The following is a 138,420-nucleotide window of genomic DNA, read 5'->3' on the forward strand; positions in this document are numbered from 1 at the left end:
TCCTGGTAGACAAATGATGGATAATGTAGTCATTGCCCAAGAGATGGTCCATTCTATGAAAATCAAAAAGGGAAAGAGAGGTATTGTGGCTCTTAAGTTTGATCTGGAAAAAGCTTATGATCGCATAAACTGGGGCTTCCTTCTTGAGAGTCTGGAGAGGGCTAGGATCCCGGATAATTGGAGGAGCTTAATTAAGGCGTGTATCTCTTCTCCTGTTTTTCAAGTCTTGATCAATGGGGATATATCAGAAGGTTTTTCTCCTTCCCGGGGTATCCGTCAAGGGGACCCAATGAGTCCTTTCTTGTTTGTTTTGGCTATGGAGAGATTGACTCACCTTATCCAGGATGCTGTTGGTAATGGGAAATTCCACCCGGTGTCCATCAATAAATTCTGTCCCTAGGTTACCCACTTGTTCTTTGCAGACGATGTTTTGATCTTTGTGGAAGGTAATGAGGAGTAGTTAAGTGTGATTATGGATATTCTTGATTGTTTCTATACTGCCTCTGGGCAGAAGCTTAATATCCAGAAATCCAGGATGATGTGTTCTAAGAATATGAACCAGGGAACCTGCAAAAGGTTGAGTGTTTTGTCTGGTATTCCTCTGACTAATTCTCTAGGGAAGTATCTGGGTATTCCCCTCCATAGTGATAGAGTTTCAAAAGCTTCCTTTAAGGATATTCTGGATAAAACCAATAGGAAGTGTGCCGTTTGGAAAGCTAAGACTCTCTCACTTGCGGGCCGCCTTACTTTGGTTCAGTCTGTCAATGGTGCGACTCCTAATCACATTATGCAGGCTTGTCATCTTTCGGAGCCTGTTCTCAAAGATCTTGATAAAATTAATCATCGGTTCCTGTGGGGGGGGAAGCTGAAGAGGGGAGGAAGATTCACCTTGTGCCTTGGAATGAGGTTTGTCAACCTAAGGATATGGGAGGTCTGGGCATTAGAAAAGCCAGAGACAATAATAAAGTTTTATTAATGAAGCTTCTGTGGCGAATGTGGCAACTTCCATCTGCTTTTTGGGTTCAATTATTATGTGGTAAGTATAGAAAGGATAAAATTTTGGGGGGTCCTAAGGATAGAGTGGTTAATTGTTCCTTTCTATGGAAAGGCCTTAGTGCTATTTTTGCTGAATTTTATTCTGGGATTGGGTGGAATGTAGGTAATGGTAAATCTATTAGTTTCTGGAAGGATACTTGTGTTGGCCCCGTGTGATTAGTTCCAAGGGGGGGTTAGGAACTAATATAACTTTTTTTGCTAAATTAATCTTGCTGACTTAATAATTTTGGTGAGTTTATTAACTCAGCGTTGGTTAGCTTGGCCGATCTTAATGTAAGACAGCTTCAGTCAGATGCTGACTAAGACTGTTTCACTTGAGAGTTGGGAATTGACACTTTTGTGGTCAGCTTCCAACTCAGCACTCCAATTTACTCAGTGTCAGCTTCAAACAGTTTATATGCTGAGTAAATATAACAAGCAACACGTTCACATATATATATTTGAGAGAGTTAGAAATTACTCAGTATCACTTATCCTGGTTCGGCCTCTCCGCCTACGTCTAGTCCCCAGAATCCTCCGGGCTTTTAGAATCCAATACTGAGCTCTTTAAAGGTAGAGCACAAACCGATTACAGGCAGTTGAATATGCAAGAGTATCTTCCTCTATTCGTCTACTCAACTCCTACTAAGCGCTACAACCCAGCACTTAGATTTCTCTACCACTAAGTAATTAATACCAAGTACTCAGCACACACACTCTCAATATTACAATTGATCACAAACTTGTTCCTTTTAAGATAAAGAACACTTTAGATGATTACAGACAATCAATCTAGCATTTGCAAAAAGAATAGAAGGTTGGTGTAAGTTTTCTTTCTTGTTTTTGAGTGCTTTGAATTTGTATCTTTCTCACTTGTAATTTTCTGTAAATCGGCAATCTTCCAAATGATATTTTTGTCCCTTTTATAGTTGAAATGTGAGGAACAAATCATTTGAAATTGATTTGTCCGTTGAGTCCAAAACGGCTCTTTTGGGGGGACAAACTTCTGGTCAGCTTCAGATGTGCAGGCCAATCCTGTCTTCTGAATTCTTCAGACGTCAGACTTGTCTTCTTCCTACAGATTATGTCTTCTTGCGGCAGTTTGTCTTATAGCATCGAACAGTTGACCCATGCATCTTGGAATTTGGCTTTTGCGTAATTCAAGACTTCTATTATTGGTGCAAACAGTTGTCGAATTTGTCTTTTAGCTAACGGATCATTCAAGCTGTCCTGAAGATCACTCAGCTTCACTTCGATAATCATGGTCTTTGATTTTCACCAATACTCATACTGAGTTCTTTTTTCACTCAGCTTCCATGGTCAGCTTCATTCTGTAGAATCTATTTCTTGGAGTAGACTTCTTCTGTGCTGAGCTTCGTTTCACTCAGCTTCTTTGATCAGCTTTATTCTGAAGCTGTTGTTCTGAAGATGACTTATCATCTCTTATACTGAGTTGCTCTTCACTCAGCTTGTGTTGTGTTCTCATGCTGACTTTGTCCTGTCTTAATCTTTATTTCTTTTTGCATTCATATTTATACTCAATATTGAACAAACGAATTAGTACAATTAAATCAAAGCACTTAAATTTAATTGTCTCTTAATCATGGATTAAACTTAAATGATTTTGTCAAATCAAAATCTTGTGGAAATGTGTTTCAACAAACTCCCCCATTTTGATGTTGGCAAAATATTTAATTTATGGAACTCAGTATTGAAGTTCCCCATGATTGAATTACATTTTATTCTTCTGAAATTACTCCCCCGTAGGGGTTGCATATATTGTCTTAACTTAACTTTAAGCCTTCTGAGTAATTAGAGAATACATGTTTTGTACTGACTTAGTTCAATCCTAGACTTTCTAAGATTCACTTCAGATGAACCTAGGTCAATTTTCAGAAGAGTTCAATGTTTACTCAGTTTGATACAGTGAATAGTTTTGGTATCAGAGTTAGTGTGTACTGAGTATTTTTAATTTGAAGTTATTTGTTTGTTCAATTTTTAGACAGGTCAGCATATATCATAAATTAATAAGCATTGCATATAGTTAAGTCAGATTGAATGAAAGGATACTTAACATATATTCGAGTCATCAAGCATAAATACAGAGTAAGCTAAGTCCTAAGTTGACTAAGCTATTGCTTCCTATTAACTTGTGCTTGATGAGCAGCTTGATACAATTTTCCTTTGCCTTTTTCTTGCCGCTGCTTACTGCCTAAAGCTTCACTTGTGTCTTGCTGAGTTCCATCATCTCATCTTTTCTCCCCCGTTTTGCCACCATCAGGCGGAGGAGCAATGAAGGTGTCATTGAGAGCAGAACGAGTTAGTTTGACCGAGTATGCCTTGAGACGTTTCGTGCTTTCAAAAAACCCATCAAGCACTGGAACTCCATCATCTAGAACTGAACCTGGGACGCGAATAGATGAGCTGATCATGCTGAGCATGTATTCCTGTGACTTAGCTAGCCATGACATTGCTTCCGCTAGCTGGGCATAAGATTGATGGTACATTCTAATTATAGCCTTGTCGTAGATGTCACGCTGAGCATTTGTATGACGCACATGGCAAAATAGGCTTTGAGTGGTTTGGAGGATAGTATTGGTTTTGACCATGTCAGTTTCCATCTCCTCTTTACTCAGATTCAGAAGACGGACAGCCTCACTAATTTCATCCATTGTACATTGGGAAGATGAAGAGAGAAGGTCACGAGTACCAGTCAGCTCAGAAGACAACTTGGTAAAACAATGATCTAACTCAGCAGAAGTATCGTAGCCCATGTTGACTGTAGGTAAAGCATTGATCTGTCCTTGAAGTGAATTCATGTGATTCACCATCATCAATATCAGCTCAGTCAGCTTGACAAAGGATTCTTGCTTGGGTTGCTGGGTTTGGACTAAGGTCATGACACTTACTAAGTCTTTGAGATTCTTGATCTCATTGAGAAGCTGAGTGATAGATGAAAACTCTTGTGATTCAGCATTTGCGAACCCAGCAGCATCGGCATGAGAATTGTTTAAGTCCTGGAGAAGATGTTGAGCCGAGTCAATGATGCGACGTCCGGACTCAATTGCATGAAGATAGGCAAATTGTGCCTCAGGATTGAACTCAGTGGCCGGAATTCTAGTAGCACCTGATTGAGGAAGTGTTTGGTGCTGTCCTTGAGTAGAAGTGCCAGTAAGGTCAGCAGCTGGACTTTGATGTTGATGAGCAGTAGGAGCTGACTGCTCAATGTTCTGTGAAATAGGATGGGAAGGAGGTGGATCTGCAGAGAGAATTACCTGCTCAACATGATCTTGAGTTGGTGCAAGGAGAGGCACCTCAGGTTGAGAAGGATTTTCCTTAGCTTGCTTGTCTCCTTGAGCAGCTAGGACTTCGAGTTCTTGCTCGGCTTGGTTTGGATTTTTCGGAGTCTTGACGTGTTGCTCGGTATGAGTAACAGAGGCTTGGTTTTCCTGTATGGAGGGCTCGGGATGTGATGAGAAGAACTTAAAGTGAGTAGTGGTAAGGTCCGCGATTTCATCCCTCGGAGGCGAATCATCCAGGAGGTCAATAGCTGGAGATTTGTAGGCCTTCTTCTTAAGCCTTCTTAACTTTCTGGTCTTTGGAGGAGACGGGTCAGCAGGAATGGAATCAAGAGATGATTCTATTCCGAGATCAGTGTTAAGCCCTTCCATGACCATTTCTTGCTCTGGGAGCTCAGCTTCACCTGTCTCATCCTGTACGGCAGGACTGTCAACTTGCTCAATATTCCCTGTTTGTTCATGCTCAGTATGAGTTTCTTGATATTGCTCAATATCCTCATCAGTATCATGCTGATCTTCATCACTGCTTAGTTCTTCTGCTTATTGATCAGCAGGAATTTGCTCAAGGTCAATCTCTTGGCTTCTGATAAAGTGAGAATCATCAGGAACTGCAAATCCAAGAGGAACAACTTCAACTGGACTCAGCTTAGCAGTTTTCTTCTTCTTCTTCAGAGGGGTTTCCTCACTTTTTAGCTCCTCAGGCTCATCTTGCCTCTTTCTTTTCTCTGCTGACTTACCTTGGTCAGCATCAATTTTCTTCCCCTTAAAGACAACCCGAATTTTCTTGGGGACAGCATCGACATCCTTTGAGCTAGTTTGGATTGCCTTGCGTTTCTTTTCTCGCTTGGTTTGGACAGCAGCTTTGGTTACAGCGATATTCTCGTCCTGAGGTAGCTCAGCATCATCTTCCTCCTGAGCTTCCTCCTCAGCTTCCCCCTGAGCTGCCTCGATAACCCCTTTTCCCTTCTTGGGCTTGATAGGTTGGTTGTATACTAACCCAAACAACAACGCAGCCGTAATTTCAGTTCCCACCATTTCTGTTTCATTTATCAAGTCGATTTGGTGATCTTCAAGGATTCGTGTAATAAGGGAACCCAGCCTGAGCTTAATAGTACTCCGTTGGAGTGCTCCTACCAGAAATACGGGCATGTTAAGGGGGCTGTAGGTCAGCATGTGCCAAATGAAGCACTGCTCGAAGTTTGAAGCGGATGATGTTGCGTTGAATTTTGGGAAGATGAAGTTTGTTAGTATATAGTGCGCCATTTTTTGGTTTTGCCCCATGCACGTGCTAGGTATTTCCCCTTTGTGTCTCGTAGGTTTACAGAAAGTGGTTGTGTGGTCAAGCTTTTCCTTAGTGGTCCTGAATTCCTTTCCGGTGTTTGGAAGGTTTAGCAAGGTTGCGAGATTGGAAGGGGTAATGGTGAGCTTCTTACCTTTAACGTGAGTGACTAGATGGTCAGCATCACTTCCATCAACACAGAGGTTGGAGTAGAATTCACGTACTAACCTAGGGTAGGTTTTTCCAGCAAGCGAAAAGAGTCCAGCCCATTCGTTTTTCGCAATCCATTCACAAAATGGTTGCTCATGTGTTATGAAGCTTAGGGAGAACCATCTACATCTTAGAACCTCACGATTCTTGATGCTTGGGTACACTTTGACGAAGAACTTCTCATTTGGCTGCTTGTCCTTCTTCTTCTTCTTTGAAGAGGTTGTTAGGTCGGTTTTGGGGTTTTTGTTTGGAGTTAGGTCATGCTGACCTTGTTGAGGAGGACACTTAGGGTTTTCATCGGTGTGGTCGTCGTTATTTCTAGCACCGGAAGGATTTTGGAGTTTTGCCATGACTACGGATTCTTTGATATGATTATGGGATTAAGGGAGAAAGATTTGAATATCAAGGATTTCGAGTGTAAAGAGTGATAAGTGGGAATACTTCCACTATTTATAGAGGTGCTAATTGATCCTATTCGTTGAACTAGCCGTTTAACCTCGAGATTATCAACCGACAGAGATTATGGCATTTATGACACGTTCGGTGCATGGGTTTTCTCATTATTGCTTACGTTATCCTAGGTGGCTATTAATGCGCGTGCTAGCATTTAATGTTTTAAATGGGTTTTACTCAGCATTAAGAATATCAACCGTTTGTGATTCTGAGTAGTCAGTTTTACGTAGGATAGTTGTTTGTGGATTTAGTAACTCAGCTTAAAAAAAATCACTCAGCATGTATGTCTACTCAGCTTAGGGTGATTTCATGTCAATCTTAACTCAGCATGCAACAGTTACTAAATTATCACAAATCACTCAGCATGGTGATAGGGGTATTTTACCCCTATCTTTTAGCGTGATTTACGGGACGATTTCGGGTAAAATAAATAAGTTTAATTATAAAAATAAAGTGTTTTTGATAAAATAAAGAAATAAAAATAAATCTCGTACTTTTAGTTTATTTTCCTCGTTTTTGATTAGTTTAGGAAATAAAAACGTCAAGCTAACTCGGCTCTCAAGATTTGTATTTCAGGTACGAGAAAGGAGTAAAAATCCACTCAATACGCGGGGCGTATTATCCTGTACGCGGGGCGTGAAACATAGTGCCAGAAATAATTGCCTTATCAGGCACCATGTGGAACTGACTCAGCATACGCGGGGCGTATGACACATGTCGATAATAATTGGCCTAATCCTGAAAGTCAGACTGCACTGTCTCCCAGAGTCAACTATACCTACGCGGGGCGTACCACTATTTACGCGGGGCGTAAAAAGGCAGTTCTTCAACATAAAAGATCAGAGACTCTTTTACACGGGGCGTACTTCAGCTACGCACGGCGTAAGGGCACCAATTCAGGCAATAAAATTCCAGAGACTCAAACACGCGGGGCATATAATCCTCTACGCAGGGCGTACTTGAGTCAACAAGACAACGAATTGGTCCACATGCAGAAGATTTCTGACGGAATGGGCACTTACGCGGGGCGTAAACCAATATATGCGGGGCGTATCATGGGATTTCTGCACCAAATAATGTTGCTCCATGCTTGTGCTTTGTGAAATTACAAACTTGCCCTTGCTTGATGTCTATAAATAGATAGCTCTTGAACTTCATTTGATACCAATTACATACTAGAGAGCTATACTATACTCTTTTCTTTCCTTGTAATTTAGATTCAGATTTTGTAGTTAAACTCTCCCCCTCGAGAGCTTGTTCGGTTGTTCCGGCGTTCCATCAAAGTTCCGCTCCATCATTCGTCACCAAGCTTGAGAGTTCCACCTCCACGACCTAGGAGACGGCTTTGAGTCCGGTTAGCTAGTTCCAAGGGCGGATTCTCCCTTTTTACTTGCTAATTAGCTTGTACTCTTCCTATGTACTAGGCTTGGTTGTATTTCATCTAAACACTTTCCATATTTATAATTTACGGCTTATAATCTCTATTTCCCTTTACGTGTTAATGTTTATTGCTTGTTTTGATATTGATAATTGATTATTATGTAGGAGCACGCGATTACCGCCACCATCCGGGCTATCTTTAGGGAATTATATAGGTGTTGCCTTACCGGAAGTGACAAACCGGAAACCGTAGGAATTGACAAGCCACGGAACTTACGGGCCCTAATTTCTAGCTCCCCCGTATTAGACACGCCTTGACTAGGAATCACGTAGTCTAAGTACTTCACGGGTCGGTCTCACTACACTTGGTCGTCTTTGCAAGAGTAAACCATTATCCGTATACATTTAGAGTCGTTATTCATCGTGGTTATAACTTATCATACACACCCCGCTTCATAGAGTTTTAGCTACACGAATCTGTGTCGCCAATAGTTAGGAATAGTGTGTAGTTGTGTCTTATTTTACCCCAAAGTAATCACCGCTTAAATAACATACGAAACCGAGTCGTCTAATACTTGTAATTATAAATCCCGTGGATTCGATACCCGATCTTAACCGGATTATTACTTGATACGACGGGGTACACTTGCCCCTAAGTAGTCGTAGTGTCTAGTGGAGTTAGAACATTTAAAAAGATCACATCCATAGTCCCATAGTACACTCATAATATATATATTTCGTCATTAGAAAACTCCACTAGCGTCGCGCCATCAAGTTTTTAGCGCCGTTGCCGGGGATTTATAATTTCTTGCAATATTAGATAAAAATGTTTTATTGTTAGTTTAAGCATTCCTTTTGTACAAATTGTTTATATCGACTTCTTTTTCTCTTTTTGTGAATAATTTATTTTGTTGTTATTAATGATCTTTTTCATGGTACGATGCCTTATAGTCGTCATTTGTGGGATGACCACAATGATGACGGATGTTCGCACCAACAATCACCCTCGCAACTCGATGTGGTAATCTATATGCTTAAAGATATTCATGTGAGATTATCTAACACTGAGGTATTTTGTAGGGATTTAGGAAATCAAATCGCTAGATTGAAGTCTCGTATCGATTCAACCGCGGACGAATCAATTAGAGACGCTAATCCGGGTGATCAAAATGTGGTGCTCGAGTTAATTGAGCCTTCTCAAGAGATCCCCCCAAATTCCGAAGGCCGCCTCAGTTGCGAGGAACCGAAAATCCTAATCGATGCACCGGTTGCGTGTGAACCCATGGAAAAGTATCCAAAGCTAGAAGAGTTTGAGGTTTATTCTAATTCGGAATATTTCACTCTTTTTGAACTACCAAAAGAGTCAAAAAGGGAGCAAACGAAACTCTTCAATTATTTCTATAAATATAGTTTTTGGTTTTTGTTAAATTTTTTTGAAGCTAACAATCTGTTTTGTAGGTACGGATTGTTTATTCAAGAATTTGCATTTCTAACGCGAATGGAAGCATACACCTAGGAGGAAATGCTAAGTCGAGCTCACTGACTATAACGTAGCGCTTCTTGGGAGGCAACCCAAGCTCAAATAAAGTTTAATTTTATGTCTTTAATTTACTTTTAAGTTTTTACATTTAAGTTATTATTGTGTGCTTAATTATTTTATTTTTTTTCTTACATTTTATTAGGTGTTCGTGTAATTTTGTGTCAATTCGGTGGGACGATTTGGAAGAGAATTGTAAGTATTGACGTTGGCAAAAATAAAACAAAAATGAAAAAAATGAAAAAATAAAAAAATTATTTTATTTTATTTTTTATCTTATTTTATTTTTATTTTTTTATTTTTTATATAATATATTTATGTTGATTTTATAAAATTTAAAAAAAAAAAAAAGTGTTGCTGGCCGCTGTGGCACGCGGGGCGCGCGCGCCAGCGCTGCCACAGCTCTAGGAGCTGTGGCACGCAGGGCGCACGGCAGCACGCCCCGCGCGCAGCGTTGCCACAGCTCCAGGAGCTGCGGCACGCGGGGCGCGCGCGGAAGCACGCCCCGCGCGCAGCGTTGCCACAGCTCCAGGAGCTGCGGCACGCGGGGCGCGCAGCGCTGGCCACCGCCGCTGTGCGACGCCCGCCGACCGCAACGGGTTGAAATTTTATTTTCTTTATTAATTTTTATTTTTAACACAAAAAAAAACATATTTATATATATAAATAAATAAAAATAAATAAAAATAAAAAAAATAATAAAAATAATAATAATAAAAATATATGTGTATATATATATATATATATATATATATATATATATTTACATTAATAATCTTTCAATCCAATTTAAATTTTAAATTTTAAATTTTAATAAATGCCAACCGAGTTCGAGAATTGATACCTCGAACACTTCACACGTCATTACTATCGGGAGCGGAACATGTCATATCCACCACCATCGGAAGATGTTTGAGGGAGTCTTCTCTACCTTTCTATCTTTCAATTTAAATTCTATCTTTTTTTTTGTTTTTGTTTTCTTTTCTTTTGCGACGTCCTTGGAATAGACGTCATTTTAATAACGCGGAGGGTCGTGCAACCCCGCACTCATCGTTTGTTTTGCACTAACAAAAACAAAAATAAAAATAAAATAAACAACAAAATGATTAAACTAATTTATCGAGTCTTAAATTTTTCCCGACACACTCACCGCCCTCGGAATCAATTTAAATGTTCTGTTGTTTGTCCTTAAATGTAAATACCGTCGGAGCACAAAGGATCGGTTTTAATAAGAAATTTTAGTCTTAATTTTGAAGTTTTAGAATTTATGCAAAGCCTAGATTCGTACCAAACAAAAGCATTGAGTCCTAACCCACTTGTCATCTCCATAATGAAACTTGAAAAGACAATAAAGACAGGATAGTTGAGAATTTAGCGAAGACTTGATAGTGCACAATTTAAACCCGAATCTTTGTGAGTTATTTTTGAGCCTAAAAGAGTTCGTACGAGAACTCTAATTCTTTCACAATTTTTCGAGAGTTTTGACTTCACTCGACTCATAGAATTTGCATCCAATACCGGGTTAAGTACACTTATTTTTGCTAAAAAGGCAATAGATGATAAACCGAACCCACTTAAGCTAATTTTTCTTAATTTATTTTTCTCGTTTTCATTAAACATTAGGAAACCCCCTCGAGCCTATTAACCAACTTTTCTTTTGTTAATACCCTTTTACCAATTAACCCTTTTTCCTCTTGTTCAAATACCGACATAACCAAGTTGCACCCAAGTTACCCGAAATGAGTCACGGCCTTAGCAAAAGTGCATCATAAGCTCTCAAAATATTGTTTTTATGCCTCTATGAAAACAAAGGACACAATAAAAATAATGAGGCATTCTCAAAGCTCCACCCGAGCAATTTTGAAGTACGTCTTGTAAAATTCGCCAAGGCCAAAATAAGCAATGATTCGGTGCAATCACAAAACGGTATTTTTGAACTCGAGGTCCTTTACACTAACCACTAAAGAAGCCACCCACATTACAACCCCCCTCCGGGTTCATTTTTAATATTGCCTAACCATATTTTAGGAGGAAAAACCCGGATGAAAATGCAAATTCAACATGATCTCGAGTAAGTGCAAAGAAGAGCGCTAAAACACCGACCCACCTAAAATTGAGCGTAAGAGCGAAATCCCTTGGTGAGGTACTATCGGGTTCTCAAAAGATAATCAACCCCCGTTAATATTGCCTATTAAATCTTGATCATGGAGGTTTCAAACAAGTTTCGTACTCAATTGTTTGCGTAGGTACTTACCGAAACCTTTGCACAAAACCATAACTTTGAAATCACGCACTTGGCAAAACCAACCTGTGCTTTGTTTCTTAATTTTCTCAATCCCTTGTCTTTCGATTTCTTTTACTTGAGGACAAGTAAAACTTTAAAGTCCGAGGAGGTTTGATAGGGGTATTTTACCCCTATCTTTTAGCATGATTTACGGGACGATTTCGGGTAAAATAAATAAGTTTAATTACAAAAATAAAGTGTTTTTGATAAAATAAAGAAATAAAAATAAATCTCGTACTTTTAGTTTATTTTCCTCGTTTTTTATTAGTTTAGGAAATAAAAACGTCAAGCTAACTCGGCTCTCAAGATTTGTATTTCAGGTACGAGAAAGGAGAAAAAATCCACTCAATACGCGGGGCGTATTATCCTGTACGCGGGGCGTGAAACATAGTGCCAGAAATAATTGCCTTATCCGCAGGCACCATATGGAACTGACTCAGCATACGCGGGGCGTATGACACACTACGCGGGGCGTATGACACATGTTGGCAATAATTGGCCTAATCCTGAAAGTCAGACTGCACTGTCTCCCAGAGTCAACTATACCTACGTGGGGCGTACCACTATTTACGCGGGGCGTAAAAAGGCAGTTCTTCAACATAAAAGATCAGAGACTCTTTTACGCGGGGCGTACTTCAGCTATGCACGGCGTAAGGGCACTAATTCAGGCAATAAAATTCCAGAGACTCAAACACGCGGGGCGTATAATCCTCTACGCAGGGCGTACTTGAGTCAACAAGACAACGAATTGGTCCACATGCAGAAGATTTCTGACGGAATGGGCACTTACGCGGGGCGTAAACCAATATACGCGGGGCGTATCATGGGATTTCTGCACCAAATAATGTTGCTCCATGCTTGTGCTTTGTGAAATTACAAACTTGCCCTTGCTTGATGTCTATAAATAGATAGCTCTTGAACTTCATTTGATACCAATTACATACTAGAGAGCTATACTATACTCTTTTCTTTCCTTGTAATTTAGATTCAGATTTTGTAGTTAAACTCTCCCCCTCGAGAGCTTGTTCGGTTGTTCCGGCGTTCCATCAAAGTTCCGCTCCATCATTCATCACCAAGCTTGAGAGTTCCACCTCCACGACCTAGGAGACGGCTTTGAGTCCGGTTAGCTAGTTCCAAGGGCGGATTCTCCCTTTTTACTTGATAATTAGCTTGTACTCTTCCTATGTACTAGGCTTGGTTGTATTTCATCTAAACACTTTCCATATTTATAATTTACGGGTTATAATCTCTATTTCCCTTTACGTGTTAATGTTTATTGCTTGTTTTGATATTGATAATTGATTATTGTGTAGGAGCACGCGATTACCGCCGCCATCCGGGCTATCTTTAGGGAATTATATAGGTGTTGCCTTACCGGAAGTGACAAACCGGAAACCGTAGGAATTGACAAGCCACGGAACTTACGGGCCCTAATTTCTAGCTCCCCCGCATTAGACACGCCTTGACTAGGAATCACGTAGTCTAAGTACTTCACGGGTCGGTCTCACTACACTTGGTCATCTTTGCAAGAGTAAACCATTATCCGTATACATTTAGAGTCGTTATTCATCGTGGTTATAACTTATCATACACACCCCGCTTCATAGAGTTTTAGCTACACGAATCTGTGTCGCCAATAGTTAGGAATAGTGTGTAGTTGTGTCTTACTTTACCCCAAAGTAATCACCGCTTAAATAACATACGAAACCGAGTCGTCTAATACTTGTAATTATAAATCCCGTGGATTCGATACCCGGTCTTAACCGGATTATTACTTGATACGACGGGGTACACTTGCCCCTAAGTAGTCGTAGTGTCTAGTGGAGTTAGAACATTTAAAAAGATCACATCCATATTCATAGCACATTCACCGCAATACACATTTAGTCGTCGTAAGAAACTCTACCCCTAGACTTTACATGCATCACATGGTAATCACTCAACATTCAATTTAGCACATAGAATTTATTGAAGAGGATTAGACATACTGATAGCTTCCCTTAGTATGTTAAATTGCTCACGAGCCAAGGGCTTCGTAAAGATATCCGCAAGCTGTTCATTTGTTGATACGTAGGTCAGCTTGATCTCACCCTTGAGTACATGATCTCTGATGAAGTGGTGTCTTATGCTGACATGCTTCATCCTGCTGTGTTGGATTGGATTCTTAGATAAGTCAATGGCACTCTTGTTGTCACATTTGACTTCTATTGTTTCTGTTTTGACGCCATAATCCTCAAGCTGTTGCTTAATCCATAGGACTTGGGCCACGCAGCTTCCAGCAGCAACGTACTCAGCTTCAGTTATAGACAGGGCTACTGATGACTGCTTTTTACTAAACCACGAAACTAGACAGCTTCTTAGGAATTGACATCCTCCTGAAGTGCTTTTTCGTTCTAGCTTATCTCATCCATAGTCAGCATCAGTATATCAAATCAGTGTGAAGTTACTTGTATTTGGATACCATAAACCTGCATTAACTGAGCTCTGCAAATATCTGAAAATTCTTTTTACAGCTATTAAGTGAGATTCCCTGGGGTCAGCTTGATATCTTGCGCAATAACATACTGAGTACTGAATATCAGGTCTACTGGCAGTAAGATAAAGTAGAGAGCCTATCATACCTCGATATAGTTTGCTGTCTACTGACTTACCTTTTTCGTCAGCACAAAGGACCGTGTCAGTATCCATTGGGGTTGATATGGGTTTACATTCTTTCATATCAAACTTTTTTAACATCTCTTTGGCGTACTTGGACTGACTTATGAAGATGCCATTCTTACCTTGATTGATTTGAAGTCCAAGGAAGAAGTTGAGTTCGCCCATCATAGACATTTTGAACTCAGTTTGCATCTGTTTGCTAAGCTCTTTGCACATAGAATCATCAGTAGCACCAAAAATTATGTCATCTACGTAAATTTGTGCAAGTAGGGTATTTTTACCCTTTTTCTTAATAAACAAGGTTGTGTCAGCTTTGCCTCTGACATAGTTCCTGGTCAGCAGGAAGTTGGTCAACCTCTCATACCAAGCTCTTGGAGCTTGCTTTAGGCCGTATAGGGCCTTTTTGAGTTTATAAACGTGGTTTGGAAATTTCGGATCTTCAAACCCTGGAGGCTGACTAACATACACCTCTTCGTTTATAAAGCCATTAAGAAATGCACTCTTAACATCCATTTGATATAATTTAAAGTTCATAAAACTTGCATAGGCACACAGTATACATATAGCTTCTAACCTAGCAACGGGTGCAAAGGTTTCACCGTAGTCAATGCCCTCTTGCTGACTATAGCCTTGGGCTACAAGTCGGGCTTTATTTTTGACTACGTTGCCTAGCTCATCTAGTTTATTTCTAAAGACCCACTTAGTTCTTATGGTCTTTTGATTCCTAGGTTTAGGTACTAAATCCCATACCTCATTTCTTGTGAATTGATCAAGCTCTTCTTGCATAGCATTGATCCAATATTCATCGTGCTCAGCATCAGCAAAATTCTTTGGCTCATGCACTGAGACGAAGGCAACATTGCTGAGATACTTCCTAAGCTGATCTCTTGTCATCAGCTTGTTGTCAGCAGCATCAAGAATGGACTTCTCCGAATGTCCTCTTGGGATTTGTATTTCTTTGGGTAATGTTGAGTTGTTTGGAACAGGTGTTTCTACAATCTCTGCATGAATGGATTGGTCAGCAAAGGTTATTTCAATCTCTTGCTTACCTTTGGTCAGCCCTTGTATTGATGACTCAGAGGCTCCATTTTGATCAGCGGAAGCTGAGCTTGGTTCATCTTCAGTGAGCTGAGTTGACTTTCCTGCAGGGTCAGCTTCATCGAACTCAATATGGACAGACTCTTCTACAACCTGAGTTCGTTTATTGTATACCCTATATGCTTTGCTGTTAGTTGAGTACCCTAAAAAGATCGATTCGTCAGCTTTGGCATCAAATTTTGCAAGATTATCTTTTGTGTTGAGTATAAAACATTTACACCCAAAGGCACGAAAGTAGCCAATGTTGGGCTTTCGTCCTTTCCAAAGTTCATATGGGGTTTTCTTAAGAATAGGTCTAACTAAAGCCCTATTGAGAATGTAGCATGCTGTGTGGACAGCTTCACCCCAGAAATACTTTGGAAGCCTATTTTCACTCAGCATTGTCCTAGCTATTTCGACAATTGTTCTGTTCTTCCTTTCAACAACCCCATTTTGTTGAGGTGTTCTAGGAGCAGAGAAATTGTGGTCAATACCACTGGTTTCACAAAATTCATCAAACTGTTGGTGTTGAATTCTCCACCATTGTCACTTCTAATATGAGCTACTCTTAGGTCTTTGTCATTTTCAAGTTTCTTAATCAATGTTGTGAACATCTCAAATGTTTCATCCTTGCTACTCAGCAAGATGATCCAAGTGTACCGTGAGAAATCATCTACAATGACTAAGGAAAATTTCTTACCTCCCAAGCTGAGTGGCTGGACAGGTCCGAAAAGATCTAAGTGTAGTAATTCCAATGGTCTCTTGATTGAGACGATATTTTTACTTTGAAATGACTTTTTAGTTTGTTTGCCTTGCTGACAAGCATTACACAATTGATCTTTTTCAAATTTAAGTTTGGGCAGTCCCTCAACTAGTTGCTTTCTAGCTAATTTGGCAAAAAGGTCCATGCTTACATGACCAATTCTTCTATGTCATAGCCAGGAGTTAGCCTCTTTAGACACTAAGCATATATTTTTAGAAAACTGTTTTTCCAAACTCAGCATGTACACATTGTCTATACGAGAGGCAGTTAAAATCAATTCGTTAGTTTTTCCCTCGATTATTTGACACTGAGTATCATCAAATACAACCTTTCTGCCGCTCTTGCAAAGCTGAGCTACACTCAGCAGATTGTATTTGAGACCTTTAACTAAGGAGACTAACTCAATAGTTGGGTTACCTCCGATAGTACCTGAGCCGACTATCTTACCCTTTTTATTGTCTCCAAAGCTTACACTTCCACCTCGTTTAAGCTCTAGTGTGATGAACTGAGTTTCATCACCAGTCATGTGCCTCGAGCATGCGCTGTCTATATACCACAGTTTTGATTTCTCCACGCATCTCAGGCTCACCTGCATTATGGACTATTCATCTTTAGGTACCCAATTCTTTTTGGGTCCTCATTTGTTAGCATAAACAGGTGCAAAGTCGTATTTTAATTTGTGACGGCATACTTTGATAGTGTGACCACTTTTACCGCAGAAGTCACAATGAATTACCCTTTGAGGGTGATGTTGAGTGTGGTCAGCATTATTGTGCTGAGCATGCCAACATACCTTAGTGGTATGTCCTTTCTTTCCGTAGAAGTCACATTGGACATTCCGCTTATTGTACCAACACACTTCTCTTGTGTGTCCCTTTTTCCCGCAATAGTCACACTATGTGAACTGTTTATGCTGACTAGTACTTGAGTACTCAGCATGGGATTTGTTTTTATTTGAGCCTCTTATTTGGCTCTTTAGGGTAGTGACATCATTTTTCAGTTTCTTTGAATCTGATTGGATCTCTGAGACAAACTTGTGCATAATTTCCATGTTGCTATGCAGAGTTGAGTTGTCTTGGAGAAGATATCGGCGGTCACTCAGCTTGACCTCTTCAATCTCATCACACCGCCTGTTGAGTGCCTTTACTTTCTTATTGCACTTTTTAGTTAGCGCATATAAATCACTCAGGGTGTTTATCATCTCATTTCTAAGCAAAAGTAAGGATGTTACCTCATTGTTGTGTACCTCCTGGTCAGTTTCATCAGAGAGGTCAACTTGCTCAGATTGAGAGTGGTCAGCATCATCGGCCATGAAGCATATGTTTGCCGTTTCATTTGCATCAGCTTCGGATGATGTTGACTCATCACTGTCACTCCATGTTGCTACCATTGCCTTTTGTTTCCCTTCTTGTCTCTCTTGAGGTTCGGGCAACTTGACTTGATGTGCCCAGTTTGGTGGCACTCAAAACATGTGATAGGCTTGGAGCTGTCCTTCTTGTATTTGTCACTGGACTCAGCTTTGTACCTGTCATTTCTTCTGAATGGCCTTCTGCTGTTCTTTTCATTCTTTCTAAACAGCTTCTTCATTTTTCGTGTAAACATGGCCATTTCCTCATCATCTGACGAGTCAGCTTCGGTGGAGTCAGCTTTCATGACAAGTGATTTTTGTTTCTTGTCTTCTGACTTTTCTTTTTCTTCAAAGTTTTTCATTGATATCTCATGAGTCAGCAACGATCCGATCAGCTCATCGTACTTATACGTAGTCAGGTCCTGAGCTTCCTCCACTGCAGTCTTTTTGGCCTGCCAGCTTTTGGGAAGACTTCTTAAGATCTTCTTTACCTGTTCTTCCTCAGTGAAGTTCTTTCCAAGTCTTTTCAGCTCATTTATAATGTTGGTAAATCTAGCACTCATTCCCGAGATGTCCTCATTATCATTCATCTCGAATAGCTCGTATAATCTCATATGCTGATTTACTTTTGATTCCTTGACCTTGCTTATGCCTTCATAGGTCACTTCGAGCTTCTTCCAAATTTCCTGTGCTGACTCACAACCTGAGATCTTATTGTAGTCTGCAGCATCTAAAGCACAGTGAAGCATATTGATAGCCGAAGCATTATTTTGAAGTTTTCTAAGGTCATCTTCTGACCACTCAGTTTCACTCTTAACAACTTTCTCATTGTTAACAGTTTTATATGGCACGTATGGGCCTTGAACTATTGCAAGCCATGCACTCATGTTTGTGGCTTGGATAAAGTTCTTCATCCTATTCTTCCAGAATGTATAGTTAGATCCAAAAAATAGGGGAGGCCGACTAATAGATAATCCCTTAGGGAGTATCTGTGTTGTTTGGTTCCCGGGAAGGAAACGAGTGCTGTTCTCAGCCATTTATCGGGATCAGCTCAAGATGGTTATATCTTTGAGTAGTGAGCTTAGGCTCTGATACCACTTGTTGGTCCCGTGTGATTAGTTCCAAGGGGGGGTTAGGAACTAATATAACTTTTTTTGCTAAATTAATCTTGCTGACTTAATAATTTTGGTGAGTTTATTAACTCAGCGTTGGTCAGCTTGGCCGATCTTAATGTAAGACAGCTTCAGTCAGATGCTGACTAAGACTGTTTCACTTAAGAGTTGGGAATTGACACTTTTGTGGTCAGCTTCCAACTCAGCACTCCAATTTACTCAGTGTCAGCTTCAAACAGTTTATATGCTGAGTAAATATAACAAGCAACACATTCACATATATATATTTGAGAGAGTTAGAAATTACTCAGTATCACTTATCCTGGTGTAGACACCGAGTCGGAGGACCTGTGACGAAAACCTTTAACAAAGCGGTCGAAGCGGTTGGTTCCGAAAAAATTTTGAAAGAGAAAAACGTATAATAATAAAACGGTGAGTCAACGAGAATCGCGGTCGTTGAGTGAACGGCTCGTGGACGCTCCGCGACGTAGAGCGAGCGCCTAGCGGCAGTCGACGTGTGTCCGACGACAGTCGGACGCACGTCCGGCAGCACAGGGCGTGCGCTCGGCGTCCGCGGGACGCCCGACGGCCGTCGGGCACGCACCCCCGACAGCCGTTGGGCGAGCGCCCGACGGCCGCTGGGCAGGCGCCCAACGACGTTGGGCGTACGCCCAATGATTGTTGGGCGTTCGCCCAACGAAAGTTGGGCGTTCGCCCAACATAGGTTGGGCGTTCGCCCAACCCCCTTTGGGCGACGCCCAATTTTACTCGGGCATCGCCCGAAGTTCCGGGGATCCGTTTGCCTCTATAAGGCACGGATCCCCGTGCATTTGAGAATGAGGACTTTTGGGAGGAGCTTCTCGCTCTAAACATTTTTAGAGAGAGAAAATCTTTTTTTGGGAAAAAACATTTTTTTTTTCCTAAAAATTCCAAATTTCCTAAAAGTTAAAATTTTACCAAAAACACAAAAACACCAGAAAAGCACGATTCGTGGAATCAACCGACTTCAACCGTCAATACCGAACTTGAGGTATTATCCGAGGACTAGACTCGTTTTATTTATTTCATTTATTTTATTTTCTTTATTTATTTTTATGTTATAATTTTATTTATTTAGTTATTCATTTATTTATCACGTTTTATTTAGTTCTTCGTATTTATTTTTATCCTGTGTTAAATAAAAATTCGGTTTTGTTTTAAAATAAAAAACCTCATTTTAATATCCCAATATGAACCGTGATCCGATTAAAATGTAGTTCGGGTATTAAAAACGTTGTAATTATAAGTTTGGAAAAGATATTTCCGAATGACGTTTTAAAATAAAAACGTCGTTTTAGGAAACTCCGTTATAGACTATGATCCATTTTTGGTAGTTCGGAGATCCCAAACGATCGAATTAGATTTAATTTAAAGCTTTTGAACGAATCTGGAAAGTTTTGGAGTGCTGCTGTAATTCTACCTTTTCTGTCACTAACAGCAGATTGGCGACAGATTTTCCGTCGGTAATCTGCTGGAAACCGAAAATCACCATTTTTACCCTCCTTTCCCCACTTTTTGACATTTCTACTTGTATATATATGTATATTATTGTGTAATATGTTTATAAAAATTATTTTTTAATCCTATAACTATTTATTATGTACTATATATTTATTTATTTCATGTTGAAATTTAATTCGTTTGGATTTAATGTTATAAAGTAGTATATATGTATATATATAGTTTTCTTTGGCATTTGAATTATATTAGCTATCATAGGGTAAAACTATTTTGGAAATTAAATGTTATTTTTAGTTTTTATAGTCTCCCTTATTTTTACATAGTTGTAATTAGGATAAAAAGGTATTATATGTATTACTACTTTCCTTATCCTACATTTAATCTATATATATATTATTACCATTTTTACTATTCTTACATATATGTATAAATATGTATATTCATTCTCCATTTGGATTTCCTATAGGTATATATTCTTTAAACATGTTTGGTTGGGTGAAGTTGAATTTAATTTGTTAGTTGTTGTAATTATATTCAAGTAAGGATTAATTGAGTGAAAAAAGGGAAAATAAAATCACAAAAAGAGACTTTAATTTGTTTATTTAAACTTAAGTTTTCTAGACATTCTTAAAGTGTAAATAACGTTTTTCTTGACCTTTTTAAACTATTTCCAAAATATCACGTGTTGAAACCTTAATCTGTTCCAACGACGGATTAGGCGAACCTTGTAATTAAAATCGTTTTTATTATAAATGATGAAGTTTTGAATCGTTTCCTTAAATGATTTGTACAAAATAAATTGACTTGTATGCCTAACCACGTTTTTGGGTTAAAATTCTTTATTCCACGTCTTCAAACGCTCGAGTCGTTCCAACGGCGATTCGAGTAGATGCCATGTAAATTAACGGGGTTTTGAAGCGTACCTAAATCGTTCCAACGGCGATTAAGGTACGAACCATGTAAATAAACTCGTTTTCGGGGAGTGAGTTTAGTGTAGAGTTAACATACGAATCGAGGCATAAGACACACTGTAAATAAATCAATTCTTCCTTCTCCCCCTCTCTCTTTTATACTTAGCATCAATGTAAATGGGTGATTCTTTACCAAAGTGGCTTTCAATAATATATGCTCAAAACGGTTTTCAAAACGAGAAAGAAAAGGTTTCAAATGAATTTTAAACTTAAAGAAATATGCGATTAGTCCGTTATCGCCTAACACGCTGAGTAGGAGGCCGGTGGTTCATAACCGGGCGATGTCGGGGTGCCTAGTAGCCTTTCTCCGGAAAGGATCTAGCCTTCTCGGCTCGTACCTAAGTTTCCCGAACCCTCACCGATCTCCCGCAAGGGATCGGTGTTCATTTTCCCATTCGTGGGTGGCGACTCTTCCATACTCCGAGCTCCGGTCCTGCCGAGTAGCTTGATTCCACGATTGGTTACTTTCGGCGCCAATCACCACTTACATCGCCATGAGGTGTCCACCCCCCGGTCCACCCGGGAGATTAGGCCGCGGCACCTCGTCTAACAAGTGGCGACTCTGCTGGGGAAGCGAGAAATTTGATTCCGGAAGGCGTGTATTAAGCCCTTAACGGGGACGGATCGTATTATTTCTTTTCGTATGCATTCATGTGCATTATTGCAAACCTTTTGGGTAATTTCCACAAAACCTCTAGCGAGAGTCCATTCGTCGCTCGAAAGAGGCTAGTGTAAGTTCCCCCTTACAGTAAGGCGCCAAAGGGTCCCCATCCATTCGTTAGGGGCGAATTTGTGAGGTCCCGCGATCAGCCGTGTCAGCATATAGTAGCCTTAGAAGTTGCCATAGGATTACCCGTTACCATTTTTGATGTGATAAATGAATCAGTTCGTGTTTTCAAATTGCCATGATACGTGTCTAATCCTAAAATATGCAAAGAAAAAGAAACGATGCGTTAATATATACTCTTAAACCGATATACAAACTACCCCAAAACATCGAAACGATTCGAACTAAAGACGACTTAGTCATCTCGTATGAATGAACTTATGCGACCCGCCTGGTCCCTTTCCGTGTCCCAAAGAAGGCACATGTTCAGGAAATGCGTTATGACGTAAGCACGTATTAGTATGAATCGGTTTGGTATTAAGGATAGTTATATCTCGATTCAAAAGATTATATTAACAGTAGCCGTTATTCATATTCTTTAAATAGGTTGGGATAAAGCGAGATTATGACAAAATGAAAACAAAGAACGTTTCTGTTTCGAATGACCCCGTTGTAACGTAAAGAGTTTCGCAAACGTGGCCCGTCCCTTCTGAATAAAAGACGAGCTCTTACGTTATGCCTTGTGTCGTTCTTAAGAGAAATGGACGTGTCCGCAAAAGTGACTAAGAAAATAAAAGAAAAGCAATGATAGACAAACGACCAAAGTCATTATGTATCTACGATATATATCCATCCCGAGGGTAGTTAAAGAAAATGAACCAATGTCGTTAAATACATGTCTCGAACTGGTATATACGCCACTTAAAAATCACAAAGCCGAATTAAACCAAACCGCATAATTGCGCCATGTGGATGAGACTGTGGATTTGACTAATGGCTCGATCATTTCGACCATTACCAAAACTACAAGAAATATGGCCCGACCTGCGTGTTTGTTCAGTTCATGCCAAAGTGAAAAGGACGGTAATATCCCTGCTTCGAATAGACATGCGATTCAACGAAATGTTAATTTTCTATAACCACGCTAAGGTGATATATCCCGTAGATTGGAATAAAGAGTTGTTAGCCGAAAGATTACCGTGCGCTCAAATAAGACTCGCCGTCTTTTTACATAGCCAAAACGAGCAAACGGATTCTTAACGCTAAAAACAAACACGTTACGCGATGAGTCTGTTCCTTAAAATAAAAGTGCTTTCATCACTGAATGAACGTGTGGTTACGTCTCTCGATAGATCCAAAAGATCCCGTCGTAATCCAAAAATCGAGACACGAACCCACGCGAATAAGAGGGAACGAGTCATTGTCAATAACGAACGATTGAACTAGAAGAATAACTCGTACCACGTCTAAATCCGAGATACGCTCAAAAGGGAGTCAAAACCCGAGCTAATGCGTCTCGCAAAATGACAAAAGACGGGTTATTCCGACAGGACAATCCATTTGGTCGATATCTTAGTCACCAAACGCTGATACGTTAAAACGAACTGTATTGTCTGATGGATGATTTACTTTTCCGTAATAATCGACGGCATCACGCGTCCCCTGGACCGCAATGTGAGCCCCAAACCAAAATCCTAAGAAAGAGACTTGGACCATCGAGTGGGTGGAGGAATAAGGGTGGAAGAGAGATGATGTGATACGTGTAATTAGACTGACGTTTGTTCTTCTTATCTTATATATCCGTAAATAAATAAACGCACACACCACAAATCATGCATATAAAATCATGCATACATGCTAATGGATGACCGTTCGCGCAGACTTCATCATTAAGCGGTTGTGGTTTTGCGAGAGTAACCGGCTAGTCATGCAGTTTGATCAGCTACAGATTGACAGTTCCGAATCAGCAATTGTGGCTTCTGAATCATCTTCGTCCGAGTATACTCAGTCTTCTGTCAGTATGTCTGCGACCGACGAAAAGGTGGCCGAATTAGAAAACTCTCTGAACAACATTAACGATCAGTTGGCCGCAATTTTGGCCCAGCTAGCTGAGCTGGCATTGAAGGATAACAAGAGTGGTAGTAAGCATGCTGAGAATGAAGTGAACACTGGTCCCCGCTTTGGGAACGAGGATGACTATCAAGACTATATCCGGAAATAGCTCGAGAAAGAGAAGGCTAAGGAAGAGGAGTGGAAGCAGCATATCACTCAGGAGGTGCAGGATCTGCGCGGGGGAAGTTCCGGAAGTCAAGACTTTTATAATTTGAAGAATTGTTTGTCAGCAACTGCTTTGCCTTTGAAGTTTCGACTTCCTGACATGAAAAAGTTTGACGGAACTGGAGATCCTACCGCCCACATGAATCAGTATGTCGCAGTAATGAAGCACACGATCCTGACTGAGGATCAAGTCCTGGGGCTGTTTAATACTTATCTGGAGGGGGCTGCCCTCATATGGTTCCATGCGTTGCCGATGGTTATGAAAAGAGATTGGAAGGAGTTAGCAAAGTCATTCATCGCTCAGTATAGCTTCAACACCATGCTTGAGGTTACTTTGAAAGAGTTAGAGAGCACTAAGCAACAGACTGGGGAATCTTTCTCCGATTTTGTGAGGAGATGGAGGGCCAAAGCCGCGGTTATGAAGCAGAAGCCGCTTGAGCAGGATCAGATCCGAATGGTAGTCGGTAACACATTGTCGTATATTAAGAATGAGCTGCGGTACATGCCTTTTACCGATTTCAGTCAGATGTATAGCTGCGCCTTGACAGTCGAGGGGGATGGAGAACCGAAAAAGGTGTATACTAAGTGGACGAAGTCTGGATATAGTGCCGGAGGGCCAAGTGCGAGTGCAGAATCTGCAGCAGTGAAAGTGTTTGATCTTAATGCTATCGAAAAGAGGCAGTTCGCCAAATTCGATCAGACCTACGCAAAAGTCTTCGAATGATTGCAGAAAAAGGGGTTGGTGAAAGCTCTTACTCCTTATAACAAAGCTCCACCTTCTCCACAGATACAAGCTAGGGGATACTGCGAATTCCACAGCAGTTATGGGCATACTATTGAGAACTGTGAGAGGTTGAAGCACGAGATCCAAGATTTGATTGAGGAGAAGAAGATAGCTGATCCTTCGTCAGCAAACCCTTCCACTAGGCGTAATCCATTGCCTAATCATAAGGTGAGCATGATCGGAGTCGGTCTGGAAGAAAGTGTAGTGATGGAATCCTTCGAGGAAAACGAAGAGGAGTTGTTGGACTCCGACGAAAAGAGCAATGTAGGAAATGGTCTATATGTGTCCTTCCTTGGCAAGGAACAGGAAGGTGAACCGATGGATGAAGGTTTGGATGGTGGAGCACCGTATGATGAAGATAGTGCCGAAGAGACCGGAGAAGGGTCGTCTCGAACTATTGTGCCAGAATTGGGTCTGTTTAGTGGCGGGGAGAATCCCGATGTGCACTTGCGTGAATATATGCGTGATATGTTTGTTGAATCCTTCGGGGTGGACGAGATTGCTCAGTGGTTCCATCATTCGCTGATAGGCGAGTCTTTGGGGGTGGTTCCACTCATTACCCGACTCTTGCAAGCATGATTGGGATCGATTGTCAGATTTATTTCTAGAAAAGTACCAAAGAGCTGAAGATAGGACTGCAGAGCGCTTCGCGATGCAGATCGGACCTATCAAGCGTCCGCTACCGAGGGTCAGTAAGTACAATGGCAACAAAGATCCCATGGAACACCTTCACTTCTACTTGTCGGCCATGGGGCCTTTGGGCTTTAAGGAAGAAGAGATCACCAGTTTGTTCTGTAATTCATTGATGGGTGAGACGTTGATGTGGTATATGTCACTTCCGATGCATGTCAAGACCGATAGGGCGGCAATGACAAAGAGGTTTATCAAAGAGTATACGGTATGGATGCTGGCAGAGCAAACCCCGGACTCACCCTCTTATGAAACACCCGAGGCAGTGTTAGCAATGCCTAGGTATGGGGGATACCGTGATCCTATTGAGCATGCGAGGATATTCCACAACCATATGTACGATGCCAGGTTCCCTCAATGTGAATTACATGAACATTTCTCGGGAACCCTCATGGGAGAAGCCTTGTTGTGGCACCAAGGCCTATCAGAGGAGGAAATGGGTCATTGGATACCGCTTAGGGATGCTTTTGTGGCAAGATATGAGATGTATGTTCCATGGACGGGATCCCTGGAGGATCTGGATAGGATCAGGCAATTCCCCGAGGAACCATTCGTGGATTATGTTAGGAGGTGGAGGCACCGCTATGAGCAGTGTCATGAAACAATGAGTGATAAGGTGCAGCTTATGTGCATACAGAGAGGCGCTATTCCGTTGGCAGCAAGAAGGATGAGTAGAGTGTCCCTCCGGGATTATGATGATTTGATAGGCTGGGCTTTGTATGGATCAGCGGATCCCTTCTATTTGAATCCGAACATCCCTCACGTAATGGATCTAATGATTGTAGACATTTGGGAAAGTTCTTCGGACGAGGAGGATGCTAATCGGAGGATTCCTATCAATATCTGGGATGAATCTGATGATGAGCCGGAAATCGCTGTCATGACAAGATCAGGTCGAGTGGCCGAGGGAAAGGCACCTATGGTGGACACTGAGATAGGAGAAGGATCGACTCCCAAGCCAGATGACCAAGTCCTCGAGCAGTTGAAGAAAACATAAGCTAAGTCCACGGTGTGGGAAGTCCTATGCCATTCCAGGTACCACCGTGAAAATCTGATGAAAGAACTGCAGAATTTGATTATTTCTACCGATACTGAGCCGGCAGCATTAGTGGGGGCAATTATGGCTCGAAAGAAAACCGAAATCACCTTTACTGACGAGGATCTCCCAGAAGAGGGGAAGGCTCACAACAAGCCTTTGTACATCCGAGCTGAGATTAACGGGAAGAAGACTAGCTGTGTGATGGTCGATGATGGATCGGCCATTAATGTTTGCCCGCTGAAACTCTTGTCTAAATTGGGAGTAGAAAGAGGAGACCTGACGGCCTCGGAAACTGTGATCAGGGCTTATGATGATAGTCGTAGGCACATCGAAGGAGTTTTTAAGGCCAAGCTGAAAGTGGGGCCGCATGAAGAAGAAACAGAGTTCACGGTGCTGGATATCCCGGTAACCTTTGCTGTATTGTTGGGACGCCCATGGTTCCACAAGTTAGGAGGTGTGCCCTCCACGCTCCACCAAATGATCAAATTCCCCTTCGGGGAGGAGATAGTGACGATCAGAGCAGAAAAATTGAGCTCGATGGCGGCATTGGGAATTGAGCCTCAGCTTTTCTCCAGATTCCAAGTTTCTGGGATTTACGAGTCTAGCATGACCACCAATGTGGTGAAGATGATGAAGGGGGGTTTCATCCCCGGTATGGGCTTGGGAGCACACCATCAAGGGTTGCCAGAATTTCTGGATTTCAAGAGCCAGAAAACCCGGAGGGGTTTAGGATATGAGCTGGAAGGTCCGTCCAACACAGGGGGTGAAGGAAAAGTGGGCCTAAAGAAGTATTTTGTGAATGAGGGGCACGGAAAGGCTTATTCAGGGACTCCTGAGTCATGGACTAGCACCGAAGGAAAGATTCTGCCAGGTTTTGAGATCTTCAATGATGTTGCCGACTGGGGCAAAGAAAAGGCAAGCTGCTTCATCGAGGAGATTATGATGTTAGATTTGAATGCCGAGGAGCAGGTCGTTACTATTGAAGCAACTGTGGGAGCAGTGGACGAGCCCAGTACCTCCAAGGCTTATGAGAAACCCGAGAACCCTGACGATGAAAATTGTATTACTGCTTTATTTGAATCCGATGATGTACTCGCCAACACTATCAATGAAATGAATTCTGATTTTGCTTACTTGCTTGATGTTGATCGTGATCATTCCATGCATTCTCATTCATATAACATGCCTACATTTGAAATCAATACAATAGAAATGTCAACTTTCAATCTTGGCACGGATGAAAATCCTAAACTTATACAAATTGCTCAAGAATTAACTATTGAAGAGAGGAAAGAATTTGAGAGAATAATTAAAAAATACAAAATAGTGTTTGCTTGGACATACGAAGACATGCCAGGAATTGATCAATCAATCGTAACTCACCGTATTCCAACATACCCCGACGCGAAGCCCGTGAAGCAGAAACTCCGACGCATGAGACCGGAATGGGCAGATAAGATCAGAGAAGAAGTGAAGAAGCAGTTAGAAGCAGGGTTCATCGAAGTAATCGACTATCCCCCTTGGGTCGCAAATGTAGTGCCCATCGCAAAGAAGGACGGCAAAGTGAGAATGTGCGTCGATTATAGAAATCTTAACAAGGCGTGCCCCAAAGATGAATTCGTGTTGCCTCATATTGACGTGTTGATCGACAGTGCAGCATCAAGCATCTTACACACGAATGTGGACGGTTTCATGGGCTACATGCAAGTTCAGATGGCTGAGAAACACAAAGCGAAAACCTCGTTCACAACTGAGTGGGGAACATACTGCTATAGGGTGATGCCGTTTGGTTTGAAAAATGCTGGGGCAACTTACCAGCGAATGGTTACGGCACTGTTCCATGATATGATACACAAAGAGGTAGAAGTTTATGTGGATGACATGATGGTCAAGTCGGAGACAAGAGAGGGGCATTTCGCTGCACTTGAGAAGTTTTTGGCCCGAATTGCAGAATTCAAACTAAGGTTAAACCCGAAGAAGTGCTTCTTCGGCGTTTCGTCGGGGAAAATCTTAGGCTATATAATCGGAAACAAGGGAATTGAGGTAGATCCCGACAAAGTGAAGGTCATACGAGAAATGCCGGCACCAAAGAATGAGAAAGAAGTGAGAGGATTTCTGGGGCAGGTTCAGTATATCAGTCGGTTCATAGCACGACTCACTGCGATCTGCAAGCCGATCTTTAAGCTGCTACGGAAAGATCAACCCACGGTATGGAATGATAAGTGCCAGCAAGCATTAGAGAGTGTTCAGAACTATTTGTCTAATCCACCTGTTCTGAGACCGCCTAAACTGGGAAGACCGCTTCTCCTTTATGTGGCGATCGAGGAGCGATCTATTGGAGCAATGTTGGCTCAAGAAGGAGACACCGGTGTGGAGCACGTGGTGTATTATCTAAGTAAGAAGTTCCTGGAATACGAGCTTAAGTATAACATGATCGAAAAAACGTGCGTGGCAGTAGTATGGCTAACAAAGAAACTACGGCACTATTTTCAATCTTATAAAGTGATCATTATTTCCCGGATGGATCCTGTGAAGTATCTGTACCAAACTCCGTCTCTAACAGGGAAGCTAGCTCGATGGTTGTTGCTTTTGTCCGAGTTTGATATTGAATACGTAACAAAGAAGGTTATCAAGGGGAGGCCCGTAGCAGAATTTCTAGCCAACCAACCCCTGAGCGCAGAAGAAGAAGAAGAGATAAACTATGATTTCCCCGATGAGCACTTGAACGCAATAGAAGTCATACCATGGAAAATGTTCTTCGATGGAGCAGTTAATTCGAATGGGGCCGGAGTAGGAGTGCTACTTATCTCACCAGAGGGAGAAAGGATCCCGATGGCAAAGAAGCTATCCTTCCCTTTCACCAATAATATGGCCGAATATGAAGCGTGCATCTATGGGTTGGAGTCATTAGCAGCACTAGGAGCATCATATGTCGAAATCTGGGGCGACTCAAAGCTGATCATCAAACAGGTACAAGGAAACTGGGAAGTGAGGGAAGAAAGGTTGCGTCCATACCTAGACCAGCTAGAAGGGTTGGCACTAAGATTCAGCGAATGTCGTTTTTATCACATTCCCTAAGCACAGAACTAGGCAGCGGATGCTTTGGCCACTTTGGTGTCAGTTTGGGACAACCCTCGGAACCTTGCCTCGAAGCCTTTGGTATTAAAGAGATCTCACAAACCGTGCTACGAAGACGTAATGCTATTAGGGGCAGATGAAAAGCCATGGTATTTCGATATCGTAAACTTCATGAAGAGTGGAACATACCCGGTAGAATCGGAACTTAGGGATCAAGTTGTGATTAGAAGGTTAGCTCAGCAGTTCGTCATCCATAACGACTTGCTTTAAAAAAGGCACACCGATGGTTTACAACTGAGGTGCTTAGATGCGGGAGAAGCCCGCGAGGCAATGGAGTCAGTACACTCAGGAATTTGCGGGGCCCATATGGGAGGGGCGGTATTGGCAAAGAAAATCATAAGGCAAGGCTTCTATTGGCTCACCATGGAAAGAGATTGTAACGAATATGCGAAGAAATGCCATGATTGTCAAATCCACGGAGATTATAATCATTTACCAGCTATGGAACTGCACGTATTGGCACCCATTTGGCCGTTTGCGGCTTGGGGCATTGATATCATCGGAGAGGTGAGGCCTAATGCTTCGAACGGGCACAAATTCATTGCAGTCGCTATTGATTATTTCACCAAGTGGGTAGAGGCAGAATCATTTAGCAAGTTGGGGTCTAAACAGATGAGGAAGTTCATTGAAAAGCACTTGATCACCAGGTTCGGAGTGCCTCATCATATAATCACAGATAATGGGGTCCAGTTTCAAGGAGAAGTGAGAAGTCTCTTCCGAGAATATGGTATTGAACATCACTGGTCTTCTCCGTATCGTCCACATGCTAATGGCGCAGTAGAAGCCGCTAATAAGAACCTTAAAAGGATTCTCGTAAAGACAGCAGAATCGCACCGGAATTGGCACGAGCAGCTTCCGCTCGCTTTATGGGCTTATCGCACGATGGTTAGAACATCAACTGGGGCAACGCCGTTCTCCTTAGTGTATGGGGCAGAAGCAGTCCTGCCAATTGAGATTGAAAAACGATCGTTGAGAATCGCAGTAGAAGCAGAGATTCTCGAGACGGAATGGGTAAAGAAGCGGTATGAACAGTTAGCATTGGTGGACGAGAAAAGGATGGAGGCCATTTACCATGTGCAGTTATATCAGCGAAGGATGGCCCGAGCCTTCAACAAAAAGGTCAAGGCCAGCCCTATCAAAGAAGGGGATATGGTGCTAAAACAGATCCGCGTGACGCACACCGACCCGAGGGGCAAGTTTAGGCCAAACTGGGAATGGCCGTTCTTCGTGAAGAGGATACTAAGCAAAGGAGCGGTGAAGTTAACTACTATGGACGGCATGGAGTTCTCCGAACCTACCAATCTGGATAGGCTTAAGAAATACTTTTCGTAAAAAAAAAAAAAAAAAAAAAAACGAAAGAAAATTCCCGATAGGTCGAAAACCCACAAAGGGCGGCCTATGCAACAATAAGGGACATCCCAATGGGTGAAAACCCGAAAGGGCACTCATTTGAAAATTCCGGGATAGTAAAAGGAGAGATGAAAAATCGTCGGGATCTAAAAACCGAAAAAAGGCAGGTCCTGGTAACGGTAGTTATATCTTGAGCAATTACAAAAATAATGTATAAGAGGCTAAGTATTTCTGTTGTTTGTAAATAAATAAAGGCATGAATATATTTGAAGAGAATGATTGGAATCATCATAATCTACTGAATGCATGGCAATACGAATCATGAGTTATACATTTCCTACTTTACTTTTCACAATAAAAAGCCTACATACTATCCACCCCACTCCCTATACATCAGCTATACATCGGGGTAATCCTAATAAAAACTACAAAGCTATACATGATGAGCCTAATAAGGAGGGACATCCCAGTAAGCCTCAAAATCCCTCAGATGTGACGCCCGCTCCGCAGATAGGGCCTCCTCGGCGGCTCGAAGTCTCTCCTCGGCAATGCGCGCCCTCTCCTCAGCAGCAAGGCATCCAGTAGTCTCCTCCCGCACCCTCTCCTCAATAGCAAGGTGTCCCGCAGTCTCTCTCCGCATCACCTCTGACCAGTGGTCGTTCCTCTCCCGATAAACTTGGCCAACCCTGGCGTCGGACTCCTGCACCGACTCGCTCCGTCTCCACTCATGTGTGTGAATATCACTCTGAAAAAAAAAACAAATATGAAAAAAAAGAAATACTGGCAAGAATAAAGATCATACATACATATATGCATACATCCCACTACACTAAAATAAAGTAATAATACATACCAGATGGTCAGCGCAGCGCAAGCTGAGTCGATCTCGGAGGTAACCAGACAGCCCCACATAATCGGTGCAAGTCTCTCTCGAGGTCTGGGAAGCGTCTGAGGGGTCAAACGGTACCCTCGATGTAAAGACCGGAGGATCCATCTCGACACCGGCGTAGGCCACCCCAGACTCGTCATAACAAACAGTCGCGAAATCCCTCCCAAAATCCGGGACGGGTACGCCCAAAGGGGACCTCTCCAGTCGGGCGGCGCTGGAGGACTCGCCCACGTAATATGGCGGCTCACTCGCAGACGTCTGAGCACGGGCGCCGTCGAAGAAGTCTGACAGATGAGCACTCCTCCAGGAACCCTCCTGCAGATAGAGACACAATAAATACCACTAACTATCTCGTAAATAAAGATAAATAGGCCGAACCACTCACCGGGACCTCCTCCCGACCAAAGACTGCAGCGACAGCCTCCCGCGAAAATACATCTGCCACAGGGTCCACCTCCATCACCGCCGCTGGGGCATCCCTCGCACTCAACAAGGTCGATAGGTAAGGAGCACGGCCCCCGGTATGAACCCACACATCTCTACCAACAAAGCGGCGGGTCAAATCCTGACGAATGACCAACAAGGGCATGGTCCGCACCGCAAACATAGAGACAGGGATCTCGCCTGGTGACCAGTGCGAGGCCCTAACCCCGGTGATGCCCCGGTCACCCAAATACCAGGCCCATACGCAAGGGCCGGTAAGCACACTCTGCTGCTCCTGGATCAGGGTAACATACGCGTAATCGGGACCGAAGTCAAGGTCGTCCCACCTGAATTTAATCTAAAAACACAAAGAAAAGTCAGGTCTGATCAAACAAGAATCTAGCACGACTAGAAGATATTTACCTGTCCCAAAGTCCGCGAATCAATCCAATCCAGGAGCTGCGCCACCGTCGGCCTCTCATCGGTACGTAAATCGAACTCTCTCCATCGAGCCATGAGTGGGGGCTTCGGCACCCGTGGCCTGCGCCGATGCTCGCTAGGAAGAATCCGCCTCTCGTAGGCCCAAACCTGCTCGTGAAAACAAAGGTTACGAACAGAAAGCGCGAAGAAGATAAAAAGGGCAAGTCAAGGATGCACCACGTACTAGAAGAGCAAAGGTGTAGCCGCCGAAATCCTTGCGCTTCCGGCAAGTCAAATCCAAAAACTTGTACAGGAAAGCTAGACCCGCTCCCACCCAATCATAGGACGCCATCGCATCCATATCGCTGAAAGCCTGAATGAGACCTGCATGAATCGTTCCGCTTTTGGTGCGAAAGATCGTCTCGCTCAAAGCATATATCAGGAAGCTGCGGACGGCCAAATCGGTGTCGTCGGTCCCGCAAAAGTCCCTACGACTCAAAAGCCCCGATGTAGTGATGAACTTCGCCGGGGTGGATTTGGCGCCTGGATAAACTCCCGGCCCAATCAAAGCAGCCAATCTAGCACGGTCAACCCGCGGGCGCATCGCATCAAAGGAAAGGGGAACCGGAGTGCTACTCCCCCGCAGCCCAGTCAATAAAGAGAAATCTTTGGGCAAGATGGTCATCTCCCCGAAGGAAAGGTGGAAGGTGTGGGTCGAGTCTACCCATCTCTCGCATAAGGCTCGTAGGCCAAAACGGTCGCACACCCCGTTGGCGCGGGGCAGCACCAAAATAAAGGGCTCAAAGCCCAGCTCTCGCACACGGGCTCTCACCGCGGTGCCTAACATAGAGTACCACGTGTGAATATCCGCTGTAGTCTCGGAAATACCGATAAGCTGGAAAGAACGGAACAGGTAAGTTTAAAGGTTGTTCCTAGGCCTGCATCTGATGAAAGCACGTTAATCTAGCTATTCTTTCGGTCAAATCTAACCTAGAGACATCTTGTCAATTTAGACCGTCATTGTGTGAAATCTCTACCTTGGGGTTGTCTGCATAGGATTTGATTAATTCTTTATTCATTGGCCTATTCACGTACATTAGTCAAGTTTTTACTATTCACGTGCATTAGTCAAGTTTTTACTATTCATGAGCATTAGTCAAGTTTTTACTATTCACGAGCATTAGTCAAGTTTCACTATTCACGTGCATTAGTCAAGTTTTTACTATTCATGTGCATTAGTCAAGTTTTTTACTATTCACGTACATTAGTCAGGTTTTTTACTATTCACGTGCACTATTCACATTTTTACTATTCACGTGCACTATTCACGTTTGTTCTTACTGTTGGCATGCATCGTTTGTAGTTTTACTATTCACATGCATATAGTTCGCATGCTTACAAAAGATAAATAAAGGTTACTTGCAAGCGAAGAAATTCATGTTTTCTAACTAAAAGTATTCTAAGGCAATCTAGAAGTTAGCATGCAAATCACGTTTAAATAGGGATACTAAAGCCTAGAATTTTAGTCAAAAGACGAGGAAGTAAGAAAGTGCTTACCTGGTTACAGCGGGTCCGGCTCAGATGTGTTGCGGGGTCCTGAAAAGGGTCCACTGTAGTAAGGTTCATGAAACCCGCTTCCATGCCCTTCGTGCCATCATATTGGTCCAAATCCATCCCGAGAACAATCCAAATCAAAAGTTAGAGAGAGAGAGAAGAGAGAGAAGGTGTGGGGTTGAAATGAAACCCCACCACCTTATATAGGAAATGAGAATGGCATTTCCGTAGATAGTGAAAAAGGTACGATGTGACATAAAGGTAAAAAGTAAATAATCATTTACCAGGTGTACAGACCTCCGATTTGCAGTCCGTTTCAGCCTGCGCTTCTGCCAGACAGTGACCGATAATATCAAGATGAAACTCCAGATGACAGCCAATTTTTACAGAGCAGTGGCACCAGTCAAAATACAGACGACAGTCAACAGAAAAATGATTGTTAGTTGGAATCATTCCGGACTAAAAAGACGTTCCTATCGAACCATTCAAACCTCCAAGATACTAGCTTCAGCGAGAAAATACAGACAACAGTGTTTTAAAAGAATTCAGAATCGTTAGAAAGAACCTCCGCTTTTGAGCCATTTTTACCCGCAGTCGTAGACTGGGGTTGCTTTTGAGCCATTTTACCCCGGTTGTGAACCGGGGTTGCTTTTGAGCCATTTTTACCCGCGGTCGTGGACCAGGGTTGCTTTTGAGCCATTTTTACCCGGTCGTGAACCGGGGTTGCTTTTGAGCCATTTTACCCGCGGTCGTGGACCAGGGTTGCTTTTGAGCCATTTTTACCCGCGGTCATGGACCAGGGTTGCTTTTGAGCCATTTTACCCGCGGTCGTGGACCAGGGTTGCTTTTGAGCCACTTCCCCCCGGTCGTAGACCAGGGTCGCTTTTGAGCCATTTCCCCTCGGGTCGTAGACCAGGGTCGCTTTTGAGCCATCTTACTCGCGGTCGGGCACCAAGGTTGCTTTTGAGCCATTTTTACCCGCAGTCAACTTAGGCTAGGGTCCATGAGAAGAACATCCGCCGGCGGCCGATTCAAAGGCAAGGACAGAAAGGATCGAGAACGACGCCGGAACGCGCAGCGCAAAGGTCAGGTATTTTTCCTCCTACTCTTTATGTGTCTCTTACTTTTATATGTTTTACATTGCATGTGTTGCGTTAGCAAAAAATGTTTTCGAAACACACACATCACTGTCAAAATAGGAAAGTAGGGGCAACTGTAGACACTGAGTCGGAGGACCTGTGACGAAAACCTTTAACAAAGCGGTCGAAGCGGTTGGTTCCGGGAAAATTTTGAAAGAGAAAAACGTATAATAATAAAATGGTGAGTCAACGAGAATCGCGGTCGTTGAGTGAACGGCTCGTGGACGCTCCGCGACGTAGAGCGAGTGCTTAGCGGCAGCCGACGTGTGTCCGACGACAGTCGGACGCACGTCCGGCAGCGCAGGGCGTGCGCTCGGCGTCCGCGGGACGCCCGACGGCCGTCGGGCACGCACCCCCGACAGCCGTTGGGCGAGCGCCCGACGGCCGCTGGGCAGGCGCCCAACGACGTTGGGCGGACGCCCAACGATGGTTGGGCGTACGCCCAACGATTGTTGGGCGTTCGCCCAACCCCCTTTGGGCGACGCCCAATTTTACTCGGGCGTCGCCCAAAGTTCCGGGGATCCGTTTGCCTATATAAGGCACGGATCCCCATGCATTTGAGAAGGAGGACTTTTGGGAGGAGCTTCTCACTCTAAACATTTTTAGAGAGAGAAAATCTTTTTTTGGGAAAAAATATTTTTTTTTTCCTAAAAATTCCAAATTTCCTAAAAGTTAAAATTTTACCAAAAACACAAAAACACCGGAAAAGCACGATTCGTGGAATCAACCGACTTCAACCGTCAATACCGAACTTGAGGTATTATCCGAGGACTAGACTCGTTTTATTTATTTCATTTATTTTATTTTCTTTATTTATTTCATTTATTTTATTTTCTTTATTTATTTTTATGTTATAATTTTATTTATTTAGTTATTCATTTATTTATCACGTTTTATTTAGTTCTTCGTATTTATTTTTATCCCGTGTTAAATAAAAATTCGGTTTTGTTTTAAAATAAAAAACCTCGTTTTAATATCCCAATACGAACCGTGATCCGATTAAAAGGTAGTTCTGGTATTAAAAACGTTGTAATTATAAGTTTGGAAAAGATATTTCCGAATGACGTTTTAAAATAAAAACGTCGTTTTAGGAAACTCTGTTATAGACTATGATCCATTTTTGGTAGTTCGGAGATCCCAAACGATCGAATTAGATTTAATTTAAAGCTTTTGAACGAATCTGGAAAGTTTTGGAGTGCTGCTGTAATTCTACCTTTTCTGTCACTAACAGCAGATTGGCGACGGATTTTCCGTCGGTAATCTGCTGAAAACCGAAAATCACCATTTTTACCCTCCTTTCCCCACTTTTTGACATTTCTACTTATATATATATGTATATTATTGTGTAATATGTTTATAAAAATTATTTTTTATCCTATAACTATTTATTATGTACTATATATTTATTTATTTCATGTTGAAATTTAATTCGTTTGGATTTAATGTTATAAAGTAGTATATATGTATATATATAGTTTTCTTTGGCATTTGAATTATATTAGCTATCATAGGGTAAAACTATTTTGGAAATTAAATGTTATTTTTAGGTTTTATAGTCTCCCTTATTTTTACATAGTTGTAATTAGGATAAAAATGTATTATATGTATTACTACTTTCCTTATCCTACATTTAATCTATATATATATTATTACCATTTTTACTATTCTTACATATATGTATAAATATGTATATTCATTCTCCATTTGGATTTCCTATAGGTATATATTCTTTAAACATGTTTGGTTGGGTGAAGTTGAATTTAATTTGTTAGTTGTTGTAATTATATTCAAGTAAGGATTAATTGAGTGAAAAAAGGGAAAATAAAATCACAAAAAGAGACTTTAATTTGTTTATTTAAACTTAAGTTTTCTAGACATTCTTAAAGTGTAAATAACGTTTTTCTTGACCTTTTTAAACTATTTCCAAAATATCATGTGTTGAAACCTTAATCTGTTCCAACGACGGATTAGGCGAACCTTGTAATTAAAATCGTTTTTATTATAAATGATGAAGTTTTGAATCGTTTCCTTAAATGATTTGTACAAAATAAATTGACTTGTATGCCTAACCACGTTTTTGGGTTAAAATTCTTTATTCCACGTCTTCAAACGCTCGAGTCGTTCCAACGGCGATTCGAGTAGATGCCATGTAAATTAACGGGGTTTTGAAGCGTACCTAAATCGTTCCAACGGCGATTAAGGTACGAACCATGTAAATAAACTCGTTTTCGGGGAGTGAGTTTAGTGTAGAGTTAACATACGAATCGAGGCATAAGACACACTGTAAATAAATCAATTCTTCCTTCTTCCCCTCTCTCTTTTATACTTAGCATCAATGTAAATGGGTGATTCTTTACCAAAGTGGCTTTCAATAATATATGCTCAAAACGGTTTTCAAAACGAGAAAGAAAAGGTTTCAAATGAATTTTAAACTTAAAGAAATATGCGATTAGTCCGTTATCGCCTAACACGCTGAGTAGGAGGCCGGTGGTTCATAACCGGGCGATGTCGGGGTGCCTAGTAGCCTTTCTCCGGAAAGGAGCTAGCCTTCTCGGCTCGTACCTAAGTTTCCCGAACCCTCACCGGTCTCCCGCAAGGGATCGGTGTTCATTTTCCCATTCGTGGGTGGCGACTCTTCCATACTCCGAGCTCTGGTCCTGCCGAGCAGCTTGATTCCACGATTGGTTGCTTTCGGCGCCAATCACCGCTTACGTCGCCATGAGGTGTCCACCCCCCGGTCCGCCCGGGAGATTAGGCCGCGGCACCTCGTCTAACACCTGGTTCGGCCTCTCCGCCTACGTCTAGTCCCCAGAATCCTCCGGGCTTTTAGAATCCAATACTGAGCTCTTTAAAGGTAGAGCACAAACCGATTACAGGCAGTTGAATATGCAAGAGTATCTTCCTCTATTCGTCTACTCAACTCCTACTAAGCGCTACAACCCAACATTTAGATTTCTCTACCACTAAGTACTTAATACCAAGTACTCAGCACACACACTCTCAATATTACAATTGATCACAAACTTGTTCCTTTTAAGATAAAGAACACTTTAGATGATTACAGACAATCAATCTAGCATTTGCACAAAGAATAGAAGGTTGGTGTAAGTTTTCTTTCTTGTTTTTGAGTGCTTTGAATTTGTATCTTTCTCACTTGTAATTTTCTGTAAATCGGCAATCTTCCAAATGATATTTTTGTCCCTTTTATAGTTGAAATGTGAGGAACAAATCATTTGAAATTGATTTGTCCGTTGAGTCCAAAACGGCTCTTTTGGGGGGACAAACTTCTGGTCAGCTTCAGATGTGCAGGCCAATCCTGTCTTCTGAATTCTTCAGACGTCAGACTTGTCTTCTTCCTACAAATTCTGTCTTCTTGCGGCAGTTTGTCTTATAGCATCGAACAGTTGACCCATGCATCTTGGAATTTGGCTTTTGCATAATTCAAGACTTCTATTATTGGTGCAAACAGTTGTCGAATTTGTCTTTTAGCTAACGGGTCATTCAAGCTGTCCTGAAGATCACTCAGCTTCACTTCGATAATCATGGTCTTTGATTTTCACCAATACTCATACTGAGTTCTTTTTTCACTCAGCTTCCATGGTCAGCTTCGTTCTGTAGAATCTATTTCTTGGAGCAGACTTCTTCTGTGCTGAGCTTCGTTTCACTCAGCTTCTTTGATCAGCTTTATTCTGAAGCTGTTGTTCTGAAGATGACTTATCATCTCTTATACTGAGTTGCTCTTCACTCAGCTTGTGTTGTGTTCTTATGCTGACTTTGTCCTGTCTTAATCTTTATTTCTTTTTACATTCATATTTATACTCAATATTGAACAAACGAATTAGTACAATTAAATCAAAGCACTTAAATTTAATTGTCTCTTAATCATGGATTAAACTTAAATGATTTTGTCAAATCAAAATCTTATGGAAAGGTGTTTCAACAACTTGGATTGGTAAAAAAACCTTTATTAGAGGTTTGTGAGTCCTTACCGCCTTTTGAGATTCAGAACTGGAGGATTGCAGATGTGCTAAACTCTGAGGGGGAGTGGATTTGGTCTAAGTTTGATTCTTACCTCGGTCTGGAATCGCTCCTGAGAATTAAAGGAGTTCAGATTAGTAGCAAGGAGGAAGACAGGGATAGTTACTGTTGGTCTTTGACGAACAACGGGGCTTTTTCTTGCAAATCAGCTTTTCAGGATTTCTTTCAGGAGATGGATACTTCGCAACCTGAGGTGTGGAAGACGATTTGGGCCTTAAAAGTGCCTTACCGTATCAGAAGCTTTCTGTGGCTAGGGGTTAAAAATAGATTGCTTACTAATTCTGATAGGAAAAGGAGGCATTTGGTGGAGTCGGGAGCTTGTGGCAGATGCAGAGGTCATGAAGAAACCTTGTGCCATGCTCTCAGAGATTGTGAGAAAAGTAAAGAGGTTTGGAGGAAAGTTCTCCCTAGAAAGATGTTGTCTACGTTTTTATCCCACTCTGAGCATGATTGGTTTGTGGATGGGATTAATGGGAATCTTTTGGCTGAGTTTAAGCATGGTGTTCTCTTTTTTGTGGTGGTTTGCCATCAGATTTGGAAATGGAGAAATGAGGAGATTTTTGGAGGAGAAGCGGTTGTTTTGCCTAATGTTTTTTATTTCTTTTCCAAAAAGATTTGTTCCTTGGTTGATAGCTTTGTTGAGGACCCTTTAGCTAGGACTATTCAAAGGAAAGAGGTCCATCTTTTAGGCTGGTGCAGGCCTAGTGAAGGTATGGTTAAGCTTAATACTGATGGCTCCTGCCTTAAAGACGGGAGAATTGCCGCGGGAGGGGTTCTAAGAGATGAAGGTGGTGGTTGGGTTTCTGGTTTCTCTCAAAATTTGGGTATGGGTTCGTCCTTTTCTGCAGAGCTTTGGGGGATTTTTTCTGGCCTTAGGCTAGCTAAAGGTCTGGGGGTGAAGAAGCGGTCAAGATGATCTCGGAGAATAATGCCATTTGCTTAAATAGCCAAAAATTAATCAGAGGAATTAGAAGAATTTGCTCTTCCTTTGATCGTCTTAGCTTTGGCCATATTTATAGGGAGCAAAATCGGGTTGCGTACCGTCTTGCTGTTGAAGGTCATACTAGGATGTTGGGCCTCTCAACCTTTTCTTCTCCTCCTTTGTTCATTTTGTCCCTGATGTTGGATGATGTGGTGGGGGTCAGCTTTCAGCTTTCCCAGGCTGATCCTAGGTTAGGCGGCTTTGTTTGTTTTTCTTTCCTTTCCTACCAAAAAAAATTAAAGTTTAATTAGTATTTAAGTTTTAAATATATACAAATAAATTTTAAAAATCTAATAAATTAAGATTGAAGTTGAATTATAAAATACATACCCTATTAGCATATTTACATGTTAGTTATTAATAAAAAAGTATAGTTTTTAATATTTATATTTATTTTTCATATCAAATTTATTAATTTGATATCATGTTTTGATATTAAATAAATGTTATTAGTATAACTTTTATGAATATATTATAATATATTATAAGATTAAATATGAATAGAATTATAATTTTCACATGATTTTTGAATACCGGTTAAACCCCCGTTGGACTCCGATTAAACCTCAAACCCTTGACCTTTTATCTTTTCTTGTTCTTTGACCGGTCCGATTTTGATAACCATGCTAAAAACTGATTTTATTTGTTTAGTGGAAGCTTAAGTAAAATGGGTACTTAATTATAGGAGAAAAATAAGGTGTAGTGTACATGTAATTAATATATTATTAAAAGAAACCAATCGTTGGTTGGCGCAGTGGTAGCATGAGGTTGCGCTTGGTAGGGCGGTCTCAGGATCGATCCCCCACAACGACGATTGGGAGGGGTTTAAATACCGTAATCCTTGGACCAGTCCCGAATCCGAATTAGTCGGCCAATGTGGTTCGGAGTACCGGATGGTTTAACTAAAAAAAATATATATTATTAAAAGAAGAAAGATAATCATGTAAATCACTATAGATAAAATTTTCGAAAATCCAAAATCTTTTCTATAGAAGAGATATATCTTAAGTTTAAAAAAAACATAAATATCAATAACTTATAAATTAATCAAATATAAAGATTGTCAATCACTATTATTTTTTAAAGAGATATATATATATAAAATAAATTCAAATTTTTTTAACAAACATATATCTTAAAGAAAATCGAGATATTACAATAAACTTAGCTCTAAATAAATATGGGTGTAATACTAATAGTATGGGCAGATAATTCTCACACTTACATATGATATGAACATCAAGTTGATGAATGATCGTACACATGGAGAAGAGACGAGAAAGTCCATTGTTCTGAAAGTTGAATCAGACATTGATAGTGAATTTGAAATGCTCTTCTTACCAAACAATTCATAAGAATTTTGCAACAAATAAATAGACAAAAGAAGTTTGTCAAAAATCAACAAAGCAAAAAAGAAAACACTCTAGAAGACATTACATGTTTTGAATGCAACAAATCAGGACACATCTGACCAGATTGTCCAAAACTAAAGAGGTCGTCTAAAAAGAAACACATAAAGCTACGGTGGTTACATCGAGTGATAATGAATGGTCATCATCAAGTGATGAAGATGAAAGTGATGAAGCTTCTCAAATGGAACTGGAAAATCTAGAAGAACAAGCAACAACTTTAACATCAAGAAAAATCAAATGAGGTAATCCTAAACTCTTTATTTCATTCTAAAGTGTTCATGCATATTGTGAACTATATGATTTATCTCAAGAAATTGTGTTTAAGTATAAAAGAATACAAAGAAAAGTTTATAGAGATGAAGAAAAATATCTTAAATCTAAAAACAAAGTTAAATTTTTTGAAGAGATAAATAATGAATTAACAATAAAGATTAAAAATCTAGAAAGTAAATGTGAGACTTAACTTGAACTTAAATATTTACTCATGGAGAAAATACGCTTCAGAAGATTTTAACTTCTAAAACAGAAATTTCATAATAAATATGGTATTAGATATCAAAAACTATATGTTAAACTCATCTCGAGAATGTATCACAAAAACAATTCTTCTCATATACATCAATCATATCATTTTTATGCATCTAAGCCAAAAACAAAAATTATATGTTTCAACTACAACCATGATGGAAATGCAATTCAAACATGTAGATACAAGAATGAGATATTTAAAAAGAAAAAATGATTTAGGTACCAAAAATAAATAATCCCAAGACAATTTGATTTTCGTCCAGCGTGATTACAAACAATTTGATTTTTTTTACTTGTTTTTTTTTTTTTGATGAAAGGCACAGTTAAACAGAAACAATTAAACACATTTATCCAACATAATACAAGAAGATATAAATTGAGGAAAATCTTTTACAAAGATTTTCGACTCAGCAACAGCAAGTCCCCAAGCTACAAGTTTGTGAGCTGCAGCATTAGCACATCTGGGTTTATGAACAACCTTGAATTTCTGCAGTTTGCTACTGATATCCAAAATACAACCAACAAAAGCCCCCAACCAGTTAGGATCCATGAACTTGTTCTCGATGAGCTTTATCGCTTCAATCGAATCGGTTGCCAGGATGATAGACTGGAAGCCTGCGGTGCTTGAATATTGTAGCCCAGTCAGAATAGCCTGCAATTCCGCGTGAATTACTGAAATCGACGAACCTAGCGGGCCACCACCCGACATTAGAACATCTCCTTTGTGGTTCCGAATTATGAATCCAAAAGCACTTCTATTGCTGTTAGGAATGAAGGTGGCATCCGTGTATCGCCCCACCCCTGTTGCTCAGATTAGAAAATTCCTCCCTTTCCATTGTCAAATCTGTACTGCCCCGAATGATCTCGTTGACTATCATAATCCCTCGAGTAGCACCGATTGGAGTTGATTTGTGGGCGACCCGATTTCATTCTAGCTAGATCATCCACATAACTCCACAGATAGTTGCAAATTCAAGTTTTGTTGTAAATGAGCCAATTTTCATTAACCATTCCAAGCAGGTTGAGCCCTCAACCTTATACACTTTGAGGGGAAGCGAAGCCTGTTTCCAGAACTCCTTGGCAGCGCTGCACAGCTTGAATAAATGGATCGTCGATTCTCCCGGTAAACCACAGAGCCAGGAGAAATCATCAATAATTAGGCCTTTTTTGCGAAGTACTGAGTTACAATGGATGAATTCTTTGCACACGCTTCATATCATGTGAGCAATTTTTGGTGGAAGATTAATATTCCAAAGTGTCTGTCAGAAATTAGAGGAGTTAGCAGATGAAGATGCTTGGTCGGTATAAAACCGCAGCTCTGAGATTGCAATTTGATATCCTGTTTTCATTGAGTACTGTCCCGACTTCGTATCCGGCCAGTAAAGTCTATCTGCAAAGTTAGAAATACTGGAAATGTTAAAAATATTAGGTATTTTGGAAGTTAGGATAGAGATGTTTAAAAAGTAGTTGGTAGCTTATATTTCATATTTTTTTTAGGGAAAAGTACGGAAAAAAAATGATTGTGGTTTGCCCACTTTGCAAATAGAGGTATGTGGTTTAAAAGTTTATAAATAAATATTTGTGGTATGTTTTATTTACAAAACAAAGTAGTACAAAATACACAGTTAAGTTCTGACTACAACTAAAGACATTTTTATCTTAAAAAAATTATTCTTACATATCAGCAAAACACAACCTCCGAAAAAAAACAACTTCCTAAGTTGAAACAATAAATAATATGGTGGAATTTTAGGCTTTTTACTATTTTGACGGTTTATGAACTAAATTGATATTTAAATTCATTTTACATTGTTTCAATTTGATTTTGGGATTTGTGTTTTGTCGATATATAAATATAATTGGAAAAAAATTAAAAAATGCTCTTATTATCATCAATTACGTAAAAGTTTAATTTTAAATACTTTGTTTTGTAAAAAAAACATAACACATACCTCTATTTGCACACTTTTAAACCACGAGCATTTTTTTCGTACTTTGCCCTTTTTTATACATTTATAATTATATAAAAATAATTTTAAATTAATTATATATGCAAGTAGTATATATGTATATATATTATTTATTTATTACGGTCTGTGGTGAATACATGATTGATCGATTGGGGGTCGATTTTACACGTGCATGCATAAAAAAAATTGTTAAATCGAACTTGTTCAATTTTTTGCCGTATATATACGTGTTATAATCTGAGTGCTCAAGAACTAATTTTTAAATACCAATATAGCAGTACGAGATGCAAATGGGCAGTTTGTAATGGGAAGATGTGCGGGTCTGTTATGTTGTCCGACAACTCGAGAATGTGAGGCCGAAGCTCTATTACAGGCGATGCAATGGCTAGAAGCTGATGGAATAAAGAAAGTGGTTTTCGAATCTAATGCTAAACAAGTGATTGATGCAATAAATTCTAGTTCTGTTGATGATTCTGAATTTGGGGATAGAATTATTCAAATACGATCGATTCTAACATCAAATGACTCTTACTCGTCAAATGGATACGGCGGCAAGCGAATGGGATGACACATGTGTTAGCACAGTCTTCTCGTTTATCCACTTGCCCTTCTTTTTTTAATTTATTACCGAGTTATTTTTCTGATTCATTGTTACAATTTTGCCATGATTTGGCTCATTAATTCATGTTTCTTTTGATTCAAAAAAAAATACCAATATAAAACTTTTCAAAATTAAGCTAGATTGTGATTCTTAACATGTAAACAAAAATTGTGTCTAATAAAAAAATTGGATTTAGAAATTTGGATTTAAGAAAAACCTAACATCCCAAAAAAATTAGGAATTTGGATTTAAGGAGAGCCTAACAGGCAAAAAAAAAACTAAAAATTTGGATTTAGGAGGGTCTAACTTTTGGCCCTTCTTGTGTCAATTTTTGGGGTGTTAATTCAGCATTCCATCAAAATTTCTTGAAAACAGGGGATCGGAACCAACTCAGATTGGGTAATTAAATACAACCTCAATGAGTTAATTTGTAATAATCATATAACAAGCTCCAATTTATATCCTTAATTTATCAAATACTCAATCAAAGTTTTAGATCAAATACCAAATATCACTAAAATATTTGATTGGTTATTTAGCCCTTTGGTTATGAGATTTTGATAGACGAAAATAAATGAGAAGCCTTTATGTAGTTATGTTGGTGTTTGTGCCTAATTATGATAATTGCTTGGTTTCCTGTGTGTTTTCAATGTGACTCGGGACAGGGGTTACATGTTCTCGATGAGCTTTATCGCTTCAACCGAATCGGTTGCTAGGATGATAGACTGGAAGCCTGCGGTGCTTGAATATTGTAGCCCAGTCAGAATAGCCTGTAATTTCACGTGAATTACCGAAATCGACGAACCTAGCAAGCCACCACCTGATATTAGAACATCTCCTTTGTGGTTCCGGATTATGAAGCCAAAAGCACTTCTATTGTCGTTAGGAATGAAGGCGACATCCGTGTTGATTTTGAGAGTTCACATGTCAGGGGGGGTGCCATAGGTGGTTGTCTGCATTCTGTATCTCCCCACCCCTGCTACTCAGATCAGAAAATGCCTCCCTTTCCCTTGTCAAATCTATACTGCCCCGAATGATCTCATTGACTATCGTAATCCCTCGAGTAGCACCGATTGGAGTTGATTGGTGGGCCACCCGATTTCTTTCTAGCCAGATCATCCACATAACTCCACGGATAGTTGCAAATTCAAGTTTTGTTGTAAATGAGCCAATTTTCATTAACCATTCCAAGCAGGTTGAGCCCTCAACCTTATACACTTTGAGGGGAAGCGAAGCCTGTTTCCAGAATTCCTTGGCAGCGCTGCACAACTTGAATAAATGGATCGTCGATTCGCCCGATAAACCACAGAGCCGACAGAAATCATCAATAATTAGGCCTTTTTTACGAAGTACTGAGTTACAAGGAATGAATTCTTTGCACACGCTCCATATCATGTGAGCAATTTTTGGTGGAAGATTAATATTCCAAAGTGTCTGCCAGAAATTAGAGGAGTTAGCAGATGAAGATGCTTGATCAGTATAAAACGGCGGCTCTGAGATTGCAATTTGATATCCTGTTTTCACTGAGTACTGTCTCGACTTCGTATCCCGCCAGTAAAATCTATCTGCAAAGTTAAAAATACTGGAAATGTTAAAAATATTAGGTATTTTGGAAGTTAGGATAAAGATGTTTAAAAAGTAGTTGGTAGCTTATATTTCATATTTTTTTTAGGAAAAAGTACGAAAAAATGTTTATGATTTGCCCACTTTGCAAATAGAGGTATGTGGTTTAAAAGTTTATAATTAAAGGTATGTGGTATGTTTTATTTACAAAACAAAGTATTACAATTACACAGTTAAGTTCTGATTACAACTAAAGACATTTTTATCTTAAAAAAATTATTTTTACATATCAGCAAAACACAACCTCCGAAAAAAATAACTTCCTAAATCGAAACAATAAATAATATGGTGGAATTTTACGTTTTTTACTATTTTGACAGTTTATGAACTAAATTGATATTTAAATTCATTTTACACTGTTTCAATTTGATTTTGGGATCTGTGTTTTGTCATTATAAATATAACTAGTCGAAAACCCGTGCGATGCACGAGGTATGAAACTTTTATATAATTTAGATAAATAAATAAATTGATATATTTACTTTTAAATAATTTTATATCATGCTATGAAAAAAATTTATATTATGTATATTTGAAATTAATATATATATTTTAATGATAATTCAAATTAAATTAATTTTAAAAATAATTGACTACTTTTTTATAGAATTTTAACTAAAGATGAATGATTTATTTATTTTTACAAAATTCAATGATTTGTACTTTTTAGGAATTTGAATACATTTTCATATTCCAAATATTCTGTGAACCAATAATAATAAAACAGCAGATTAATTAAGAAATATATTAGAATATAATAAAAAACTAAAAATTGAATTAAACTATAGTTAAAATTAAATATTATATTTACGATACAAAAGAATTACAATATAGGTTAAACAAAAATTGAATTAAACTACAATTAAAATTAAATATTATATCTACCATACAAAAGAATTACAATTTATGTTAAAATGGAAGCAACATCAATATATTATTCTATAAACTATTACAATCAATATTTTTCTAATGTTGCATATGAAGAAACTTTATCAATTCAATATGTTACATATAAAAAAATAAAATTCGTAAGAATTACTCACAAATTCATCTTGATGATAATTATTTTGGTTGATGGAATTTCATGATCATCAAGTATTCGAATTCAATTATTCATTCTGCTACAATAACCCAATATATCTAATTGAATCAGTTTAAGATGATGATTTCTCCAATTTTCATCTCGTAATATCTCATCAAGACATTCGATCAATTTGTTCTTCATTCTTTCACTATATAGAATATCAGCCATACTCACAGATATCACTTATTTGGCTTCATTGATATTTTCTAATAATTATATATTCTTGAATTTTGTAAGTAAGAAAAACAAACAAAAGAATCGAAAAAAAAAATGAAGGGACGAAAAAGATAATTAGGAGAGAACCATCTTCCTCTCGGGTTTTTTTTTAAAAAAATAAGAGAGAATGTCGAGACATAAGCGTATAAAGAGGAGAGTGAAAATATTTTTTGCCCATTAATTAAACATTTTATTTTTTCTTAATGAAGTATTAAGTCCATAAATTAATTTTAGTTAAATAGAATTAAATTGCAATTGTAACCACTCAGTACAAAAAAAAACATTTTATAATTAATATGTGAAATTAATTATATTAATTAGAATCATTATGCTCAACATTTGAGAATTTGAAGAGATTCAAATAATAATATTTTCTTAATTAATATTTTTCAATAATTTGTCCTATGATCATATTTCATTTTCATCTGTTAAAAACTCTTGAAATACTAACAATTTTGTACGAACCATAATATAATAGTTAAAAATTATATAAGCCAATGTTGCAAAAGCAATTATCTCAATATCCATAATTAATGTACATTTTTAGGATTTTGAGCATTAAAATTTATTTTTATTTACCTTGATTTTGAATTCGTATCTAGCATAATCCACATTCTTCAAGAATAAACATCTTATCAAGCGTATTAGACGCTTACAATCTCATTGTCTAGAAAATTGGAAAAAAAATAACTTATTGATAATAATAATAATAATATAACATAATTTATATTGAAATAAACTTCATTGTAAGTATAATATTACAATATCTCTTTAATATTTTATTTAATATGTCTCAAACTTCAATTAACAACTATCGTGTGAAACTTTATATCTATTTGTACCAAAATGCATAAAAATAAAAAATACAATCCATATCAATTAGCTAAACTCAAACTAAAAAAATGAGTGGATTTCAGCATGTTCCGAATTAGAAAAATTAATCTAACTTCAATTAAAAGTAAAAACTAAGTTCATAAAAAGCCGAAAATCTAAATTTTAGTTAGAGTTAACAATCAAAACGATAACACCTAGGAACATATACTAAAAAAGAATGCAAATATACAAAATCTTTATTTTAGTCATTTTGAAAAATAAATAAATAAAAAAGAAAACATGGATAAGGTAGCGAGAGGTATGGAATCTGGATAACGACAGAAATGGAATTTCATCTCTGAAAGATGAAACTATAACAACAATTGTTTAATAAAACTAAAACAACAACACAATTGAGAAAGCCAAAAATTGAGTTCATATAAAGACGAAAATCTAAATTTTAGTTAAGAGTTAGCAATCGAAACGATAACATCTAGCAACATATACTAAAAAAGAATACAAATTTACAAAATCTTTATTTTAGTCATTTTGAAAAAAAAGACAAATAAAAAAGAAAACATGGATAAGGTAGCGAGAGGTATGGAACCTGGGTAACGACAAAAATGGAATTTCATCTCTGAAAAATGAAACTATAACAACTATTGTTTAATAAAAAGAAAACAACAACACAATTGAGAACAAAAATAACTACAACATATAAAAAAATCGAATAATTACCTTGAGAAACATAAGAATTTCTTGTAATTTTTGACACTTTTGTGCTTTCCGATTTTAGTTGTTCATGCATCTTCTATTTCTGTCGGATTTCTTCGATTGAAGCTATCAGTTTGGAAAAAAAAAAGATAAATAAAAAAGAAAACATGGATAAGATATCGAGAGGTATAGAACCTGTGTAACAACAGAAATGAATCTGAAAGATGAAACTATAACAACTATTATTTAATAAAAATAAAACAACAACATAATTGAGAACAAAATAACTACAACATATGAAAAAAATCGAATATTTACCTTCAGAAATATAATACTATCTATCGTGACCAATGAATATAATGGTGGAATACTATCTATCATGCTTTATATAGAAGTTTATTTGTGACTTTTGGATTTCCTTTGCTTTGTGTTTTTTCATCTTCCCGTAACTCTTTCTTTCTTTTATTATTTTAATTAATAGGCTAGTAATTATTTAATATATTATAAATCTAAATTTGTTATTTTTAATTAATTAAATAGTGGTGAAGCTCTTAGCCTAGTGGTTGAGAGCTTACCTATGCCTTGGGAGGTCATGGGTTCGAATCACATCCGGGTCTGGTGGAGATTTTTCTTTCTTCTTTAATGTAAGCGCATTGTGCGCAAATTTTTTTTTTTAAAAAAAAATTAATTAAATATTTATTTTTAATTAATTAAATATTTTTAATCTGATTTTTTACTACGTTGACAACTCATCAAAAAGACCTCTAAGTTTTTTCATCTTCCCGTAACTCTTGCTTTATTTTATTATTTTAATTAATAGGCTAGTAATTATTTAATATATTATAAATATAAATTTGTTATTTTTAATTAATTAAATATTTATTTTTAATTAATTAAATATTTTTAATCTGATTTTTTACTACGTTGACAACTCATCAAAAAGATCTCTAAAACACTTCTTCTCATTTCTCTCTGCTTCTGTAATTATATATAGTATAGATTGGAAAAATAAAATAAAAAATGCTCTTATTATCATTAATTACGTAAAAGTTTAATTTTAAATACTTTGTTTTGTAAAAAAAAAACATACCACATACCTCTATTTGCAAACTTTTAAAACACGGACTTCTATTTGCAAATAAGGCAAACCACAGGCATTTTTTTCATACTTTGCCCTTTTTTATACATTTATAATTATATAAAAATAATTTTAAATTCATTTCAAAAAAAAAAAAAATTAATTATATATGCAAGTAATATATATGTATATATATTATTGGGTAGATAATTATAAGGTCCCTGCGTTTTTACCTAATATACTACTTAGTCCTTATGTTTTTAGAAATAATTATATAGTCCCTCGGTTTTTGTTTTTGTTAACTCCTTAGTCCTTATGCTTGGGTCAATGATCAAACTATACTAAATAGATTTTAAAATACCAAAATTACCCTTTACTTTATGTTTTAATGATAAAACATCTATTTTTCCTATTTTATATTTTTTTCTCTTTTTTCCTACATAATCACAATCTCTCCAATATAAAATAATTGATTTATTAATTTTTATACAACTATAGAACTTTCATTTAATAACGTAAAATTTATTGACTTAAAAAATGAATGAAAATTATTTCAAAAATTATTAAAATAGGACTATCATTGTAAAAAGTTTTTACAATTCTAATAAATTTTACGAATGAAGAAAAAAACATATATGATTTTTTAAAAATTATAAAAAAATTAGAAAAATATTTAATATTAATTTAAATATATTATATTAAAAAATAAAGAAAAAAATAATTACAATTTAAGAAAATTAATAATACATTTTTTCAAGTATATTAATTTCGATGTATATGTAGTTCAAAAACTTCATTAAAACTAATTAGATTAAATTTGACACTAAAAGATAAAAAAAAATTTATGTATATAACTAGGGGCAATTTTGGACTTTCATTTACTAAAACAAATGGAATGACTAAAGAATTGATTAAGATAAAACTTAAGGACCATATAATAATATGATGGACTTACTAGCTAGCGTGTTAAGTAAAAACATAAGGACGTTATAATTATTTACCCTATATTATTTATTTATTACGGTCCGTGGTGAATACATGATTGATCGATTGGGGGGGCCGATTTTACACGTGCATGCATAAAAAAAATTATTAAATCGAACTTGTTCAATTTTTTACCATATATATACGTGTTATAATCTGAGTGGTCAAGAACTAATTTTTAAATACCAATATAAAACTTTTCAAAATTAAGCTAGATTGTGATTCTTAACATGTAAACAAAATTGTGTCTAATAAAAAAATTGGATTTAGGGAGGGCCTAATAGGCTAAAAAAACTTAGAAATTTGGATTTAAGAAAAACCTAACATCCCAAAAAAAATTAGGAATTTGGATTTAATGAGAGCCTAACAGGCAAAAAAAAAAAAAACTAAAAATTTGGATTTAGGAGGGTCTAACTTTTGGCCCTTCTTGTGTCAATTTTTAGGGTGTTAATTCAGTATTCCATCAAAATTTCTTAGAAACAGGACACCGGAACCACTTCAGATTGGGTAATTAAATACAACCTCAATGAGTTAATTTGTATTAACAAGCTCCAATTTATATCCTTAATTTATCAAATACTCAATCAAAGTTTTAGATCAAATACCTAATATCTTTAATTTATCAAATACTCAATTAAAGTTTTAGGTCAAATATGCAATCAAAGTTTAATCAAATCACCAATTTAGTACTCTACAGCGTCAAAATTTGTGGAGACAGGGGACGGAACTACCACTCGACAACGTCAAAATTTGTGGAGACAGGAGACGAAACTACCACTGGTCATGGTTGTTACGGTGACCGAAGGCCCGAACCCCTCCCTGTACCTGCCCCTAATTACGTTGTTTGGTTCGACCAATCCGTCACTCGGATAAACTAAGTGAGTCATGATCCAAATATAAATCTAGATTGATTGATGTCTTGATCCGGGTTTGACAATATTATTTTAAACGAAACAGGATGAAAATGAACTACTCCTATGAAATTTAATATAGTTTTGTCAACCCAAATCCATCTATTAAATGTGGGCCGGGTAGATATACCCGACCCGCTGCTACCTGGGTTTTGTTTTCCTTTCCGGATAAGGTATCGAAATTAGTATATCCCGAATTATTTAAAAAAGAATAAAAATTGGAAAAGGAAAAAAGATAACTTGACCTCGGTTAAGTTCCAGGTGTAGCCAACTAACTATAGTCATCCAAAACCAACGGCCTAGATCAACTCTTGGAAAAGAAATCCCGTAAGAACTAGGGTTAGGGCAATTATTCCTATTGCTCAAGCTTAATCGATCACGGATTAATCGATTGACTGATCTATCTAGATTCAGGGGCTCGTATCAGCTATCAGATGGAGATGGATTATCTTACTCAGTTTCCGCATAGTCACATGGATCGTCGTCCCAGAAAAAGGCCAAGATTTGCTTGGGATATTCCTCAAGCTCACACTAAGGTATTATTTTAATTTTCCTTTTTTTTTACTCGTATGAAAATTTGTTCTGGTTTTCATTAAGTGTATGTCCTCAGTATCGTTGCGCAGAAAATAATTTTATGAAATCTCTTCTTGATGGCTGTGATCTGCTTTGTAGATTTTTCTCGGGAGATAATTTTTCTCTTACACGATTAAATTAAATTACGGCTTGATTTGCAGAGAATGTCATAGTTCTATGCAGATTAATTAATTGTAAAGAGTATCTTTTTATTTTTATTATTTCCACTCATTTGGTTCTAGAATTCTTTTCCTAAAGAGTGTATTTAATACAATTGAGATCTCTACTGTGAAGCTTAATGGTTTTGCTTTTTGGTCGTGCTAATTGAGCTGCCTTGACTGTATGTATAGATAGATATATATTATTGGTTGATAAATATTGCATATGGAGCTTTGGCCTCTTTGCCAAATTATGTGAATTCTTGCTTAAGATGCTCTTTAGTTGGATCTTCATGGTTCTTAAGTTGATTTTGATGTCCAATTCTTTGATTATTAGTAAGATGGCAGGTTTAGATATAACTTGTATAGTACAATAACTAGCTCCAACTAGTATGTATTCCTATGTTGATTTAGTTGAATTGGGTCAAATATATGTCTGTATAATTTCATGGGTACGGAAGCTGATGGGTTAGGATTGTGTGATGCCTTTTTTTTCCTATAATATATATCTCATTTGATTATTGTGATATTACATTAAAATTAAGGGCTTCCTATTTGGTTTCGTAATATAGATGGGAAAATCCTGAAAGTGAATTGAGGAAAGGGTTTTTTTTTTCTTTTTTCTTTTTTTTTTTTAAATTCCTGTTTGTCTTACAAAAATTGAACAAATGGCTGTGTGTAGGCTCACTCAGGATTGTATTATGGACAAGAGGTTGGAAATGGAACAAGCATTGGACCATCAAGGATACTCCCGGACTATGCTGGTCTATTTGTAAAAGGATTGGCTCAAAAAGGCTCTCCCCCATGGCGAGACGATGACAAAGATGGACATTACATGTTTGCCCTTGGGGAGAATTTAACCTCTCGCTGTAATGACACTTAATCACCATTTGATTGGCTTTTACATTATGATGTCACTTGCTATGTTGCATGTTGAGCTCCATGGACCAAGATTGTATTTTCTATTTCAATTACTCTGCCATCTTTTCCTTGCTGCCAGCTTTTTTTATTTTCAAGTTCGAATGTCTTATAAGACTATTTTATTATATCAATATTATGTGAGTTGATGTGTTTTCAAGTGCCGTGCTTCTTGCTTTGTTTTGCAAAATTGCACTCTTTTGCCATGAAATTAAATATTGCTCGGCTTGTAGCTTTCTCAGAACTTTAGAAAAGAAATTCAAAGAAAGAACAACTTCCACTCCATTCAAACACTGCATCTTTTTCTATAATATCCATCTATTTATTTGCCTTTTTGGTTTCATTCAATTGGTATTTCATGTGCTTTAGTTTCTATTTTGTGAGCGTACTTATGTTTTGTTCTCTTTATCTCTGCAGACAAGATTCAGAGAAAAATTGGTGAAGGTTAGTGTCCTTTCAAACTAGTAAATATATTAGATGCTTATTAGCTGATAATTGTTTTCCTAACCTCTCTTTGCTTACGACTGAACATATGTATAACTATTTACATTTGGATTTGTTAATCCTTTAAAATTTTGTACAGGAACCTTTGGTCAGGTTTTGGAATGCTGGGATAGGGAAGCAAGAGAGATGGTTGCCATAAAAGTTGTGCGCAGTACGAAGAAGTACCGAGAAGCAGCAATGTTAGAAATCGATGTGCTTCACTTGCTTGGGAAGTATGACAGAAGTGGCAGCCGGTGAGTGTTATTGCAATATTCTCTATTTGCTTCTCAGTAGTGTTTGAAGAAAACCATGTCCTTTGTTAAGTGGGCTTATTCTTTGCAGTTGTGTACAAATACGAAACTGGTTTGATTATCGTAACCATATCTGTATTGTAAGTATATAATTTATTTACAATAATGTTATTTCCCCATCTTCATAAATATTTTGGGGATTAAAATTTGGTGGTGGATTTAAATGGTTTTAACAGGTCTTTGAGATGCTTGGACCAAGCTTGTATGATTTTCTTCGCAAAAATAATTATCGCCCATTTCCGGTTGATCTTGTCCGCGAGCTTGGCAGACAACTCTTGGAATGTGTAGCATGTGTGTTCATTGCTTCTATTTCTCTTATCCTAATTGCAAACTGTATTTTCTTTAAGTTGCATGTAACACATCATTTTGCTGCTCCTTGAATTTTCAGCATTCCCTGTTGTGTTTGTATAATAAAAGTTCTTGCTTTCAGTAAGATGACTACTTGTCTGAGTATGGGTTAAGAAAAGTTCTGATGTTGACTCTACCTTTTCCATTTGCAGTTATGCATGATTTGCGTCTTATACATACTGACTTGAAGCCAGAGAACATACTTTTTGTATCTCCAGAATATGTAAAAATACCGGACTACAAGGTAGATACTTTTATTGCATGTTTCTGCATCAGTTTGTGTGTGGAACCTCCCTGTTTGCCCCCATTATTAGTTCTTTGTTCAGGATTTTGATTTATGCCTGTCTTGTGATGATAACTCCATGAATATTCTGCTAGTGCAGGTTCCATCAATCTCACCTACTGAAGGGGCCTATTTCAAGAGGTTGCCAAAGTCAAGTGCTATTAAGGTTATTGATTTTGGCAGTACAGCTTATGGGCATAATGAGCACAACTATATTGTCTCAACCAGGCACTACCGAGCACCTGAAGTTATTCTAGGTTTGTATATATTAGTCCTTTGCATGGATTTTTCCCACAATTATATTTGCTGAAATTCATGTCTAAGCTTGTTTCATTCATCAGGGCTTGGGTGGAGTTATCCATGTGACATATGGAGTGTGGGTTGTATCTTAGTAGAACTGTGTTCGGTAGGTTCACCTAGTCATGGATATCCAGATAGCATTTTCTATTACCCAAAACAAACAAATAAATGAAGCATGTCATATATTTTTGTTTTCAGGGTGAAGCATTGTTTCAGACTCATGAGAACTTAGAGCATTTGGCAATGATGGAAAGGGTTTTGGGCCAATTGCCTCAGCACATGTTAAGAAGAACAGAGTATGTTCTTTTCTGAGACTTCCTGTTTTATTTTAACATCTAGATTTTCCATGAAAAAATTGTCCAGTGTGATTCACTCTCTCCCCCTACTTGATGGTGGGGATTGTGGTTGATTCAGCCGCCATGCAGAGAAGTACATTAGAAGGGGCAGGTTGGACTGGCCTGAGGGTGCAACATCTCGGGAAAGCATAAAAGCTGTGACGAAGCTACCACGTCTTCAGGTGCATATGTGCCACTACTATTACTCTCCAATGGCTTATTGTGTTTCTGTTGTTAATATGAATTCAGTAATTTTAGAATATAGAGTCCATCTTGCTTCTTCAATGCTTGATTTTGTGCTTGCTTATGTTTCTTCTGGCAGAATATTGTAATGCAACATGTTGATCACTCTGCTGGGGATATCATTGATCTCTTGCAAGGTCTCCTTAGATATGACCCATCCAATAGGCTAACTGCTCATGAAGCTTTGAAGCATCCCTTCTTTACAAGAGATAATTACAGGAGATTTTAATGAGTTTGTAATGTTCCTTATTGTGGGATGGTTCACTTGGTCATTTCATAACGACTGATGAGTTGAACTGGTCGGTCTGGGTTTCCTGGTTTCTTTTCTATAGTAGTGCTATTATTAACGCGTTTTATCATCAGTGTGAAGGAGCGGAGAGGGCTGGTCAGGATTTTGAGGCATCTTTGTAATTTTCTTTGTATTGCGCATTTGTAAATAAACAGTGTAAGGGGAAGTTTCTCCCCCATTTTTTCTATAATCATTGTTGTCTTTCTCTTTTGCCTCTCTAAAAACAGCCCTTTTACAGTTAAGGTCGATAGCACTTTAACAGTTAAAACCATTTTAAATGTGAAACAGTATAGCTGCTTTTTATCAGCAAACTATTTCCCGCTCTGTTGAATCTGTTAGGGTAACTTGATAGAAAATTTCATGCATTGCATTAATTTATACACATTATGTTGTATAGACAGGTATGTAACTAAAGGTGGGCATAGTGTAAAGCTGAGGTGAGGATCTAGTCCTTCAAAACAATATGGTGAGTAGATTTGGAAAAAGAAAGAGTGACTGTTGACAAATTGCAAAATCAGCTACTGCTTGAGTTTGGGGTACACCTTAACGTTTTGTTCTGCATCTGGTTGCTCGCAGGACACCGCTAGGAGGGGCACTCATCATGATAGTACAGTGACTATACAGCCGATAGGAGTATCTTAGAAAGCTTCCAAGGTTTGATCGTACTCGAAAAATTCCTTTAATGTTAAATATGATTGCATTTCTACTTGTCTCTTCCTGAAGCCGGGTAATTTCGCCTGACGGAAGACGAACCTGACTAGTTACCATATGAACATTTGCAAACATTGAATGCGCCTTTGGTACTGAGAAAGATTCAATATATTGGGTAGCAATAAGAGTATTCCCGTAGTAGAGATCAATGATCATGTTACTGAACTCCACACCAGCCTTCTTGTTTGGATTCGTGAAATTTGTCAGTACAGATAGATCAGCATTAAGCAGAGCGCCTGCATCAACATATGCTGCATTCAAGGTTGCACTAGACACCTCGAACCTGGGGCTACGAGGACGATAGACAAGATACATAATGAGCACAATCAGACCTCCGAGAAATATTACAATCCAGAAAATGGCACAAAAGGCTGCTATCAACCATGTTAGGGGCCCAGTTCGCTGAGATGCTGGTGCTTGTGATCGGCGAGGGCGATCCTGTTGTTCCGGGGTTGGTTTAGAATCATGAGGATGGAGGGGATAGTGTTCTTGTTCGCGGTCACGATCACGATCACGATCACGGTGTTTAGGCTGTGTCACTGGAGTAACATCAGGTTGTTGAGAACGTTGTCGTTGAGGCTTTTTTCTTGGAAGCTTGGGAGGCGGCCTTGAATCACGAAGATGGAGGGGATAGTGATCTTGTTCAAGGTCATGATGTTGTGGCTGTGTCACCAAGGCACCATCAGGTTGCTGGAGACGTTGAGGTTTTTTTCTTGTGAGCCGAGGTTCTTGGAGGCCCTCATCTTGGTGCTGTGGCAGAACCATCCAAGGACTACGGAATTTACCATCACGTTTTGGATCTTCAACTTGATGCTCTTCCTTTGGAGTTGGATGTTGCAATGGAATCAACCATGGGGTGTGGTATTCAGCATCGTGCCTTGGATCAGAAGGGTCGGTCTGTGGATATTGGGGTTGGCGTGGTTCTGAACCCTTCCTTGGGGCTCGGAATGGTCCATCACCCTCATAAGTTCCACCTCGTGGACCCTTTGGCTTGGAGCGCTGACCTTGTCGTGGTAGAGGTGGCTGATTTTGTTGGTTTTGCGGCTCATGTGGTAACTCCCCTTGCTGTTCAACTGCAGGAGTAGGCGGGGAATGTTGGCCGTCACGCTGCTGTAGGGGTCTAATAAAGTGAGGATTAGTTTCATGGTGAGACATAGTAGAACTAAACTATGGCGAGTAAATGAGGAATGGGAAAGAAAATGGGGGAGGAATTTGAAGAGTTGTGTGTTGAGTAATAGAGGATGACTTGATGAAAACTTAAAGAAGGATTCGGATTAAGGCAAAGAATCAGACATATGCTAATAACTGGAGGGAAGTAATATTATACTTGATGATGATGCCTTCCTTGCCTTTAAGTTTTTGAGTTAATTATAAGCTCAGCTCCAGTTAAATTGCACTAATGTTGTCTAGATTTGTGATTATTAGAATATCAAAGTCCCTTGAATATGTTCCATCTTTGGCACTTCTCTCTTGTGCGCGATCTTTAGATTTGGGTCCCCATTTTTATCATGTTCAAATCAAACTGGTTTTGGCTCTAGCCAAAGATAACTGGAGGTAGTAAATTGTGTATACGATCAGACAATGCATACACGAATATAATATGAATTAGTGGTTAGTGTTTTATTAAATAGATCACGAGTCTGTTTTGGATCAACGTGAATCCAATATGAATTTAGTGGTTAGTGTTTTATTAAATATATTATGAAAAATCAACACGAAATTGATACAATAATTTCATAAATTTTTAGAATGGATGAAGATTTTACATATTAACTTGAAAATGATATCAATATCTATTTAGTATTTTTTTTATGGTTTTACATATTATAAAAAAATAACAAAATTAGAGCACAATTTGAATCTTATTTGGACTTTTGAATCAAAAAATTTTATGAAATTAATTCTGGGTACAATGTTCTTTCTCGTTGTACTAAAAGAAACAGTTCAAGCAGTGTCTAGTGTTACTTCGTAGATTACAGTCAGTGTCACTTATGAGACTGGATTGTAATTATTTAAAATTATTTAATTATTATGTTGAGATTTTTTTTTTTTTTTTTTGCTATAAATTAAACAATTATTTAAATAAAAAAAGGATTGATACATTTTATACTAAATCAATAAATGACAACACTGCATAAATTGTAACGCAATTAAAATAACCAAAGAAACTTCTTAAGGAATTTTGTTTATTTGTTTTCTTCCTGAAATGGAAGTTTTCCAAGCTCTCACGAATTCCAAGTAGCTTCACAAGTAAGGAATTTCGTGTAACCAAAAAGAATTTCATATTCTATGAATTACAGGTTTGTCTTATCAAAAAAAAAAAAAAAGAATTACAGGTTTTACCACATATTTATAAAATTTAGCAGTAATTGTGGTATTTATTCAATATTTATACCATTTACACCATATATAAGCATATGAAATACATAACACGATTTTTATATAAGGTTAACCTCAGCTCCGTTTCTTTTCACTTAGCTTATTTCAAGCTAACTGAGCAGGCAAGAAAAGATTCAGCATCAATCATCTGAAAAAAAATCTGCATTCAAGCGTATATTTCTGATTATATGTTGAAAATTAACAGCTCTGTTTATCACTTCTGACTGGGTTACAAGTGAGAAATCATACCAGGCATCTGGATTTCAAAGCATGAATTAGTGCTCTCCAGCAATGTTGCACGAACTCTTTTCGTTAGTAGCGCTTCCGCTTTTTCTGTCTTGTATCCATATCTGTTTTCGTTTGAAAGTTACTTTATGAAAGTTATATTTTAAAAATAACGTTTCCCATGTTCATTTCCGTGTCCATGTCCGGGTAACATACTCTCCAAAGGTACTGCATCCTAGATGGAGGCATTAAATCAGTAAATTGCAATGAGCTCTGACTCGGTGGTTAGCACCCATCTTCAAGGCCAACGTAATAACAGATGGAACCCTACAAATTAAAAATAGGAGGAGTTATAATAATAATAATAATAACAACTGATAAGGTAACAAGTTAGGCCTAAGGTTTTTGGGGCCAGTATCAATTTAGGCTGTATGTACAAAATAGCACCAATATAGGCTTAACATTTAAAAAAGAGTATCAATTTAGGTCTCGATAATGGAACGTGAGACGTCATTCATATTACTCGAGTAATATGAATGACGTCTCTCGAGACCTAAATTGATACTCTTTTTTAAACGTTAGGCCTATATTGGTGCTATTTTGTAGGTGGACCCTAAATTGATACTTTCTAAAAAACTTACCTATTTTGGTACCTTATCCCTAATAATAATGATAACTCAATCAAAAACTTACTAAATCATTGTGGTTAAAGGTTAATGAAATCCAATTTAGGGAGAATGTACAAAAATACTCTTTAACGTTGGCATCCAAAAGCAATTCTACTCCTAACACTATAAATGGTGCAATTGAGGATTACTGTTGACAAGTTGGATCAATTAAGACATCATTCAAAAATACAAATATCTTGTTCTCGTGTTCTGCACCAGTTGATTCAAAAAGAAAAGATTTTGTATTTTTTGTGATTTCAAAATAGATTTGTAGATGGAATCCTTTAAGCTCAATGAAAGATTTGGATAGCATGATGCACATATACGGTGGGGATAACAAAATTCATGACTGAGGAGAGGATTTCCTTAATGATGTATGAAATTGACCCAATTTGTCCGGCTCTTAATTACACCATTTATGACGTATTGTCTACCAATGTTAGGGGTATTTTTGAATCTTATCCCTTAAATTTATATTTGTTTAACCCAACTCACTCTGAAAAGCATGAAACACAAGCTTGAATGGTGAAGCTAGTATATATAAAAATAAAATGAAAAAAAATTAGTAGCCCACAAAGCAAAAAGAAAATTTAGATTGAGAGGGAAAATCCTTACTAGGTTGAGTACAATATTTTGAATTACCTAGTCCAGAAGCACCAATTCTGTACTGCATATGAAACCACAAAAACACAATGGATTTCAACATTCTAATACTAACAAACTTATGTTCCTTTTCATAACATCTGATTTTATTCTCACATATAATTAGAGAAATTTGTGCTTATAACTACTAATCATTTACAAGGGAAGTTAGGGAAAGCAGAAGGCTCAAACCTGTGTGCTCTCCACAGCTCCAATTCATCAGCAGGACAGTGAATGAGTTGGGAAGACTATGGGCCTGCTCAGGTGTATTTCAACCAAATTATTTCCAAAATTTGGACTCTGCTTTCGATCTCAGGGATGAAAAAGAAGAGAATTAAACCAAATGTCATCAGCTTCAACCTGAAACTACAGATTGTTCACAGTTAGTACAAGATGTGAAAAAATTGTGAGAAGTCAGAAATCTTGAAGTAATTTAACAAAATCTAGACTTACAGGCACCTACTATTATACCAATGATGAATGGAAACAAGGTATTATGAAGAAACGGTCACCCACTACTGACCTGCTTAAGAGCATGAACACCATCTTCTACCTCAGTTATTGGCAAATTCAACAGCTAACCTAATGAGTTCTATAGCAATAAGTAATAGGCATCTCGAGAAATTTTAGTGCTTAAAAGCTCCAATTTGTGGTATGAGTAAACCATTGTATGACCACATCGGAACAGTAATTTGAGTGAACTCATTAGGTTAGCCATTACATAAGCAAGGTCAAAATTAGCCATTACATATTGAGATCTGTCATGTTGCGCTCTCAATAGGACTTACTGAGTGCAGAACACCATAATTGCCTTATGTAAACAGTATATGAAAATGACACCCCTAACATGAATAGTGTAAATTAAATTTCTAGCTACTATGAAATATATATGTTTTGTATTGCCTGGTTTGCAAAAGATCGGCACCGAAATCCAACATGTAATATTGCACGATTAAAAGGGTGCTACTCCAACAATTTTCAGAAAGAAAAAAAAGCTCTGATACTGCCCTGAAAAACTATTGTTTTAGGTTAACTCCCTTAGCTATTCAAAAGGCTAGCATAATTGAAACACATAAAAAAGGATGAGAACTATGAGATACAAACCATTTATCATGTACTTGCAGCTCCACCTGAACTGGCACTGATGAGAATCTCAGAGGCGGATCTGTCAAGAGTAAAGCCCCTTTCCATCATCTCACCCCAAACCGTACAAGCAATGGAGAACTTCTTTTCCCCTATAAGCCCTCCAATGATCACTTTGTATGTTACTTCATCAGGAGATAATCCTCTTCTTTGCATTTCTTCATATAACTGCATCGCTTCATTTACTCTAAAGGATTTGCAAAACCCATTTATAAGGGTATTATACGAAATCACATCAGGGAGAACTCCCTGTTCTACCATATCACAGAAAACCGAATGAGCCATTTCTACTTTTCTACTCTTGCATAGGTGATTGATAATTGTGTTATAGAATATACGGTCTGGTGAAAGACTCATTCCTGTCATCTGATCAAGAAGCCTTTTTGCCATATCAGAACTACCCTTTTGTAGAAAGGCCTTTATAAGTATAGTGAATGTCACCACATCTGGCAGAATTCCCTTCAACCACATTTCCTCAAACAGCTTATAAGCTCTTTTGATATCATTTTGATTACAAAATGCATTAATAATTGTATTGAATGAAACTACATCATACAAGCCTTTTGGCCCCATCTTGTCTATCATCAACATATACGCTCTTTCAGGACGATTTGCTTTACAAAGTCCCTTAAGAAGCTGGTTATAACTGTATACATCAGGTTCTATCCCAGTTCCCTCCATCTGCTTCAACAGCTTCTCTGCCTTCTCCAACATTAGCTCATCACAACAATAATTCAATAACACGTTGTATGTAACCAAATCCGGCTCAGACACAGTCCTTCTCATGAAGTATTTAATTGCCTGTGCCTTATCAATCCTGCCAACCTTACAGAATCCACTCATTAATGCATTATAAATCAGTGAACTGAGCTTAACTTCACCACTCTTCATCACATCAAGTATGAGCTCATAAGCCAGTTCTACCTTTCCTCCACCACACAACCCAATTACAAGTGCCCCACATACCTTATTATCCGGTTTAAAACCTTTACTTATCATATCATGCCAAAATTGAATTGCAGTATCAAATTCCTTGATTTCACAAAAACCGTGTATCAGAATAGTATATGTTACAACATCAGGCTCCCTCCCTCTCTCGATCATCCTCTCAAACAACTCCAATGCTAATTCTATCCTACCCTCACGAAACAAAAGATGCAAGTAAATATTAAAAGCCCAAATATCAGGCACACATTTAAGTCTCTCCATGTCGTGTAGCAATTCATCAATGAGTGTAAAGTTCTTTACTTGGCACAAACCCGAAATGAAGCGAGAGTAAGTAAAGGGAGATAGCGAGAACCCAAGAGGACCCATTTTAGAGTAGTACTGATAGGCTAAATCGAAACGAGCATGAGATATTAAAACGCCAATAAATCTATTGTAATCCACGCTAAAAACGCGACACTTTGATTGAGTCATTTCGTCGAACACTTGGATTGCATTATCGATAAGACCGGCCTTGACGCAGCTAGCAATGCGAGAACGATATATAAGGCGATGAGCGCCCAGAGACTGATACATGTCAGGACGATATGCATAGCAATGACAGTAATGGTAACCTCATGGGGCAATCAATATAGGGACAAGCAAATAATCATGATTATAAAATTAACACAGATTGACCCAAATTGTAATTGGGATGATGTAGCAACAAAGGACAAGCTGAAATATGGAGAAAAATACAGAGAGATAAAGAGAGGAAAGTGGCCACCTGGTTTCGGCGATGGAGAAAGAGTAGTAGTAGGGGAGAGTCAGAAGCTGAGCTGAGACCGGAATGCAACAGAAAGGGAAAGGGAAGGGCGGGGCGGGGGGAAATTGGGGGCCCAAATTCTCGAATTTGGATTTGAGAATGAACTCAGTTTAGCTGAAACTATAACTAGTGACAGTAAGCTTGGGTTAGGCCAGTTTGATCTTCGGCCCTTCTCTGGTTTATTTGTTTGGGTCTTCTCTGGTGTGTTATATTGGGCCTTTTTTATAAATTTACAACTAAAAATTTCAGGAATAAGCATAAAACTCAACTAACTTATAATTAAGGGTGTTAATTTTTAATTATTGTATCAAAATAAACAAAATAATGGTTACTTTGTCAAAAAAATAATGTAACTATAGTAGCCATAGTGTCTACCTGTTATCTAAAGGTTTCATATTCTTTTTTTATTAAGGAAAATTACAAAACTGGGTCAAATGGGAGGCTCATTTACATATTTAACCCATTTACTAATCGTACTACATATCTAGATTGATTTTGTGTGACTTTTCCATAATACCCTCAATATTTACGCGCGGCTCGCTCTATCCCGTCTGACTTCGCATATTCGACCATATGCGAAGCCTGCGAAGCTGATGTTTGGATTTACTAATGAATTTAGTTCGCATATGCGAAGCCTGCGAAGCTGAAGTTTGTTTTGCTTGATGAATTTAGTTCGCATATGCGAATGCTGGATATGACTTGAAGCTAATTCGCGAAGTGGTATATAACAAAAAAATGGCAAACAACAACAGAACATTAAAATCATAACATTATCAAAATTTACAAGAAGATTGCCACAATAACAACATTCAAATCATAACATTATCAAAATTTACAACAAGATTGCCACAATAACAACATTCAAATCATAACATTATCAAAATTTACAACATGATTGTCACAATGAACTCTCCTAACGAATCATTTCAAAGTGAACCTAACTAATCTGGTACCAATCTTGAAACGGATGAGTAATCTTGGTGTGCACCGTGGGACACGTCCATCCCAAAAAGTCTGGACCAGACTTTTTGGGATGGACGTGTCCCACGGTGCACACCAAGATTACTCATCTGATTCAAGATTGGTATCGGATTAAGTTAGGTCCACTTTAAAGATTGGCACCATGGGATGGACGTGTCCCATGGTGCACCCCAAGATTGACAAAACCTCTCATAACCAACCACTTTAGGAGTGAATGTGTCAGTCTTGGGGAAGTTCATCCCTATACAGGAAGGAAAATCATCTCCCCTGCAGCCCAGTACGCCGCCTTCCAGAAAGGGATATTACGTATTCAACCATCTACAGAAAAAATTAATCGTGTTAGGTAGGGAAAAAGAAGATTTTGGCTTCGCGAAATATAGCGAAGCATGCGAATGTAAATGTGCAGGGTTTTACTTCGCATATCGATGCTTTCGCGAAGCCTGCGAGGTCAGAAACGTGACTATCTACGTCGCATATCGATGCTTTCGCGAAGTCTGCGAGGTCTGAAACGTGAAGATCTATTCGCAGACTTCGCGAACTAATAGATTCGCGAGGTAAATCCATACGTTTCAGACGCTTTCTCTTCGCATATCTTCGCGAAATCAACGATTAACAAAGTAGATCGTCACTTTCCAGGCTCGTTCTCTTCGCAAAGCTTCGTAAAACCATCGATTGCAAAGTGAATTCATGAAAAAACGCAGAAAAAAAAACCAGATACTTACATTTTTCGTCCCTTTCACCCCGAAAAGCGACAATAACAATATGATAACATGGGAAGAACGAAGGAAATAACGTAGAAAAATCATTTCTTTGATGGTAACAAGAAGAAAGAAACCAAGCAACGAACAGGAAGATGAAAAACCATGGCTTCGTTTTCTAGGGTTGGGAAGTTGCAGAATCAAGAGATGAAGAGATGAAAAAGAGAAATTCATTGTGATTTTGACTAAATGGTGCAGATTTCGTGCAATTTAAAGGAAGAAAGGAAGATCAAAAGTCTTGAAATCATTAATGCAGGAGCAACTTTTCGCATAACCAATGAGATAGGGGGAGCCGCGATTCGCATAACCAAGGAGTGGTGGAAGTGGGAAGGTTAGGGGTATTATGGAAAAGTCACATAAAATCAGTCTAGATATGTAGTAAGATTAGTAAATGGGTTAAATATGTAAATGGACCCCCCATTTGATCCAGTTTTATAATTTTCCCTTTTTATTATTACAACTAAAGATTTGTGTCGATCGTAATTTCATCGATTTGTAAGTAGATTTGTGGTATTTATTCTTAAAAAGATGTACATGTCATTTACTAAAGTTAGAAAAAAAAATCATATAATATATCTATATTAATCTTTTCATAGCTTTATAAAAAGTTACGTTAATTATCAATCAGCTAACAACTAATAGTCAGCTACTAACAATAATGTAATATTTTTTGAAACATTTATAATGTTTGCTAACAACTAACCGCGTGTTTCAAATTTATTGTCAATGTGATCTCATTGCTATAATTATCCTATAGAATTAAAAGAGAAAGGTGAAATGAATAGTAAAATGCAATCAATTTAGATTTTTTTATACCAATTTTATCCTTATAATTTTGATAAATTTACCACCTATTTACTTCAAAACGACGTAGCTTTCTTTGGAAAGCAGAAATGTAATAGCAATAGGGCAAATTACACCTATGACCACTGAACTTTACCCATTTTAATATTATGGCCATTGAACTTCAATTTTTAACGGTATGGTCACTGAACTTCAGACTTTTTAACATCGGTGACTACTCAATTTTAACTAACTCCTCAAAATAAAAATATTCAAGAATTAAAATTGTTTAGAACGACATTTACCATGAAATCACATTTTTTATTTTTCAAAATCACATTTTTTTTGAGATTTCTCTCTCTAAAAATTACTTTCTCTCTTCTAACCAAACAACACCTAAATGACCTCAAAACGAAAATTTTCAAGAATTAAAGTTCCTTAAAATATCATCAACTCTTCGAATTTTTAATTTTGAGACTGTCAACGATTGTTTTGAGGTGTTGAGCGGCCACCGGTGTGTAGACCTGTTCATGGGTTGGGCCGGGCTGGGCTCGGACCGGGCCTAACCGGGTTTGACATGTAATTAGTTTGTCCAAGCCCAGCCCAACCCATATTAAATTTGCATCGGGCTCGGGCCGGGCTGGGCCAGATTAAGGGAACTGGTTCCCAAGCCCAGCCCAGCCCGCCCAGCTAATTTATTTTACATTTAAAAAAATAAAAAAATTAAAAATTAAATTATAATTAGTATAAAATAACAATCAGCAATTTAATTAAATATAGATTTTTTTATATATTTCTTATAATGTTTCATGAAATATTAATAGTATGCAAGATTCTATTTTGTATTTCAAAAGAAAATGTATGTATTGTACATGGTGTATCATATACATTATATTTTATTGGGTTATACTCTCTAACAAATTTTAATATATCAAATATTAATTACTTTTTCAACAAAATAATGATAAAAACATAGTATATAATATAAGGGCGGGCCGGGCCGGGTTGGGCTTGGGAATTTTAGGCAAATCTCAAGCCCAACCCATTATATGCGCGGGCTTGAACGGGCCTGGGCCGGGCCGGGCTAAACATAAAATATACATGTCCAAGCCCAATCCATAAAAGGCGGGCTTGGGCGGGCTGGGCGGGCCAGCGGGTTCTTGAACAGGTCTACCGGTGTGAAAAAAATATAAAATTCAGTGGTCATACTGTTAAGAATTGAAGTTCAGTGGTCACAATGTTAAAATGGTAAAGTTCAGTGGCCATGGGTGTAATTTACCCAGTAGAAATGAATAGAGATTGCTTCGGTGGGTGGGACGTCCAAATATTAACGAGACACATATTAATTAATTATTAATATTTTTTTAAAAAATTATTTAATTATTAGAAGTAAGTAATTTTGTAGTATACACATAAATTAAATTACCATTTAATATTGCATAACGACAAAGATTACCATTTTAGACAATTCTTTAAATTATATTATGTTATTATATTTTTTTTCTTATTAATTTTGTTGTAAGTGTAAATTATCTCTTTCAAATATCCGAAGCAACGCGAGGGAATCGTCCTAGTGTAAATTAATAGTTAAAATTGGCTTAATACATCAAGAATCCTCTGAATTAGTTCCAAAAATTTAATTGGTCCGTAATCTTATAAGTGTTTCGTTAACCGCCTCAACTTACTTAAAATAATTTAACTTATCTAATTCACGATTCTAAAAAACTTTAAAATAAATTAACTTTTTTATTTTATTTTATTTTTAAGATATTTAGAGCATTTTTCTATTCAAGAGGTTAATCAAGTTTTTGAATAAATTCGTCGACAACTAATGTATTATGCCGTCAAAATCTCTAGCACACTGATACATGTATCTTGAGCCTATAGGTAATAGCGGGCTGGGCCAGTAGCCAACTCAAGCTTTGACAATAAATTTCAAGAGATTGAGCCTATTATGTTTTACAATTGGACAAGTTTAAGGGGTAAGTTGTTACAATTAAAAGTTGAAGGGGGCAGTTGCAACATTTGAAAAAGTTCATGGGGTTGTTTTTATATTAGGCTATTTTATAATAAAATATAATGTTTATGTAAAAGAACCCTTTATTAAGGTGTGAATTTGAACGGACTTCTGTCCAAACCCAATCTGTAAAAGTGAGTTTGGACGGACTGCACATAACTAACCGGAAAATAGAAAAACTGATTTTCGAAACCGAACCAAAAAATAGGTTAACCGTAACCAGTGGACTAGTTTACAGTTTTTCATTTCAAAAACCGATAATTAACCGAAACGGAAAATAAACCGATTATGTATCGATACACATAAAACTAATATAAATCTATATAGAAATTTAATTATCAATATACAAATATACATATTTATATTGAATTTTTAAGTTAAAAATATTAAAATAACTTAAAATTTATTTATTTTGGCGATTTTGTTAATTAAATTTGAAGTTCAATAATTTTATTTAATATTTAAATAATTATATATTTATTTTAAAGTGAATAATTATAGATTTAAAGTGACACTTGTAACGAAAAATCACTAATGGTTCACCGACCGAAATATAAATTAACCAACCGAAATAATAAACTAACCGAAATATGGTTAATCGAATTAAATGGACTGGTTAATGATTTTTGTTAATGGACTGGTTAACCGACCATGGCCCAGCCAACTGATCTGTAAACAAGTCTATAGTTGAAATTCTAATAATGATAAAAGAAATAAAATCCAAAAAAATACTACAAGAATCGTTTGTTTACTATTGAGTCCAACTTGCTAGGCAAATAAGGATCCAATTGAAAAGCGAAAGTGGTGTATTTATCCTATCGAAACGATAACTAAAAGGCCCACGACGTGATGCAGAAATTCAAATTAGTACTCCATTAATTTTGTCTCATCTAATAAATAAGGGTATTGCTAAATACCACCCTTAATTTCCGTTTCACCGCACTGTTTTGACCATTTTACCCTTGCCACTTTTTTCCCCCCTAAAACCTTAAAAACTCTCTCTAGTTTTCTCTCCCGAGCACAAATCCCGGATTTGAAAAAAATGGATCAAAACATTCCCGAAGACAATGAGTTCGAACACGAGGTAATATTACGAGAATTAAAAACGTTATTAATCATTTTTTTATTTTTTTTATTCGAATTTTGCCTGGGCGGGTGGCGATTACCACCCGTTCCTTAGGCCGATCGGATGAACTACCCGATCGGCCTAAGGAACGGGTGGTAATCGCCACCCGCTCCACCCATGGAACGGGTGGTACGCGCCACCCGTTCCACCTTTGGAACGGGCAGTACGCGCTGCCCGTTTCCACCTATGGTGGAACGGGTAGCCTGCCCGTTCAGGCAAAAGTGGCCAGAAATTGCCCCGAACTAATTTCGAACGGGAGAAATAGGCCCGAAGTATTTTTTTTGTAATTTTAATGTAAATTTTTCGTATATTCAGGTACCGATAGAAGATTGGAACCCCGATAACATTGATTATAGTTCGCGTTTTATAACGGATACCGTTTTCCCCTCCAGTCAGGATGCTATTGATTGGGCAAAAAAGATAGCTATTCAGAATGGGTTTGAGCTTGTAATATCTTCGCACAAAAATGGGGGTAAACAGAAGTTGTTGCGCTGTTCACGGGGTGAACGATATAGAGGTGTTGTGAAAAATGATGAAGATCCTGCAATTAGGAAAAGTAAAACTAAAGCGTGCCGATGTAAATTTCAGATTAAAGCCTATCAACATGCAGACCTTTCGGGATGGGGGATAAAGGCTAAGGCTGGGTTAACTGGAATGCATAACCATACAATGCGTATGTATCCAGAGGGAAGTCGGCAAATGAGCGGACTCAGTATCGCATCTAAACAAATTGTGCGTGATATGTCTTCAGCTCAAGCAAAGCCTTGTGCTATTTTAGCAGCAGTTAAAGAAAAACACCCAGAGGACAACTCAGTAATTAAACACATATATAATTACAGGGACAAAATGAGGAGGGACGCGTTTGAAGGTAGAGACCTGGCTAGTCAATTCTACCATATTGCTGTGGAGAACAAATATGTCAATTACACACAGGCTGATTCAGGTGTGATAACGCATGTGTTCATGGCACATCCAGAGTCAGTTGATATGTTCAGGACTTACCACTGGTACATCGGCATTGATTCAACGTACAAAACAAACAAGTACAAAATGCCGTTTGTTGAGATTGTTGGGATGACGCCATGCAATAATAACTTCAAGATAGCGTATGCTATTGTTAAAGACGAGACCGAAGGGAGCTATCGTTGGATTTTGCAAAGGCTGAAGATTTTGCTTGGGGATGATCTTAACCCGACCGTTGTTGTTAGTGACAGGGAGCTTGGGTTATTAAAGCCGATACAAGAAGTTTTTCCACAAGCAGCGCACTTGCTATGCACTTGGCATATTAATAAGGATGTGGAAGATCGTGTGTATAGAATCATTGGAGATAAAGGCCTTGCCTCTAAATTCAAGAATGGCAAATGGAGAACAATATTAGAATCATTAACCATTGAGGAGTACGAGACCAATCTTATGATGATGAAGGAAAAGATGAGCAGGTTCAAAGGAGTTATCTCGTATGTTGAGGAGACGTGGTTGGTGCATAAGGAGAAGTTTGTTGTTGCTTGGACAAAGGAGTTCCTACATTTTGGTAACACAACTACTTGTCGAGTGGAGAGCGAACATGCTAGTCTAAAGCAATGGCTCAATACGGCAACTGGGTCCTTTGACACGGTATGGCAGAAGGTTCACAAGCAGATTGAATCACAAGCAACCAATATAAGGTATTTGCAATTTCTTCTACTGCGATTTTGGAATTTGCATTTAGGGTTGTATCATTTCACTAACTAATAATAATTTTGTCTTCGTATCAGGTACATGCTTGAACAGTCGCGGCTTCGTCAATCAGTCACTTTCACCGGACGCCCATTAAGCCAACTTGTATTCAAAGTCTCTCATTATTGTCTGCAGTTGTTGAATCAAGAGTTAGAGCGTATGAGAGGGTTGAGCCATGAAGTGTACGTGCATTGCGGTTGTGTATTGAGAACATCGCATAAGATACCATGTGCATGTGAACTGAAACGAGCTTGTGATCTGGAACAAATGATCAGTTCTGAGAGTGTTCACGTGTTTTGGAGAACACTTTTAATCAATCATGGTCACACTGATGAAAATGACGGGCGTAATGATCTGAACGAGGAGCAGCGATATTTTAAGTCCTTAGTGGACCAAGTCTCTAAAGCTGACCCATCCGTAATGCGTAATATTTCAATGTTTATCCATGATCAACTACACCCTGATCAAGCTCAGTACACCGAACCCGATGTTAAAATTAACGTGCGTTGTACGCCGGATTATTGGATGATCGTTTGGGATGACTTGTGGCCGGTTGCTACCATGTACAATTCTGCTATCATGTTATTTGGCTTCTCAGGTGGGGACACATTAGCGTTGTGTGGTACTATCTTACCATTGTATGCCGCATCGACTGCTACAAGACCATCACGTGAGATTTGTATAGCTCATTTAGGGAATCACTGCCAGCACTACATACGTTTAAATTTATCGCCTAACTTTCCGGTGCCCCTATAGTACACTGGTGGTTTGTGCACCGAGGCCAAAGCGTTGTAGGATGGGAGCGCTTCTATCAGGATAGGGTGACACAGTGGACCAGATTGGCCCAACTTAGGGGATATTAGTGGTTGATATTCTATAATGTTACAGGTGAATTCTGATGAATTATGTGTGGTTCTGTAATGTTACAGGTGAATTGTGATGAATTTTGTGTGGTTCTGTAATGTTACAGGTGAATATTGATGAATTTTGTGTGGTTCTGTAATGTTACAGGTGAATTGTGATGAATTTTGTGTGGTTCTGTAATGTTCCAGGTGAATATTGATGAATTTTGTGTGGTTCTGTAATGTTACAGGTGAATTGTGATGAATTTTGTGTGGTTCTGTAATGTTTCAGGTGAATATTGATGAATTTTGCTACTTCAGTTATCCACATTCCAACGTCTATATTCCAACGTCTATATTCTAACGTCTATATTCCAACGTCTATATTCCAACGTCTATATTCTCCATCTATAAAATTAAACAATGTTGCTACTTCAGTTATCCACATTTACTCTTTACATTACGATCAACGAAAACTCTCAAACATAAATGGCTTCATCTGATTTTACCAACGAGTTCCCTAATTTTCCTCCCGAGAAAAGCATAGTTTCAACTTTGAATAAGTCTGATTGCACGACGAAGATGCTTGATTATCAATACTACGCAATTCGTGTATATGGAGAGACATTTGTGAGTCCAACAATGTTCCATCCTGAATTTCCATTTATGTTTTGCTTCAAGCTTCCGTCTGCTGGTGAGTTTCCAATATACTCACTACACATGCTGTGGTTCTTATGTTATATGTATTACATGCCTTTTGAATTTGCTCTAGAGGAATGGTTGAACAATTTGAATGAAGGAAATATTCCTAGTCATATTCAAACATTTCTGAAGTGGTTTATGCCTATTGATGACTGGAAAGCTATGTTCGCCAGACTATTGCGTGATAATCAGAGGGGAATCATCCCTAAAAAAAATTTCAACTCCATCATCTTTTTAAGATGGACAGAGTCTGAAATTTCTCATGAGGTTCATCGAACTTATCCTTACTCGATCGTGAAAAATTGGGATCGCTATAAATTAGAGGTTCGAGTACTACAGAGTATCAGCGCTTCAAAGAACGATTACCTGCCAGGACGAGCTTGGCCAAGAAATAGAGGAAATGCTCCATGGAACATTTTTCCTGTGGAATATGAGACGAATATTGCAGAGGAGAAAGAGATATACCTTGCAATACAGTCAGGTGTACCAGCGACATCTTCACCAAACATTCAGGTGTACGAAGAAGATAGTCACTAATGTCTTTTTTTTCGGTTTATGTCGTTGTAATGTCTTTTTTCAGTTTATGTCGTTCTAATGTATTCTTAAATTTGCAATAATAACAAAACATACCACAAAAAAGTACTAAAATATCAATCCACCAAATTCTGTCAAAATAGTACTAAAATACTACAAAATACAGTCATAACTCACTTGGCCAAATGCCAAGCATCCATAATCTCCTCTAACGACTGCCTATATACAATCGCAGCATCCTCGTCCAGATGACTCATGTGATCCAGCACAGTTTCACCCCAGCCAGATAATCGACTAACCCACTGTAAAAAAGTAAGGAACAAAAAACAAGGTTAATATCATTTCACATTTCAGTAAATATCATTTCACATTACTAGACCAGTCAAGAAAACCAAAAATAACTTACAATCTCACTGTTCGAGCGAGTATAAACAGCCGGTCCGGGTGCAACAATCTCCGGAAGTAGACGAGGGTGTGAGTGACGGGTGTACCAATGCATGTACTGATCCTCACAATCTGATGGAGTATGTGCTGGAGTGAATACAGACAGTATAAGGACGGACGACTGGGGAAAAGAGTCCCAAATACCCTGCACCATCACAGCTGGCACCTCTACACGATACTTCAAACTGGTCCACGGGCGAACAGCCTTAGAAGGCTGCAATATCGGTCTAGGAATGGTCTGCACATGTCCAAGCTGTCGAAGGCATCGCCCCGGCATGTACGGCTCGATCACATCCCGATACCGTATCCATCCAGAATATAGAGTCCTCGGGGTCTCAGTAATGGCATCAGGGCCATACGGCATCCACATGACCTACAGATGTATAAAATTACATTAACACATACAAGTAATACACAAATTTGTTTTAATTGAATAATATTTATAATTATAAAGCAAGTATACCTCATCTGCTGTCAACACATCAAGCCGGGCACGAAATGCTCTCAACCGCTCATCGCTCTTCTCCATCGATATAGATGGCCACAACGAAGCCCTAGGAAGATCCGGGTCAACTGTAACTGCCTCTCGATGTGGCCTGAAGCAAGGAAAATACTCGTAAATCCAGGACTGGAGCAATGTCATACAACCCGTCATCTGCCCGCAATCTCCTCTGGTAGCAATACCAAGATGACGGTATAGATATGCTAGTGCAGCTGATCCCCAAGAAAGTCCAACGGCTCCAGCCGCCGAGTCCTGCACCTCTAACAGACAAGAAGGTCGGATGCGGTCACCACTCTTGTCTACGAACAAGGTGGAACCGAGCATCAGCCACGTCCAAGCTATAGCCTGGGTCTCAGGAATCCGATCACCTCCACATCGCTCCATGACGGAAGCGGCTCGTATACCACCAGAAGCATAATGACGGGAATCTAACTCAACCCGAGTCGCCCCAAACAAATCCATCACGCACTCCTTAAGCTCATCAACAGTCGCATCAGCAGTCACCATGGCACCATCTACGGGGATGCGCAATATCTCCCACACATCATGCATCAAAATGGTCATCTCGCCAAATGGCATGTGAAATGATGACGTGTCTGGCTGCCACCGCTCAACAAATGCTGTGATCAGTGCAGCATCTATGTGACTGTGCATAATACCAGGTAAATGGAACAAGCCAGATGACTCGATACACGACTGAATCGTCCGGGAAGAACCACTGTACCATAATCTCAGCTTCGTGCAATACCCTGATCTGGTATGACACCTAAGGACGCCCCTGTCCTGACCGGCCCATATAGCACATGCAATATGTCCCAAAAAGCTCGGGATCACAGCACCATCAAATGGACCCCCGGGGACGGGGTCCTTCACAACCCAGTCATCCTCTACACTCCTCGATCGCTTGCTGCTACCTGAAATTACAGCAAACGGTAGACATTAATTTTTTAGTATATTTTTCAATAATCACGATTAACACAAATACAAATAAACACATTTTTTAATTTCTCTTACCAGAAGAAGATGCTGCGGTAGAAGAAAATCGTCCGTCTCGACCCCTCGTCACAACGCCACGATCTATGGGGATAGTATCAGCACTAGGACGATGCATAGAAGCATCCCCGTCCATGTCTATACCAGCCGCCTCATCCCGTCCCTCAGCACGCTCCGCCTGTGCAGCATGTGCCCTCCGGGCGTCCGCCATAAACCGCTGCTGCTCCTCCCGGTCCCGCCGAGCAGATACAGTAACAGGACGTGAAGACGTGCGTCTAGGGTCAGCTCCCTCCTTATCCTGTAATATTATTTATTTATAAGGTATATTCAATTTAACATAATTTTTTTTTTCTATACGTTCGGGTTTGCCTACGCCCGGTCCGTGCAATTTTTTTTTAAAAAAATTCAAAATTTGCCCCTTTTTGGCCTGGGCGGGTGGTTTACACCACCTGCCCTAAGGGCCAAACGGGTGCGGCGCACCAGTCGGCCTTAGGGCCGACCAGTGCGCCGCAAATGTTTGGCCCTTAGGCCAAACGGGTGGCGCATGCGCCCCACCATAAGGTGGAGCGCATGCGTTGTACGCGTTCCACCTTAAGTGGAACGCGTACGTCGAGGGTAGCGCATGCGTTGTACGCGTTCCACCTTAAGTGGAACGCGTACGTCGAGCGATCCACCCTAAGGTGGATCGCATGCGCCGCGCGCTCCGCCTTACGGTGGAGCGCGTGCGTCGTGCGATCCACCCTAAGGTGGATCGCTCGGCACTATGCATCTCCACCTACGGTGGAACGCATAGTTCATGCGTTCCACCGTAGGCGGAGATGGATTCCGGCGCCCGTCTAGACGAAATTCTGGGATTTTAATCCCGAATTTCGGCCCGATTACTCACGATTTTGATAATTTTTTTATGGAAATACTTACCGTAATACCCATGTATCCTTTACCGATGCCTCCTCTTCGTGTCATCTCGTTTTTGGTCGGGTTTTTTTAGAATGGAAAAGATGTTGAGAGGATTTGGAATTTCAAAACTTATGTTTGAAATAATGAGAAGGGCAAAAAGGTCAATACAGGGCGGTGAACCGGAATTTTAGTGCGGTATATAGTCGCCCACATAAATAACCCACCCCATTCCATTCACGTTCCATCATACCATTAGATTTTCCTTAAAAACAAAATTTTTATAAATAAATTAGATTTTTTCGCCAACCTTTTCTGACCTTAATTTCTCTTAACTTTTTGAAATAATAATAAACTAATAAATATAATTATTAACAATTAATTGTGTGTAACTTTAACTATTTATCCAAGGCAGAACATGATTGCATGAATCATCAACATCATGTGCTCAAATAAAATGAATTTAGTTGTGGGAAAATATTTTAAAATTTGAACCTAATTACTCACTAAGCTTAAATTTACTATTTCATTAGATGCTATGCTAGTTTTGTTGCCATATATGTAAGAAAAAGCTATTTCAAAATATTTAGAAAGATTAATTTATCAAAATACAAAAAAAAAATGTGAAAACACCAGAGCAGAGAGAATGACGAGCCTCTCTGATATCCAACCATTCAAAATTCATATTCATACAATTTATTAATTTCTCTTTATATTTTTTTAATATAAAATTCTATTAAATATTAAAAGTCTCATAAAAAAAATTAGCATACACATTCAAAAAGTTTAAGGGGGTGTTTGGTAGCTGCTTTTCGAGCTCCTGTTTGCCTTTTCACTTTGAAAAGGAGAGTTTAAGGTGTTTGGTTAGACACCTCCTGTTTGCCTTTTGTAGCCGAAAAGTAGCTTTTTATAAAAGTAGGGAATCCCTGCTTTTTGGAACAGCAGCCTTTTCAAACAGCAAACAGCAAACCGTAACAGGAAACAGCAAACAGCAACAGCAAACAGCAGATAAAACAAACGGACCCTAAGTTTAAGACAGACCTAGATTTAAAATGTTGAATATCTACGTATATTAATCAAGTTGTTACATTCAATATGCATAAATTGAATGGATTTCAAGACAGTATTTGTTACTCATTGAATTTTTCTAGATGACATGATATTTCATGACATACTAATAGATTTTAAAAAGACAAAGAAACAAAGTGGTTGTTTAACAGTGGGTGAGTGTGTTTGATTAAATTAAAGTGACACGAGGAGTAAAAAAAAAAAAATACTTCCGATGTTGGTAGCTAGGAGCAATTTTACTACTATCGTTATACCTTTAGCATTTACAGATTGGACCAACGATACTCGTACATAGTCATGCATGAATCTCGTTATTTCCACTTCACATGTGTGTCATGTTATCCATCATCAGTGATATATTAAAGACACGTCTACTAATATCAAAAAAATAAAATAAAAATAGTTCAAAAAAATTTATATGTATGTATCTTTTCATTTGGTACAGAACACGAGATAATTTTTTCACGGGCATACATATGTTTTTTATCTGTATCTGATGAGTGAAAACATATAATGCACATGTGGGGAGGAGATAACGAGATCCATGATTGCGTAGAATGCTCCGTTAATAATATTTCAAAATTGGACCAATTTTTTGTGTTTTGCTATTTACCGTCCCAAATTACTTATCATCGTCCTCATTTGGACAATTTTTGCATAAAAAATTTTCAAAACTAGAAAAAAAAATTTAGCAAAATTTGGCCTAAACGGATGGGGCATCCGCCCGGCCCATGGCGGGAACGGATGGAGCATTCTCCCCCACCATGGTTGGGGCGGATGCCGCATCCGTTTAGGCCAAATTTTGAAATGTGCAAAATCGTAAAATTTTTAGTGACCAAAAATACTAAATCGTTCAATTTTTTGTGACGAAAAATGCAAAATTCTCCAATTTTTTTGTGACGAAAAATGTAAAATCGTCATGAAAAATATGTATTATTTTCATGAGTTCTTTGATAAAAAAAATGTAAATTTTAATGTTTCCGACTCGTAATCATCCATTTTCGGGATTCGGGCTATCACACATCAATTATTTTCATAATTTCAATTATTGTTGTTCGAGTTTATGATTTTGGAGAAAGAATTTTCAGTTTTTTATCAAAATTATGAGAATGGTAAAAAAGTCCACGTGAGAGCGGTGATAAGTAATTTGGGGGTGGTATTTAGAAGCTCAAATTTTTAAACCTTAGTGGTAAAATTTGCACAACTTACCAAAATTAGGAATATAATTACAACAGTAAAATTGCTTTAAACCCCAACGTTAAAAGTATTTTTATACCTTATCCTTAAATTAAATAGCGATAAAAAAAGAATACTCTCATTTATTATCATCATTAGCAATTTTATCATTAACGTAATAAATCATATATTAAGGGCTCGTTTGGTTACCTGTTATTTGTTGTTGTTGTTTACTATTTACTGTTGGAAAAAAACTGCTTTTCCAAAAAGCAAAGATTTCGGGGTATTTGATTGCTCTTTTTCATGCTCATGTTTGCCTTTTCACTTTAAAAGAGAGTTGTAAGTGTTTAATTAGTGATCTCATGTTTGTTTTTTACACCTGAAAAATAGCATTTTATAAAAGCAGGGAATCCCTGCTTTGGAAAAGCAGCTCTTTCCAACAGTAAACAAAAACAACAAACAGTAGGTAAAACAAACGAGTCATTCATGCTTTTATAAAAAAAAAAACTATTTTCAGTTATAAAAGACAAACAAGATGCATCTAACTAAACACTTACGAGATGTTTGTTAGAAGGGATAAAGACACGGGGATATGGATAAAAACCCGAGATGAGTTATCTCATGTTTGTTTTAGAGATAGCTTAGGGAGATAAGAGAATCTCTCAAATCCTATACCCAAAAGGGGTGGTATAAGGAGGTGGGATAAGCTCCTACGATTTTAATAGGATGGAAAAGTTCATCTTATCCCTCAAATTAATGTTATGTAGTTTAAATAAGGTTAAAATAGTAAAATATATTATTTTATCCCTATCACTATCTCATATACCAAACATTGAATAATAATTCTCGACTATCATATTTTTATCATTATCCCTATCTCAACCTTTATTTTTATCCATATTCCAATAGAATGTCAAACACCCCGTTAAAACTCTGATTTTTAAAGTAAAAAGACAAATAAAAGGTGAAAAATATGTAACCAAACACTCCCTACATGTTTGAAGTTGACAAGATGGACAAACGGCAAATATCTTTAAGAAATTCAAGTACGTTTATATGTTTTGTACTAATTATATATCAATTGATTTAAGAAGTAAGAATTTTAGTTTTTTTTTTATGTCATAATAATAGATTTGGGAATATGATGCATTTAAGCTTGACATAATATATATTTTTATATATTAATTATTCAACAAGTGCACAACACGTGAGAAAAAATGCAGATAAAAAAACACCTACAATATCGTATGTGTATACGTGTTTTTAATTTGTTACTAATTGCTTGCAATATTTTTGTAATGTTGCCAATTTCAACTTTGTTTTGTTATGTGTGGATTGAATGTGGACATGCCAGTAAAATTAATTTTCAAATAATTTGGACGGTTAAAGTGATGAAAAATACAAACGAAAAACTTGATTTCTAAACGAAACGATTAGCGAGAGACGCAAAGATTGAAAAATGTCACTATTGAGTTCTTAGTTCCGTTATAAAAACTTTACTAAATATTTAATGGCTACCATAAATTAAATAAAGGAAATTTAAATGCAAAATTGACACGATGATTTGAGAAAAAACCAATTTTATTGGTAGAAATGAGTTAATCACATGGATGTTGATAAAATATGAACAATTACAATTAAATTTATATATTGTTGGGCTTTTGGAGACTAATAGATAGACCCAACTGCAGCGATCCAACTGTAATCCGTATCTCTTTCATTATTTAGGCGATTAGGGTTTCAGACGTTTAGGGTTTCTTGAGGAGTATAAATATAACCTCTTTCTCTGTAATTCATATCTCTTTCATTATAGTGAAATATCCTGGCTTGGTAGTGCCCCCAGACGTAGTCATTCATATTGAGTGGCGAACTGGGTAAACAATTCTTGTGTGTTTGCTTGTTTTTTCGTTTATCGTAATTGCATTTATTCCTAACATATCTATTGCAAAATAGCTAAAACGATAGTGGTGTTGAATTTAAAATAAAATATAAATAAAAATGGAAATTGGAATACAGAATCGAAGAACAAAATTGAAATGTTAATAATAGAATTGAACAAAACTGAAATGACAAACTTAAAGCCAATATATGGCTAGCTTTTGCGGGTCTTAGGCTGAAATCGGATTCCACAAGCGTGAGCACGACTTGAACGAACGATCAAAGGTATGAATGTATTGAGTGTGAAATTCCAATAACAATTTGATGATAAATGAAAGTGGACGAATTAAATGTTTCGAGAATTAAAGTTTGAAATTGGGAACGATTAACAACGATTATTTCGAGCTTAATAACAAGGTTGACAATATTGAAATGACGTTTATATAGGCAAGACTAATGACTCGAGATCAAATTAGTATGGTAACAAAAACCAAAAGAAATCAGATTTTCGGTTTTGTTGAAAAACAGTGAGAATCGAGTTGGTAAAAAGGGCTATAAAATGAGCTTTTGAACATGGGATTGAGTAAAACGAAAGTCTAAAATCAAATTCAAGATGTTAGAAATGAGTTTTTGTAAAAATTAGGGACAAAAATGAGACATTAGGAGTCTGAAATGACAAACCGAAATTGATGGGCAGAACGTATGAAATCTGGGCAGCTTATGTTAAAACGAGTTTGAGGTGCATATATAGCTTGTATAACGAGTTTTCAGACGTGAAATGAGGTAAAACGAAAGCCTAGAATCAAATTTAAGATGTTGAAAATGATAGTAAAGTGAAATTTCAGACCAAAATAGACTCTATAATAACGAAACGGAAATTAAGAATTTCGAACAAGGCCATGAAGATGGCTTGGCAGAATGTGTAAAAGAAAAAGAAAAACAAAAATTAAGAACTTCGAACAATGAAGACTCTCGAACTAAAAAAAGAAATCTAAGCTCACTTCGAGCTGTGGAAACTCAAAAACCAAGGCAAAAAGCTAAAAGAAAAGACTCACGGAGTTGAGAAAAGAAGATTGTGTTTGATGTTGAATGTGTTAGATGTGTTTGTTGTGTTAGTTATGATTATTGCAGGGGGGGGAGAGAGATGGGGCCTCTATTTATAGTTGAAGAGGGTTTGTTTAGTTGCAAGTATCCCTAATTTTCCTCCACTAACTACTAACTTCCTTTATATAGTTGCTAGGAAGATGGGTAGTTAAGTTAGTTAGTTAGTTAGAATTAGAGTAGAGATAGCAACTAACTTAACTAAAAACCGCCTATGTTCTAGGCATGTTATCTAACTTCCAAAATTTATTTCTCCCTCCATATGGATCCGAATTAGGCCCATGAATATATCCTGAATTTCTCAAAATGTCTAGTTTTTGAAACTTTTGACCTGATGAAAAAATTCATTCGTTTGATACCCGAATGGTCAGTTGAAGTGAAGTTGGTACAGAAGACACGTACTCTAAATTTGAAATTTTATTTCTCCCTGCATATGGATCCAAGTTAGGTCCATGAATATATCCCGAATTTCTCGGGATGTCTAGTTTCTAAAATTTTGATCTTGTAAAGAAATTCATCCATTTGATGCACCAAATGGTCAGTTGAAGTGACATTGATACTACTGAAAAAATAAGAAAAAAGATCTTTGTGCTTTTCTTCTTTTTCTTAGAGCCAGAGGGTAGCTCGTCGAGATGGTCATTATAAAGTCCTCTGGCGCTTGTTAGGCTCCAGCTCGTTGAGCTGGAGGCTAGTGAATGCCGAAGGAAAGTTTTTCTATATTTTTATTTTTATTTTTTATACTTTACAATATGTTTTTTAAAAATAAAATTTATTTTGCGGGTCAACATTAATGGACAATATGACATACAAGTGAACTAAAATAATAGATTTTTGACCGCTTAGATAGTTCTATTAATAATATCTTATATTGATACAATTTGTCAACATTAGACTCTTAATTATACCATTTATGATATTATACTCCCTCCGTTCTGAATTATGTCGTTTAAGGGAGGAAGAAAAAGTCTGAATTATAAGTCGTTTTTACTTAATTTCACTCATTTTTCCAATTTTGTCTTTACTAAAAATCTTCCCTTTGGTAACGCATCTTTCCAAGAATATGGAGAGTTTATGATAGAATATTAAGTGAAAAATAGAGAGTAGATTGCATCATTCTACAAATTTATTCATTTTAATTATATTGTAATTAATGATAAAATAGTAAATATCGTGTGAGAATTAATCATTAAAGAGAAAATTATTAGATAGTATTATCTTTTTAAACCTTATTTAGGTCCCGTTTGTTTCAGCTGCTCATGTTTGCTGTTGCTGTTAACTGTTTGCTTTTACGGATAGACAGCAGATATTAGTTGATTTTTGTCTAAAAAGCAGTTGTTTCAAATTTTTACCAAATGTTTTTTTCATATGTTTAGACTTGAAATGCAAAAAACAGTTCCGAAAAATAGAAACAAACTGACACTTAATTTAGTGAATTCCTAATTTTATGAAATTTTATCTTAAATTACTATGAATTTCAGAAAAGGAGAGTACAACTATGGTTGATTTACAAAAATAAGGATATTTCTTTCTTAGTATCTTATCTTATTAAAAGATGCTTTTATCTCAAGTTGAGGCATATAGAGAAGTGAGCAGTCTTCATTCTACTCCAAGTGGGTATGGTTGAATGAATTCAAATTTAAAATTTAGTGTTTTGGGGGTCAAATTTCAACAACAATTAATTATATTCATACCATACCATACCATACCATACCATACCATACCAATTGGTTCAAAATTAAAGTTTGAAACTTTCAACCTTTCCCATCTCATACATACTACTATACATACCAAAGAAATTTGACCCCATTGCCTAATATAAGATGGGACACTCACTCTTTCTCTTTTCTTGCCCCCCTTCTTTTCTTTAAGGCTTAATAATGCTCTTGAACCTATTTAAAAAATTTGATCGGTGCTTGAATTTATATGGTGTCTCATTAGCCCTCTAAATTTTCTTAAATTGTCATAGGTAAGTCTCTAAATCTATAAAAACGTCATATAGATGTACAACACAGAAAGTAAATTTCTTTTAAAGATTTAGGATCACGAATTAAGTCTTTATTTTTTAAGTTTTGAATTTTTTTTTTAAATATTTAAACAAATTGCAATGTATATCACTTTAAGGACAAATAAATCACATTAAGTAAGTTTAAGGGGTCAATATATTATTTTAAGCAAGTTTAAGGGACTAACAAGACAACATGTAAGTTCAGGAACCCAATCAATTTTTTTTTTTTGAACAAATTAAAGGGGTTGTTGATGTAATAAGCCTTTCTTTAAAATGATAAACTAATTAATAATTATTACTAATACTCTAATGTTATTAACAACCATAACTAATTTTTATCAAAAAAAAAAAAAAAAAACAACCATAACTAATAACTTCCTATTGAAAAATAGATTTTCAGTGTGAAACTATTAACAACATAACTTCCTACCAAAAAAAAAAAAAATTAACAACCATAACTAATTTCCTATTGAAAAAGAGATTTTCAGTGTGAAACAAATAAATTTTATAGTTTAGGGAGTAACATTTATAAACATAAAATTGATAATAAAAAAAATACTAATTATGTTTATCGCTTAATATATCATTTGCCTCCTGGTCTCCTGAATTTTCAAATGTCCCGATAGCCCCCTCAACTTGCATAAAATGCTTAGGCTCTTGAACTTGTGTAAAATGTAATCAATTGATTACTCGGTCGTAAAAAAGTAAGTTAAATGTGAAAGATGTATTCCACACATCTTAGAATATTATTACATAATTCAAAAATATATTAAAAATGAAGTTATTGCTTGCTCAACTATAAAACTTGTCTTCTCTAATATTAGAACCGTATATCCCGATTTTGGTCGTTTTACTTTTTTTAAGACTCGTGCAATATATTTTCCTCATTTAACTTACTTTTTTTTTTGCAACCGAATAATCAATTGATTACATTTTGCACAAGTTCAATGGGCTAACTGAACATTTTATGCAAGTTGATGGGACTATCAGGAGACTTTGAAATTTCTCAAGATTTTTGGACAAGTTCAGAGGGACAAATGATGTATTAAGTCTATTTTTATTTATTTATAAAATAGAAACTATTTTGAAACTTACAATTTTTTCTTGCACGTCATTTTTTTTACAAGATTGCACGTCATTCTTTCAAAACGAGAGAGTATGGAGTTTTAGGGGTGTTTGATTGCTCATTTCCATATTGTTGTATATCTTTTTACTTCAAAATGGAGAACTTTATGTATTTGATTAAGGAGTTTTTTTTTTTTACTTTTACACCTGAAAATTAACATTTTACAAAAGTTGGGAATCCCTACTTTTTAGAAAAATAGTTTTTCCAACAATAAACAACAAACCGTAACAGCAAATAGCAACAATAAACAATAAGTAAAATAAACGGGCCTTTAATGATAAGAATTAAGTTGGGAATAAGATTAACTGATCTTCAATTAAAAATAAAAGAAACAACAATACATTCAGCTAATAAACGATTCAATAATAGATTCATTAAACTATAATCATTTATTTCAAAATTAATATATAATTATTTAAATATTAACATATTGAAACTCAATTAAAACAATACTTAAGAAAATAAATTTAATTTTTTAAAAATATATTAATTTAAAAACTATATATATATAATCAGTTAAATTTTTTACTCTGACTATATGTTTGTGAAATAAAAATAATTCTTTATTCCATTTATATAAGTTAACCTAATTTTCAGTTGGATTTCGATTTAAAAATTTGGCTTTTCTATTAGTTTTATGCAGTTCTATATTTATTTTTGTTGTCAAAAATAAATATTTCTAAATTTCTTCTTTTTTTAATTTTTTTCTCTTAAATAAAAAAACAGAGTAACAAAAATCACCAATTTGGCTCTTGGAGATGGTTTGGCTTTTGGACCTGATTTTTGAGCATGAAACACACGTGTGATACATCTTAGCATGAAACACACGTGTGATTTTCTAAATTTTCTTTGAAAGATACAATTTTTATTTTTCTAATGGTGGCCATTTGTGAAGTATTTTTGTATATATGTTCCCCACATTCTATTATATTATGGAAAACGCATCCTTCTCCCTTACTTTTATACATTATTAACCTTAATTTTATACTCCATCCGTTACATATCTTTTTAAAGGAAGATACAGAAATTAATAATATTAGAAAAAAAGACATTGTAAACCCTTATTTATTTATTCCAATATTTATTTATTAATAATAAATCCATTAGAATAATGAACTTTTGTAAACCCATATCTTATAGCAGAAAAAACAATGACTTAACGTGTACTAATCATATAAAATGACATGTATTATGAAATAAAAAAAATCTCTAGAAAGACAGGTAATATGAAACGAATGTAGTATTTAAGATTGCATCTCAATTAATTATAACTAGAAGGTACATCGTTAGAGTTCGGACGTGTTAATCTTTTTTTCTGCAAAAATATGTAATATATAGTTCTAAATACATAAAAAGTGTAATAATATATGTTACATCATTTGGGAAAAAAAGAAAAATAAAACATAACCGTTCATGGCTAAGCAAACCGCCATAAGTGTGTATTCTGATACATACTCCTACTGAGTACTTGTGTCGTTATTTTTTTGAATGACAAAGAAGATGAGCGGCAGGAATAAAAGGGAAATTAAAACTTAACAAGTAGTAATTGATCATTTAAAAAGATACTAGAAATGGATATGACAACAAACCTAAAAAATATAAAATATTATAGTAATTCGGTATTTACGTACTCCATACACCTTTTTTACTCAATGCATTGCCGATGCATATTGCAAATTGCAAATGATGAGTTATCTCTTTTAAAATGCAAGACCCTTCGTGTTGTGATATCGATAGTATAATTTGATACTAGTGAAGTAAGATGAGTAGATGATATGGACAATGGGTTTGGAATATTTGTTTTTTGGTCAGCAGGTTGTCAAATGATTTTAAACGATATGTTTGTCGGGTCATTAATCAAATTGCCAACCTATACTGAAATGTTTTTATAGTTCCATAAATCTTTTTCATCAAACGAGGTATGACATGTCTGTCCTTGAAACCGCTTGCCAAAATGTGCAGCATAAGATAAATCTGCATCCATGCGGCCGAAAATCACAAAAACAAGAGACCATGTGCTATCTTCCACAACCAACTTGATTGTGTACTTATAATAAGATAGAGTTTTAGAAGATTACATGTTACATGACCTATGCGATGAAGTAAAAATTATACATTAAGCCTAATTTGAGCATCTGCAATGAGTATAATGAACCATTCATTATACCTCACTATTAAACTCTATCCCACTGTAGAGAGTCTAATAAATTGAACTCTGAATCAACCACTCAATCAATATGGAATAGTTGATTAAGTTTTTTGGGTGTTTTTATTTATTTTAAATAATAGTATGGTATAGAGTTTAATTAATTGGTGAATTCCATATGATTAAGCGATTTGTAACTTATCTTAATTATTGTTAAGAGAGAAATTGTGAAATAAATTTAGATGCTCTATTTATGCTATTGTTTTTTAAAGGTAGTGATAACAAAAAAAGACAATATATTCTATTGTTGTTAACATTCAATTTCATTTTATCAAACTGTATTCTTATTTATTTGATATGATTACTATTAAATTCAAATACATGATAATAATTATCTACATGTATAATTGTAACAATTGAGATCATTATTGTATTATAATTAAAATACGTGTAAAACTTCTATTTAAACAAACCTGTCAATACTAGAAAATTCAGTTGAGACCTATTTGTTTCATGGTATCAAGAGCTTGGTAGAGGTCTAATAACCCTGTACAACCTTGATCCTCCTGTTCCATTTTTTTCCCTTTCCTATTGCGGCACTATGACTATGCCCAATGGAACTGTCTCGGCTGGAACATCCACAAACGTTAACACCATTCCGCTCACCAGCGTCACCAATCAAATCTCCCACAAACTCACTTCCTCCAATTACCTTCTATGGAAAACTCAAATTATGCCGATCTTAAAAGTTCTCGGGTTGGAACATCATATTGATGCAACCATTCCTACTCCAACAAAGGAGTTGCCCACCGGAATTTTAAATCCGAAGTTTAAGGTCTGGGAACGTCAGGACCCGTAGGTTCTGGGCTGGATCATTAATTCACTATCGATCAGTGTGTTACCTCAAGTCGTTGGTGCGGAAACGACTCTTGCTGCTTGGACGTTGCTTCTCAAAGCATACTCCACTGGGTCCAAATCGTAGATGAACCTCAAACAGAGGCTCCATAACCTCAAACGGGGTGATACCTCTATCACCGATTACTTGCAGTCCGCTAAACTAATAAGCGATCAATTGGTCGCACTTCAAAGCCCAGTGTCTTCTGATGATCTTGTTGAATCCATACTTGATGGGCTAGGACCAGAGTACCGTCCCTTTACTAGGGCTTTGTTTGCTCGACTGGAGTTTGTATCTTTTGATGAATTGATGGGCTTGTTATTGAGTGAGGAAAGACAGATTGCAAGAGAAACTGATGTCTCATCCTTCGCTCCGTCTGTGCACTTTGCTGCTCGAAATAATCACAGTAATAGAGGACGTGGGCATGGCCGAGGGAATTATTTCGGCCAGCAGTTCTATCGCTCTAACTCATCTACATCAGCGCCATTGGATATAACCACTCTTACTTGTCACAATTGCAAAGGCCAAGGGCATATTGCAAGACAATGTCCATCTCCGAGATTGAATCGGAATCCTCATAACAATTTTAGGCCATCATCAAATATGGCAGTAACATCTCAATCAAGTTCAACTGATTGGCTCATGGATTCAGGAGCGACTCATCATTTAACTGCAGATTTAGGGAATCTCAATGTGCATTCAGAATATGACGGAACAGAAGAAGTTACAGTAGGTAATGAAAACAAAATCCCTATCTCTCATATTGGGCATTCTACATATAATTTTTCTAATTCTCCTGTCCAATTTCGTGAAATTCTACATGTGCCAAAAACAGTTAATAATCTTTTATCCGTTTCGTCTCTGACTCGCACTAATCCAATTTCTGTTGAATTCTTTGCTAACCATTTTGTTTTGAAGGATTTGACAACCAAGCGAGAAATATATCGAGGGAGCAATAAGAATGGACTCCACATATTGTCTCTTCCCAAGTCTTTGCCTCATCAAATTCAAGCTTATAATGTTTCGTTTCCTTTGTGGCATGCTAGATTATGACATGCTAATTCTCATATTGTTTGCAAAACCTTGTGTTTGAATAATATTTCTTTCAATGAAAATAAAAAGATTGAATTATGTGACTCGTGTTGTGTTAGTAAATCTCACCGTCTTCCATTTTCGAAATCTGATTATGTTGCTTCTAATCCTTTGGATTTAATTTACAGTGATGTTTGGGGCCCTTCGCCTGTGGTTTCTCATGATAATTTCAGATTCTATGTTTTATTTTATGACCATTATTCAAAATTTTCATGGTTATATTTTGTGAAATACAAGTCAGATGTTATGAGTGTATTCATTAAATTCAGAACACTTGTTGAAAAACACTTTGGGAGACCAATTAAAAATTTTCAATATGATTGGGGGGTTGAGTTTCAGGCTCTTTCTAACTACTTGTCATTAAATGGGATAACTCATAGAGTCTCGTGTCCGTACACGCACGAACAAAATGGTTGTGTGGAACGAAAGCACCGTCATGCTGTTGAAACCGGTTTGTCATTGTTACATCATGCCAAGTTACCAAATAATTTTTGGACTTATGCCTTTGACACTACTATGTACGTAATTAATCGTTTGCCCGTTCCAACACTTGGTTACTGTACACCGTTTGAAAAATTATTTGGTACTACTCCTGATTATACCTTGTTCCGACCATTTGGTTGTTTGTGTTATCCATGGCTTAAACCATACAATTCGAATAAACTTATTCCTCATTCTCGTAAATGCATATTTCTTGGTTACAGCAAAATTCACAAGGGATATAAATGTTATGATTTACTTACTGATAATTTTTTTGTCTCACGCCATGTTGTGTTCAATGAACAGAAGTTTCCCTTTCCGGAGTTAAATAATGAGGCTCGTACTAAATCCATGTCCGATCAGTCAGACTCGGTTGTTATTCATACTATTTCTTCATTACGAGAACCATTCACAACAATTCCACCATTATCCAATGTTCCTACTACTTCAGCTCCAATTGTACCTCCAAGTGCAACATTACAAAATGTTCCTACCTCCACTCAAAATCAATAATCTTTAGCCATTATACCTTATCAACCTCCATCACATTTCCTACGCCATGTTCCCACTTCACCCACACCAGCCTCTCCCCCTTCCCAACTACACACTAACACCATACCTGCTGCCCCTGCACCAGACCCGCCAGAAACAGCCCCACACCCCGACATTACCAACCCAATCACAAGCTAAACAAGCGCTCGTCCACCCAAAACATTCCCAGCTCCACTAAAAACCCATAACATGGTCACTAGAGCTCAAACTGGCTCCCTAAAACCCAAGACTCACCTTGCTGCCGTGTTACCCAAAACCCCAACTTGTTATTCCAAGGCATTTCGTCACCCTGAGTGGAGGAAAGCAATGATAGATGAATACAATGCATTGATCCATAATGATAGATGAATACAATGCATTGATCCGGATGGCACTGTGGATCATTACAAAGCAAGGTTAGTTGCTAAAGGCTATCATCAATGTCCCGATATTGAATATCAGCAAACCTTTAGCCCGATCATCAAGCCAAATACAATCCGTGTTTTATTATCTTTGGCTATTTCACATGGTTGCCATGTTCGTCAGTTAGATGTCTCAAATGCATTTTTGCATGGTTCACTTGATGAAGTTATCTTTATGGAACAGCCCCCGGGGTTTGTTCACGCCAACTTTTCGAATCATGTTTGCAAACTGAAGAAAAGCTTGTATGGTCTCAAACAAGCGCCAAGAATGTGGCACAAATGTGTAACCGTTCATTAATGGACCTCAGTTTCACATGTTCTAAGGCCGATTCGTCCTTGTATTGCTTTGATTCCAAAGGTGTTCGTTTATTTTGCCTTCTATATGTTGATGATATCCTTGTGAGTGGATCAGATTTTGCTTCCATACAAAAACTTATGGTACAATTGCAGTCTCATTTTGTGATTCGTGATATTGGCCGGTTGAAATATTTTCTTAGCCTGGAGGCTACATGGACTGCTCATACTCTTCACTTAAATCAGCAAAAGTACATCAAGGACCTTCTTGAAAGGGCTCAAATGTCTGGTGCAACACCAATCTATACCACAACTAAACTTATGCTTGAACAAGGTGAACCATTCGATGATCCGCACAAGTATCGTAGCATTGTAGGTGGGCTGCAATACGCTACTATAACTCGTCTTGATGTGAGTTTTGCTGTGAATAAAGTAAGTCAATTCATGCATTGTCCCACAACCGAACATTAGAAATCAGTGAAGCGTATTTTGCGATATTTACACTCCACTCCGACACATGGTCTCTCGTTGCAACGGGGTCAGTCACTTGATTTGTTTGGTTATACGGATGTAGATTGGGCCGATGATCCTGATGATAGGAAATCTACCTCCGGGTTTGCAATCTATTTGGGGCCTAATCTTGTGTCATGGCGCTCTCGGAAGCAAAGGACGGTGTCTCACTCCTCCAATAAAGCCGAGTATCGGGCTCTTGCCACTCTTGCTTCAGAAATTCTTTGGGTACGTATGTTATTACGAGAAATTGGCTTTTCTACAAATACTGCTCCAATACTTTGGTGTGATAACTTGGGTGCTACCTACTTAACTACCAATCCCATTTTTCATGAATGATCCAAACATCTCGAAATCGACTTTCATTTTGTTAGAGACAAAGTGGCATGCAAGGAACTTCGGATTCAATATATCTCCACACTTGATCAAACGACAGACGTCTTCATGAAACCATTGTCTAAGTCTCGATTTCTAGCACTCAGAGACAAGTTGAAGGTTAAACCTCCATCAACTTGAGGGGGAATATTAAGGATATAGTCAAACAGTCCTGATCTATTCCGATTCTGTTCCTATTATATAGCTAACCTCTTGTATTTTGAATTAGTTCTAGATACTGAATATTTCCTGTATCTTCAGTTACAACAATATGTGTAAAACTTCTATTTAAACAAACCTGTAAATACTGGAAAACTCAGTTGAGACCTATTTGTTTCAAATTTTATATTTTATGTAAAAAAATTGGATATTATTTTTCATTGATCGGGTTCATCTCCTCCAGTTTACTATAATCCTGATTCTTGAATTAGAGACCTCCTAAATGAGAGACTCTAGATGGCCGTCTCCCTTTAGAGCTGCCTATGGTTCCCAATATGGAACAAATTTGGATTCAAGCAATATTGAAACAAGCTTTTAACTCCTTAAAGTGCAAAATATAAACATAATTTATATCACTTGAGTTTATTTTTGTTTTGCTGTTCATATGCATAGGATAAAAAAGAAAAAAGCTGCACAATATGTTAGGTATATATAATATACCTTTAGTAAACAAAGATGAAAGCCTAAATATATATATGTAATTAATCCTATGAAGTGATTATTGACAATCCGCTGGATGTACTTATTTAGAAAGTCCGTTGTGATAGTTAAATAACTTTCAAACTAATTTTTTCAAATTTTTAATAATATAATATTAAAAATTGATTTTACTTAAAAATATTAAAATTACTTTTCAAAAAAAAAAATATTAAAATTAAATTTACCTAATTTTATTTAAATTTACACAATTCTCTTATTACAATTTTTCGCACTAGGTCTAGGTGTATACATACGCGCTTTTCCAAAAGATGAGGAGCAAATTTAAAAAAAAAATGTAATTTATTTTATATTATTATTATATAAATAATTATAATCCACAAATTGGTCCCAAGTGGAACGGTACCCTCACAGCTCCGTAATCGTAGCCTGCACTCACAGCTACGTATTTAATAATAATAATAATAAAAATAAAAATAATAAAAGAATAAAGTTGAAACGATTTAAATGACATCACAAGACTTGACATGCATTGATTAATACTCATAATATCATGGGGCTTCGTATGATTACGTGTCCCTTTTGACTCTTTCTTTTTCAATCTCAACCAATCCCATCTGCTCACCGACTCATTCCAACTCGCTCTCTCATTCCAACTCGCTCTCTTCAACTCACTTCTCTCTCTCTCTCTTTCTTCTCCCCCTTTGAATGGTTTACCAACTTTTATACTCCATAATAATTTCCTAATTTTCTATTTCTGGGTGTTTCGGAATCGCTGGCTGCTTCACTCTCACACCAAACCCCCAAATCGAACGCCTCTTTCTCTTTCTCTCTCTATCTTTTTCTGTAAGTCTTTCTTCAACAATGTCAGGCGATAGTTTGATTTATTCTTATTTTAATTTTGATGGGGTTTGTTTGTTTGTTTGTTTTTTTTTGCACTTTCTTTTTGTCTTTTTTGTTGAATCTTAATTAATTTCCAAGTCTCCCCCCCCCAGCCTGGCCTTTTACTAGGTCTTTTTCCGTTTTTGATTTTTCCACTTCGTTTTTTTTTGGAGATTGGAAAACCAGTCAAGAGTTTTAGGTGGAGAAAAAGGGGAATAATTGATAAAACTCAGATATCATTATCAGTTATTTATTGTAAACGAACCAACTTGCGTTATTCAATGGCATTTCCTCGAAGAATCCTTTAATGGCTCCCCTTTTATTTCTAAAATTCAATTGAGCTTAATTTTGAGATGTTAGGGCAAAAGGATAATAATAATGACTGCCTTTCCTCCGCTGTTCCCGGTGGTGTTCCCCGGAAAAACAAAAACTACTTACGTTCTGTTTCATGGAGTGATAGGTCACCTTCAAAACCAATCCCTAGGCCTCATCAGCCTAACAGCAAGGCAAGGTCTTGTTTGCCTCCCCTTCAGCCTCTTTCAATCGCCCACCGGCCGATTGAGGAGTGGCCTACTGCTGGTTCTGATGATCTTGGTGTTTGGCCTAATCCACAAACCCCAAGAGGGCCTGCTAAACCCCTTGAGAATTCTAATTTGGAGCAGCAGCCTGTGAGGGAATTCATGTTTAAGAAGGATAAGCTTGCATTTTTCGATAAGGAGTGTTCCAGGATTGCTGATCATATTTATTTAGGGAGTGATGCTGTTGCGAAAAACCGCGAAGTTTTACGCCAAAATGGGATTACTCATGTTCTGAACTGTGTTGGGTTTGTTTGTCCTGAGTATTTTAAGAATGATCTTGTTTACAAGACACTTTGGTTGCAAGATAGTCCATCAGAGGATATCACTAGTATTTTGTATGATGTGTTTGATTATTTCGAAGATGTTCGAGAACAAGGCGGGAGGGTTTTGGTACATTGTTGCCAAGGAGTTTCAAGGTCTACTTCTTTGGTCATTGCTTACCTTATGTGGAGAGAGGGACAAAGCTTTGAAGATGCCTTTCAATATGTTAAGGCAGCTAGAGGTGTGACAAATCCGAATATGGGTTTTGCTTGTCAACTTCTTCAGTGCCAGAAAAGGGTACATGCTGTGCCAGCTAGTCCGAATTCTGTGCTTAGGGTGTATAGAATGGCTCCACATTCATCATATGACCCTCTCCATCTTGTGCCGAAGATGTTAGGCCAGCCAGATGTTCGAGGACTTGACTCGCGCGGTGCATTTATTGTCCATGTTCCTACTACCATTTTCGTTTGGTTTGGGAAGAAGTGCAATTCTGTGATGTTGAATCAAGCAAAAGTGGCAGCCAATCAGGTTATCCGATATGAAAGCGCTCAGGGTCCAGTTATGATCATTAAGGAAGGAGAGGAACCATCGGAATTTTGGGATGCTCTGGCGGTTCCACAAATCCCTGCTGATGATTGCCAAAGAATAGATCTCAGAAAGGAAGAAGTTTTGTCTTCTGGAAATGATAGTTCAGTAGTTCGCAGTGTGGTTCATGAGAAGAAGGTTGATGATTATGATTTGGATTTCGGAATTTTCCTGAAGGCACTCGCTGGTGGAGTTGTTCCACCATTTTCTGTAGCAAATACTGAAACTGAAACTTGCCTTCCTGCAAGGGAGAGCGGATGGGGCAGACTAAGGCAGAAGTTTGCTGCTGGCATGATGAAAGAATTTCTCACATCATCCAGGCTGAAACATGACCATCTTCCATCTACTGGAAGATCAGAAATGATTACTGATACGTGCAGGGAACCCGAACAGATTCATTCATCGGTTGATAGTCCCTCAACATCATCACAAGCAGCCTTTCCATGTGGTTCTCCGGATTCCTTTGATTGTTTCCTTAATAGCAGCCCAAGTAGGATAGTTGATTCCAGTGGAGCAGAACACTCTGTTTCCATTGATGATCCGTTATTGCCACCGCCCACCCCGAGTGGTTCCTCAGATTCTTTTTCATGTTTTCTAGAGAATAGTCCAAAGTTCGGTTATAAGTCACCTACACTCTCACCTTCAACCTCAGATTACTCATCTAGCTCATTTGCCTTTTCACCCTCATCCTCTAATTGGTCTGACTTGTCATACTTGTCTTCTCGGCAACCTTCGCCTTCTGGCTTGGAAGCCGTAGATCCATTATACGCCAAGACTAGTCCCTTGGCAGATAAGTTTTATTTACCTTACAAAGAAACTCCTTCCTCTCCCACAAAAGTATTTCCGGATAATCATGCTTTGAGATCAGATACTGTCTGTTTGTCATTGAAAGGGAGTTCCCCCTCTCTTGCAGAGCGCAGAGGGAGTAATCCTCCGCCTCGAATGTTGTTAACCTCAGTAGAGGAAACCTCTCAAGTCCCTAGAAACTTGGTAAGATCCTGGTCCTTTTCTCTGCCGGATTTGGATGATGATGTGATGAAGGATCAGGATGAGCTATCTGACGATGAAAACAGAAGAGACGAGCAAATGACGGATGCTGATAGCAGTAGTCCTGGAGATGGCTCTCAAAGTGAGATTGAAGAATCAAAGAAATATGGTAGCTCCCCTGTTTCCTTGAGCGAGATTACAGCTCCAATTCTATATCAGTGGCCTAAAATGGTCAAACTTGACATCCATAGCTTCGGCATGCTTGATTCTGGATCGGTGTATATTATGTTTGCTCCGGATTTAACTTTGCACTCAAATAATCCTGCAATTGCATATGTATGGTTGGGCCGAGATTTTTCATGTGAAGAAGCGCAAAGTGAAGTAATATGCAGTCCAGTTACACACGGGGATAGTTGTCGATACTGGGAGGCGATTCTTCACAACTTTCTAAATCAAAATAATTGTCCTGCCAACATACCTATGCAGGTAACTACTGGATTACTATGTTTATGATTATTATGAGTTTTGTTCATATTTGAAGAATTGATTTGATAATTCTTATTTGAGTGTTGATTGACATAATTTCTAGTTATGACATGAAGTATAAACTTATCCTTTGGTTACTCTTTAGAATAATTTTCTGCTTCATAAAATGAATAAAACATCCCTGCGAAAAACTTCCGCATAAAGAACTCTGATCTTTACATCCAATGTGATTCCTTATTGTTTTTGCTATTCAGAAACATTTAATTGATTTATTATCGGTCTTACAAAGTCGAATAAGAGTTGAACCCTTCATGACTTCTTTTATCTTGAATATGATTATTTTACAGAACCTGCATCCATTTTAGTGTTGTTCAATGGGTCATTATGGCAATCATCTCGAGTTATTTACTCGCTGTAATTTGATTCTTTTGACCAAATTAGTCTTGCAGACAAAATTTGGTACAGAATTCATTCTAGACCAACATTTAGTTCCATAAACGAAACTTCATCTCCCAGACCAAAAGTTCATCACAGATACTAAAGTTTCATCTGCTTGACACAAGCAAGATATGTATAGGAGAATGGAACTTGAGTCTTTTGACCAAAATTAGTCCCCGAGACAAAATTTGGTACCAAACGATTATTTGTCAAATGCATGGACATTCCTTCGGAACAACTTGTCAAAATTCATATTGCATACCTATAGAGAGATGGTTGGTTAATTAGCCTAAGTTCTTGTGAGTCTGGACATCAGAATTCATGTTCAATCTGAAACTTGTACTAGGGTAGTTGCATAATTTTTAAAGAACTATTTATCTGTTACTACTGCTAGTAGTTTCTGCAATTGGTCCTGGTAGTTTTTCACCTTTGCACCTTTGGACTTTCATCTCGTTGTTGTTATGTAGCCATTTTCTTAGTTATGTGAGTGTTCTTCGAATTACATATTTGATTAGCTAAGCTGTTGAGCATATGTTATCTGCAGATCATTAGACAAGGCGAGGAGCCGGAGCAATTCCTGAACTTCCTCAGTGGTTTCTCATTTCAAGACATGAATAGCCAGCAGAACCGAGGGGGGCTGTGAGAATATGATCTGCTCCAGTTTATGTATAAAGGTGAGTGAGCATCCCAGGCAGCAACAATATGTTTTCTTTCTCTGCTTGTGCGATGTGATTGAGAGAGTATTTAAGTTACCATTTACTACCAAATCATGTACAGAAAGCAAAATTCCTGTACACTAAATAGGAATTAGAAGAAGTACATATTTTGTTCTGTTGGAATAAAAAATTTCCCTTCATTTTCCACTTAAGGTTAAGGAATTTCAGTTAATTTTTTGCACTCTTTATTGATGGCATATCTGATTCTGTTGCATTTTTTTTAAGAATGGTTCTTCATCTAGTATACAATGAATTGCCATTTTTCTTTCAGTTCTCAATGATGTGATATTTAACTGAAGATAAAGGTGTAAATATGCTCCTAACATTGTCAATTAAGAGTAATTTTATCCTTAACTGATACAATTGAAAGCTTGACAAGTTGGTCAAGATATTTGTTTTCTTGTTCTTCTGCACTAGTTGCATATGAGTTGGTTTAGAAAGAAAAGTTGTGTTTTTTGCGATTTCATAATAGATTTGGAGATGAAATGTCTTTAAATTGAGATAATATTTAGATTATGTTTTTATTTAACACGCAGAGAACAAGGATAAAAAAAAATTCACATATATACACGTGTTTTTTTTATCTGCCTTACTGATGAGTGATAACGTGACACAAATATGCAATGGAGATAACATTATTCATTAATGAATAGAGCATTCCTTTAACCTTGTCTAGGATTGGTTCAACTTGCTAACGTTAAGTTCTCAATAGTATTAGAGACAAGGTATCAATCTTAAGATTTTTGTGGAAGAGTTAATTTAACTCCCACATACAAAACAACATAATTTCACTCTCGGTGTTTATCAAAATGACATGATTAAAACTCTCACCAATAGAAATTGACACATCATATAGCTCAACGTTTGTCATTTTCTAATGTTAGAAAGACGAAATTGATATATGTGGCACCTATGTGTAGAGTGGTTAATGATACAGTTATCTGATGTGTCAATTGATGTTAGTGAGAGTTTTAATTGTACCATTTAACAAGCGTTACGGTTGAAATTACGTTGTTTTGAATATGAAAGTTAAATTGGTTCTTCCTCAAAATTGGTAAGACTATTTTGGTATCTTATATCATTATACAGTAGCGTTCACCTGGACATTCACCGTTAGATATACGCTTATTATAATTCTACAGTGGAGACTCAAACCATCATAAGGTGTAAATTTAATGAGCGTAGATCTAACGGTGAATGACGAAATTCATTTGGTCATTCAGGATCCAGGTGAACGCTACTGTATCATTATATAGGTATATATATATACAATTATTTTTTTATATATTTTTTTTTGTAATCTATCCCAATTTGAGTGTTAATATTGACACTATTGTCTCACCTACTGGTTGAGAATCTTGAGATAGGTGAGATCACAATTTAGGTAGACGGTGAAACTGAGTGGTTTGATTCTGTAAATTGCATGATGTATTATATATTTGACCAAAAAATTAGAGCCTGAAAAGTTGAAAATATTGGCAAGGGAGACCATTTTTCCCCTGCCAATGTCATTTTTTTAGGATTTTCATATTGTCAGTTTGAATGCAGCTCCTTTTTCACTCAATTTCTAAAAGTGGCTATTGTAGAAAAAATGTAGCAGCAGCATCCTGACACTTTGAAGATACTTTAAAATCCAATTCTGGTAATCTTTAATATCACTCAGATTTTCTGTTGACTGTATCTTACTCTAGATATTCAACCAATTGAATTTTCCACTTTATGATACCCAGATATGAATTGAAGAAAAACAGCTGGCAATCTTCTTCCTGCAACAATTTTGTTTAATGTTAGGGATAAGGTTCGAATTTGTCAGTATCGTACTGAATTTGAACGGTCTACTTTGATTGTCATTCGACTGTCATATATGAAATTCCAAACAAATTTATCACAATAATTATTTTGTAGTACATTTGTATGTACTTTTATTTTACTATTATAATATATTTTTAATTTTTAAAATAATATGATAGAGTTTAATTAAATAATATTTATTAAATGAATGATTTAACATGCATATTGAGTGGTTGTGAATATGAACCAATAAAGATGTTCTTAAACATAATTAATATTTAAAAGATCTAACTGGACAAATAAATCATATAACAGTAAACCGATTTGTTCAAATTTTATGTTAAAAGGATAAAAACAAATCTAGATTTGGGGCGGCACATCTGTTAAAAGATAACTCAAATATTCTAAAATGAGCTCAACGAGAACAGAAATCTCGAGTGAGAAACAAAAGGATAAAAGCCCGTTTGATTTTGATTTCCAATACTAATACGAACCGTGAAAACGTGGCCTATTGATCATTTAAACCTTCGGAATTTGAAGCTAGAGATGTCAGAAAAGTTATCCCTAGTCAGAAAAGTTACCACATGGATAACTGGCTTGTGGCAACCAAGCGTTCATAGTGACGTTGCTTTTTTATCATTCGATGTCGGCTCTTCCTATCATTGTGAAGCAGAATTCACCAAGCGTTGGATTATTCACCCACCAATAGAGAACGTAAACCGTTTTACTCTACTGATGATAGTGTCGCAATGGTAATTCAACCTAGTACGAGAGGAACCTTTGATTCGCACAATTGGTCATCGCGCTTGGTTGAAAAGTCATCCCTTTATTTTAAATATTAAACAAAATTTAAATTTATATTCACTATAATAATACAACATTTTAATGAAATATAAAATAGGGAAAAGTACAAAAATAAACATTGTGGTTACACCTGTTTTCGATCGGCACCTATGTGGTTTGAAAGTTTACAAAATAGTATATTGAGGTTCATTCCGTTAGCAAACACATACCAAATTGACTAACGGTGTTAAAAGTCAAAGGGAAAAGAGTTAATTTGGTCCTTATATTTATTTATTTTATAAATTAACCTCCCCTATTATCTAACTATCACAAACAAACCCTAAAATTAAAAATAAAATACAATTATACCATCTCTTTCCTCTCTCTTCTCTTCTCTCCTCTCTCTCTTATTTTGTTTTCTTATTTCTTTCTCTTCTCTCCCCTCTTTGTTAATTTCTCTCTCTAAAATCAATTGAATTGAATTAACAAAACAAACTCTTTTAAATTTTACATTTAATTCAAAAAAAATTGGTGGTATTATTAATTAATTGGTGGAGCTTGGCCGATTTGGTAATCCTATCATCTTAGAAAATCCATTCATGTCTGGATTTTTGGAACCATAAAATTTCTTCTTGCCGGAGCACCTTCGTAATTCCGTCTGCAACTTTTTCTCAAGCAGCACCATTGTGCGAATGATGGTTCTCAAGATATTTTTATAGCCCTTCAAGCCTCTGTTTATGAGAATGTTTTTTCGAGTAAAAGTTTTACAAGAAATATTCTTGTTCCACGATTGAGCTTCATCTTAAAAGTTGAGAAATAGTGCAAATATCAGATATTTCCCACCAGGTTTGAGTCACAAAAATCTGGAACTCAGAGCGAGAATCCCAAGCTAGCTGGCAACATAAAGGTCGAAGATCTTTCTTAGCTATAAACCCGTCTGATCGAAAGATGAGAGGACAATGATTTGAGGAGCTAAAGGGTAAATTGAAAATCGTTGATTCATTGAAAGCCATTCTCGCTTCAAGTTTTCCATCGATCTTGTCTAGTATTGCACAGGCTCTATCTTTGCGCTAAGTGAAAGGTAGAATTTGAAAGTGTTTATTTTGTTAATTTAATCGATTTTAGAGAGAGAAATTAGCAGAGAGAAGAGAGAAGAGAGAGAAAGAAGAAAAAAAATAAAAGAGAGGAGAGAGAGGAAAGAAATGGTATAATTGTATTTTATTTTTAATTTTGGGATTTATTTGTAATAATTAGATAATAGGAGAAAGTTAATTTATAAAATAAATAAATATAAAGATCAAATTAACTCTTTTTCCATTGACTTTTAACACCGTTAGTCAATTTGGTATGTGTTTGCTAACGGAATAAACCTCAAGGTACCATTTTGTAAACTTTTAAACCACATAGGTACCGGTCGAAAACAGGTGTAACCACAAGGTTTATTTTTGTACTTTTCACTCTAAAATATTATGTATCATTAGTGTTATAATCAGATTTTCTAGGGTTAATACACATATTTGCCCCTGTGTTTTCGCGGAAAAACAGATTTACCCTTAAATCAAATAAACCCACAAAACTATCCCTGAATTTTCCATAAACCTGCAATTATACCCTAATCTGACGGAGCTGCTAAACGGCGATGACATCAAACCTTCTTGTCTCCTAAAAAATTGGATGACGACAATCAAAATTCATTTGGTTTCTTATTGTTTTCTATTGCTATTGCTTTTGGATTAATTAGGAGGTTTAGACGCCATTTTATTAGGTTGATTGAGTTTTTATGAAAATAAATTTTGACCAATCTGTTCTTCTAACTTGCTTTTAATCGAAATTGAATGTGCATATTTTTTTCTGTTTGTGATTGGTTGTTCTTTTCTGAAGTTTTTCTGGAGATAAGAAGGTTTGATGTTATCGCCGTTTAACTGCTCCGTCAGATTAGGATATAATTGCAGGTTTATGGAAAATTCAGGGATAGTTTTGTGGGTTTATTTGATTTAAAGGCAAATCTGTTTTTCCGAAAAAACACAGGGGCAAATATGTGTATTAACCCGATTTTCTATTAAGTACAAAAATTGAAATCATATTTGACAATAATATAATCTTATTAATAATTCCGGAAGTCGAGCAGAGTCTAGGGATACAGGGCAGAAAAGGCCTTCCCCATCTCTGTCCCTGCTCCAACTTCACGGGTAAAATAATTCTTCACCCCTATCCATGGGGATTTTTTTCAGAAATTTCCTGTCCCGTGAAGTCTGTTCCCGCAAAAAAAAAATTCTTCACCGCTATCCGTGGGGAATTTTTTCGGAAATTTCCTGTCCAGACGGGAACAGAGACCCCCTACCCCATTGATTACCCTAAGATACCAATAATGATACTGATTCTCACATGTTCCATCTTTTCTGCTATCAAGCTGGAAGTGATAAGGGAGTGACCAAAACTGTTCTTCATTTCGAGAATATGTTACTACAAGTTAAAATTAAGGATATTAAGATAATCCGAAGGAAAGCCGAGACATAAGACATCACTATACATAAGCTAACCGATAAATAGTAGCCCCCAAACTTTGAACAAATCAAAATCCAAAACTGGGATTCAGACTGAAGTTACCAAAACAAGAAGTGCGAAAAGCCGAAAAGGTCTAGTCATATTTCATTTTGTCCTCTTAGGTAGGCAACGGTTGGACCCAGTGCGCTGCCTCTCAAGGACCTGTACGACCATGATCTCCCCCCGGAACTCTCTGGCTTGTTCCATTCATCTTCTTGAGATAGCTGTTCCTTCTTCGCACTCAGTGCCTGGCTAATTTCTTCCCATGGGTTCACTGTTCCGTTTTCTGTGGAATAAAAATACAATAATAAAAGGCAAGTACGCATTAAATCAAATTATTCATGTTCTTTGTGCATTCCGATTATGGCGCTGGCATAGAATAGAACAGACCAGGATTAGTACCTTGAGAAGCAGCATCAGCGTCATTGTTTGTCCGCGAATCTGTTTCAGGATTTGATTTGCCATGTCTGACAAGACGAACTTCTATAAGTGCTGAAAACTCAGTCTGCAGAAAAAAGTTAAGCTCTAGCTGTCAGCAATATGGTAAAATGATATCCTCTGTTGTTAGACAAAGGTTCAGCCATAAGCTTCAATTGATCAATACATATAATACAAATCAACTAGAACCCTTGTAGTAACATGAAACTACGTGCAGATCGCGTTTATGAAATCCTATCAATGTCCATCTACCACATCATCCATTAAGATTATTAATTTTGCCAGTCTTTTCATCAGCTTAGATTCTGTATTACTGAGCAACAAGATTTTATAACATTCTATCAGAACCGACTTTACTTAAAGCCAACCCTTTCCCCTACACAATCTACCCATTGATAACTTCTAACTATCTGTTTTACCCCACACAAAATATATAAAAGAACAAATAAAAATGTGCAGAGCCAACGTACCCATAATGAACCATCAGCTTGGTAAGGTGATGGTTCTGGTTGAAAATCCGATGGATCATGGTCTGTCTCAGGAAAAAATGGATATCCTGGGACTTGCACCAGCCGAAGCCTATTTGACTTCATGTCATATCGAGATATCTTCCCAACCTATCGACGAAAGGACCATAATAAATTGCATGTTCTCTTAAAAAGTAAAGAGTCACCCAGAATTTCAAACCAGAAAGAGTTTATACTCGGTAAGATGAGAGTTCAGGGGTCCAGGACGATGATAGTTCAATCAAACGATAAGCAATCACATCACCTACCTGCAAAATTTCAGGAGTAAGCTGACATTTAAACCTCCTAAGAAGAAGAATACTAACTAATCCAGCACAGTTACTGTGGAGGCAGACCATCCTAGAAATATAATGGTCGACCATTTCCTTACAGTGATCAAAAGACACAAACTGATCCAAGCAATAGAAATGAGAATTCGAAGGAAACAAACCTTAGGCAAGGTAGTATAGAATTCAAGGTTCTCAAAGTTGAGATGATGTCCAGCTCCTTTGAGCACCTTTGGTTGCTCTTGATTTACATCTTTGTGATCATTCCTTCTATAAGATGTAGTCTTTTCCCTACCCCATTTTTGACCCTTCTTTTTGCTTGTTACTCCATTCCATTGAAAGTTATCCTGAATAACCAAAAATATATAATTCAATATCAACATGAAGCTGAGGAGAGATGCTGCTACCAACTGATGGGGAAGAATTTATTGATCTCTAGTTCATCTCATGTCCCTTATTATCCCAATTGAAGGATATATCTATCGACTAAGAAGCCTTATCTGAATATGACTTTCATAAACATGCCTTATATTTAGCACGTCACTAGTTCCTTAGATTTCTGCTTTAATGATATGTCTACACGATCCAAGCATGAAGGGATGTAACAAAAGATCAGGACATTGAGCACAAATACATTAAAGTACGATTCGGGAAAAAAAAAAGACAGAAATAAATAAAAGAAAATCAAGACATGAACTTAGTGATAATTTAGAAACAAAGAGAAAAAGTTTGACAAAACAACATTCAGTTACCAGGTCAAGAAAGTGAAATAATCACAATTCAACTGATGCACCTGATTAACTCGAGTACCACTTATACACCAGACACCAGAAAGCAATGTAAATATCCAGGTGAATCCATATGAAACAAAATATTACTAAATATAAACATTCTATTCTTAAGCACTGAATGACGAGGACAACAAGTTAAAAGAGAGAAGAATTAGATGAAGCAACGGATAAAATAAACATACCCGAGGAATTTGACTTTGATTTTCAGTTTGTACGGTGTCTTCTGCAAAAGGAAATGTCAGACATGTCATAATTGTCGCATGCACTTAGCAGACCGTTTAGTTTGTAGTGAAATGATAAGAATATTAGAAACACTAAAATCCACATCATACACACAGAGCATCAGACCTTCCCCCAGTGGCACAAATCGGATATGTCCTGGCCTAATGACCATTGGAACGACATCTTCCTCTACATCATTATCTTCATCTGGCAGTTTTTGGTCTTCCTGGAGTTCCTCAGTTTCTTTTTCAGGCAGTTTTTGGTCTTCCTGGAGTTCCTCAGTTTCTTTTTCAGGCAGTTCTTCAAAAACTTCTTCATTACCCTTTTCAGCTGATTCTTGACAGACCATCTGATTAGATGGTTGGTCCTCTTCATCTGACTGCTGATCAGATTTTTCATGTAATTGCTTCCTGCGGAGCTGCAAATTCAACCCAACAGATTAAAATCAGTAGATATTAAAGGAAGACCACTTCTTATTCTCACTAAAACATGCATGTAAAATATACACTCGTTAGTTCATATTCTACCCAATTTATGTATGCACAATACATTTGTGTGCATGCCAGGAAATAAAAGTAATATAAGATGTACATATATAAACCCCTTCCCTTTACTCTTCAGTTAACAAGATATACAAACAAATGGATATGTATTTGAGCTGAAATCTAATGCTGAATTACCTCTTTTCTTTCAGCTTCCCGTATTCCTTTCAAAAATCTCCTCTTGGCTTTTTTACGTCTAGCACTTCTACTAGCCAGCTGAATGTGTAGAGTATAGTAGCAGTTAAAATCACATTCATGATTTAAGTGGTTTAACTTTCAATTGCATGAATTTGAACCCGTCTTCTATGAACTAAGAAGCATTCACATTATGGGAAGGGAGAAAAAGAAAAATAAACCTTGAAAGTTTTAAAACTTCTGTAATACTGGAAACCTACATGTATTGCCTGGTTTAAATTTTAAATGAATGGGAATTATTAACTACCCATACTTGATACTCCACAACTTAGACATCAACAGAAAGAAATTATGGTCCTTATGGTCTGACCATTAACAACATTATTAATGGCAACGAAAGAAAATTATTCAATTATCCACCTTAACAGCAGAAAAATGGATTGCAACCAGTTTATGCTGGGACTCTTTCTAAAAAGAGGTTAAGATAATACTGTCTTTTACTATAATAGGGGAACGTATGGAAGTCAATACACAAAAAATTGACCTATACTTTGAAGCAAGACATCATCCAAAATATCATCATCACTATCACATGATGTCATCAGCAATATAGAATTTGGAAATCCTACAGCATGTTTACATCATCTTGAATACACATTGATATATTCAAGATTGACTTGAGCCAAGTTTTACTATGCAGCAAACAAAATTCATATAGCTTCCCAAATAAACCAGGAACACAACTTTCCAGGTATTTAACCTATGTACACCATTGACTATGTGCTCCAAAACAAAAATAAAGCTACCAAGAGTTCAAGACTCATGAGCAGTTGCGACACCACTTGAGTCACGTTGCATGATTAGAAATTGGACATGAAAATTCATAATGAAATTCAAGGCCATTCTATTCTGAATAAATGGATGAAGGATCAGAACATAAACATTTAATGACAATTACAAGATGTATCCAGAAATCAAGATTTCATAGATTGAACTTATAGGATGATATAAAGCAAAACCTTCTTAGCTGTTGGAGAATGGGATGTATCCACATTCCCGTTGCAGTTTTCTTGAGCTTCACATGACCTACAAAACAAAGTTTAAGGGAAAAATTATTTGGTAATTGAACAGATGGGGGAAAAAAAGAATTGAGGGCATTATATGAGGCTAAAACTAAAAATGGGCCCTTAAATTTGCATGGGTTAAGGGTAGACAATTTTGCCCGATTAACCTTTTTCAGCTAATTCATCAGGAACCAGTATTTTTTTGGCCAATTTAGCCCAACTTGAAACATGTAGTGATTGAGTTGAGTAGCTGAGTTAGGTTCAATCAGCTAAAAAAGTGTGGAATTTGGCAAAAGAGCTATCTAGGCCAAATTTTCCATTGATAACAAGTTTAGGAACCAATTTGTGTTCATAGGTCATATAAGCTCCAAAGAGACTTCAGTACTGATGCACAACACACTGTATGGAACAATTCTATGGTGGAAGGGCCCTACTACCCTAATCTGTGAATTTCTAGAACTCAAAGTAGCTATAGGTGTTTCGATTTTGGTGCAATAATGAAAGAAAAAAGTATTTACTCAATGTTGTAGACAATAATATTATCTGTCTGACCAATAAAACCACCAAAAATGAGAGGATCAAGTTTTAACTAACCTAACCCCAGGGAATAAAACAGCACAAGTAAGATCAAAACATTAAACTAAGTTCATAGTAATTCTTCAAAGCTTGCCTCTTCGCTTTGACTTTTGAAGTTTTTAAGCTTCCATTCTGTTCCCCATTAGCATTATTTGCAATATCTTTAACAACATTCGCACAATCTTCAGAACTAGCAGATTTACTTTTCTTCCTCCTGTAAGAAAAAAAGTTTAAGAAATGAGAAATAAAACCAAGAATACCTGCATAAATCCTAAAACAGAAGAAGTAAGATAAAAAAATTAAAGTTCATAGATATGCTTCAAAGCTTGCCTCTTTTCTTTGACTTCGGAAGTTCTTAAGCTTCCATTCTGCTCCCCATTAGCATTATTTGCAATATCTTCTACAACATCAGCACAATCTTCAGAACTAGCAGGTTTACTTTTCTTCCTCCTGTAATATAAAAAACCAAGAATACCTACATAAATCCTAAAAAACCACACAAGAAATGGTAGATACTTTTTTAGAAGGCAAATAAAGAGCACGACTATATTGAAAGAGCCATATATCAAAACAAATATCATGAAATTGAATCTATTCTACCCAGAACATACTTTGAGCTTTTAATTTCTTTTGAGGCTTTTCTCTTTCTCGAAACATTTTTATCTTCTGGAGTACTTTCTATGTGTATTTCATTTTCTTCCTGTTCCTGTGCATCCTCTTCCTCTTCACTTTGGTAGCCTCCAGATTCCTTTTCAAATTCCTCATTTGCCAGAAGATTCATAGCAGAAGCTACAGGTTGCATATCCACGATTTGAACTGCTTCCAAGTGATTTTCCCCATTGCCTATCATCAGTATATCAGAAGATACACCGCCAATTTTTTCCACTCTGAACAATATGGCCACAAATACCATTGTTTCCTTAAATTAGCCAAACTATTTTCTTATTAACAGTAAAAAATGTACCATTGATGAACTACTAACCGGATAATATCCTTATCCTTCAAAATAGAAGTAGACTCGAAAGGCGGCAATGAAAATTCGTCCATCTACAACTCATTAACAAATAAGAACCCATTTAGAACAAAAACAGGAAGCACCCCAAAAAAAAAAAAAAAAAGAATATGTGACATACAGAGAGGAGAAGGCCTCTAGGGCACTCGTCTTGAAGATTGAAGGCATGCAGGATGTAAGAAGAGAGATCGGAGATGGTTTGGTGTTGGGGTTTTAGCTGAACCCAGCAACGGTCTAGGCCTCGAGTCTTCAGCGATTTGTTCAGAATGTGATCAAATGTTAAACGGAGCCTCACAGTCTCCATCGTTAAGCAAGACGAACGATGGCGGAAGAGAGAATTTCAGAGACGGGGAAGGATTTTTGGAGCTTGCTCTTAAACCCTCGAATGGGTTTGATTCATTGTTTCTGTGGGGAAATTGTGTCGGAGAGAATTGGGTTTTCTTTTGTTGGTGGTGGCAAGTATTTATTTGGCTTAATGCATACTTGGCCCCTGAACTTTACTAAAAACATCGTTTTCCCCCTGAACTATTAGAAGCTATGAAGTGTCTTTAACCGATTAAAAATGGCATCATCTATGTATGTATATACTAAACTACTACAAAGATACCCATAGGGAAAAAATAAATTGATAAATTTTAGGGTAAATTATAAAAATGGGTGTAATGGGAGGCCCATTTATATTTTCAGACCCATTATCAACCGACTTACATATATAGACTGATTTATTTCGAAATACCCACAATACCCTTCATATATATAAGTTACTTAAGATCTCTCTCAGCTCTCTCTCTCTCTCTCTTATTTTTCCTTAAGATCCTTCATTGGAACACATCAATCCAAGCCCAAGCCTTGTCATGTAAGTATGATGTTAGTTTCATATGTTTAAATCGCTTTTAACTTGTTGATGTTGTTTTTTAGGTTAGAAATTTGTAAATCTGAACTTGATTCGCGGAAGATCGCGTGCTTCGCAGATTATGATTTCGTTTCGCGAAATCTTAATATGCGAAGTCGATTGAAGGCTGTGTATGCGATTGTGATTCGCATACTTCGTGGAATTCGCATATGGAATATACGCGAAGTATGCGAAGAGATGGTGTTCCATTAATGGGTTCGCACACTTCGCATATTTTACGTATTTGCGAAGTATGCGAAGTCTGCGAATGTATTTGCAATATATGCGAATTCGCATATTCGAATAATTGCGAATTATGCGAAGTGTATGTTATTTCATGTTGTTATCTCATTCTTTTTTTGTTTATTATTGATAGAAACATGTCAGTCCAATTTGTATTGTGTGTGATCATGTGGAATGGCCGGTGAAAAACAGTTGGTAAGAACATGACATACGAGGGGGGTGAGAAGAAATTGCTGAAGATGTCTCCGGGAATGAGCTTGGAAAGGCTGCAAGAGATAGTATACACTACTGCGAATGTTGATCCAATGTCATTTGATCTGCGTATGACTATGCAGTTAACTTACGGTCGAAAGCAACTACTTGGGGCAGTAGTTCCGATTGTTGATTCAAGTGATGTTGAGTGTTTTTTAGATTATTGTCGGATGAAAACTGACGATGTTACCCCACTATATGCTTATTTTGAGTCACGAACAATCCAACCGCGAGTCATGAAGGTAGAGAATGTTATTCATTCAAGTTGTGATGCCAATGCCACAGTTGTATTTGAAACAAATCCTGAAGTAGACAACACAACTGTTGAACGCCCACCTCATAGGCCAGGAAAAGAACCAATCACTCCTGGTTTAGATGATATTAGCTCGAATCCGGTTTATCGTCCGGAGGACCAAATGTACGACGATGACATTTGGGGTCATGATGACACAGAGGAAACGGTAAATGATGGACAACCTACCCCTCCGAGACAATCGCATTGCGAAGCTGTTCCCCAAAGCAGGGTATTGGCAGAGAATGTAGAAACAATAAGGAAGAGGAGTGATCCATTTCGATGGCTACCTGAGATCCATGATGCACCTAAGTTTACTATTGAAGATAGTTCATCGAAAGGGGTCGTCGGTTTAAAGGTACACGACATGTTCTCCAACAAACGAGAATTGCAGGATGCACTAGGTAAATTCGCAGTGAATAACAGGTTCGAATGGAAAGTGTACAAGTCTAACAAGTCCATGTTTGAGGTTAGATGTAGACATTTAGATGTATGTAAATGGCGTGCTAGAGGAATTGCGATATCCAATTCAAGTTTGTTTAGGCTCCGAAGAATGGATACAATGGACAACCACACATGTTCTAGAGATCAAATGTTACCACATCACAAGCAAGCGGGGAAACGAGTGGCTGGCATACTACTTTCGGATAAGTTTGATATTCAGGGTAGAGTGTTTAGACCAAAGGACATTGTGAAAGATTTTGAGACCCACTATAAAATAAACTTGTAAGAGGTTCTGCCCCTCCAAGGAATGTTCTTCCCCCTGTAAGAGGTTCTGCCCCAGTTGGACGATCAAGAAGTCAGAACAGAAGATCGTCACAAGGTGAAAACCCTTTGCCAATGGTATGTAGCCGGTGTGGGAATAGCGGGCATAATAGGTTGAATTGTCACCGACCGTTGCCAAATACAAGTCAAACTCCAAGTACAATAGCAAGTTCACGAAGTTCTAGGACTTCGAACAATTGATGCAGTTGGATTATGTAAGAGCAAAATTTATCCTTATATTTTTGTAAGAACATGTATCCTTATGTCTTGTGAGATTAATTATTCTAATGAAGCTTTATTATGTTTTGTAAAATTATGTTTACTAATAAATTATGTTTTGTAAAATTATGTGTTGTTGTATCCAAATAATGTGTGTTTTAGTTTGTGTTGTTGTATCCAAATAAGATGTGTTTTAGTAAATGTACAACTTCGCTAATAAATGTACAACTTCGCGAATGTGAGGATATGCGAATTCGCGAATATATGTGTTTGCGGAGCAGGAGGTATGTTCGTGAACCTACAGTTCTTCGTATATTGCATGTGCCTTCGCGAATACACCAGTTTGCGGAACATGAGGTATGTTCGCGAAGACTATGTGCTTCGCATATGCATGATTAACTTCGTGAATATGAATACTGCGAAGTACTTACAACCCGAATAAATGAACAACTTCGCATATTTATGTGTTTGCGAATATGATGTTAAGCAAAAATCTGTAAGAACACAAAATGGACACAATATATAACACAAATAGTACAACTCAAAATTTATACAGTTTGCCATGGAAAATTTCAAGGACAACACGTAATCTAAGGAAATCTCCGTCCACTAGGTCTAATTCATGCACCTGCCGACCAACTGTTAAAAGTTGAGAAAAAATGCACACAAGCATCCCACAATCGTTCGATGCTGTTCTCTGTTGTGGAGTGTCCGGTAGCCTAGTCCACCTTATCCGGTTGTCCTGATTTTGACCATTCTACCCTATGGTTTTGCGAATAGCGTATGTAAGTACGGTCATAGGCCTCTGGAGTACTTGACCAAGCTTCTCCTCACTGTCATTAGAAAGACAACTATCATATATGTACATGTGCATATTCGTTGTATTTAGCACTCCTAATATCCAGTGGTTTCCTTTGATGTTGAATGGTATGAATATTCGCTTCAAACCCTTCCATGGTCTCATAAACATGTCAGCTCTACCATTGATCGTGTTACACACGTGGCCCATATCCATATTATATGACAGCTGTATATATCCGGTGAATTGGCTATCACATGTAGTCCAGTCCGCATCTAAACCATTCTCGAACGACTGGCGCCGCAACAGATACATGAATGCATCGATGTCCTAATTAAAAAAGAAATATATACATAAGTCAAACACATGCTTCACAAACATATGTACCACAAACAAACAAACCATAATATTTATAAGCAATACCTCCCTGTCCCAATATTTTCCCGGTGTCTCAGCTTGTATGAACCACGGGATTTCTGGCTGTAGTGGTTCTATCCCTTTAACGGGCCTTGACGTCTTTTTAGTGCAAAAATTCCTCCATACCTCATACGTAGACACATCGTCCTTATCAATCCGGACTGACCATGACGTAGGTACAAGGGGTGCTCTAGGAACGGCGGGACTCTGTGATACGACAAGATCCATGCACTGATCTACCTTCTTAGTTCCCTTCTTGGCTACCTGCTTAGTTACCTTCATAGCCACCTTCTTACACCTTTTTCCTTTCTTTTCCGAACGGTGTTGTCACGTAATGTGATCGCTTCCTTTGTCGCACCGCCCTTAATGGCTGAGAGTTATGCACATCATCTATCACGGCTTGTGTGTTCTCGCTTAAAGTGATAATTGCTTCCTATCAAAACATAACGACCGAACACACTGTAAGGAACATATTTAAAAGTAAATATAAAACTACATATATATAAACTATCGTATACCTCCCCATACTGCTCCTCCTTTTCAGGGAGCATTTCTTGTGGTTCTGTGTCATCGCCGATTTCAATCAACTCCCCACACTGCTCCTCCTTCCTCTTGTTGGGGTTTAGTGTCCTATAGACAATTGTTCTAGGATATAAACTTAATGTAAATAAAGTGTTCTTTATATCATTTGTTTTAATGAGATATGGTTTCATAACTATATAAAGACAACCTCTTTTAAGAACTAAATAAAGTCTAATAAAAGGAAATCCCTAAGTTTGTTTAAAGTGACTATAAAGTGTTCATACAAGCATGAAGTGAGACGAAACTTTATAATAAACTAACAAACTTAAAACCACCCCAAGTCAAGTAATATGTTTAGGATTGACATATCACTGCTGAGACTTGCATGTAACAATGTCTTCTGTCGAGACAGAAAGCTGATCTCATAAGCTTCAGATATGCAGATATCTGGACAGTTACGTGGATCCAATGAAAGAGAGTTCATTAGGATTGGGGACCCGACTTGAGATAACAGGATGGGTAGATTCATCCTTGTAACCTATTCATCTCATTGGTATTAATAGGTATAAGTAATCCTCAGACTCAAAGGAATGTTAGTTGGTGATTCTGGATTATGGAATGTGATGCTTTGATCCTGTTGTAACACGATCCATAACAGAGATGACTCTGGGGTGTGAACGGCAGACGTTGGGTATCACAGGAAGTAATTGCAGGATAATTATACATTGGATTGAGCATTTGTTACTCCCGATGAATGGGAGATACGTCCAAGGATCGCTTGTGGAAGACTTGACTCTAAATCCTTGCAAGGTGATAGCTTAAGACTTGAAATGCAGATTTCACTTAACCTATCTAATTGGAGTTAACTCGGCCTGTACAAGTAAAACGAACGTCTCGCTATATGTGATTTGACATTATCCATAGTCATAAGATTCAGTTCAAGGATGTAGTTGATAAAGGATCGAATTATGCTGTAACTAATACGGAAAGGTCAACGACAGAATCAACCTGTCTTCTTATAGCTCTGGGGGAATGTTTCGGATTTGCTAATCACATTTCGCGTACTCATTCCGTTATGCAAAGATTAAATATAATTATGAGAAAATTAATTTAATAGTTGCATACGGCTAGAAGCAATAAGAACCTAATGGGTCACACATAAGACTTGGAGCCCAAAAGAGAAACATATGTTAATTAATTGATGGAAGTCCAACTGAGTCCACCAAGGCCCAGTAAATAGAGGGGGGCGATTTTTATGTATTAAATGCATAAAGAAATTAATTTGATTTTAAGCAATCCTAATTAGATTATGGTTGTGAATTAAATTAATTAAAAGATAAATAAGTTAGGAGGTTTAATGAGATTAAATTGCTCCTATTATTATCCTAAAAGGTTATTATTATTATCTTTATATTTAGATATAATTATAGATAATAAATAAGAATTATATTCCGAATTAAATTATTATTCAGTAACCTAATTCTATCTAACTAGGGTTTAGATACAAGAGAGTATATATACCCCCTCTATATGTAAATTTCGGCCAACCCTAGTCTGCCGTAGAAAGAGAATTTCGACCCTCATAGTTGAGGACGAGATCATTCACTGCTTTCTCCCGATTCAATTGATTTTCATCTTTTTCTCTTATTCCTTGATCTTGTGTTGATTTATTAGAGGCAATCTATCCTTGATTGCTTTTACACGGTTGATATCTAACTTGATTTTGGATTGTGTTTTTGTCTTGTGCTCGGGAACTCGGAGTAAGAGTTGTGGGCACTTCGATTGCAACGGTAGATAGAACTTCAAAAGGTATTTCCTTCTATCCCTCTTTATATGAAATAACGATTAACGGATCTTGGGTTAATGGAAAAGGTTAAAATTTTTATATTTCCGCTGCCATACGTTAGCCTATTTTCCATCACCTCTGACCCTCTTCTTTCTTATCCTCTACACACTGATCCTCCTTCCTCTGACCCTCATCTTTCTTATCCTCTGCACATTGATCCTCCTTCCTCTGACCATCTTCTTTCTTATCCTCTCCACAATGCGCTTCCTTCCTCTCCCCCACATCCCCACCCGTTTCCCCCACAAAGTCGAAATTCGTATACATATCACATCCAATACGCTCTCCCATCCGATCTACCTTACTCACAGCCCTTAGCTCCGCCATCAACTCCTCCTTCAACTCCACCCTCAACTCGTCCTTCAACTCTGCCCTCAACTCCTCCTTCAACTCCACCTTCAACTCTGCCCTCAACTCCTCCTTCAATTGCACCCTCTCCCGCCTATTAGACTCATTGAGCTCCGATCTCATCTTCCGCAATAATTCATCCGCCAATGAATCTTTAAGTTCCACCTTCAACATTTTAAATCTCTCCCGCATCCTTGCCTTCCTTTCTTCTTCCTCATTTGCCTGTACATTCACTTCATTCTTCTTCTTACACCTCTTCTCGTTTCTAATTCTGTCCTCCTCATCTATATAAACATACTCTTCCTCCTCATTTTCCACATCCTCTTCCCCATTATGTACCTCATTCTCTTCCTCATTGTTCTCCTCTTCTTCACTTAGCTCAGACCCCTTATAAGGTTCAAATAACACATCAAAGTCAAGGTCTACGGCTTTCCCATCTAAGTAATCCTTCATTGGCGCATACCAATCGCACTTTGCCTCATCTTCCTCAATAACAAGTTCAGATGCTTGCACATCAGCTGACTAAACACATGAACAATCAAACCCAACTCCATAAGCACATGTTACTTACATCCAAAGCACACATTAATTCTGTACACAAGACATATGTACTTACCTTAAATATTTCTTCAGCTTCTGCGAAAGTTATATTCTTTGCACTTATCCACCGACATATGCGAGGGTACGCGGTCTTTGGTCTCCTCAAATAGTATTTAGGGGGTGCACGCAATATCTCCAGTATCCAAGCCTACAAAGTATTAAATAAAAATCATTACAGTTGAAATCTAACATGAAGTAAATCACATAAATATAGGAAACATACATGGAACACTTGTGCTAATCCATGAAGTTGATATGGGACGGCCTTCTTCTTTCCTTCTTCCGCGTTGTACGCGTCAAATGCCTTCTTCCTTCCTGGGATCCCACGTTCCATCGTCTTGTACAGCTCATCCCAAGCAGGCACACCCCATGGAAACGAGTTAAATACAGTGGGGAAATCAGTTAGGTTGATGATATTGTCATCAACCTTTTTCAATGGATCAGTTGTGAGTAGGAACCTATGTATAACGAACAACATAGCCATTGCCACGGCATCATCGTTATTTTTTTCGCCCAATTAGTCTCTAAGAAGGTATCGAATATATTTTTGTGATTTATGCTCTCTCTACCTCCAAAGTAGAGATTCTTCAATCTGTTTACCCTTTTATAATTGCTCATCCGTTTAAAAATTGGTAACGGATCACCTAGTCTCAATCCGGTTATGAGTGCGAATTCACGCTGACCGAAATTCACTTCAACACCATTGATGTTGAACCACATTTCTCCGGATTTACCCTCCTTCGGATTGATCTCCATTGTAAGAATCCTATGGCATAGAGGAGAGGACAACGAATACACTTCGAAGTCCACCAAATGCCCGAAACATGTTTTCCTGAACATGGCCAACTGCACTCTGGATAATTTTTCTTTCACTTTCTTCATCACCTCAGCATCAGAACAAACTGTGATAGTAGCTCTCGTATCATAGGCGTAGGGGTACCTAAAGGTGTCGTTGATACTCTTCTTAAGTGTCTTTGATGTCCTCTTCCTCTTTTTGGAATTAGTCTTAGAATGATCACCCTTCTAAATCATAAAGTAAAGCAAATTAGTCAAGTAAATAGTAACTTCGCGAATATGAAATTCGCGAACTGACAAGAATATTCGCGAATTTGCATATGCGGAACAATAGCATATGCCTCGACTGCTTCGTGGATATGAGTTTACTTCGCATATTGCGATGTTCGCGAAGTAAACTCATATTCGCGAATTGGTCGATTATGCAAAGTTTGGTCGCCGCAACTGATTTTAACTATTTGTAAGTATCATTCTAACAAAACGAAGCTATGAACCAACGAAAAAACACAATAAATTTGCAAACCCTACTTCTAAATCGCAGGAGAAGTAAAATCACCGTAGTATAGGAATAGAAGCATTAAAACCTAATCAAAATCCACAAAATAACATACCTTCTTGCCGGTTCTTGCAATTGGAATCGGTTGGAAGTCGCTGTAAGAAGAAATGTGAAGATTGGTGGTGTTGAAGATGTTCGTCGTTCGAGTTTTTGATGTTCGTCGTTCGAGTTTTCGCGAATGTTAGGGGGTGAAATGCATAAGTTCTTATATATATATATGAAGGGCATTTCGGGAAAGTATGCATGACATAGTCTATATATGTAAGTTGGTTGATAATGGGTCTGAAAATGTAAATGGGCCTCCCATTTGACCCGGTTTTGTAATTTTTCCTAAATTTTATTAAATTGATTTGTATGTTAACCACTTGAACCGTGGTAGTTAGTTATTTTTCTAGTTAGAATCGATATATAATAATAACTAAAAATATGAAGGCTTTCTCAATTAAATGCATACTTAACAAAATAAATAATCGAACTTGAAAACTTGACAATCTAAAAATTAAATGTAGTCAATTCAAAAATAAATGTAAATAATTTTGTTCTTAGTTGAAGTAGTGGGGCTGGGTTGAGGAAAACTTTTAAATTAGAAAATTCTAATAAAATCAGAGCATTTGAGGTGGTAATAATAATAAAAAAAATTCCAATTCAAGTTATAAAATTATGATGAAATTAAGGAGTGCATTTATGTAAAAGTAAACTATTAATATTATTAGTAGTGTTCATTGGATCCAATGACCAAATAAATGAATTTGATTATTAAATCTAAGGCTTATTATTCACCTTTAGATCTAGACTTATTAAATCTAAGGTTTAGAATATTTAGAATCTTCAACTTAAGATTTTAATAAGTTTAGATCTAATAGTAAATATCCAAAATAGGGTTATATGAAACGCTTGTTAATATTATAATTGAAGTCTCAATAAAAATATATTATAATTCAAGTGTTCTAAGATTTATATAATGATATATTTTTATATTTTTATATATTTCATGTGATTGTTGAAGCATAAATAATGTGTAGAGAAATAAATTGGATTTTGAAAAACAACATAAAAGAGAGGAAAAAAACATCAACTATGTATATGTAAAAAGAAAACAAATATGAGAGCATGTAAGAGGGTTACTGAGGAAAGGAAATTAAACCTTTAAAAGCAAAAAAAAAAATGGGTGTCATTTTCTCCTAGTTAGGTGGGTAAGGGGACATACAAAATGAATTGAGGACACAATTGGAAAGTGAATGAAAGATTGATGACAAAATTGGAAAGTGAGTGGAAGATTGAGGACAAAATTGGAAAGTGAGTGAAATGGTAAGATGAGAACAAATTGAAAAAAAATTGAAATTGGCACTGTTCACTATGAAAATTGGAAAGTGAATAGAAGATTGATGACAAAATTGGAAAGTGAATGGAGGACAAAATTAGAAAGTGAGTGGAAGATTGAGGACAAAATTGGAAAGTGAGTGAAAGGGTAAGATGTGAACAAATTGAAAAAAATTGAAATTGGCACTGTTCATGGTGCTTCACTTAGGGTAATGTGAAACGCTTGTTAATATTATAATTGAAGTCTCAATAAAAATATATTATAATTCAAGTGTTCTAAGATTTACATAATGATATATTTTTATATTCTTATATTTCATGTGATTGTTGAAGCATAAATGAGGTGTAGAAAAATAAATTGGATTTTGAAAAACAACATAAAAGAGAGGGAAAAAACGGTGTCGTTTTCTCCTAGTTAGGTGTGTAAGAAGACATGCGAAATGAATTGAGTGAATTGAGGATAAAATTGGAAAGTGAATGGAAGATTGAGGACAAAATTGGAAAGTGAGTGAAAGTGTAAGATGAGAACAAATTGGAAAAAAATTGAAATTGCCACTGTTCACCATGAAAATTGGACAGTGAATAGAAGATTGAGGACAAAATTGGAAAGTGAATGGAGCACAAAATTAGAAAGTGAGTGGAAGATTGAAGACAAAATTAGAAAGTGAGTGAAAGGGTAAGATGGAAACAAATTGAAAAAAAAAATGAAATTTGTGCTTCACTTTTAGAAGTATATATAATAGTGGATGAGTTAATAGTGCTTATGTGTCATCTATGGCTAATGTGCCAATTTCTTAAAATATTTTAACCGTTCTTCTTTACAATTACTTTTCTCCTTGACTTTGCATTGGTCATAACTATTTCCAAAAAAACTACTCACGTTTTCAATCTATCCATGCTACCTTCACTGTTCTTTCTGTATCCATTCAGAATACCTAAAACCCTTTGCTTCTTTTTGAACTCGGATCACTTCATCTTCCACGGTTACTTCTTTATACTATAACCAACTGCTTTGATTTTCTCCTTGATTTTATTTCTAACCTCTATTTATGCTATTACAGTTTCCCTGCATACATCGATCTATTGAACTGGTAAACTTTTTTTTTTTTTGGTAACAATGCAATTCTGGATTTTTTCTATGAGTAAATTGAAATAGGTTTATGTGTGTGTTTTAATTCCTAGCTTATTTTTTGCTTAATTCACAAAAAAGTTTTGAGTGACAACGATGTCGATTCTACACTTTAGTTATGGCTGAACTAATGTAATTGTTTAATTTGTAAGTCTTTCATTTCCCGTTAACTTGAAGTCAGAGTCCATCAATTTTATTTGCATCAGATTTTTTTTTTAATTAATTTGTCTATTATAATTGTGCAAATTTGTACAATTGGAGGCACAAATTTAGTGTTTGTTGAGGTAAAGTCCATACAAACTTTATTTATTTTGCATCATTTGATCTAGAGAGGCATCATTTTGAAAAAAAAAAGTTGTCCCATTTGTATTTCACCATCATTGGAGACAATTTTGCTTTTTAGTTACGTTTCACATTTCCATTACAGTTCACTATGATAGTACTTTGCTTTGTCTCTTCAAAATCTTATAGATCTTCATTATTTGGACCCCATGAAAGGTGAATAAACATATAACGGGCGTTCCTAATGTAATGCATATGCCATATTTATGCCCATTTCTTCCTTTGCAAATAATGAATCTTCGCTTCATACTCAACTGTGGATAGATCTCGATGAAGAATTTGTCCAGTATACTCATATTAGAAACCCTGTAGATGTGACATTTGATGTCAAAGAATAAAGATACAGTTAGAAGATCCTGGAATAGTATTATCATATTCTCAATACTTAAGTTGTGTTAGAAACTTAAATTAATAGAGCTTTTTGTCTAATGAGCATTGTTCTAAATGGTAAATATATTCCAAATTTTTTTTTGTCTTTGCAATTGCTGTTCTGTTGTTTTCTTGGATGCTATATTTTGTAATTAACAGAATTAAGGTTTGATATTGATTTATTCTTAAAAACTTGCTTAAAAGTAAGACTATAGTCTTTGCAAAAAAAATTAAGACTATAGTAATTTAGAATACTTTGAATTGACGGGACTATAATCATATATACTAATGACACGTATAGTAATTTTTTTTTAAAGAATGAATGAATTAACTTAAATCAGACGCAAGTACATCGAAAAGAAATGGTGGAGGACATGCCCGTTCCTAATGTGCTGCGAGGTTCGCTGATCGACGAACATAAGAGATTGAAACATCAACAAAGCAGTTACATAATCATATATACTAATGTGACATATCGTTGTTTCTTTTGGAGTTTTTTTAGCTTTTGCATTTGTTTTTGTGTTGAATTTTATCTGTTTGATGTGTCAAATGGTTTTTTTTATCGTTGAGATGGATTTTTTTCGTTTTTCGAAAAAGGGCAGAAAAAGTAGAAATTTTACAATTTTCTTAGTATCACTAGACACATCATTAGTATGTTTAGTATGGAAATTTCTAACTCTAAACATAAACGTTCATCGTTAGTTTCATAATTTGTAAAAAAATTTATATCACAATAAAGATGACATCGTATTTCGGTCCTGATTTTAATCCCAAAAAAAATATGTTTCTACTTTTTTTTTATTTTTCAACGTGTCAAACACTACAAGAAAATTGATTTTTGATAACGAAGCAAGTTGTTACGAAAAATAATTATAGCATTTTTCACAACAATGTTTGTTTGTTATGGAAAGTTTCGTTATTAAAGGTTTATGCAATAACACGTCAGATTCGTATTTCTCATGTTCCGTCAAATGATGCCACTTTTAATAAATTATGGGAACTTTGGAGCTTTTAATATAATAGCTCCAAATGATGTATTATATTAAAAGCTCCAAACTTCCCATGATTTATTAAAAGTGGTATCATTTGACACTCCTTTACAAATGAAATACAATTATATTAACCGATAAAATGTGAGAAAAATAAATAGAGGTCAAAATTACACTAACAAATGAAATCTCTAAAAATCCCTCGTAATAGGAATATGGATCACGAATAATTAATAATGATAGAAGCCCATCGAAACAGAGACAAAAAAAACCTCACGTTATTTTGCATTGGCTCATAAAGTAATGCACCGACACCAAAACGTTCTGCGCCTGTACAAAATATAATAGTTTTTAAGTATAAAAATAGATTTCAGGTATCAAAATATAAACATAATAAAGTTTGAGTATCAAGAATGGCTTTGCACGTTATTTGAAAAGAAATTGGAGAGAGAGAGGCTCATCATTCTCTCTACATATTCTTCTTTTCTTTTAGTCCTTCTTCTCAAGCTTCATGTCGCTGCCGCGATTGTCACCTTCATTCTAACTTTCTAATCAGGTTTACTTAGAGGAAGAACTTCCTTCTTCCTCCTCCCATTTATGTTTTAGTTTTCGTTTTTAACTTCAGATTTACATTTTCTTGTTAGTTTGAAATCTATATACCTTCTCGAACTTTTTTTTTTTTCCGTCAGATCTACCCTTGTTAGCCATACTTCTTTCTTTTATTCCGGTCTTAATAAAAGCAGAAAAGATTCATCTTTACGTAGATCTATAGATGTGCATAGTTGCAAAAAAATGGACTCAGATCCAAATGTCTATTTTTATGGTTCTACTTACGAGAATTATATGATTCGACTTACGAGAAGTATATGATTTCTATTTTTGTTGTATTCGTATCTTTTATGATTTTTATTGCTTTTTATAGTCTATTTTCTTCCATGTGCGGATCTTGTACTGGATGTAGTCTATACGCGTGTGAGGTTTTATTCGTGCTATATTTGTACTTTGTAATTTAATGGAATGATATATGATATTTTTATTAAAAAAAAAACCCGGGTATCAAAAATATATTATACTTTCAAGACTGGTTTGATCTTTGACCATTCTCGCCAAATTGATTTAGGCTAAATTGACCATGTACCGACTTTGAAAGCCAATTTCAACCTTCACTCATATTTTTGCAAATGTTAACCTATTTTGCTTGAATGTAGTTAAATATCTTGGAAAGGTCTAATAGCTTTACAAATTCTTTCTCCTTCATCCATAAAATGATGAACTGCACTAATTTTTAAAATTAAGATCAATATACAAAGTTTTATCAGTTACAGAGGCTAAGCTAGGAAAGTGGTTCTGATCAAATCCAGTTCCTTGGCAACATCTTTTATACTCATCCTTTCATAGGGTATTTCTGATGAACATGCTACTCCTATTCTGAATACTGAAACTAAGCATTCTTTCTCCTTACTACTCAATCGATGCAGGTTCTCGCGATTGCTTGTTTCGTGATCTTCTGCACCTTGATTAGATATTGTTGTTGCTGTTTCTTCCATTCCTCGCGCGAAAAGGGTTGGATCCGTAATCTCAACAAGTCTATTTAGCTGTGCATTCTTCACAAAATTATGCAGATTTAAATGCCCTTCAAATCTTTCATCTGTTGGCCTTTTTCCTGTAAACATTTCCAATACAAGGATCCCGTAACTGTATACATCTCCCTCTTTTGTCGCCTCAGCAACCATTCCGTATTCTGCATTATGTATCAGTTCAGAAAATACAAAGTTATTGGATTAGTTTTCTGATTCATTCAATAAACATGAAGTGTTAACTACCTGGAGGTGCATAACCAACAGTTCCTCTTATTCCAATTGAGCTCGTTTGGCTTTGAGATGCATCATTGGAGGTCGTCGATAAGAGCCTCGCTAAACCAAAATCGCTTAAACGAGCCACCATTTCATGGTCAAGAAGAACATTGCTAGGCTTTAAGTCACGGTGAACGATTGGATTTTCACAAAGGTCGTGAAGATAATGCAGTGCAGATGCCACATCTATTGCAATATTCAGTCTTTGCAGCAAACTCAATGCCCCTGAATGGTTATCGACGTGAATGTGCTGCTCTAAACTTCCGTTCTCCATGAATTCATAAACCAAAGCTTTGAATTCGTTATGTTTGTAATCGATGCTGGAGCAGTATGTTAATAACTTAACAAGATTCCTATGCCTGACTTCTCTCAACACCTTGCATTCAGCCAAGAAGCTTTTTGATGCACCAATGGTTTCGAGTTTGAGGACCTTAATAGCCACAGGTCTTTCCAATTGCTTGAGAAATCCTTGATACACATAACCGAAACTGCCTGATCCAATCAAGTTACCTGTAGAAAATCCACTTGTTGCATCAAACAGATCCCTATAACTTACCTGTAAGATCCCTGCAAGACTGTCCAATTCTTTCCGGACAGCAGACATTCTCTTTTTCTTTTGTTCTCTTCGTCGATAAGCAATAACAGCAGCTAAGACGAATAGGACACAGAAAACTGCGCAAGGAATTATGATTGCTAGCTTAAAAGCAATTGACCTCCCTTTCTTCGTTGCTTTTGATGGGCATTTTGGTTGATGGAGTTGCATCACACTGCCACAAAGCATATTATTACCCATCAATGAAACTGCGGTTGCATTTCTGAAAACTCCTTCCATCGGAATCTCACCAACAAGATTATTGAAGGAAATATTCAGATATGATAGAAACAGTAAACGTTGTAGGCCGTCTGGAATCTCTCCTGTGAGGTTGTTTCGCGAAAGGTCTAATTTCTGGAGACCTTTCAAAAGAGCTAATGATGAAGGAATACTTCCTTGGAAAATATTTCCCTGTAAATAGAGATATTCCAAGCTTAAACAAGAGCCGAGCGTTGCAGGAATATTTCCTGATAGACTATTTCCAGACACATCTAGAGCATTAATATTTGTTAGCTTTCCTACATCTACTGGAAGCTTGCCAGTTAGTGAATTTTGTGACAAGTTCAGTAACCTAGACAAGGAAGAAAGATGCAAAACCACATTGGGTATTGATCCATTGAGATTGTTTTCTGAAACATCCAAGTTCTGTAACCTTTGGCAGTTTCCGATGCTCGTGGGAATGCTTCCTTCCAATTTGTTTCGCGACAGGGAAAGTAGGGACAATTGAGTGAGATTGCCTATAGAGGATGGAATCGAACCGGAAAATTTATTTCCATCCAACACCAACGCTTGGAGTTTCTGAAACTTGCCGAAAGAAAAGGGTATAGATCCATTCAAAAGATTGTTTCCTATGTCTAGTTCAATGATATTAACAAGATTCTCCAATCCCTGAGGAACATTTCCAGTGATTTGATTAGAAGCAAAGACTAATGAGCTAAGTTGAGCTGATAAATTGGCTACAGAATGGGGTAAAACACCTCCAAAGTTGTTGCTCTCAAAATGTAATTTTTGCAGATTGCTGCAGTTTGATAAAGATGATAAAAAGGCCAAGTCTGCAGCAGAACTATTTCCTAAACTATTGTAACCCACATTTATCCACTGAAGATCCTGTAAATTTCCAAGACAATTGGGGATAAATCCGACAAAATTGTTTAAAACAACATCAAATAGTTCTAATTGAGAAGCATTGCACAAGGAATTTGGAATTGAACCAGAAAACTGATTACTTCCAATGCCAAACATAAACAGATTTGGAAGAGCAAACCCTATGTTTTCGGGTAAGTTCCCATCCAGCTCGTTTGCCCCTGCTGAGATTATCCTAACAGATGAGATATTGAAAATTGATAATGGGAACTTACCAGACAATTTGCAATCAGGAAGGAAGAAATATCTAAGGATTTTTAGTTTCCCTAGTTCATCTGGAATTTTTCCTTCCAGTTCAGAATTTTGCCCTGCAGATAAGTAAGTGAGGGAAGAGAGGTTACCAAAAGAAGGTGGAATTTCTCCTCTCAGATTGTTTTCACTAATCCGAAGCAATTGAAGCATCAACAAAGAACCAAAAGCAGCAGGAATCTTTCCGGTGAGATTATTCTTGGACAAATCTATTCTCCTTAGCTGGGAGCAGTAGGTTAGATTGATCGGAATTTCTCCTTGGATTATGCTGTTGTTGAGATATAAAACTTGCAATCGGACCAAATTACCGACTTCTTGAGGAATTCGGGAATTTAAACTGTTGTTTCGAAGATTGAGAATCCTGAGAAAACTCAAATTGCCAATAAATGGAGATATGGATCCGATCAAATCGTGACCTTCTAACACCATTGATGTCACTCTCTGATGACGCCGGCTGCAGGTGATTCCGTACCATTGGCAGAACGGAAGAGAATCATTCCATGAGTTGAAGATTCTATCCGGATCACTGATAATCCCTGCTTTGAATCTTAGCAAAGCAAAGTTATCAGTCTCGTTTCCTGGAAGAAGAGCTTGAAAGAATTGCAAGCTGAAAGAGAAGAAAATAAGCAGCTTAAGATGAAAAGAGAAGTTCATTTTGAGTTTGAAAATTGAGGTTGCCGAGAGAAGTAATCATCAATAGATAAATGAGTTGAAATCAAATCCTGATAATAATTTGGTTTAAGTTGCTGTTGTGAGAGGGAATTGAAAGAGAAAGTGGAGTCAAAATTCTGTAGCAGTGTGACGATGCAAAGTCAAGATCGCCATTAAATTCAAATGCCTTTTTGAATTTAGAGGCAATTATTTAATTAACTAATAGTGGCTGATTTGAAAAACCTGTCAAAATGTATGTAATCGATGATTCGTGAAACCAACTGAGCTGAATCATAAGCACGGGCCCATTCCAAATTTAAGCCCACGGTTTAAGATTAAATGGGCTCCTAATAAGGGAAAGGGCTAACCGCCCCGAAATCCCAACAAGGCACTAAACCACACATTCAGAGAAACGGGACCACGTTTGTGACTATGTGGAGGACGTGGCACAGAAAGAGTAACCGCTCTCGGCGGTTACCTAGAAAGACTTATAAAAGAAATAAGAAAGCCAAGGGAGTGGTAAGTTCACATTTTTTTTCCTCAATACGATTATCGATCTACTAAATTCCACACAAAACTGACTTGATCGTCGGAGAGTTTTCCCGGAGATCCTGTCTCCGGTTTTGTTTTGCAGGTAACTACGACGAGGATCATCAAATCAAATCCGGCAAGTTATCAATTGGTGCGGTGAAGGTGGACCTTTTTTACCAACATCTGGTTAAAGGTACACCAAGAACATGTCAGAGCCATCACGAACAACCGGAGTTACAACCAGATCAACTAGTATGAACTCAAGAGGTCCACGGACTGTGAGTTCGCAGCCTGCGAGTACACAGCCTGTGATACCCAGCTCGACGAATCCTTCAGGACAGTTGAGTCCATTATTGGAGGTCCAAGTGCAAACTGAGATGGAGATGTCGAATAGTGAGTTTGTGCAAATGGCAGGACAGGTCTTGGCTACGAATATGAGCCAAGCGGCTGGAGATCGAATGATTAGTTTATTAACTGCAATTGCAGATCACAATACCGCTGTAGCGGCTGCCCCACAAGAACCCGTTGTCACTTCGACACAACCATCGACTATTCCTGCCGTATCTACGCTTACGCAGTCATCTCGAGAGACGAATCGGGTGGGTCAGAGTAGTCGCATGACACCACATAGCCATCCAGACAACTACTCGCACCAAGATCCTAATATGACGGTCCATCTGACCTGGCAAACATCCCAACCGATGTCAGGAATGCAAGGAATTTTTTCGCTACAACAAACGGAGCCCTTTGTCCACAGACATTCAGAGTTGATGACATCTGGAGCGAATGTGTCTGGGCGAGAGCACACTTGGAATTTTGATCCTATGACTGGACAGCGGTTAGACCCACAGCGAGAACAAGTGTCGACACAGTATGGCAGGTGGATATCACCCAGAATTCACCAGCAGCGGATGGAAGAAGTTCGGCGGGAACCCAATACGGAATTGGAAGATCAACTGCGAAGCATGATGGAGCGAATGGGGTACTCCCTTAGGGCGAGAGCAGTGGTGCAGAGTGATTCGCCTTTTGCCCCATCGTTGCGGGAATTTATTCCAGATCACAGAATAAAAGCACCGGCGATACCTAAATACTATGGGGATTCAAATTCTGACCCTGAGGCGCATGTCAGGAACTATAGAGAGTTAATGGATGTTGCAGGAGCAAGCGAAAGCATAATTTGCCGATTGTTCTCAACCACTTTGGGCGGAGCAGCATCCGATTGGTTTCGGTCTCTACCTACTGAATCTATTCACAACTGGACTCAGTACAGTCGTGATTTCTGTGCAAAGTTCGTGGGCTGTAAAGCGGCAGATGTGACGGATAGGCAGCTGAAAGAGATCAAACAGAGAAATTATAATTCCCTAAGGGAATTTGTTGTAGCATTCAATGATATTCTGGTGCGGTTGCAGAACCCAGATATCGTGAGCATTCGTAACATAATGGCGGATGGAACCACAGATTGGAGCATGCGGGAGGAAATCATCCGCAACAAGCCACGCACAGTGGCCGAACTCATGAAGATAGCAAAGGAATTCATGGAAGTGGATGATGTTAACAGGGAACATAGAGCTCAAACCCGGTGAGAACGAGATGCGGCTAGATCCACTTCGGACAATCGGCGCCATCAAAATCAAACCCAATCTAAGGGTAATTTTGTTCGGAAAGGCGATCGCTCCTTTCAAGGGGGGATATCAAACACCATTGAACGCGACTCGCCATGAGGTGTTACTTTGGATTGAAAAAACCCCCTGAAGAAGGATATGCAGTTTCCTGAGGCGAAAGGTCGAACCAGTTTGGGACGATATCCTAACAAATACTGCAGGTTCCACAGATTGAATGGCCATGACACGAATGATTGCTACGAATTGAAGAGGGAGATTGAAAAGCTGACTGAGAGAGGAAAACTGAGTCAATTCGTTAGAAAAGAAACAATTGATGAAAAAGCAACACTCCCGCGTGAGATAGAAGCAAGGCCAGAAAAGAAGCAGAAAAAAGGAGTGATTAACGTAATAGCAGGCGAGATCTATGAGCCTCCAACAAAAAGGGCTCGCCGTGAACAGGGAAAAAGCAACACGAGTAGGGGGGATGCCCTCAATTATTCATTTGCGCGAATCACGGAGCCGCATGCGGATGCATTGGTGATTACGGTGGCCATTGAAGGATGGGACGTCAAGCGGGTCCTTATTGATACAGGCAGTTCTTGCAATGTTATTACTCGAACTGCATTCAACCAGTTGGGAATTAACGACGAGCGAGTAGAACATACGTTCATGGATGTAACTGGTTTTGGAGGTCAATCATCTCAAACAAGTGGACAGGTGGTGTTGGAGACAAAAATGGGCGATAAGAATCTAAAATGGAGAGGTGATCTAGAATTCGCAATTGTTGATCTCCCATTGGCCTATAATATAATTCTGGGGCGTCCGTTCCTGTCGGAAACGGAGTCGCTCATTTCAATGAAGCATTTGACATTGCATTTGCCAACACACCAAGGGCGAGTCATTGTTGAGGGTGATCAACTTATATCTCAACAAGCTTATAGATTGTCACTTGAAACAAAGCCAGATGAAGAAGATAAAGTTGATCAGAAGTTGTCGGCTGAAGCGTTAGGAGAAACAGAACTATTCGCCATTTCAAATGACAAGAAAGTAAGGATAGCGGCAGGACTTCCAGAGGAAATGAAGAAAGCCATTACCGAGGTGTTGATCCAATGCGAGTCGGCATTCGCCGCTCCAGATGAAGTGCTGAAAGGGATAAGTCCAGAAATAGCAACACATCGTTTGAATGTGGACAAAAGTGCAACCCCAGTGCGACAGAAAAAGAGAGGACATGCTCCAGAGCGGCAGAAGGTGATTGAAAAAGCGGTGGCGGATTTGCTAAAATCAGATGCAATTCGAGAGGTCACTTATCCGGAATGGCTAGCCAATGTGGTGCTAGTCAAAAAGCCGAATGGAACGTACAGAATGTGCGTAGACTTCAAAGATCTGAATAAAGCTTGCCCGAAGGATATGTATCCGCTACCTAACATTGACATATTGGTAGATGGGACTGCGGGATTTGAAGCTTTATCATTCATCGATGTGAAATCCAGTTACCACCAGATACCAATGGAGAAGGCGGACGAGATCAAGACGTCATTCATAACTCATCAGGCAACTTATTGCTTCAAGGTGATGCCCTTTGGACTGAAAAATGCGGGAGCAACATATCAACGGATGATGAACAAGATATTTTCAGACAAATTAGGCGAGAACTTCTCGATCTATGTAGACGACATGATCATTAAAAGCAAGAAGATGCAAGACCATCCGCAGGATATTAAAGAAATCCTGGAAGTGCTGATCAAATATGGCCTCAAATTGAACCCGGAGAAATGCACGTTTGGAGCGAGAGCAGGGAAGTTCCTGGGTTTCATTGTTAGTGGCAAAGGAGTTGAGGCGAATCCTGAGAAGGTTAAAGCAGTGATGGAGATGAAGACGCCAAGGAGCATAAGAGAAGTACATAGACTCAATGGGCGGTTGGTGGCATTAGGGCGATTCATATCATGCTCAGCTAGGAGATGTCTACCTTTCTATAATGCCATCAAAAAATCTAAGTCCTTTGAATGGACACCAGATTGTCAAGAAGCATTCGAGGGGATAAAGCGATTACTATGTTATCCGCCCTTAATGAGCAGGCCAGAGGATGGAGAAGATTTATTTCTTTATGTATCCGTCACCAGCACGGCGATATGCACTGTAATGGTGCGGGAAGAAGAAGGGCAACAATATCCGGTGTACTACGTGAGTAAAGTCTTAAAGGATGCAGAACTTCGATATTCGAGGTTAGATAAAATGGCCCTCGCGGTGATAACCACGGCGGCTAGGTTGAAGCCATACTTCCAGGCGCATACTATCATTGTGAGAACTGGAATTCCAATGCGAAAGGTACTGCAGAAACCTGACGCATCCGGGCGATTGATGGAATGGTCAATTCGCTTGGGAGAGTTCGATATTCGTTACGAAGGAAGACCAGCTCTGAAAAGTCAAGTACTTGCCGATTTCGTGAATGAGTTCACGTGGGATGAAGACGAATGTCCAAAAGCACAAAAAGAAGAATGGAGTATGTTCACAGATGGGGCATTATCCACAGATGGAGCTGGACTGGGAGTCGTCATCAAGGGTCCGGATGTTATTCGCCTGTACTATGCGGCAAAGTTAACATTCAAAACTACCAACAATGCCGCGGAATATGAAGCAATGATATGCGGATTGAAGTTGCTTAATGAACTTATGCCAGAAAGAGTGGTAATCTACAGCGACTCTAAACTCATGATAAATCAGATCACAAAAAATTATCTGGTGAAACAGGAAGATCTGGTCAAATACCATCAGGTTGTCGGTAGATTGACGCAGGAGTTAACACATAAAGGAATCGTCTGGGAGATGGTGCATGTTCCAAGAGGCCAGAACACAAAGGCTGATGAGTTGGCAAAAGCAGCGGTGAGTAGAGACCCATGGAGTCAAAAAGCATGTAATTTGGAAATAAGGTCGTCACCAACATTCGAAGCCGATCAGATTATGGTCATCAAAGAGCTAGAAGATGATGAAGATTGGCGGATGCCCATCCGCCAATATCTGAAACATGGAGATTTTTCGGTTGATAAAAGTTTAGCCAGAAAGCTAATCGGGCAGTCAGCGAGATACTCAATTCGGGATGTGACTTTATATAGGAAGTCATATACATGTCCATGGTTAAAATGTATTAGCCGCAATGAAGGAGATTACGTGCTGAGAGAACTCCATGAAGGAATTTGTGGCGCGCATGAAGCATCCGCGGCGTTGGCAAGAAAAGTCAAGTTGATGGGATATTATTGGCCGAAGGTGGTGGAAGATTCCCAGAAAATGGTAGCGGAATGTCACAGCTGTCAAATCCATGCTAATGAAAAGCATGTCCCAGGAGCCGAACAAGTGACTATAATGACGGTGTGGCCATTCGCAACATGGGGGATTGATATAGTGGGGCCATTCCCAGAAACAACAAGGAAGAGGAAGTACTTGGTAGTCGCAGTTGACCACTTCAGCAAATGGGTAGAAGCAGAGGCAGTAACCGCTCAAACACCTGAGCGAATGATCGAGTTCTTACGAGAGAACATTATCATGCGGTTTGGAATCCCACAAACGCTTATAACCGACAACGGTACCCAGTTCAACTGTGTCAAATTCAAAGCATATTGCGAAAGCATGGGGATCAAGAATCATTTTTCCTCCGTAAATCATCCCCAATCGAATGGTATGACAGAGGTTACCAACAGGGCCATGATTCAGGGAATCAAGAAGCGACTAGGTGATAAGAAAACAGGTTGGGCGGATGAGATACCTCATATGATATGGGCATACAGAACTTCTGTAAAGGCAGCAATAGTTGAAACACCTTTCTCGCTGGTTTATGGAGCCGAAGCAGTCCTACCTGTTGAAATCCATTCGCCTACAGATCGGGTAATTTATTACTGCGACACCCAAAATCCTATCAACATTAGAGATGCATTGGATTCTGTTGAAGAACGAAGAGAAAAAGCTTACATGCGAATGGCAGTATATCGCAATAGAATCAAGAAGTATCATGACAGAAGGGTGCGAAAGGTGATAATCAATGAGAGCGACTTGGTCTTGAAAAAAGTAGATAAAATACAGTCCAGAGAAGGCAAAGGAAAATTAGGCGTCAACTAGATCGGACCTTACAGGGTATCCAAGAAGTTGGGACCATTAACTTTTGAAATAGAAGAAATGAGCGGCAAAAAGCTCCCGCGCACCTGGAATCTAGAGAATCTACGCCTATATAAACAGGCCGAGTAGTTCAGGGAAATGACGAGTACTCTTTTTCCTTTTATGAGTTTTTTCCCATTGGGTTTTCTGATAAAAGGTTTTAATGAGGCTTTGATCCCACACAGTTTATGTACCCATGTAACAAGAAGTCTTTTTTTATCAATAAAGATGTTCATTGGTTACAATTATTCAGTATGCTACGGCTGAATGCAGGTCCTTTTCAAACTGATAATACAAACACATAAGTGTGTTGCCTACAAAAGAAAGGCGGATGCATGATTACGCATCATTCGTAAAACCTTATGGTTAACCTTAAACACATAAATGTGTTGCCTACAAAAGAAAGGCAGATGCATGATTACGCATCATTCGCAAAACCTTATGGTTAACCTTATGATTATTTGAAAAATTATAAGGCATAAAATTAAGCGAATAAATGAGTACTCAAAAAATTGCAAAAAGGGTCTGGCCACCCTAACGAAAACAAAACTAACTACGAAAAATTACAAGTATGAAGTCGGCAAAAGGCAAGGGTCGCATACGAAAATAACCGGCATTAAAGCGACGAAGAATAAAACAGCAATTGCACATATATGAAAAGCGGCGGCAAAGTCGCTCGGTTGATATATATACTGGTAGTTTGTTACATACAACAGTTCGGATATAAATAAAATTATACTACAGTTTCTTCTCCTTCACCTCTATTGCCCCCTTCGCCTTTAGCGGCTCCTTCATCTTCTCCAGTGGGGTGATCTGCTTCAAGCGAATCCCCAACAATCAGATCAGTAACCGCATCAGAGCGAGGTACCTCTTGTTCAACGTGAGAAACATCTTGTGGTGCCCCTTCTTCTACGTTCTGATTTGGGATCTCACGGCTAATTGGAGAGTCATGAAAACTCTGCCAATCTAGGAGAAGTACCTCATCCATATCGGCATCCTCGGCCTCCAACTTGTCCCATTTTTCAGCTAAATCCTTTTCAGGAATGGGAACCTTGGGGCGATTAAGTACACGATCTGGATGTCCATTCTCATAAGCCGCATGAATCCGCTCTCCATACCAATAGATGCGAGCACCATCTTCAGCTGTGATCTCCTCATCCCTCCTCTTTTGCATCTCCAAAGCTTCCTTGGACGAATTCAGATCATCAATGGCCTTCTGAAGCTCATCGGACTTAGCCTGGAGGGATTTGAGAGCTTCCTCCTTCTCGCTGATGGCCTTCTGACAAGCACCTTCAAGGACCTTTACTTTGCCTTGGACATCATCAAAAAGCGACTTCTGAGTCGCCAATTCAGTACCAAGGCTTTCCAGCTCTCTAGCTCGTTCAGCATCCCTGTAGAGGGCACCCTCCGCGAAATTGATAATCTGCATATAGGACGATATGTGAATAAAAAGAGCGAATGGAGACATGCATTTGAGGGATGGAACATGAGTAGAAAGCAATATACCTCTATAGCACGCTTCTCAATCCCCTCCATGGCAGTTGGAAGCGGCACTTGTTCGCGCACGCGAGAAGTAGAGGGGAGTCGCCCAAGGACATTGCATATGGAAGAAACAATGTCCTTACAGGAAAAGCTCACGGTTTTACCAAAGGTCCTAGTCCACCACCCGCTAATGTCAGGAATTGGCTGCGAATACATAAGGAGAGGGATCAGGAGAACAGCAAATAACTGATAAAGGAAAATAAACAACACAAAAAGAGTGAGTAAATCATGATACCTCGTGAAATGGAGTACTGCCCTTTTCTTTGGATGGGGTGGATATGGGTGTACCACCAACAGTCAAGGATACGGAGGTATTTTTCTTCCTAGGGCGAGAAGACTCCGTATCCGCATTACTCTTCCGCTTCCTATTTAAGGGAAGGTCCTCAGAAGCAGAAGCAGGGCCTTGTGAAACGGAAGCAATTGCGGGGGAAGCCGCCTCAACAGAAGGAGTCGCCCCCACAGGAGAATTCGCCCCTGCAACAGAAGTTGTTCCCGCCAATCGCCTCTTCCTCCTTGCCAAGGCTTTCGCTTCCCGATCTGCAGCGAGTTGGGATAAAGGGTCACCCCTGCAAAGGGTTAAGAGAAATCATCAACTAGGAAATAAGCTAATAGTACCTTGTACGAAAACGCGATAAGGGATATAAACAACGCGATCTTCCTCGCGGTAGGCAATCGCTACTCGGCTCCTTAGCATATGGAATGCCTGATCATATGTCCATACAAAAGGAGGAGTACTCTTCAAGAATTTTACAATAGCGGATTCTTCCTTGCTTGGATAACCAAAGTTCAAACTCTTTACATTAGGTCGGCCCCAGCAACGAAGAAAGTTCGGATTCCCTTCATGGAACTTGATGAAGAAATAAGACCTGTCCCACTCGCGGATTTTGTTCGACTTCTCATCAAAGCCGTAGTAACCACTCTGTCGGATGAAAGTAAAATACTCCCCCGAACTTTTGAAATGATGAAGCTTGGAGAAAATCTTGAGCGAGAAGGGAACCTCTAGACAATCCGCCAAAAACTTGTCCAGAGTCAAGTCGGCCCATCCATTGGGGTGCAGTTGCCCGGGTGCGATTCCATAACCTCCAAGGATGGAAGCAATCTCATCTGCCAACGGATACGTGAAACCGCAGATAATTTGAGCGACAAAAATGGTAAAATACCCCTTCGGGAAGTCACCGGGTCCTCTATTTTCCCCGGGAATGCTTGTTTCCAGGCCTTGAAGCCAAGGATACTGCTCCCGCAAGTCGTCAATCGTCTCGCGGCAAACTAGGCTTCTTGACCTATCCTTCTTCGGTAATAAACGGGGAGTGGGGACAGGTGGTGGAATCAACTTCTTGGGGTCGAAACCTAGGCCCTCATCAGTCGTATTCGCCAGATGGAGAAAATCGGCAGGATGAGAATCGGACCTAGAAGAGCTAGTTGAAGCTTCATCAACCATCTCATCAACCTCGTGAGACACCTCGCGATCGTAATTTTCGTCGAAGGGTGCGAAATCAAGTTCAGGGTTCGACATATCGGTGAAGGAAACGAACAGAAATAAAAGAAAAAATGGTTGAACGAGTTACGAGTTACAGAAAGGGAAACTTACATGTGAGAAAGAATGCAGAGAAGAACGAACGCAAAAGGGTTGATGCCGGAGAGGAAATGACAGAAAACGAACGAACTACTTTCGAATTTTGAATACCCAGATGAAGATGGAGAGTTGTCTAAGACATATGAAAAGACCCTAAAGGGCTCTTGCTAAACTAGAGGGGAGGCATGTGATGATTCGTGAAACCAACTGAGCTGAATCATAAGCACGGGCCCATCCCAAACTTAAGCCCACGGTTCAAGATTAAATGGGCTCCTAATAAGGGAAAGGGCTAACCGCCCCGAAATCCCAACAAGGCACTAAACCACCCACTCAGAGAAACAGAACCACGTTTGTGACTACGTGGAGGACGTGGCACAGAAAGAGTAACCGCCCTCGGCGGTTACCTAGAAAGAATTATAAAAGAAATAAGAAAGCCAAGGGAGTGGTAAGTTCACATTTTTTTTTCCTCAATACGATTATCGATCTACTAAATTCCACACAAAACTGACTTGATCGTCGGAGAGTTTTCCCGGAGATCCTGTCTCCGGTTTTGTTTTGCAGGTAACTACGACGAGGATCATCAAATCAAATCCGGCAAGTTATCAATAATGCAATATAAAATTCAGAAGATTTAAACTACTGTTTGCTTAACAGCTGAAATCATAACAATGGAGGAGGAGACAATAATAACAGATGGCGGGAACTTACCAGAGAGCTTATTTTGATGAACAATGAAATGTGAAAGCCTTAATCGGCTCGACTCAATTCATTAGGGATGTAAGATTGCCGAGAGAAGGTGGAATTTCTCCTATCAGGTTGCTTACTCCAAGCCCTAGATTTTCTAACTTTGACAAAGAATCAAGCACACATGAACTTTTCCGGTTAGATTGTTCCTTTGGAGAAATATAATCCCGAGTCTGGAGCCACAAGTTAAGTTATGATTTCTCCACAAAACAGAATAATAAAAATAACGTGTTACATTTCATTACCAATGTATAAATTAATATTAAATAGGTCTGTTTTGATACCTCCTAGCATAAAAAAAAACACAAACTAAATATTTAGTGAATCCACTCATAACAACTTAAGAACAATTTTCTGCATAGTTAGCCATCAAATCCACTATTTATTACTTTACGGTATTTATATATAACTTTAACCTCTGAGCTTCTTTACAAAACTTCTTAATAAGCTAATAGAACCGATCTTTGCTTTGGTAATCACATAAACAATGGCTTCAGAATCGAAAAAAAACAACTTTAACGAATCATTTCCTCCGGACTAAATCAAGACCTAAGTAGAGCCCTAAAGCTCAACCAACACAACTGTGCAGACTCTTAAATTGATCATAAAACCACCAACCTAACCATCCAAGGAATCTCGAATAAGACCTCTTACCGACGGATTATCCTTACAAACTCCATCACTATCCACCTTCACCCAATCCACCTTCCGAAGGTAACCACTCAATCAAAACTTCGATACGAGGCTGAGGGACCAAATCAGTAACCATAAAAGCGGATTTTTTGGCAAGGGCTAACGCGTTCACTATCTGCTAAATTATATCATTTCAAATACTCTTTAGATATTTTTATGCATTAATTAAAATTATTATACATATTTTTTGCTTAATACATTTCAAAACGGTAATTAGCCTTTCAATTTAGAGAGATCTCATTAGTTTTTTAAACCTTTTTAAAGTGACCCTCTACTATCTCAATTTAGTCACCTATTATATGCGTGACGTCACTACTATCCTCATTACGATCCAAGTCTAAGCACAATAAGGGCCCTAACATGTACCATGCGGCCCCAAACCCATCTTCACAAATCAGAGATGACCACTACGGCCCAAACCAAACGAGCGACCACCCATCACGGCTTATGAGGTTCTAACCTCAGAGCGTTAAGAAATCTTCTAGAATCCTGCGACACAAAATTCCTCACAGGATTCAGACTCCTTAAGGGATTAGAAATGCTAGCTCCGTAAGGATTCCCCAAAAGGTGACAACCTTAAATCCAATCGAACATCATAAATACACATGTATTGGCACAAGGTTCGATACGTTAACTACTATCTCTAAACTAGTCTATACCCTTCTATTCGGTTCTAAATCACAAATTGACTTAGGTATCAGAAAAGGTTTCTCGAACTCTAGTCCCATCTGACCATCATACTGTTTTATAGGCTAAACACGACGTCGGATCAACATCACAGTTTGGACACCTAACCAAAATCAGGTAACAAGTTATCAGTTCGTATTTACATTGATCAATTGAGCTCATGAACTTACTTTAAAAGTGATATAAATTTCAATTTGTTCAAATCCTTTCTTATTGATTTAAGAAATTAATCATATCACTTTAAGCAAGTTCATAAAATTAAGAAAAACACTTTAAAAGTTTAGGGGTTTTTAGACAACAAAATCATTATACTTGAGTGATAGTTGACAACATTATTTTTATGTGGGCAACTCTAGAAATACTAGGTCGGCTCGAATGGATCAACCGAGTTCAACCGAAATTGATTACTATTTTTATGTGATTGAGGTTTTAGAACTCACCAAAATTACTCAAACTAACCGGACTAACCACGCCCGTATTAAAATTGATTCTAATTAAGCAGTTTGACCCACCCAATTCAAACCGACATTTAGTTAAAGAAAATATGTACAATAAAAATTGAATTCGGTTTAAACATACATATTCAGGGGAGGATGTAGGGAGGTCAAAGGAGCATTTGCCCCCGTTTCATCCCATTAAAAAAAAAAAAAATTAAGTCCAAAAATAAGGGTTTAAGTGCAAAAAAACCATATTGATAAATTGGATCAATTTGAGAAATAATTCATCAAACCATCTTCTCGGTCACGAATAATAGTGTCTGAAATTGATCCAATTTATCAACGTTAGGGGTAAAATTGGTGTAAAATTACAAAATTGATATGTAATTGGTGGAAAATAAAGAAAAAAATGACTGTATTTTATAATAGTGTCTGAAATTGATCAAATTTATCAATGTTAGGGATAAAATTGCTCTTGGCTACAAACATTAGGGGTAAAATTACACCATTTTAGATGTTAGGGGTAAAATTGCACCTGACCCAAAACGTTAGGGATATTTGATGCGTAACAACCCGAGAATCCCGGAAATGGATGATTACGAGTCGGGAACATTATAATTTACATATTTTATCAAAAACAATCATGAAAATAATGCATGACAATTGAACGATTTTGCATTTTTCGTCACCAAACATTGAACAATTTTGCATTTGTTGTCATATAAAATTGAACAATTTTACATTTTTTGTCTAAATTTTTTTTACGTAGAATTTTATCCCCCTCCCTCAAATCCTGGATTCGCCACTGCGTATTTTACCACTAAACTTCATCTTATAATTTTTTTTTATCAACAATTAAAATTATATATATAATATAAATTAAATTAAATATTTAAAATATTATTTTATATTTCAATAAATGTTATAAGAAAAGACTTCTTATTTTTTTTCAATAATTAATAGTAATTTAATTAGTATTGTAAACATGTACATAAATCTTGCTTGACCTTTGTCTTTTCTAATTATTAATCGATTCATTTTCAACAACCACGATAGTATGTATATGTGTATATATATATTAAGGTGCGGTTTGGTAATGGATATTGTAACGAGATGCCTATTAATTATAATGGAGGCTATTAATGTGTTTAGTTAGTCATATCATTTTTGTCGTAATGGAATCATAAATACATCACTTAATTTTTCTTCGGCATTACAAACAAAATAGGGATGAATCCCAATTACAATTTGCCATTGTATTTTTGTTACTAATGACGAAATACGGGAAAAAAAACATGAAAATATAAACACCGAAAAAATACGAAAAAGTGAAAAAATCGGAAAACAGGAAAAAGACGAAAAACATGAAAACGAGAAAAAACACGAAAAATGAAAAAATGAAAAAAAAACAGAAAAGAGCAAAAATGAGAAAAGCAAAGAAAAATGAAAAATAAAAAAAAAGGGAAAAACATCAAAACGCAGAAAAATAAAAAACGGAAAAATGTGAAAAACGAAAAAAACATAAAAAAAAACATGAAAATTGCATGTAACTAGTATAAAGATACATGTTGTAATTTATAATTGCATTTTATCAATTTTATTAAAATTTACAAGCAAAAAATGGTAATGACATTTACATGACATTGTATTAAAGAACATGCTATTTTTGAAATGTTGCTAACGAAAAC

General features: G+C 37.5%; 7 protein-coding genes across 12 annotated transcripts; 2 read left to right on the plus strand and 5 right to left on the minus strand.

Annotated features, from left to right (window-relative positions):
- Positions 1 to 52,453: 52,453 nt before the first annotated feature.
- LOC136229286 (serine/threonine-protein kinase AFC2-like) lies at positions 52,454 to 56,619 on the plus strand. 2 transcript variants are annotated; one of them, XM_066017970.1, is made up of 12 exons: positions 52,454 to 52,706; positions 53,584 to 53,770; positions 54,237 to 54,263; positions 54,403 to 54,556; positions 54,645 to 54,693; positions 54,790 to 54,904; positions 55,114 to 55,205; positions 55,345 to 55,501; positions 55,586 to 55,650; positions 55,743 to 55,840; positions 55,959 to 56,061; positions 56,202 to 56,619. In XM_066017970.1, the coding sequence occupies exons 1-12, from the start codon at positions 52,605 to 52,607 to the stop codon at positions 56,349 to 56,351; spliced, it is 1,299 nt and encodes a 432-aa protein (XP_065874042.1). In that variant the 5' UTR covers positions 52,454 to 52,604; the 3' UTR covers positions 56,352 to 56,619. The 2 variants fall into 2 exon arrangements, with proteins under 2 accessions (XP_065874042.1, XP_065874043.1); XM_066017971.1 differs by lacking the exons at positions 52,454 to 52,706; positions 53,584 to 53,770; positions 54,237 to 54,263; positions 54,645 to 54,693; positions 54,790 to 54,904 and having other exon boundaries at positions 54,538 to 54,556.
- A 335-nt stretch (positions 56,620 to 56,954) lies between these two features.
- Positions 56,955 to 58,277, minus strand: LOC136229688 (uncharacterized). The gene has a single exon (XM_066018597.1). It carries the CDS (start codon positions 58,275 to 58,277, stop codon positions 56,955 to 56,957), a length of 1,323 nt encoding a protein of 440 aa, XP_065874669.1.
- A 1,031-nt stretch (positions 58,278 to 59,308) lies between these two features.
- LOC136230850 (pentatricopeptide repeat-containing protein At1g13040, mitochondrial) lies at positions 59,309 to 63,995 on the minus strand. Of its 5 annotated transcripts, none has more exons than XM_066020048.1 (5): positions 62,141 to 63,995; positions 61,229 to 61,396; positions 61,010 to 61,061; positions 59,751 to 60,053; positions 59,309 to 59,661 (listed from the first exon to the last, which is right to left on the minus strand). In XM_066020048.1, exon 1 carries the CDS (start codon positions 63,698 to 63,700, stop codon positions 62,147 to 62,149), a length of 1,554 nt encoding a protein of 517 aa, XP_065876120.1. In that variant the 5' UTR covers positions 63,701 to 63,995; the 3' UTR covers positions 59,309 to 59,661; positions 59,751 to 60,053; positions 61,010 to 61,061; positions 61,229 to 61,396; positions 62,141 to 62,146. The 5 variants fall into 5 exon arrangements, with proteins under 5 accessions (XP_065876120.1, XP_065876121.1, XP_065876118.1 ...); XM_066020049.1 differs by having other exon boundaries at positions 59,309 to 59,649; positions 61,229 to 61,402; positions 62,141 to 63,994; XM_066020046.1 differs by having other exon boundaries at positions 59,311 to 59,661; positions 61,037 to 61,061; positions 61,229 to 61,402; positions 62,141 to 63,994.
- A 9,475-nt stretch (positions 63,996 to 73,470) lies between these two features.
- Positions 73,471 to 74,733, minus strand: LOC136230411 (protein MAINTENANCE OF MERISTEMS-like). Its single transcript, XM_066019476.1, has 3 exons — positions 74,296 to 74,733; positions 73,795 to 74,205; positions 73,471 to 73,690 (listed from the first exon to the last, which is right to left on the minus strand). The coding sequence occupies exons 1-3, from the start codon at positions 74,716 to 74,718 to the stop codon at positions 73,562 to 73,564; spliced, it is 963 nt and encodes a 320-aa protein (XP_065875548.1). The 5' UTR covers positions 74,719 to 74,733; the 3' UTR covers positions 73,471 to 73,561.
- A 17,870-nt stretch (positions 74,734 to 92,603) lies between these two features.
- On the plus strand, positions 92,604 to 97,062 carry LOC136228986 (protein-tyrosine-phosphatase MKP1-like). The gene is made up of 2 exons (XM_066017500.1): positions 92,604 to 95,756; positions 96,739 to 97,062. Exons 1-2 carry the CDS (start codon positions 93,213 to 93,215, stop codon positions 96,835 to 96,837), a joined length of 2,643 nt encoding a protein of 880 aa, XP_065873572.1. The 5' UTR covers positions 92,604 to 93,212; the 3' UTR covers positions 96,838 to 97,062.
- Positions 97,063 to 101,904: 4,842 nt separating this feature from the next.
- Positions 101,905 to 108,035, minus strand: LOC136230020 (coilin). Its single transcript, XM_066018946.1, has 14 exons — positions 107,723 to 108,035; positions 107,572 to 107,636; positions 107,201 to 107,476; positions 106,920 to 107,039; positions 106,684 to 106,803; positions 105,969 to 106,035; positions 104,953 to 105,030; positions 104,399 to 104,690; positions 104,233 to 104,273; positions 103,424 to 103,606; positions 103,170 to 103,241; positions 102,937 to 103,083; positions 102,431 to 102,533; positions 101,905 to 102,314 (listed from the first exon to the last, which is right to left on the minus strand). The coding sequence occupies exons 1-14, from the start codon at positions 107,903 to 107,905 to the stop codon at positions 102,127 to 102,129; spliced, it is 1,935 nt and encodes a 644-aa protein (XP_065875018.1). The 5' UTR covers positions 107,906 to 108,035; the 3' UTR covers positions 101,905 to 102,126.
- Positions 108,036 to 121,559: 13,524 nt separating this feature from the next.
- Positions 121,560 to 124,890, minus strand: LOC136230735 (putative receptor-like protein kinase At3g47110). The gene is made up of 2 exons (XM_066019901.1): positions 122,117 to 124,890; positions 121,560 to 122,034 (listed from the first exon to the last, which is right to left on the minus strand). The coding sequence occupies exons 1-2, from the start codon at positions 124,782 to 124,784 to the stop codon at positions 121,622 to 121,624; spliced, it is 3,081 nt and encodes a 1,026-aa protein (XP_065875973.1). The 5' UTR covers positions 124,785 to 124,890; the 3' UTR covers positions 121,560 to 121,621.
- Between the last annotated feature and the right edge of the window lie 13,530 nt (positions 124,891 to 138,420).

The sequence above is a fragment of the Euphorbia lathyris genome, chromosome 5 (genome assembly GCF_963576675.1).
Source record: "Euphorbia lathyris chromosome 5, ddEupLath1.1, whole genome shotgun sequence".
Classification (NCBI taxonomy): domain Eukaryota; kingdom Viridiplantae; phylum Streptophyta; class Magnoliopsida; order Malpighiales; family Euphorbiaceae; genus Euphorbia; species Euphorbia lathyris.

Excerpts from the sequence above, each read along its gene's own strand:
- LOC136229286 (XM_066017970.1), top strand. The coding sequence starts at position 52,605 with ATGGAGATGGATTATCTTACTCAGTTTCCGCATAGTCACATGGATCGT. Across the intron at positions 54,905-55,113 it reads ACTCTTGGAATGTGTAGCAT|TTATGCATGATTTGCGTCTT; the intron begins GTGTGTTCATTG and ends TTCCATTTGCAG. Across the intron at positions 55,841-55,958 it reads CACATGTTAAGAAGAACAGA|CCGCCATGCAGAGAAGTACA; the intron begins GTATGTTCTTTT and ends TGGTTGATTCAG.
- LOC136229688 (XM_066018597.1), bottom strand. The coding sequence starts at position 58,277 with ATGTCTCACCATGAAACTAATCCTCACTTTATTAGACCCCTACAGCAG.
- LOC136230850 (XM_066020048.1), bottom strand. The coding sequence starts at position 63,700 with ATGTATCAGTCTCTGGGCGCTCATCGCCTTATATATCGTTCTCGCATT.
- LOC136230411 (XM_066019476.1), bottom strand. The coding sequence starts at position 74,718 with ATGGAGCGATGTGGAGGTGATCGGATTCCTGAGACCCAGGCTATAGCT. Across the intron at positions 74,206-74,295 it reads ATGTGTTGACAGCAGATGAG|GTCATGTGGATGCCGTATGG; the intron begins GTATACTTGCTT and ends ATACATCTGTAG. Across the intron at positions 73,691-73,794 it reads CTCGCTCGAACAGTGAGATT|TGGGTTAGTCGATTATCTGG; the intron begins GTAAGTTATTTT and ends ACTTTTTTACAG.
- LOC136228986 (XM_066017500.1), top strand. The coding sequence starts at position 93,213 with ATGTTAGGGCAAAAGGATAATAATAATGACTGCCTTTCCTCCGCTGTT. Across the intron at positions 95,757-96,738 it reads CTGCCAACATACCTATGCAG|ATCATTAGACAAGGCGAGGA; the intron begins GTAACTACTGGA and ends TGTTATCTGCAG.
- LOC136230020 (XM_066018946.1), bottom strand. The coding sequence starts at position 107,905 with ATGGAGACTGTGAGGCTCCGTTTAACATTTGATCACATTCTGAACAAA. Across the intron at positions 103,607-104,232 it reads ATCAAAGTCAAATTCCTCGG|GATAACTTTCAATGGAATGG; the intron begins GTATGTTTATTT and ends TTGGTTATTCAG. Across the intron at positions 103,084-103,169 it reads CTGAACTCTCATCTTACCGA|GTTGGGAAGATATCTCGATA; the intron begins GTATAAACTCTT and ends TTTCGTCGATAG.
- LOC136230735 (XM_066019901.1), bottom strand. The coding sequence starts at position 124,784 with ATGAACTTCTCTTTTCATCTTAAGCTGCTTATTTTCTTCTCTTTCAGC. Across the intron at positions 122,035-122,116 it reads TGTTGGTTATGCACCTCCAG|AATACGGAATGGTTGCTGAG; the intron begins GTAGTTAACACT and ends TACATAATGCAG.